General features: G+C 41.2%; 14 protein-coding genes, 1 long non-coding RNA gene and 1 pseudogene across 16 annotated transcripts; 7 read left to right on the forward strand and 9 right to left on the reverse strand.

Moving 5' to 3' along the window:
• Positions 1–15,618: 15,618 nt before the first annotated feature.
• Positions 15,619–16,110, forward strand: LOC105916184 (histone H2A-like). The gene has a single exon (XM_012850549.3). It carries the CDS (start codon positions 15,640–15,642, stop codon positions 16,024–16,026), a length of 387 nt encoding a protein of 128 aa, XP_012706003.1. The 5' UTR covers positions 15,619–15,639; the 3' UTR covers positions 16,027–16,110.
• Positions 16,111–20,077: 3,967 nt separating this feature from the next.
• Positions 20,078–25,751, forward strand: LOC118566588. The gene is made up of 4 exons (XR_004933123.1): positions 20,078–20,519; positions 22,165–22,236; positions 22,463–22,546; positions 25,391–25,751. It is a non-coding gene; the product is annotated as an uncharacterized LOC118566588 (long non-coding RNA).
• Positions 25,752–29,459: 3,708 nt separating this feature from the next.
• LOC118566585 (histone H1-like) lies at positions 29,460–30,173 on the forward strand. The gene has a single exon (XM_036149047.1). The coding sequence runs from the start codon at positions 29,488–29,490 to the stop codon at positions 30,085–30,087; it is 600 nt and encodes a 199-aa protein (XP_036004940.1). The 5' UTR covers positions 29,460–29,487; the 3' UTR covers positions 30,088–30,173.
• Positions 30,174–31,028: 855 nt separating this feature from the next.
• On the forward strand, positions 31,029–31,501 carry LOC105916187 (histone H3). Its single transcript, XM_012850552.3, has one exon. The coding sequence runs from the start codon at positions 31,075–31,077 to the stop codon at positions 31,483–31,485; it is 411 nt and encodes a 136-aa protein (XP_012706006.2). The 5' UTR covers positions 31,029–31,074; the 3' UTR covers positions 31,486–31,501.
• Positions 31,502–48,885: 17,384 nt separating this feature from the next.
• Positions 48,886–49,496, reverse strand: LOC118566580 (histone H2B 1/2-like). The gene has a single exon (XM_036149042.1). It carries the CDS (start codon positions 49,401–49,403, stop codon positions 49,029–49,031), a length of 375 nt encoding a protein of 124 aa, XP_036004935.1. The 5' UTR covers positions 49,404–49,496; the 3' UTR covers positions 48,886–49,028.
• Positions 49,497–51,048: 1,552 nt separating this feature from the next.
• Positions 51,049–51,569, reverse strand: LOC118566587 (annotated as a pseudogene).
• Positions 51,570–53,583: 2,014 nt separating this feature from the next.
• LOC118566576 (histone H2A-like) lies at positions 53,584–54,145 on the reverse strand. The gene has a single exon (XM_036149038.1). The coding sequence runs from the start codon at positions 54,033–54,035 to the stop codon at positions 53,649–53,651; it is 387 nt and encodes a 128-aa protein (XP_036004931.1). The 5' UTR covers positions 54,036–54,145; the 3' UTR covers positions 53,584–53,648.
• A 1,449-nt stretch (positions 54,146–55,594) lies between these two features.
• LOC118566573 (histone H3) lies at positions 55,595–56,216 on the reverse strand. Its single transcript, XM_036149034.1, has one exon. It carries the CDS (start codon positions 56,056–56,058, stop codon positions 55,648–55,650), a length of 411 nt encoding a protein of 136 aa, XP_036004927.1. The 5' UTR covers positions 56,059–56,216; the 3' UTR covers positions 55,595–55,647.
• A 4,159-nt stretch (positions 56,217–60,375) lies between these two features.
• LOC105916198 (histone H1) lies at positions 60,376–61,268 on the reverse strand. Its single transcript, XM_036149049.1, has one exon. It carries the CDS (start codon positions 61,238–61,240, stop codon positions 60,641–60,643), a length of 600 nt encoding a protein of 199 aa, XP_036004942.1. The 5' UTR covers positions 61,241–61,268; the 3' UTR covers positions 60,376–60,640.
• LOC118556188 (histone H1-like) lies at positions 60,376–81,655 on the reverse strand. The gene is made up of 2 exons (XM_036149050.1): positions 80,954–81,655; positions 60,376–60,574 (listed from the first exon to the last, which is right to left on the reverse strand). The coding sequence occupies exon 1, from the start codon at positions 81,617–81,619 to the stop codon at positions 81,023–81,025; it is 597 nt and encodes a 198-aa protein (XP_036004943.1). The 5' UTR covers positions 81,620–81,655; the 3' UTR covers positions 60,376–60,574; positions 80,954–81,022.
• LOC118566579 (histone H2B 1/2) lies at positions 76,640–77,062 on the reverse strand. Its single transcript, XM_036149041.1, has one exon. The coding sequence runs from the start codon at positions 77,047–77,049 to the stop codon at positions 76,675–76,677; it is 375 nt and encodes a 124-aa protein (XP_036004934.1). The 5' UTR covers positions 77,050–77,062; the 3' UTR covers positions 76,640–76,674.
• A 3,211-nt stretch (positions 81,656–84,866) lies between the features above and the next one.
• Positions 84,867–93,450, forward strand: dennd6b (DENN/MADD domain containing 6B). 2 transcript variants are annotated; one of them, XM_036149025.1, is made up of 20 exons: positions 84,867–85,109; positions 85,404–85,442; positions 85,539–85,581; positions 87,548–87,651; positions 87,736–87,816; positions 87,904–88,009; positions 88,092–88,171; positions 88,278–88,340; positions 88,416–88,471; positions 88,560–88,682; positions 88,780–88,875; positions 90,476–90,570; positions 90,708–90,773; positions 90,851–90,915; positions 91,006–91,095; positions 91,169–91,222; positions 91,306–91,415; positions 92,625–92,727; positions 92,805–92,879; positions 92,978–93,450. In XM_036149025.1, exons 1-20 carry the CDS (start codon positions 84,969–84,971, stop codon positions 93,101–93,103), a joined length of 1,716 nt encoding a protein of 571 aa, XP_036004918.1. In that variant the 5' UTR covers positions 84,867–84,968; the 3' UTR covers positions 93,104–93,450. The 2 variants fall into 2 exon arrangements, with proteins under 2 accessions (XP_036004918.1, XP_012706022.2); XM_012850568.3 differs by having other exon boundaries at positions 84,872–85,109; positions 92,981–93,450.
• A 2,187-nt stretch (positions 93,451–95,637) lies between these two features.
• Positions 95,638–101,038, reverse strand: gcc1 (GRIP and coiled-coil domain containing 1). Its single transcript, XM_012850563.3, has 4 exons — positions 100,826–101,038; positions 98,918–99,373; positions 98,199–98,837; positions 95,638–97,084 (listed from the first exon to the last, which is right to left on the reverse strand). The coding sequence occupies exons 2-4, from the start codon at positions 99,284–99,286 to the stop codon at positions 95,804–95,806; spliced, it is 2,289 nt and encodes a 762-aa protein (XP_012706017.2). The 5' UTR covers positions 99,287–99,373; positions 100,826–101,038; the 3' UTR covers positions 95,638–95,803.
• Positions 101,039–101,317: 279 nt separating this feature from the next.
• Positions 101,318–107,716, forward strand: LOC105916194 (ADP-ribosylation factor 4). Its single transcript, XM_012850565.3, has 6 exons — positions 101,318–101,558; positions 103,987–104,067; positions 105,185–105,294; positions 105,651–105,722; positions 105,822–105,947; positions 107,186–107,716. The coding sequence occupies exons 1-6, from the start codon at positions 101,492–101,494 to the stop codon at positions 107,270–107,272; spliced, it is 543 nt and encodes a 180-aa protein (XP_012706019.1). The 5' UTR covers positions 101,318–101,491; the 3' UTR covers positions 107,273–107,716.
• Positions 107,717–109,203: 1,487 nt separating this feature from the next.
• On the reverse strand, positions 109,204–112,314 carry lamtor4 (late endosomal/lysosomal adaptor, MAPK and MTOR activator 4). The gene is made up of 4 exons (XM_012850567.3): positions 112,190–112,314; positions 112,027–112,110; positions 109,503–109,620; positions 109,204–109,408 (listed from the first exon to the last, which is right to left on the reverse strand). Exons 1-4 carry the CDS (start codon positions 112,190–112,192, stop codon positions 109,311–109,313), a joined length of 303 nt encoding a protein of 100 aa, XP_012706021.1. The 5' UTR covers positions 112,193–112,314; the 3' UTR covers positions 109,204–109,310.
• Positions 112,315–112,333: 19 nt separating this feature from the next.
• Positions 112,334–114,439, forward strand: atp6v1f (ATPase H+ transporting V1 subunit F). The gene is made up of 2 exons (XM_012850566.3): positions 112,334–112,521; positions 113,977–114,439. Exons 1-2 carry the CDS (start codon positions 112,364–112,366, stop codon positions 114,176–114,178), a joined length of 360 nt encoding a protein of 119 aa, XP_012706020.2. The 5' UTR covers positions 112,334–112,363; the 3' UTR covers positions 114,179–114,439.
• The last annotated feature ends 10,829 nt before the right edge of the window (positions 114,440–125,268 follow it).

Genomic DNA, 125,268 nt, shown 5'->3' on the forward strand with positions numbered 1-125,268 from the left:
AATACATTTTTAAGTAACTAGAGCTCTGCTTTCGGAAAAGTACTGTATCAGAACGGAAGTGAAAAAATGTGCATCGGTGCATCTCAGATATTATTAAAAGCTGCCCTCAACTTCTTGAAGTTATGAATGAAGTCCGGTGGAGGAAAACTTCCAATTTCTTAATCGGACGGACGAGAATGATCCAGAGGAGGATGATGAGCTAAGGGAACAGTTCTTGTTACTTTTTACTTTGCAGAATGTTTATGGGGTGCTTTGCTAAGTAATTGTGGACAAAAGGCAAATGAAGATGTTTGCTGCCTTTAAACACTGACCCCTAAAAATGTCCCGTCATGGTCTGTGTCTTTTGTTCCCTGTTGTGCTCCTGTTTTATTTCCTGTTTGTCCAGACCGGACAATCAGCTCCCGTTTTTTCTTCAGCGACACAGGAGCACTGATTGAAATCAAGATGTCCAGCGGCAGCAGCATTCGTCTGAGCCCGTCCTGCCAGAAGGGCTACATCCTGGGCTTTGACCTCCATGCTGTCTGCGAGCAAACCCCGCCACGATCGGACGATCTGGCAGGACGGTTCGGCTCACGTCCGCCGCCCGGACCCGATCTGGCCTCAGTATCCTGCTGTCACGGCATATCTGTCAGGTTCAGCTGCTGAGCCCGCCAAGCTAAAGGCGCCGGTGGCGACTTACGCGCCTTTAACACGGGTGGAAGGATTCACCGAACGGTGCTTCCCTCATGTTTCTCCTCTGGAGGCCAGCCTCGCCTCCGTGTTTGGGGCAAAGACCAACAGCCTCGCTGGACAGCGACCTGTTCCCCCGCTAAGCACGACCAGCTGACCGGTCCCACCAGTGTGCCTCCCAGCTGGCTGCGGCCACTAATAACATCGCTCTCCTGGCCTTCAATTTGTCGAAGACGGCAGAAGAGCTGGATCTGCCGGACGAGGCAAAGAACCAGCTCTGCAGCTCCGCTGACCCGGTCCTCAACCTCTGCGCGGCTTCAGCTGTCTGCTCTGCACGCATCTCTGCCTGGCAGACGATGATTCAGAGGAACATCTGGCTGCACCAGTTCTCCTCCATTCCAGAGGATCTAAAAAAGGAGATGCTGGGGAGCCCCATCAGCCAGGATGCCCTGTTCGGGCCTCACTTTAAGTCGCCGCTGGAGAAGCTCCAGAAAACCGGCGAAGAGTCGGACCTGGTGCGACCTCGCTCCTCTGATGGCTGGCGGGATCGCCATAACCAGCGACAGGAGTCCTGGCGCTCCACGGCTCCTGGACTCTCCCGCTCCGCTCCTTCATCAGCCTCCTCCTTCTCCTCCCGGCACCAGCAGCCCTTCCCAGCGCGGCAGCCTGCGGCCCAGAGAGGCCGTCACCAGCCGAGAGGACAGAGGAGACAGCCCAAGAAATGACTTTATGGGGGGAATGTGTGTGATTTTTAATCTGTTAATCCCCACCCCGGTCTGCATAAATAACGGTCAGACCGGACAATCGGTTCCCAAACAGCTTTTTTCCTTCAGCCATTTAGGAACCAGAGCTTAAAGGGCTACGCCTATATTCATAAAACCTGAGGTTACAGATTTATATCCAGCAATTGTTAAGCGTTTGTTTATCACAGTCGTTTTTATAAAGAATGTTGTTACATCAATATTGTTATATTTAATGTGCTCTGTCTTTTAATCACAAAGTATGAATACTAATCTGTTTCATCATTGCCGTCATGAACATAATGTATCTCTTAGAAAAAAAAATATGTTTATTTCAGATAATGTATTTTAAGTGGTTTGGTTCACATTTTGAAATTTATGTAAAATTATCGTGTTTTATTTCTTTTCAAATTATTTGTTCAAAGTTATCGCAAGATTTTCATATGAGAGAAGGAGCAGAAGTCTGGAAAAGAGCTACAAGTAGCAGTCTCGTGTTTCCTGTAGCTGTCAAGGTATTTGTAGTTATGTTTGTAATATTTTGTAAATTTATTGGTTATGGTGTTTTAATTACTTAATATTTTAATTTGAGTGGACAACGAAGAATTAATCCGTTAAAGACCTCCGAAGTGGCAGGTGGTCATGAGGTAACTTTTGTTAACGTATGCGTCACCTGACTGTCTGTAAATGTATCTATTTCTAAAGCTTTGTCTTTATTTCTGTAGTTTTCACTGCGTTTATTAAAGAGCCCGTTTGAAGGAAGCCGTGCCAGTGTTGTCACTTTAGAGTTACAGACATGTGTGGATCTACCAGGGTGGCGCTGCCACCCCAAATGAAAACCTTGCCACCACAGCTGGCAGCTCTGAATTCAAGCTACAGTTAACGGCATACCGCACGTTCTAAGTGTGAACCTCTTTTGTCCCACAACATTGAACGCAGCACGGAGTAATCCAGCACCGGCTCAAGGCAGGAAGGGAAAGGAGAGTCGGTGTTGTATCGCAGCGCATGCCCTGCTGAGATGTGCGTTCCCTGCAGCCGGAGCGCACAATAACTGCATATCGATTAAGAAAACAGATTAAAATGTGCCACACATACTTTTACTGATATTCAGGCGCTTTCCACAGAGAACAGGTGGAAGGAAGTGATACAAACTAGGCTGAAGTTAGCATGAAAACCTGGATTCTGACTCAGAATGAGCCGATAAATTACAACTGATCGTTTATTCATCCAACAAGACGGAGGTGGAGGTTTACGCTAACAAACATCACCAGGGTCATCAAGACAAACTGAGGCAGACAGACTTTCCCCAGAGCTACAGTTAGACGTAAAACCCTCTGACAGATTCTGGCTGGACTTGAATCATGATGTAAAAAAAAAAATAAAGAAGTTATTCCCAAAGTAGCTAAATACATTAAAATGTCTTCTAGATTATCATTGCTTCTCATTGCTGTAGCAGGTCCAATTCTACATATTGACAAAAAGTGTTGCACAATAAATCAGGAAAATATAACATATATAACCCTCTTCTCTACCACATTATCTGTTCTGATAATAAACAAAAAACTCTGGGTTGTTTAAAGATGTATTATTAAAAATAAAGGAAGACAATTCTTCCCAAATGTAGCATTAGTTAAATGTTGATTTTTTCTGAATAATATATGTAGATATTAATATTAAAAAGGACCATTATGAACAGAGTGGGTCAAACTGAATTAGTTTTATTATTTAAAAACTGAACCACGCCTGAAGGTAAGAAAAGGACACTTCAGCTTTCTATACCTAAACAGGCTGTATCAGATCCATGGATTTATTGAGGCTCTCCTTCATTTTACACTGAAAGCTTTTGAGTTCTCTCTCTGAAGTGTCCATCCATTTACGTTTCAGTTATAACGATGTATTTTTTAAATTGTTTACCATTTCCGGCTGAGCCATGCAGCGCCCCAAAAGCCACAGCTCAGAGTCCTTCTACCTCATGCGATGCCGGTAATAAACCCAGAAAGCACCACTGATTAAAAAGGTTGGAGTCACACAGCAGTGCACTGATTACAATAATTAAAAATAAAGAAATTGCTGATACCAGCATCTCTGTTTTTGATCAAAGGAAGCCGACAATGGGAGCCAAACCACATCATAAGAAGAAGAAAGGAGAGAAGAAAATAGCACAACTACCAACAAAGTTGTGGTGGAGCAGTGACTGCTGCTGTGGTGGAGAACTCTGTGTGTATTGAGAGGAAGGACAGCGACGTAAACGGCGGATGAACATCTTGTTGTGAACCTTATCATCACACTTAGTTATTGAAAGCCAATAACGTGGACGCTAAGCGGTCCTCAAACAGTTTCTAAACGATAATGCAATGAATGAAAAGCTAGCTCTGCCATTATGTTTGCCTCTTAGCACGGCTGTTCCCACCACTGGTGATTCGCTCAGTTTGTTCACACAAATGATTTGTTCATTTGAACTAAACACTCATGAATTACAACTCCACACAACACTGTCATTTTAACATTTCCTTAAGGTTTTAGTTTTTACCTCCACTTCCTATGTTGCAGTCAAATAATTCTGGTTTCTGGATGAATTTCAGAGCCACTACTAAACCCTCTACCATCAACAGAGTGAGACAACTTTTCTTCTTCTCTTGCTTTCTTTCTTAAAAGGCCACAGTTTCTATCATCCCTGGCTTCTTTTTGCAAGTCTTTTGGCAAGAAAGGAACAATTATTTCTAGATTGTCCTTAACCTCCTGGAAACTAACCTCAGAAGGACGTCAAGAGGCCTTATCCTGGAAACTTTTCCCAACCCAATGTACGACATCAACAGCATCAGGAAGCTTCTCCTCTGGTGTCACCTCCTGGTAAACAATGATGATCTCGGCGCAGACATCCTCCTCCTTGAAGTCAGCAGAACCATGGCAGATACGGCACTGCTCAGTAGTTTCTAGGCAAAGGTCTCCTGCAGCCTGTTGAGAAGCCGTGTAGCAAAGTCTGTAAACATCAATTAGGAAACAAACTATAATATCATCCAGTCTGAAATCCTATATTCTCTATAAGTTGTTTCATCTTTTGTCGGATTACGAGGTTTGGTTGTGAGCTTAAAAAGCTGCAAAAATTTACGTTTGCTAAAAAGACGAACAAGACCGAGTTTCAGGATCCGTACAAGGTATTTTGTTAGAATTGTTTTGTAATACTCCGGCAAATTTGTTATGTACTGTGCTCTAATTATCTGAAGACGACGGGAGCAGTTAAAGTGGAGAAGGAAGGGAAATCAGATCAAGCAACTATAGAAAACTAAAGTCCAGTTAGAAGACAATCAGCAAAGAAAACTAAGATGCCAAGTTATCTTAAGGACTTTAAGGTGAACTATACTAATATTCATTTTGTTTGGTGTTTGCTGTTTAAAGAAAAAAGGAAGAATGTTACAATGTTGTTTGTTTTTACTGATAACTATTTATGGTGGAGGATGTAGTAATGTGTGTTTGGGTTATGTAGCTGTTGAGTCATGTCAGATTATGTCAGATTAGAAAATGAGAATATTGATAAATGATAAGTGAAAACTTATTTCCATGAGGGATGGGAAGAGGAATTTATTTTCACCGTGGTGAAAGACAAGTCTGTTTGAATGCATTGCCACCAAACGCTTGCGCTGTTTAAAAGAGGAAATCTATAACGGCACCACAACACCAACCACGTCAAATTCAAAGACAGTTTCCCCGCCAAGAGCGCAATCCGCACTAGGAAAGTTTCTGAGCTGAAAGCGAGTTTGAAGACCCAGCAGTCGGTTTTCACAAAACCTGCTGCTCGACATAAGGCTGCGACTGAAACTTCGTTCAGTATTAGTCACCTTTAGGCTAAACACAAGAAGCCCTTTACAGATGCCGATTTATTCAAGGAGGCAATGACCATCACTGCAGATACGGTTTTCAACAGCTTCAACAACAAAGACGACATCAAAACTGCGCTCTGCAATATCCAGCTTGGCCCCAACACTGTGGCGAGGGCTTAGGAAATGTCGGGGGACGTGGATTGACAAGTGCTAACAGATTTGTCACACTGAATATTTTTCACTCCAGTTTGATGAATCCCTGGATATAATGGACACCGCTCAGCTTGTTGTATTTGTCAGGATGGCGTTACCAGACTCTACAATGAAAGAATCTCCTCACTCTTTTGCATTTAAAAGGAGAGAACAAGAGGTGAGGATATTTACAATGCATTTAAAAAAATATATATATCTGTGATAATGACATCCCGATTCATAAACTGGTGGCAATTACCACTGACGGAGCTCCAGCGATGCGCGGCGTGCGCTCTGGATTTATTGCGTTGTGCCGTAATGACAGCGATAAACACAACTTTATTACCACTGTGTGATTCACCAGCAGGCCTTGGCGGGGAACGTTGTGAACTTTAATTATGTTATGACTCTGGTGGTCAGACTGATCAACTCAATTAGAGCAAAACCGCTTCAGTACAGGAGCCGCCTTAGTGACAAACGCCTCACAGAGTGTCTCTCACTAGCTGTCAGTAGCTATGAGTCAAACCACAAGGCACTCACAGATAGGGCTGTGAATAAAAATCGATACAAAGATTAACATTGATGTTTTTACAAATTATTTAATATTGATATACCTCCTAACCCCCAGGGGGCGTTATTACAGCACACCATTACTGTTCACAGCGAGGAAGTGCAAGTGAGACGAATTTGCGGAATGTCTGACAGGATTTTAGAAGCACCTTCGTCCCTAAAATCAGACATCTAGGCACATTTTTGGTTTCTGTGATAAGTTAAATGCATCGAACCAAATGCACTTTATTTTCCTGTTAATATATCAGTGTTCAACAAAACCAGCCAACTATCATATTTCTGTTCAATTCATTGATTGAATGGCTGAGCAGTAATTTAAAAGTAATAAATATCGTTGAGTAACATGCCAGTTTTGACGTGATGTTAATGAGAAAAGCAATGATACATAAGATGGTAAATAACTACACTGAGCTTATTTACACTGACTGGTTATTTTGTTAAACACAATCACAGTTCTATTTTAATACATTTTATTTCTAAAATGCCGATGCTAAATAGACCATGCCTTTATTTTTTTGTGTTTGACATAAAGCTGTACCTATAGTTGCATTGAGATTTGTGATAACATTAGAGTTCTATTTGGTAAAATGTTGATTTTAATGAAGCTTCACGAGATAAGCATAACACTTGATATGACATTGCTTTACTTTTGTGCTGAGATTAATTGAAGTTGATGTGAAGCTATGGCCAGTTTGATATGCTACTTACAATGTTTTCCTTGTTGCATTAATTTGAACCGTTGGACCAAAACATTTTATGTAATTCAAAAACAATTGATTTATAAGTTCATTCATGAATAAAAGGATTCAAGTTTGAAGTAGAATCTGGGCTATTTTTCTTGCAACGCCTCTACAAGTAGATCCTCCCACCAAAGTGGAGGTCAGGGATCTTGGGCTTAAAAAGGTTGGAGACCACTGACCTAGATGGAGGTTATGTGTATGAAAAAGAGCAGAGAACCGACTGCAGAACGTTATGTATAACAGATGGCGGTGGTATGGGGTCTGAAGGGGCTGTACTGTCAGGGCGGTTGGAATGGGGATTGGGTGGCGTCAATGTGTGGACTGAAGGAGAAGGTTTGGGGCTGGCACTGAGCACGGCATGTGGCGTGGCGGCAGCGGGGGACTCTGTATCTAATATCTTGCAGATGACATCATTCAGCATCAGCAGTGTGCTCAAACCTTCATCCTCGCTTCCCAGAAGGTCTTCAGACTGCATGTAGGCGATGACGTAGTCCAGGCATCCTTCCTCATCAGCTGGACTAAGTTGGTCGATTTCGTTGCCAGATACGAGGTCCCTCGCAACCTCGTAGAGGTGGGCACTTGATAGTCGAAACAAGTTCTTCTTGACGTTCCACACCACCTCTTTCCGTTGCTGGGACATGGTGTGTGGTTCTGATGATGAGTCGATGTCTCGTTGGGGGTAACTACTGGTGTGACGAACCAGCAGTGTTGATCCTTGGTGACTGATGTGCTGTGCCTCTCCACTTCAGCTGTGCAGCTCCCTGGCGAGATCTTTTGTCTTATCTCTGCTCCTGGACACCCACTGGCTGGTTGCTGGCCTGTCACGACTGGTCACCGTGGTCTCGTGGTTCTGGTATCACTGGATCAGCATTCCAACCGGAAGGCGGCGCTGATCCCAGACGAGCCCCCACAATTTGTAACGGGTCCCAAGCTGGGCCGGGTACCACGTCACAATATTAAAAAAAGATGAGCGTTCAGTGTCTCGCTGGCTTTGGGCTCTGAAAAACAGAGTGAATGATCACAGGATCAAGAACACCGAACCTTTCTCTTTCGTTCCCAAAACTCCTCTCATTTATTCACAATTATATAACAAAACAATCAATCAAACAACCAATAAAATATTCCCAAAATCTGCAATAGTGTCTCTTTCAGTGTCCTCTTCCAGGTACAACGTGCATACGAACCTGTATACAGTTCTTATTCCCTTTTTTTCCAGGTAGCGTATGTTTCAGGTAAGTAGGTGAGTGTGTGTCACTGTCAGGTAAGTATGATATGTGTGAATGTAGGTGAATGTGCAGTGTCCAGTGTCCATTAAACAGGTGAGTATGTAATGTTGTTGTTTGTTCTGTTCCCATAGAACACAGACATACAGTATAACCATAAAGCTATTGTTATATTCAACATAACCATATAACTGTCAAAATACATTAGTTCCTCTCACACTCAGTATCACGCTTCGACTTCAATAAACACCTAAACCCATCATCATTTCACATTGAAATATATCCACGGGCACTCTCTGTATAGGTACTAGTCCCATATAGCTGCCATTAATTAGTACAAATAATACTGTTAGCCAGTGCAGTTTTTATAGTGCTGCTAATCACAACTATAGTGCAATATGAATTCACTTTCATTTTCTTTAGCTTAAAGCTGCTCAGAATACTCTATATGTCTTTTCAAAACGTATTGACATCATTGCAAATGGGGAATAAAAATGGAAAATAACAAATATGTTCAAACCATTCCAACAACAATAAGTGTACCAAAGGCTCACTTATCTTCATAAACCATATAGTGTACAGTAAACCCTTAAACACAAATATTTGGAAATGTAAAGAGAAGAAATATTAAAGTATTATAATAAATGTAAAGATAACAAAACCCTTCACCTAATAAAATACAGTTGTCAAGTAATCAGGTAACCAACAGTAGTAATATCGTAGATGAATATAAACAACCATCTCTCTGTGTTTAGTACATGCGGTGGACGGCGCCATCTTCAGTGTCACAAAGCCGCCCGTTGCCATGGCAATAACAGCAGCACAACCCGCGAAAATCGCGGACTTTTTATAGTGTCTAAAACTCGATCTAAAGCACTCAAAAATGTCATAAACGGTCTCCCAGTAACTTCACATAAACTATTGAATCTTAAGGGATAAGTTGAGGTTGTTTTCACGTTGTACTAACCTGAAAAACAGAGTGAATGATCACAGGATCAAGAACACCGAACCTTTCTCTTTCGTTCCCAAAACTCCTCTGAGGGGAGGGAGCACCTGGAAACACGGACTATGACAGAAAGATTCCGTTTCTCATCCTAGCGATCTACAGCGGATTTCTACTGATATTATTTGGCTGAATAACCATTACAGTACATTAAAATACTTTTAACTTGCATTTTCATTTTCAATTAAAATAAAAACTATTTCACTCTTTGTGAGGGTCTCACATACACAGTGGAAGCTGTTTGACTATGAAAATAAACCATTTCTTGTGATTTACTAAGGCCCAAAAACAGCAGCAGAGCGACAGTGTTCGTGGCAGCAGCACAAAGGGAGCTCAGCCCTGCTGTACTTTAGGTAAATTCAATCAGAGCTGCAATAATTATATAAAAATGAATAAAACATTTTCACCATCTGCAATATTATTAAAACGGAATCTGCAAGCATGTGCTATATACTAATGTTAAGCAAAACATTCTTTCCTTAAAACCATTTATATACCTTTTTCTCCTTTTTGACTGGTGTGAACCTTTATGTTACCGGCTTCGCCTCGGCTCTGCGTTGTGTTCCTCTTTTTGATGAAGGACAGACGATGGCCAGCTGGACAGGCTGGGTTTAATTTCCTGCATAATATAAAGAATATACTATCAGTCAATGCAGCTCACTGGTTCCCACAATCACAGCCTATAGCCAGAAATAGATTTAAAAATAATCCCGGACCCGTGAGAAAAGCCCTTCATGTTTCTGCTGAGATGTAAACCACAAACACCTGGAAACAGCTTTCCAACACTGATCACCGAGAACTTTATGTAAAATAAACCCAGAACAAGGCGCTAAGCTACTGGTATTTCCACCCATTGGTCAGTCCTCTCTCGCTTTTTATATAAATATTCATATTCAGTAATCTACAATGTATCACAGTAGCACCAACACGTGGCTCCGTGCTAGCTTACCATGCTACTTTAAACATGCAACTCACCGGAGATTCAGTAACTGAGGCTTTCAGCGTCAAGAAGCTGTTTCTCCAATCTTGGCAACGTAGAACATGGAATATTTAAAAATTTAAAACAGAAAAAAATGTCACAGAAGCGCTCAGCAAGCAGCTAACACATTTTCATTTCAACGGAGAAAATCTCCATCTCTGTTTATTTGTTCTAATTACGGTGGTGTGGAGGGAAAGTCAGTTACTTACTGTCATCTAGTGGCCATACTTGGAACTGGCAAAATTCGCAACTTAAAGTGATTTGGATCAGAATAGTAGGGAAATCCAGCCATGTGACTTCTGAAATGATAACCATGCTTCCTTATGAAGTAAAGTTCTTGTTTTAATAAAAAAATTAATTACCTTTCTTGGTTCAGCTGTGTGCTGAAACATCATGAGCTGCAAGACATCATGCACTTCATCCACTTTTACATAATAATCAAATGTAAATTTCTGTTTTGTGTCCTCTATTACAATAATTCTTATTAATTCACAAACTACAGTTAGGATACATGTTTTTTTTAATTTAGAAAACATACTTGACTGGTAACAGGACCATTTCAGTACCACGCTTATTTGGACAAATCCTGTCCGAATGTGTTTCTCATTTGTAGAAGTATTTAAAAATAATTAGTAGGAAAATATTTCTCTCACTTTTTTGCATATTTGTATATAAAATTACTTTACTGAAAGCATCGAATTCAATTACCTCATTTGTGTTAACAAATGTTGTGATTAAAGCTGATTCAGAATCTGATATTGATAGAATATTTACATGAAACCTATTTTGAATAAAAACTGCAACTCCTCTTCCTCTTTTTGAACAATTGATCCTTAAGACATTGTAGCCTCTAAATGGAGTGCTTTTATGTCAGTGATGGAGTTGGTAAGCCATGTTTTAAATAACACCATGTTGTTGTCAGACTTGAACTAAACCCCCTCCTTCATCGTTCCCTATTTTGGGTTAAAGCTCAAACTAGGGTTCTAAAGACATCTGAACCTAACGAGGGATTATTTCTTCTTTTTTTTCTTGTTTAATGTCACAATGTAATTTTGGACCATTTACATATTTTATGGATAAGAAATAATTGAAAAAGTAATACCCCAGATTGTTAGTGGATTGTTGTTGTTAAATTATTAGTTGTCAAAGCAGGTATTCATAGTTTCAGTTGGTATGAAACATAGACATTTTGAAATATGTGATTATCCAATTTTAAAAAGTAAAATAACAGGTGTGTTGGCATATTAAAAATTACTTTAGTGCACAACTTCAGGGGAACATATGATGGTTTTAATGTCTTCCTTTTCATGTAAAATACTTCAGTAGACCCTGAAAATGTGACATTATTTCACAAAGCATTATGGGTAGTCGTGGCAGGTGGGCTATTGTAAGATCTAGTCTCTCACGAGTCGCATCAGGTATATTTGCTTGAAAGTAGGTTGACTTAAAAAGGCCTGAAAGTTGTAGTAATCAACTGTCAGTTGTGGAAATTAGTTGACTTTATTCCAGTTTCCAGCTTGGAATTAGAAGAGTTTAAATCATATTTCTGATATTACATGGAGGTGAGAGATGGCATGGTAGCAGCGATTAGGTAAAAACATTTTTTATAACACACACACACACACACACACACACACACACCCAAACTAGTGTGTTCATGGTGTGTTCCAAGCATTTCTACAAAGGTATGTTTTCATTAACCATTCTCAATGTGTCAAAAAGTTTCCTCTCTAAGCAAACCCAGCAGATTGCATTGAATCTTTGACAAGCAGCATTCACTCCTCCTGAAAGAGTGTAGATTCACATCGGACAGTCGTCTGCATTGTTGATGGCTTTGCAGCAATCCCTCATACCCAACAGGCACAAAATGATGGTGTAACAGCTAAACAGAAAAAAAACACTATAAATTTAACAGTTGAAATAACAAAAAAGAATGGAGAACAGTAGGACAACTCAGCAGAGTGAGAAAAACAGATACTGATGTCCTCCTGCAGCCTAATTCTATAGCTGTTAAAAATATTGCTGGACAAATATCCCAAAAAGCAAAAAAACAACCCCAAAAAAGGGGCGAACGAAGAGCTCTGGCGGACATCCCGGAGGCAGACCTTGACGTAGCAGTCTCTGGAGGCCTTCCTAGGTGTAGCTCGGGCTCAGATGGGTGACTCAGATGACCCTCTAGGCGGAGCAGGACCCTTGGAGGGCATTGATGACTCAGATGAGCACCCCTGAAGAACACCCTGTAACGGGCCTGAAGCTTGGCGTCCGACAGAACGCCAATCACCGGGTGATTGGTGTCTCGACGAGGCCCTGGAAGCTGAGGTTGTTGGGTGAGCTCTCTGCTAACCTCAACGACAGCTGGCAGGCCAGTCTGAGTGTCCTTGTTGACCATCTCAGGAACAGAGCCAGAGGTGTCCAGCATACCCACAGAAAAAGGAATAGAAGCATTCGTCGGACCCTCAGAAACAGGAACAGTACTAAAGGCGTTCATCCTGATGAGGACTGGACCAGAGGCATTCTCATTGACATGGACTGGTTCTACTGATCTCTGGTGGTAGACTACAGAACAGCAGGATATGCTGGATGATGGTAGAGAGTCATTAATGCAGTTCTATAATCCTCCTCCAGCTTCTTTAATCCTTCCTCTAATACAGGAGAATAGTGATAAACCAAGGCCTCTCTAAGCCTCTCGATTATAGGTGCAAAAGATCTACATCTCTCCTCCACTTCCTCATAAGTGATGTCAGAGGAATCGATGAAAGGAGTGCTGAATGGTTCTCCGGTGACAGACAAAGGAGCGGACCCAATAGGAACTGATGGCGAGGAGGAAGTTGCACCTGGAGAAGTTGAGGCCTTTTTCGGATGTCGTCTTTTCCGGCTTGGGGAGTCAGAACACCGAGACGACATCACTGCAGCCTGGGCTGGCTTTGTAGAGGACTCAGTGACCGATTGACCATGGGAAGATAGGACACAGGACTGGCGGGTGGACGTTGGCGCTTACGACGACGCTGAGTTGACGAGTGGTTATGGGGGAACGAGATCATTTGTACTCGTGGCAACTCCTACTGTTGTGGGGGAGATGAATGCTGGAAAAGGTCAGGACAAAGATCTTGTATCAGCTCAGCATCAACCTCCTTGAAGATCTCCAATGAGGAATCAAAGCAGCTGTGCAGAGTACAAGTGTCCCTCATGTTGGCAATTCCTGAACGTAAACTCTGTGACAGCCAGGTGTTGAACATGTGTGTGTGATGTTTAAAAGCTGAACACTTGTCTCACTGCGTGCTCAGATTGGCTCCTGTGTGCTCAAGTCAAAGGCACAATCTTTACGCCATACTCACCTATAAAGTTCTGACATGAGGCTGGACGTAAAGCATTTTGCAAAGGCACATCCACAGCCCTTTCTGCCAGAGTCCCTGTGGGTTCCCCCAAGAAAATCTCCAAGGAGGGTAACGGCAGCAGGGGCTCTAACCAGCGGGAAGCTGTCTGTGACAAAATGCCTCTTCGGTGCAGTGGCAGCGCCAAGGGGCGCTATAACTCCCTCTGGAAAAGTTATAGTACCCCTATAGCGCCCCCAATAAAATATCCATCCATCCATTTTCTAACACGTTTATCCCTTGTGGGGTCGGGAGGGGTGCTGATGCCTATCTCCAGCTGTCAATGGGTGAGAGGCGGGGTACACCCTGGACAGGTCACCGGCCTATCGCAGCCAAGAAAATATTAGATTATTATTTTCTTTATCATCTAAGTTAATATTGTTTAACATGTGATTGTTGTGATAAAAAGCATGCCCAATTTTAATATACAATTAACTATTATATTTTGGTTTTAAAAAAAATATCGGGCAACAGGAATTTAATTCTGCATGTACTGATTAGATAAATTCTAATCAAAAGAAACCCTTGTTTTAGCACACAACGCTTGCTGTACATTTAATGACTTTAGGTGTTTTGGATGAGAGAATAAAAGTAGATGGAAATGATCACGGTCATAATGGTGTCCTAGTTCCAAAAGGACTCAAGGGGAACCGGACTGGATGATAAAAGCTGCTCTGAACAAAAAAAAAAAAAAAAAACAGAGGTTGGACTCTGCAAGCTAACATCAGTGCATCTAGCAGGGATCCTGATGCTGTTGATTAGATGCAGAAAGAGAAGTCAACAGTAACGTGGGATAAGATGAACAGAGGCCAGACTGGTGGTTAAAGGATCAGGATGTTGCAGATGAAAGGGCTGGAAGCACCGAACCAATAGAGCAAAGATGAACCCAAGACCTGCTGGAGAGTTTTTTTTAAAGTGAGCTGATATCTTAATTCTAAAGTAGGCTATCACAATTATTTTTAAATGAAGACTGCTATTTTCTAAATGGATGCTGTTGTGGAAGCAACAGTGGCTCTTCACAACTTCTAGAGGGGGAACTACACAGGAGAAAGTCCCATCCCACCTGAAGAACATGACAGCCCTGCACTGCAATGGGAGAGCAGGCGCCAACAACACCACCCAAGAGGCCGTAGCTGTACGGGAGGCCTTCAACAGCTACCTCAACTCCTCCATTAGTGCCCTGGCAATACAATACTGGCCCACCTGCCATCTCCACAACCTTCTACTACTCTTCCTCATCACCATAAAACAAAGGCTCTTTTAAGAGCCACTCATTTACTCTTTGAAGGGGTGATTTCTATAAATTTTCCATCATTCTTTTTCTGCTGTCACATACCTGCCCAATTCAATTGTGATTCCATCTATAAGATGTGTACTATAGAAAATAACCTTAAATAGTAAAAGATGTGATAAGTATGTTTCTGACTTCAGACATTTACAGACATTGCACTGTGGCTGAATTTTTGTTTTCCATTTATGTCACCTATTATAGCCATTAATTTACTTCATCCAAGTACCAATTAAAGAATAATGTTAAGAACTAATCCTTAGCATATACCCTACATTCCCAATCATAATAAAAGGTTTATTTTCCATGTCTTGGAAAATAAAATTCAAAAATGTAAAATAAGATGAGAAGATGAAGGACAGACACGAGGGTGAAGAAGATTGCTGGAGAAATGCTTGGAAACTGCATTCAAACCTGGATCTGCCAACAGAAAACAATGAAAATTTGAAAGTGAATAGAAACAATCTTTATTGGCCCACAGTGAGGAAATCTGTCTCAGAAGCAGTAACTTGAAATGCAAAAATATAGGTCCGCACAAAAGGTAAAAAGTATGAACCAAAAGAATAAGACATAAAATTGTAATATAAGAAAAATAAATACTGCCCAGTTGTTTGTTAAAAAAAGCAAAAACAAATAATAAAAGAATGACCAGAACCAGCAGACATGTAAACACTAATTATGTTTGCTGGAAGAAGTGTTGGGTTTAAAGTCTAACAGCTGCTGGGAGGAAAATAACAGAATTCATAAAAAGATAAAATTTTATATAATTATTTTATTATTCTAACTATAAAGACATGTTACATAGAAATAACTTCCTGAATGTCTAATGCCCTTTAAATTATTGCATATTGTCATTTTATTTTGAAGATCCCATCCTCTAGTGAACGGAAATGATTACGCCAGTAAGAAAACTTGATTACACTATTCTGATTGGACGATGTTCCGTCTGCTGAATTTGGACCAATCAGTGAACAGATGATCGCTATAAATGTCTGTATCCAACGAGATGCCGACATTCTTCTCTCAGAAAGAATTACCAAGTAGTAAACATGTCTGGACGCGGAAAGACCGGAGGCAAGGCTAGAGCCAAGGCCAAGACTCGCTCTTCCAGAGCAGGTCTGCAGTTCCCCGTGGGCCGTGTCCACAGGCTGCTGAGGAAAGGCAACTACGCTGAACGCGTGGGTGCCGGAGCCCCAGTGTACCTGGCCGCCGTGCTGGAGTACCTGACGGCTGAGATCCTGGAGCTGGCTGGCAACGCTGCCCGCGACAACAAGAAGACCAGGATCATCCCCCGTCACCTGCAGCTGGCTGTGCGCAACGACGAGGAGCTCAACAAGCTGCTCGGAGGAGTCACCATCGCTCAGGGAGGCGTTCTGCCCAACATCCAGGCTGTGCTGCTACCCAAGAAGACCGAGAAGCCCGCCAAGGCCAAGTAAACCTGCCTGGAAACCACAAACCCAACGGCTCTTTTAAGAGCCACCCACATCTGTCTAAAGAGCATTTTCCCATTACATGAATAAGTTTAGTTTTATTTAAGTTATCAGTAAGATTAATTGCTGAGTAAAGATTACTACCATAATTATGATTTAGGAGTACAGGGCACTTCCCCTTTCAGCTATTGATTGCCAATTTGCTTTGCAATATTCAGAAAAAGGGATCTTAGAAGCATCTTTAACCAGTAGCTAAAACAATACGACCACCATTCACACCAAATGCTGTTGAACTAAAATTACATGGTTGGATTATACTGTCAAGAAATGCAAAAAAAAAAAAAAGATGATGTATGAAGGTCACCCAAAAGCAAAAGAAATGTCAATTGCTTATCAAGCAAACTTATTTATAACTTGTTTCTCAGCTTCTGTCACAGCACTAGACCTGTGGTCTGTAACACGACTAACAAATCAAATATTAAAGGACCTACAGCAGATTACATGTGCAAAGGGAACATATTTGGCTAAAGTCATATTTTTAAAATTCCTGTTTATCTTTTGGTTCCTGAACTTCTATAAACACAAAAGACACAATCGTGCCGACCGTTTTTATCTGAGACATTGTTATTCCTACACTTTCTTCCAATTTGGTTTGTGGTGAAGAATCACGTATTTTATTTTAAAATATTGTTCAATAAGCGGAAGTGTGTTGGACTCGTGGTTGGAAACTAGATGCGGAAGTCAAAAGTTATGGGGTTCCATTTGTGCCAGAAATATGTTTATGCGTCTTCTGACGTGTTCATGTGTCCATGTATGTGTCTATGTAAGGTGTATATGTATCCTGCTTATGTAATGGAAGCTGCATAAATTATGTTTATGCGTCTTCTGACGTGTTCATGTGTCCATGTATGTGTCTATGTAAGGTGTATATGTATTGTGTTTATGTAATGGAAGCTGCATAAATTATGTTTATGCGTCTTCTGACGTGTTCATGTGTCCATGTATGTGTCTATGTAAGGTGTGTATGTATTGTGTTTATGTAATGGAAGCTGCTTATGTCGTGTCTATGTGCTGTGAGCATATGTATTGTGTCTACATGAGGGATCAAGTGCATGGCATTTCTTCACTTTATGTTGTTTGACCTTGTTGTTGAACCTTTAATCACGTGATCTCGGTTTGCTGTCGTTTTCCCGTCATCTCCCTGTGCTGTTATACCTGTCGTCTCCTCTGCTGTTTTTACCTGTCGTCTCCTCTGCTGTTGCAACCTGTCGTCTTCACTGCTGTTACAACCTGTCGTTACAACCTGTCCTCCCCGTTATCGGGCCGTGTTGTCACCTGACGTCGTCATGCACTGCTTTTACACTGTTGGGTGGGTTCCTGCTGCCGTTTGCCTGTGCGGTTACCTTTATTTTATTCCTCTTTATTTTTAATCTTTAATGTCACAACAGTAATAACTCCCTGATTGTTCCCAATAAGCTCCGGCAAACACCTTGGTTCTTCACTTACTGATCGGTGCGGTCACGATAAACCTACGTACACACCACTTCCGGTTCAATTGAAATTTCAAAATAAGAGTCTTTGACACAAACGCCTCCTTTTGCTTCAAAGTTGAGCTTCAGTGCTATTAAAATGAGCGCAACCAAATTTGTAATTTCTAAATTTCTCATCTTTTCATATTTACAATTCAAACCTGTGATGATGCTTAAATATACAGTGGACAGAAAATATCATTATAAGAAATATTGTCCCTCTGGGTGAAAAAATTCTCTGGATTTTAACCCACCCCCTTTAAAGGGAGCAGTAGGTTGCACATGTATCCACTTAGGCAAGGCAAGGCAAATTTATTTATATAGCACAATTCAGTACAAAGACAATGCAAAGTGCTTTACATGATTAAAATATAGCAAAATAAAAGCAAGTAGGAATAAAATGTAAATAGAAAATAAAATAAAAGCAAGTAGGGATGTAGAAACAAAGAAGAATATTAAAAACAGTAGAACAGTTTAATAGAACAGCCAAAGGCAATTTTAAACAAATGTGTTTTTAATCTTGATTTAAAAGAACTCAGGCTTTCAGCACTTTTACAGTTTTCTGAAAGTTTGTTCCAGATAAGTAGAGCCGTCCGTCCGTCCGTCTTCTTCCGCTTATCCGGGGTCGGGTCGCGGGGGCAGCAGCTTCAGTAGGGAGGCCCAGACGTCCCTCTCCCCAGCCACTTGGGCCAGCTCCTCAGGAGGAACCCCAAGGCGCTCCCAGGCCAGCCGGGAGACATAGTCCCTCCAGCGTGTCCTGGGTCTTCCCCTGGGCCTCCTCCCGGTGGGACGTGCCCGGAACACCTCACCAGGGAGGCGTCCAGGAGGCATCCTGACCAGATGCCCGAGCCACCTCAACTGGCTCCTCTCGACGTGGAGGAGCAGCGGCTCTACTCTGAGTCCTCCCCGGATGACTGAGCTCCTCACCCTATCTCTAAGGGAGAGTCCAGACACACTACGGAGAAAACTCATTTCAGCCGCTTGTATCCGGGATCTCGTTCTTTCGGTCACGACCCAAAGCTCGTGACCATAGATGAGGGTAGGAACGTAGATCGACCGGTAAATCGAGAGCTTCGCCTTTTGGCTCAGCTCTCTCTTCACCACAACGGATCAGTACAGCACCCGCTTCACAGCAGACGCTGCACCAATCCGCCTGTCGATCTCCCGCTCCATCCTCCCCTCATTCGTGAACAAGACCCCAAGATACCCCAAGATAAGTAGAGCATAGGAACTAAATGCTGCTTCTCCGTGTTTAGTTCTGGTTCTAGGTATGCTGAGTAGGCTGGAGCCAGAAGACCTGAGTGGTCTGGAGGGTTGATACACTGATAACAAGTCTGTAATGTATTTAGGTGCTAAGCCATTCAGGGATTTATAGACTAACAGAAGGATTTTGAAGTCTATTCTCTGAGATACAGGGAGCCAGTGGAAGGACTTTAGAACTGGGGTTATGTGCTTTACTTTCTTAGTCTTAGTGAGGACACGGGCAGCAGCATTCTGGATCAGCTGCAGCTGTCTGATCCACTTTTTAGGCAAACCTGGGAAAACACCGTTGCAGTAATCAATTCTACTAAACATAAACTCATGAATTAGTTTTTCCAGATCCTTCTGAGACATTAGTCCTTTAATCCTGGAAATGTTCCTCAGGTGATAGAAAGCCAACCTTGCAATTGTCTTTAGGTGGGGCACTTAGAGGGCACGAAGAGAGATATAAAACCAGCAACCCACTGGTTACAGGATGAAGTCCAACCTCTTGAGGCACTGATGCTCCCAAACCATGCTTTAATGTATTTAATTTTAAATTGTATATATTTTATCGCCCAACCCTGGGTCTTTATGCATGGAGTTTGCATGTTCTCCCAGTGCATGCGTGGGTTCTCTCCGGGTACTCCGACTTCCTCCCACAGTCCAAAAAACATGACTGTTAGGTTAATTGGTCTCTCTAAATTGTTCTGTGAGTGTGTGCATGAATGGTTGTTTGTCCTGTTTGTCTCTGTGTTGCCCTACGACAGACTGGCGACCTGTCCAGGGTGTACCCCGCCACTCGTCCAGTGAACACTGGAGATAGGCATCAGCAACCCCCACGACCCCATGAGAGATTAAGCGGGTCAGAAAATGGATAGATGGATGAATATTTTATCGCTGAAAAAAAAATAGAGAGTTTGAACAACCCATGCTTAGACTCCACCATACTTAGTAAAACGCTACCCTTACTTTCAGGAAGAAAACACAACCTAAAGAAACCTCCAGTATTTCCAATAAATACATTCAGAAAACTCCTACATAACAGCTTATTATATGATAAACCCATAGAAGAGGTAATAGGTGAGTAGCTCTGCAGGAAATGAGCACCACAGAAACAAGTTTTATTTAAAAGATTAAATACAATCACATCTGACATTGGCTCGAGGTATTTGTTGAGATCTGTGTTTGCTATAAATGTAGTTGTTTTTGGAATGAACTTGCGCGTCCTAATTCACACTAATTTCCGGTTGGTGGCGGTAATGTACTAAGCTGTTCATTTGCAACCGCCATGAAAACATCAAGACAACGAAGAAGAGGACCCATAACATATTTTAGAATTATTTAGAATGTAATAAATATACTCAAGAAAGAGAGATGTTGTGTAGAGAATTAGGCAGGAATAAAAATAAATTAGAAACAAGGGAATTGTTTGAGAGGTCATCTGGGGATGTAGCTTTTGGGAGTATTTTTAGTTTTCTAAGAAGAACGGGTGTTTAGAGAGAATCTAATAGATTGTCTGATCCATACTCCATTCTGGAAGGTGGCGGTAATGCACCTATAAGTTGTTTGCCAACCGCCATTAAAAAAAGAGAAGAAGAAGAAGAAGAAGAAGAAGAAGACCCACACAACGGCACATGGTGGTGAAAAAGCCGTGCTCGCTATTCCGAGGAGACCAGCTGTTCAACAGACTTCATCTTCGCAGCAGAGGAAGGTCAGACCAAAAGTTGGGTATGAAAAACACGAATAACTTTCTAGACAATTATTTTATTTGATGATTAAAGGTGATGTAAATATTTGTTTTAATTCACGTCGTATAAAAAAGCCGAATTACCAGTTAGCTTAGGCAGTTACAAAAAACAAGGATACATAAATGTATTTAAAAAGTTGTGGCTAAAATTATAACTTTTTTATTTTATTCGTTTTTTTTTTTTGCTTACTGAAAGCACGATAGGAGTATGGTTTGCAGTAGTATGGCGTTGTACAGACATGTTTTTGAAGGGTGTTGCTAACTGGCTAGAGCAGGATGTATCGGGTGGCATATTAAGACTTGTGCTGCTTTTCCGGGCTTAGTCACTATTTGTAAAATTCAATGGCATAGCACAATCTTTATCGGCTTCGAGGTACTGTGGCTGGAGTGGTTGTCTTATCAATTTCTCACATGCCAATCACTGCGACACGCTCGCGCTCTCTACCTGATATTATGTACCATCGGCTTCTTTGCGCATGCGCAAACAGAATAACTTCCAGGTCGCCGTTGAATGTGCTTTATTAGTTTGAAAAGGACCAGAAAGTATTCCCATCATTTCCTACAGAATTCTATTGTCCCCAGAGAGCTCACAGTCTGCGCACAGCACGCCCAATTATGTGGGAGCTGTAACTTTGTGTTTTGTGTTTGTTTGTGTGTGTGTGTGTTTTTTTTTTTTTTTTTTTTTTTTTTTTTTTTTTTTTCAGTAGAGCACACAGAGAACCGACTTCTGCGCTGAGACCTCAGCAGGGCAAAAACAAAACAAAGCGCCAATCTCCACCTAGTGGTCGGAGGCATTGACGCACTATACTTGACTGGAGCCTTCACACTCCAGCCCGGGGGGTGAATTTTTAATGTCATAATTTTAACATTACACTAGGTTAGTGTTCACATTTATTTTCATTTTGGTTTAGTAAAGTATTATTGAATTAAACAGAAATAGCAGCTGTAGATATTCTCAGGTGTCTATATTTTCAACCCTGGATCTGTTTGGGTTTTCTGCTCCACAGCATGTTTGTGAAAACAAATGTCTCAACATTCAGGGAGAGGCTTTGGTCCTTAAGGCCGCCATTAACTCCTTTTACTTTATCAATTTGCAGTTAATTGTTAATACAATGATACTAGTATCAATATAATGCATAACTACACAGTCATCAAATTCAGTTAACAGCTAAAAAAATGTTTTTAATACCAGAGATTTAATTTGAGATCAAATTGAAAATAATCTATTCTAAATCCTGAGAATTGGAATCAAATTTATTCTTGAAATTTGAATCAACCTTCCCTACTGACTTCCAAAGAGCCCATAATGTTTTGGATAGATCTCAATCAGGCTTGCACATCTTTCATAAAGCAGGCCTGCTTCATGATCGTCATGATATCAACACCATGCTTTGGTTAAGCAGTAAACAACTTATAACTCATTCAGAAGTGTTTATGAATTAAGAGTGGGCAAGAAAAACTGTTTCTTGCCAAATAGTGAACCTAATTAGTTCAACTATGTAATCATTCCAGAATTGCTTATATTAAACATTTCAGACTAAGATACTGCCTTGTAAGTAAAACCAGTCAGTTTTGTCTATTTTTAAGTCATGCTAAATCTTATTTGTGTGCAACTTTCTCTGCCAGGGAGTAACAAGAGGAGGGTGGAAACCCAGATGATGATGATCTTCTGGAATGACTGGCTGATGGAGGCGGATGGTATGTCATAACTACTGTATGAAAGACTTAAAGGAGCTTTAAGTAACTTAATGGTTAAAACCCAAACAACACATACACTATGCCTTTCACGGAGACTAGCCATTAACTCAACAGTTGATTGGTGCTGTAAAACTGCACTGAATTTTTACTTCCACAATACAGGTATAAGATGTTTTATTCTGTTCTAAATCTGGTCTGCTTCTTTTGCTGGTTTCCATGTTTGCAGGCTGCTGCTCTTTCGCCAAGATAAAATACCAAATGCTGCGCACTATTTTGGGAATTCTCAAATGATTGGCTCAGGAACCAGGAAGTAAGTACAAGCTACAGTCTGAACCAAAGTAGTTCTGGATCGTACCTCAAGGTTTGAAAAGAGAAAAAATTTACAAAGACATTGATGGAGAGGACCTATCATTTATAGGGAATGTTACTTCCATCCCGGATGACAAATGAGAATGATTTATTTATTTAACTGTAAATGTCTTACTAATAGTTATATACGTTGCGTTTTGCATTACAGTGTATCTCCCTTGAAAAAGAAGGCGATTATTCACAGGAAGCTGGCTCCCTGGTTTAATTTAGACCTGCGTTCTTTTTGGGGAAAAAATGTTAGGAAATTGAAGAGAAAATGGAGCTCTACACACCATGAGGAATCCTACCTGATCTAGAAAAACAGTCTACTGTTGTATAAACAGACCCTTCACTGAGTTAGAGCAGCATATTTTTAATCATTAATTGAGGGGATTAAAAAATAATCCTAGATTTGTCTTCATTAAAGTTGCCAAATTTACGGAGTCATAGCTCTGTCAATCCATCCATTCCCTTAGCTCTTAGCAGTAATCACTTTATGGGATTTGTAGTGGCTAAATGTCCTTGCTTAAAATGTTGACCATTTCTTTCTTTTGGTGAATGCAAATAACCACTCAGTCAGACGGAATGAACGAGTCTACGCGTGTTAAAGTTTGAACGACGGTAGAAAACAGTGTGTTCGCCCCGTCTTTATTTTCAGTAAGCCAAACACACATCAGTTTTTTTTTTTTTTTTTTTATTCCAGAGACGCGCGAGCTTCGCAACGTCATCACTCAGCGTCAGTTCCTATCGGCTATCTATTCAAGATAATTTTAATCATTAAACTTAATGCATATTAAACTAAAGGGAAATTATAAACATAATAAATCAGTAATAGTTATAATGCAATTCTAAATATTCTATGATATGTAAATACTAAACATATCCAAAATAATAACTAAATATGAGCGTAAATTACTGAGAAGAAAAATGGCACCAACAGGATTCTTCATTAATAAAATTGATTCCATTAAAAATAAAATAATTGGCATCCTCCCAAACATGATCACCTCGACCTCAGTAAGTGAGGCAGCGTTTGAGGAATCTTTAGAACCTGCGTGGTGTTTGAACTGTTTAGAATTTTAGCTTCATCTAAACCTACCTGTACAGTGCAGACCAAAAGTTTGGACACACCTTCTCATTCAAAGAGTTGTCTTTATTTTCATGACTATGGAAATTGAAGATTCACATTAAAGGCATCAAAACTACGAATTAACACATGTAGAAATATATACTTAACAAAAAAGTGTGAAACAGAAAATATGCTTTTTATTTTTATCTTATTCAGTAAGAAGATTTGTTCAGGCCATATTATTATGAAGTTTAGTTTACTTTGAAAGGTTTATCTCAGATAACTCAATCCAGCTATACTAATCATAAACAGGTGTGTTCGAAGAACCCAATTAGCTGGATCATGATTAGCCGGATGAAATCATCTTGGATGTGTCATTTGATCTCGGATGTTTTAAGCAACGTACGAAGAACGGACCCCTGGTCTCTAATCTAAGCTGCTGTTAACCTGCGATTTCTGAGGCTGGTGACTCGGATGAACTTATCCTCCACAGCAGAGGTGACTCTTGGTCTTCCTTTCCTGGGGCGCTCCTCATGTGAGCCAGTTTCTTTGTAGCGCTTGATGGTTTTTGGAACTGCATTTGGGGACACTTTCAAAGTTTTCCCAATTTTTCAGACTGACTGACCTTCATTTCTTAAAGTAATGATGGCCACTCGTTTTTCTTTACTTAGCTGCTTTTTTCTTGCCATAATACAAATTCTAACAGTCTATTCAGTAGGACTATCAGCTGTGTGTCCACCTGACTTCTGCACAACACAACTGATGGTCCCAACCCCATTTATAAGGCAAGAAATCCCACTTTTTTAAACCTGACAGGGGACACCTGTGAAGTGAAGACCATTTCAGGTGACTACCTCTTGAAGCTCATCAAGAGAATGCCAAGAGTGTGCGAAGCAGTAATCAAAGCAAAAGGGTGGTAACTTTAAGAACCTAGAATATAAGACATATTTCAGTTGTTTCACACTTTAAGTATATAATTCCACATGTGTTAATTCATAGTTTTGATGCCTTCAGTGTGAATCTACAATTTTCATAGTCATGAAAATAAAGAAAACTCTTTGAATGAGAAGGTGGGTCCAAACTTTTGGTCTGTACTGTATGTTAGACCCAATCCCAACCAAATTATTTAAGGAGGTATTCCCTTTGATCAGTGGCCCTATTTTGGACATGATTAATCTATCCTTGGTGAATGGATATGTACCACAGGCTTTTAAAATAGCTGTTATTGATCACAATATTCTCCTACAAAGACTTGAACATACTGTAGGGATTAAGGGGAAAGCATTTGGCTGGTTTAAATCCTATCTGTCGGACAGATTCCAGTTTGTTCATGTTAATAATAAATCTTCAAACTCTAGGGTCACTTGAGGGTTACCACAGGGACAGAAGTTGTAATTTTTGGACCAGAGTCCACAAAAAAATAAACTTCTTAATTAATCACTCAATCGGGATGGCATAAACTTGGCCTCTGGTTGTAAAGTAAAAGAATTGGTGTTGTTTTCGACCAAGACATGTCATTTAAATCCCATATTAAACAGATTTCCAGAGTTTGCTTTTTTCACCTCAGGAATATCGCCAAAATTAGAAACATTCTGTCCAGGAGTGATGCTGAAAAACTAGTCCATGCATTTGTTACTTCAAGGCTGGACTATTGTAATTCTTTACTATCAGGAAGTCCACAAAATGCAGTAATTTTACAACTTTTATGTGCAGTTTTCTCTCAAATGTCTTCCACAGGGAACACGGCCGGTGAGACTGGGACAAATTTGAATTTCTTGCATGGACAACATCCCACTGCTTGGCTTTTCTACCTCTCCGATGATTTAATTCTTGCATAGCGAGGACGCGTGATCCTGCGGCTGCCTGTTCACCCTACATACAACCTCTTTGTCGGATACATGGGAGTGTGGCATCTTGCAGTCCCCTATATTTGGTTTAATCTGAGTATATAGCTATTGACAAGTTGAGCAGTAAAAGTTAGGATTTATACAGTTTTGGTGTTTTTCTTACCAGATGCTGTATCATCATTCCTGTGTTCATATCACTTTGAAATGTTTTGTTGGTCAATTTCAAAGTAAACAAACCATTGCAAACTTTTGAAAATTGTCTTAATTTTTTTATATATATATGAATGTGAAACATTTTTACAAAGTATGATGAGTTATTGGTATGGATTGTTGAAAATTCCTTTTTAAATGCAAAACTCTTGAGTTCTAAAATGAAATACAAGACGCATGGTGGTGCTCATTTTAATAGCTTTGAAACTCAACTTTGCAGCTAAAGGAGGCGTTGGTGTCAAGACTCTTATTTTGAAATCTCAGTTGAACCGGAAGTAGCGTGTACGTAGTTTTATCATGACCGCATTGATCAGTAAGTGACGAACCAAGGTGGTTGTCGGAGCTTATTGGGAACAATGAGGGAGTTATTACTGTTGTGACATTAAAGATTTAAAAAGTAAATGTGAATAAAATAAAGGTAACCGCACAGGCTGACGGCAGCAGGAACCCACCCAACAGTGTAAAAGCAGTGCATGACGACATCAGGTGACAACACGGCCCGATAACGGGGAGGACAGGCAGCAACGACAGGTATAACAGCACAGGGAGATGACGGTGAAGACGACAGAGGAGACGACAGGTTGTAACAGCAGAGGGAGATGACGGTGAAGACGACAGAGGAGACGACAGGTAGAAACGACAGGTTGTAACAGCAGAGGGAGGTGACGGTGAAGATGACAGATTGTAATGACAGGTATAACAGCAGAGGAAACTACAGCAAACCGAGATCACGTGATTACAGGTTCAACAACGAGCTCAAACAACATAAAGTGAAGAAGAAAGGCCATGCACTTGATCCCTCATGTAGACACAATACATAAGCTCACAGCATATGGACACGACATATGCAGCTTCCATTACATAAGCACGATACATATACACCTTACATAGACACATACATGAACACGTCAGAAGACGCATAAACATAATTTATGCAGCTTCCATTACATAAGCACGATACAGATACACCTTACATAGACACATACATGTACACATGAACACGTCAGAAGACGCATAAACATAATTTTGGCACTAATGGAACCCCATAAATGTCAAAGTATATTCTGTTCATTGGGTAAACTTGGAGATTGTGATGTTTGTTTTCAAGTCCACTGACTTACAGGTTTTTAATGACAGCCTTTAGTTTGAATAAGTGAATGTTATGTTTTTTTTTTTTTTTTTTTTGCCAAAACACATTTAAGGGCCACACAAATTCAATTTATGACACGGTTTCTATTAATCCACCGCCACCTTTGGAAGCGATTGTCCCAGTGTTGTAATTGGTTCTATTTAGCAGAAACGCCTTTTCATTTTGAAGTTAAAGTTGCATGAAATGCTAATAAACCATCCAAACTGATTTTTCATTTTTGTCTTGAAGAATGCTCATTGTGACATGAAAGAACTAAGAATATTCGTTACTGTGCGAAACATGCAAAAACTATAGCCTTTTTCAGATTACCATTTCCCCAGTTATCTTCAAGAGTAAGATCAGTGAAGTGCATCATCACGCAAACTGTCCACTTCTTGGTGCTACACACTTTCAGGTTGCTCCTCAGTTTGATGAAGAACCGATCACGTGACATTGCATCACTGATGGCAGGAATTCGCTAAGCATTTGATCACAACATCGTTGTTTGAGGATAATTCACACAAGACATCAAAATCGATGTGCAAAAATGTGGCTAAGACTAGATATCTCTCAATATTTCTCTTAATGAGGTCTACCAGTGCATTGCGTTTTTGCAGCCAGCAAGTAGTTACATCAGCACCAAGTCTATGCTTGCGTTACGTACTCAGGCAAATCAGGTGGAGAATATTCATCTTCAGAATCATCCAATGGGTGTTCCAAATGAGGTCCATATGTGTAATAAGTCCACAAATGGATAATTCTATTGTATTGCCAAAAAAAAAAAAAAAAAAAAAAAATCAACCCTAAGTTCAGATAAAAATCTGTATCAAAGTTAGGTGGCAAATGTAGCTTGCAGTTAATTATTTGGTTGAAAAATGTACCACTAACCAGAACTATTTACACATGTGAATCATTCCAAATATTTCCAGATTCATCAAATCAAAATATGTGGCTAAATACAACTTACAATAACAAATTCATACTTATAGATTATGGTATGCAGTTGGACAAACCTGGGAATATTTAGAATAATTTACAACGAAATATAGCCCTAATATCCTCAAATGTGTACTTAATCTTTACCGATGTTGAGCTTTGCTTCAGTTGTGAAAAAATGTCAAATTTGCATGCCTTATGAAGCTAAAGATGTAATTGTGTACAGGAACACTGGTTTCAAGCATGAAATATAGTTTGGATTTTTACCTTGACCATTTTTCTTAGAGTTGTTATAGAAGCCTTTTACTGGGATCTCCACCATGTTGCGTTCATTCAAATAAGTGTAATATTGTCATCTTACTATTAGAGAATGCTGCTAGTGTCTACTAATGAGGCCTGTGGGTTAAAGTTGAAATAAAATAAAGTAAAAGGGGTGGACCGGCAAAAATGCAATGGCCGCGTATGAGGACGCAGGGTCTCAGATTCATGAGGCTGAAAACACTGACTGCTCATTGTTTCATAGGAAAGAGCAAGTTAAACATTTCTAAAACTAAAGAAGATTGTTCACATCTTGGCCAGATGTTAGTTTCATATCTTATACAGAAGAAGCCTGATTTTTAACAATATTCAGATGATCCTGGGAGGCTGTCAGTTACAAGCCATTTCAACCAGATAAACAACACATATGATAAATTGCATTGTAGTATACTGCAGTGGTTTAAAATCTCTGTTTATGAAAACTGATCTATTTAGAGTGCATTTTTTTTTCCAAAAAAGCAAATATTGGAACTAATAGATTGACTTCACATCAGATAGACCTACTATTAAATAGGCGCAGAAGCGGTAAAACAGTAAAATTCAATTTGACAATTTAATATTATCAAAATGTAACCTCAAAACGCAACAAACTGAAAAAATGAATTATCCCTAGGAGTTATCAATAACGACCAATAAGTGTTCAATCATGAGAGTCGACTAATAAAGAACCTATGCTGAAATGTCCAAGAGCTTTGCTGAAACAAAGGAAACAGATGGAAGTTGCAACAAATAAATTCGGATTTTCTGTTCAGAAAAATCAAATACTGCTTTAGCCAAATGCTTTATCAGAAAGTGATTACTTAGTACTGATATGCCACCAGTTTTAAACAAAAAATGATGGTAACAATCAATGTGATGTCGCACATCCATCTGAGAAACGATCTCTTAACGGCTTAGTTTACGTGTGTTTACTTGCGGCGAAAAACGCCCCCGTAACTATTCAACAAATCTTACAATCGAAACATTTTTCACTTTCTTCCATTCATATATGCTTCTGCTAACAGCAGCATATAGAATATACTATATGCAAAAAGATTTTAGATGTTTTCGCGGACAAAATGTAGAGAAAACTTGCCCCCAGCAGCAGCAAATCATCCACTATCTACGAGCTTTGACGGCTCCAGAAACAAAAAGGAAAAATCATGGGAAACAAATGTGACCTCGTTGTGAAGAGAGAACACTTTTCTTTCCGTTACAGTAACATTTCTGATAAAACTATTACATCTGAGGAAGATTTAAAGCCTTAAAGGCGGCGAAGAAAACACAGATGCGGACAGATTTGTGGCGGCAGCAGAGCGGCGGGCTGAGTTGTTTCTTCACGGTTCTCATGTGTGTTATAAGTCCCGCCTCCTGCTCTGAGCCGCAGACGTTCAGAGGAACATTAAGAGAGAAACATGGCAGAAGTAGCTCCAGCAGCGGCACCGGCGAAAGCCCCGGCCAAAGCCCCGAAGAAGAAGGCAGCCTCCAAGGCCAAGAAGGATGGACCCAGCCTCTCCAAGCTGATCGTGGCCGCCGTGGCCGAGTCCAAGGAGCGCAAGGGCATGTCTCTGGCGGCGCTGAAGAAGGTGCTGGCCGGCAAAGGCGTGGATGTGACCAAGGCCAACAAGCGCATCAACACGGCCGTCACCAAGCTGGCGACGGCAGGAACCCTGAGCCAGACCAAAGGCACCGGGGCGTCGGGCTCCTTCAAGCTGGCAAAGGACACCAAAGCGGCTAAACCAGCCAAGAAGGTGGTGAAGAAGAAGGCTCCCGCTAAGGCCAAGAAGCCCGCCGCCGCTGCCAAGAAGGCCAGCACCCCCAAGAAGGCTGCGGCTAAGAAAACAGCCGCCAAGAAGACCCCTAAGAAGGCTCCTGCCAAGAAATCCCCCAAGAAGGTGGTGAAGAAGAGCCCTAAGAAGGCCGCTGCCGCCAAGAAGCCAAAGGCTGCTGCTAAGAAGCCTGCAGCCAAGAAGCCTGCAGCAAAGAAGCCCGCAGCTAAGAAGGCCAAGAAGTAAAGCTGCTGCAAGACCAGCACTCAGTGCACCAAAGGCTCTTTTCAGAGCCACCACTTCTACAATTAAGACATGATTCCTCATCATTTCACCACATATATTTGAGATGATTTAAATACACTGCACAATCCAGCTCCATTTGGTTCAACATATCGCTTTCAAAGTATTATTGTCATTAAACTAACAATTCAATAATATATAGGAATAGGATTACATTTCATGATATTGTACAGCTGTACAAAACACATTAAGACATGCTTCCTTGTTTCTGTGTATAGAGGTTATTATTATTATTACATGCTGCTACTCCACATATCAAAGTTATAGAGAGGTTTTATTTATTTATTTGTGATTTATTCCAGAGGGACTCACAGATGTAAATATTGACAATAATATGAACAATTATGGTGATTCATGACTGATCCTATACTGACCCCACATGAAAAAGAATGAAAGCTTTGGTAATTATTTTTTTTGCCGTTTATTTATTTTGTAGCTTTTAACAGGGACCTAAAGATGTAAACCACTATAAATAATTTAGTAAACATATCAATTTATATCTATACGTTGATTTAAACTAAACCAAGGCAAGTTTATAAAGAACTTTTCAGTAACAAGACGATTCAAAGTGCTGAACCAGACGTTGCTCCTTTCAACACAAGGAACAAAAGTGAATGAACTACATGTTTAGAATACAAATAGTTATGAGCAGTAACTGACATAATTTTACTAATGACTACATTTAAATTAAATCTTTCTGAAGTTTAGTAAGGATCACTTGAAATTAATTTTTGCTTATTTTTCATTAACTCGCACTTTATTTTGAAGATTCAAATCCAACCAATAGCTGAGTGACAATGGTTTCACCGCGTGTTGAATCTGAGCCAATCAGAAACGATCCCGCCCCTGCCAGTCTCTTTATAAAGCCGCTGTTCGCTATAGAGTCTCAAGTCTTCAGTTAGAAAACGTGAAGAAAGCTCCTGAGCTACAATGGCCAGAACCAAGCAGACCGCTCGTAAATCCACCGGAGGAAAGGCTCCCAGGAAGCAGCTGGCTACCAAGGCTGCCCGTAAGAGCGCCCCGGCCACCGGCGGAGTGAAGAAGCCTCACCGCTACAGGCCCGGTACGGTTGCTCTGAGAGAGATCCGCCGCTACCAGAAGTCTACGGAGCTGCTGATCCGCAAGCTGCCCTTCCAGCGTCTGGTGAGGGAGATCGCTCAGGACTTCAAGACGGACCTGCGCTTCCAGAGCTCTGCCGTGATGGCTCTGCAGGAGGCCAGCGAGGCCTACCTGGTGGGTCTGTTCGAGGACACCAACCTGTGCGCCATCCACGCCAAGAGGGTGACCATCATGCCCAAGGACATCCAGCTGGCCCGCCGCATCCGCGGAGAGAGGGCTTAGACTGACCCCAGTACAAAACACCCCAACGGCTCTTTTAAGAGCCACACACATTCCTCTAAGAGCACATTATTCCTTTTGTTTATATGATATAGGTTGACAATGTATGTAAAAATAGCGACGTGGGGTGGCACTATAAGCTTCAGGATAATGAGGGTTTTAAAGAAAAGTCGCTATTAATTTCCAGAGCGAAGAGATTCACCGGGTTGCTCAACCAATATTTTTTTTCTGACACTAGGGGGCGAAATAGGCCAATGGACGCTAACTTGGTGCAGTTTTATCAAAGTCATTATCAACTGACAACACATACTTATCCTTGTAGGACTCTAACATTTAAAATGAGGCTCTTGGGTCTTCCCTACAAAGTTTTAGGACAAATAACATCTGATTTCATACAAAGCATTCAAGGTTTTGAGTAAAGTCAGGATTGGCACAAATTCACTTTGTTTAATACAGTCAATATCCTTGCTCAGACTGCTGCCTCTGTGACCCAACTCCAGAAAAAGAGGAAGAAAATGAATGACTGCAATACTGTTGACAAAATGAAGTTTACAGAGGGGGAAAAGGATAATATTGTGTCATGGTGATAGTATTGTCAGTATTATGAAATGTTATAAATTAAGATAAAAGAGATGGAGATTCTGCTTTAAAGTAGATGATAAATCACCACAATATCATCCCTCCAAATTAAGTATTCTGAAAAGATGGTGCTATTTGTCCCTCTGTATTTCACTTTGTTAGGGAATCGCCTGCTCAACTCCAACCTTTAGACACAGAAAGACAACTCGACGTCAGGCGCGTTTATCACATTCAAATGTTTTGGTAATGCAACTCATTTACGGCATGTACACACAAGCAGTTAGGTGATATTTGTCAGCAAAGCCTTTAACTAGATTGAGGACTACTTAAACATCACTGCTGGTACAGGAGGTGTATGAGCTGCCCCCCTCAATAATAAGACGGTTGCATTACAACAGAAGTAATTCATAAAAAGGGTTAAATCTAGTAGTAGGCCGCAATAATGACAAATATTTTCCATCCACAAAATGTTTTAATTGGAACATTGTGAGCAAATATCTGTAAAAAATAAAACCATATAAAGTGGTTCTTGCAGTCAGAAAGAGAGTGACCTGCTTCGCTGTAAGAAGCAGCAAAACGTCTATCAACCCAGTCCAGTCGCTAATTCACTGTGATGATTAGAACCTGAGCAGATGAGTCTTCATAAACAAATTTTGAAGTAAAAAAAAATGGATATAGTTTCAAAAATAAATAACTGAAATTCCAATATTAGGCTCATAAAAAAAAGTTATGACAAATGTGGGAATGTCTGCCTTGCCAACTGCAAGGCCTCCAAACAGATGTCCATTCCAAAACAGTCCCTGTCCCTCAGAGGGTAATTTCTTTCCTCAAGGAACATGGAAACCTGTCTTCTGATATTTTCTGGTGTGTCTGTGTCCAACGTAGTTGGTCCTTCCCAGTCAACTCCATAACGTTCTTCATCAATCTACAAAACACAACAGCAGTAAAAAAAAATAATAAGACGATAGTGGAAACATTTACTTATTATGGTATGATTAAGAATCCAAACCTGCTCGCATGAAGGGTCATGTATGGAGGTGTTTTCCAGTAACTGACTCCTAATCCACAATTGGTGAGGTGGTCTGCCTTGCTCTGTGGATAGTGAATGTCTGTCCCATGCCAAAGAAAACAGTTCTAAATGCCGGTTTAGTCTGGGCAGCATTACAAAATGAATACAGGCCAAATCCAGTTCACTATCAGGATTCAAAGCTGCAGTGTCAGCCAGACACTCAAGTGCATAACGGTCAGTGTTGGGTAAGTTACTTTAACTTGTAACTGTAATCCGTTACAGTTACAAGTTACTTTGTTTAAAATGTAATTGTAGTGTAACTTTTTTGATTACTTTTAAAAAGTAATGTAACTAATTACTTTTGATTACTTTTTGATTACTTTAAGGTTTTAATGAGTACTGACCCATGTTCAAAAATGAATATACGAACAAACTTAAATACACTAGGTGAGTTGTTTAGAATACAAGAAAATGTAAGTTTGTTGTGACAGTTACTTATAAATCTAATGGAGAAGGCATCCGTTTAATGAAAAAGTTTCATGTGTGTGTGACGATTTTTAAGTTTAAAACAAGGAGGATGGATTTTTTGGCAACTCCTTGACAAAAATTGCATCCCCTGCTATATCAGAGGAATTGTCACTTCTATGACTATTACTGTATATCCATCAGTAGTTAAAGGACAAGAGTCAGCAAATGCAAATTCTGCCCTGTAAAACAATGACAGCACAATTGTTGCTGTATGATCTGAAGCCCCATTTGGAGCTTTTAAACAGGCTTTGAAAAACTTTGATAATTTGCTGCTGTAATATTATAGATTTTTTAGAATAAAAAGCTAGCAGATGTGCAAATTCAAAAATAACAGAACTACAATTATAGAGCATTCAGTATTGTAAGAAAGCCCACACTGTTTGTGGATAAATACATTATTGTATGAGTTAAGTTCTGTTCCGTTTTGTGCCTTTTACGTTGTAAAAATGAAATGTCCCATGCTCCTGAATGCACCATAGCTTTCCGACGCTCAAGAACGCAACACTGAACGCTGAGCTGTGTAGATGCGCGTTTGATTTTCCGCTTAAGAAAATCAAAATATTTTCTGAAGTTTTGCAGTTTCACAACACACGTCGGCTCTCAATGTTTATTGTTGTGTGTGAATAACAAGAGACTGCATGATTGCAAAGCGCCTTGTTGCATCTTTCTCTTCCTTAAAATGAAGCCAAACTTTGGATTGCTTTTCCCGATGGGGCGCCTTTTTTTTCTTTTCTAGTCTTACGCCTGGTCACGTCGTACTTGCTTGAATGGCCGTGTGCGTAACTTGCGTAAAAAAACAGGCTGGAATCGAAAAGAGAATCGTTAAGCTAGCTGCCAAACAGTGCCATGGAATTGGAAAACACGGAACTGGTTCTGAACAGGAACCGGTTTTCGATTCCCATCCCTACTCAATATGCTTCGTCTATCGGTGAGTTGCACTTACCTCTAAATGTTTCCTCAGGTTTGACATAGATTGCTTCCAAGTGGACAAGTTCTTGATAGCCGGCAAACACTTCTTGCACTGCACGGTTAAATTTGAGCCATTTTCACAAATGTAAATGAAATGCTCGTTAAATTTCCATTGCTTGTGCTTGAAGGCTGTCATTTTTGATGCGCTGCTTGAGCTGAAATAAAACCGTGAAACGTCCGCTCGCTTGCTGTTCTTTCAGAAGGCTCCACCAGCACAGGATGGATCATCAGAGTGATAGAGACAAGGAGCCAGGGCATGAAGCAATAAAAATATTACATATTTCGCAAAGGTTTTTCTTTATATTTTTAAAAAAATTTAACTAAATTTGTAATTCTTAATATTTTCTGAAGTAACTGTAGCTGAATTACATATTTTCTCATTGTAACTAACAAATTACAGTTACTCTTTTTTGTAATTAAATTACGTAACGTCGTTACATGTAATCCGTTACTCCCCAACACCGATAACGGTAGTTCACGGTGACAACACACCAAACATCTCTCCACAGCCTTTCAATTCTTTGGTTATGGACACTGCGTCCCCGTTATAAAACTTCTATGGAAGTAAATCTGTGTCGCTGGGATCTGAATTAAAAATACCACTGAAATTTAAATGTATGTTTGTACTTACTCTTTCAGTGTTAAAATATATTCACAAAACATTTTTAACCTAAAAAAAATTTTAGGTTAAAATTTTCTCTAAGCTAAAAATTCAATTTAGTATTTCAAAGTGATTACATTTTCAATACTTATTTAAATTTTTCAGTGTTAAAAAATTCAACCTTTCAAAATTCTTACTCAATATCTTCAGCCTCCTGAGATTCAACTTGCTCCATTTCACTGTCTTAAATTCAGCGTAAAAAGGGGAGAGTTACCTTAGGTCACAGACATTAGCAATGGATTGTGGTGTCCAACACCCAGCCAATCCCGTTACGTTTTCTTAGTCACGTGACGTGGTGCCCGGACTGAAGGAAAACCAGCATCTTGGAAGTGGTCATGTAAGATAACGCTAACTGAACGGTGAGTTTATTGCTTTAATTTTTCTGTAGTATTGCTTTTCTTTGTGCATGAAATTCTATACATAGGGTGTGTCCCAATTCAAGGGGTCCAGCCCAAGAAGGATTCGACCCAGGTGGACCGCGTCCTTCGCATACCGCAAAAACCACGGAGGCTGGCTGTGAATTGGAACCAGTGTTGCCTACTCCTCAGTAAGGAAAGTAGCTATTGGCTCTGCTAAAAGTCACCAGAAGTCGCTAAATAACGTCATCACCTAATTTGCATAATCTGCCACATGACGTGATGTGCATGTTATAGGGCTTGGGCGTCATGACGTATTACTTTCCATGGCCGCCATATTGAATGCCTCCGCCGCCGCTACTCAGACTACTGCCTATGACTAACGCGTACTGTACTCCCTCTCTCAGCCGTGTTTTAATTTGATTAATTTCACCTTAACTTGATTTCAACCATGGTAAACCGTTGCTGTATTGTGGGCTGTAACAGCGCAACACATGATCGCCATGGGAAAAACATAGAAAATGGGTTAACTTTCCACCGCTTTCCTGCCTGGAGGCGCAACCACGGACGAGTGTCAGAGATAACCATGGGCGTAGGTTTGTATAGGGACCATAGGGACATGTCCCTACCAATAATTCGATGTGAATAACATGTTTATAATTTACAATACAATCGTTGTTACAGCAGTCGCTTATTTTCCTCTCGCAGCTCCGCTGCTTGGCGGCGGGCCGGCGGCTGCTGCTGCAGCTCCGTCTGCCAGCCTGCGTGTCCAGTCGGTTTTCCTGTCGCTTTAACTTAGCAGGGCACGTAACTGTGCTGTGTGCTGTTTAACTCCACTCTCATTGGTTGTTTTGCCTTAAGTCCCGCCTTCTCTCTCCCTGGTTGGCTGTTTTCTAGTGCGTGCATGTGCGTGCATGCTTGCAGCGCGAAATATAAATTTAATTCACACTAGAATACTGCAGTTACTACAACGAATATTAGACTACGAAACTAGTCCCAATAAAAAAAAAAAATATATTATCCACGCTATAACAGGCGATAGAAGAAGCAGGAGAGAGTAGTTTTCATTTGTGGAACTTAAGAAATGTATGTAACCAACGTTAACATCTTAAAATAATATTTAATTCTGAAGTATAATACTTTTTATCAACAAAAAACTTTTTTTATTTTATAAAACTAAATATTCTGTGTCAGGCAGGAGTTCTGAAGAGTGCTGGAAAAATCGACAAGCAAAGAATGTAAGCTTTCAAAAAATCTCTTTAAGGCGGTTCAGATATAAATAGCAAGTGTTATTCGTTTTATAGAGTATAACAATACGAGATGGTGCCTAAACATTGCTATTTTTTGTTTAGAAAGCATAATTAGGGTTCCACATAATAATAGTGCTATTTAATTGACTATTTCTACTTTTGGAAATAGGATAAAGTACAAACAGAGGAACACATTGGTTTGATTTTACATAGATTTCCACACAGTCCATAAGTAAATTAGTACAAACATTAGTGTCTGGTAAAAATGCTTGAATCTGGCTGTTTATTTTGAATATTATTACATTACAGATAAGATAGTGTTATATTTTCTTTTAATAATTGTTAAAAGCGATTTTATATTGTGTCCCGGTAAAAGAGACATAAGGAGCTATTTTAACACTCAGACAGTAAGTATCATAGGATGATATAAAATTTCAGATCCTTTTCGGGATTTTAAAATTTTTTCTATCTATTCTTTCTCAACTCTACTTCTACATCTCTTCGTTCAACAACGTTATGTCAGATGTATTTTAACGTTGCGTTGCCATCAACATGGCCGCCACGTCCCACAATGCAACGCAGATCCCAAGCCCTATTTGTGCTGTGGGAGAAATTACGTTGTTAGAGAAAGACAAAAAGTGCGTAAAAACACTCAGGATATATAGAGCTACTTTTTTTTTCTGTCCATTAATGTTTGTTTATTATTTATTTATTTGTTTTAATTAATATGTATTTTATCACTATACTAACCCTCCTCCTTTACCCAGGCTTGGGACCGGCAAAGTGAAACATAGAGAGACACAATGGCGGAGATACAAATTTTTTTTTTTTTACTTTTTTTTTTATAAAACTTTTTGTTTTTTGCTCTTGTGGGCCACTAAGGAGCCTACAAATCATGGTAAAACATGAACATTTTGAACCATAACATTAACATTATCAATCTAAATGGAACAAAAAAAAGACAACAAAGAATCAATGGCAATGTGAGCAAATAATGGTACTTTTTTTTTTAAACTAATAAGACTTCCCTCCACACACAGGCAGTACTTGCCAACTCACAGAAAGAGTGGGTCATCGTCATGTTGGTCAAGGCTCTCTATGGCAAGTTCAGCAACTGAGGGAGCTGACTTAAATGAGTAAGCAGCTGATATGCCAAAAAGCTGCAAAACATGATCAGGCAGCTGGTGCTCGTAACAAGCCTCACCAGACAGCTTCAGTCCATATCGGATGTATAGGATGGAGTTAAGTGTCTGCAAAGACATCCGATTTTTAAGTTTGCTTTTTACCACTCTGATTTGGCTGAATACTCTCTCAACATCAGCATTTGAGTGTGGCAAGGGCAATGCAGACACAGCAGCCATGGCAAGTTCTTTAAACGGGTTCATACCAGTTGCATCCCTGAACTTCCAGACCTCACTCCAGAATCCCAGTGTGTTTTTTGTCTTGTTCCATTTACTAAGATGGATGACACGCCATTGCTGGACAATCTTGTCGATGTCTATAGAGGAGTAGTCAAGGAGCTTGGTTACTTTTTCTATTTCTCCAGGGCTCTTATTGTGGTTTTTCGAAAAAGAGTCGCTGGAGGGTTCTGAAAAGTTGCTAAATATAGCGACAAAGTCGCTGAGTTGGCAACACTGATTGGAACCTTCTAGCCTTTGCCATATATATATATATATATGCGTGTGTGTGTGTGTGTATTTATTGCCGCACAGGAATGAGGCATCTTTTCTGATTCCACGTTCACATAACAGAAACTTTTTCTCTGCCCACATACAATATGGACGGTGGACGTTGACGTGCGGAGACCACCCTGCGCCGTATGACCGCGTCTACGTATATGATGTCTATGGTGGTCACAGAGAGACACACAGAGAGACACAGAGACACAAACAGAGACAGAGAGAGGAGACAGAGAGAGAGACACAGAGAGCTGAGACAGAGAGAGAGTACGAGAGAGACAGAGAGAGAGACACAGAGAGAGAGACAGAGAGAGAGAGACAGAGAGAGAGACACAGAGAGACAGCAGGAGAGAGATACACAGAGAGACAGAGAGAGAGAGAGACAGAGAGAGAGACAGAAGAGAGAACAGAGCGAGAGACAGAGAGAGACAGAGAAGAGAGACAGAGGAGAGGAGACAGAGAGAGAGACAGAGAGAGACACAGAGAGAGAGACACAGAGAGAGCGACGAGAGAGAGACACAGAGAGAGACAATCAGAGACGAGAGACAGAGAGAGAGACAGAGAGAGAGACACAGAGAGAGAGACAGAGAGAGAGACAGAGAGAGAAAGAGGAGAGGACAGAGAGAGAGATGAGAAGAGAGAGAGACTGAGAGAAGACAGAGAGAGAGAGACAGAGGAGAGAAGAGACAGAGGAGAGGAGACAGGAGAGAGAAGACAGAGAGAGAGACACACAAGAAGAGACAGGCAGAGAGAGAGACAAACAGAGAGAGAGACAGAGAGAGAGAGAGAGAGGAGAGGAGACAGAGAGAGAGAGGACAGGAGAGAAGAGACATGAGAGAGAGAGAGACAGAGAGAGGAGAGAGACAGACAGAGAGAGAGAGAGAACAGACAGAGAGAGAGAGAGACGAGAGAGAGACAGAGAGAGAGACAAGAGAGATAGACAGAGAGAGAGAGACAGACAGAGAGAGACAGAGAGAGAAAGAGAGAGAGACAGAGAGGAGACAGAACAGAGACATGAGTAGAGAGAGAGAGAGAGAGACAAGAGAGAGACAGAGAGAGAGAGACAGAAGAGACCGAGACAGAGAGAGAGACAGAGAGAGAGACAGAGAGAGAGACAGAGAGAGAACAGAGAGAGAGACAGAGAGAGAGAGACAGAGAGAGAGAGACAGAGAGAGAGACAGAGAGAGACAGATGAGAGAACATAGAGAGAGACAGAGAGAGAACAGATAGAGAGACCAGAGAGAGAGACAGATAGGAGAGAGAGAAGGAGAGAGACAGAGAGAGCGAACAGAGAGAGAGACAGATAGAGAGAGAGAGATACAGAGAGAGAGACGAGAGAGGAGAGAGATAGAGGACAGGAGAGAGAGAGAGAGAGAGACAGAGAAGAGAGAGAGAGAGATAGAGAGAGTAGGGAGAGAGAGAGGGAGAAGATGAGGGAGAGCGAGGGAGAGAGAGAGCTAGAGTCGAGAGAGGGAGAGAGAGAGAGAGAGAGAGACCGAGAGAGAGGACAGAGAGAGAGAGAGAGAGAGAGAAGAGAGAGATGACAGAGAGAGAGAAGAGAGAGACAGCAGAGAGAGAGAGAGAGAGAAGAGAGAGAGACAGGAGAGGAGAGAGAGGACAGAGAGAGAGAGAGAGAGAGAGACAGAGATAGAGACAGAGAGAGAAGGAGAGTAGGGAGAATATGCATGTTACAGTAGACAGGCACTGATTGAGTATAGTATAATAAATATATAAATATATATATATATATATATATATATATATATATATATATATATATAAGTGCACCCTCCTACCTGGAGTGTGTAGCCTGCTACTGTAATAACAAAGTTTTGACTGCCCTGATATATTATAAAGGATCTTACTGAGGTCGGTTTTGAAATTATCTTGTGAAAAACCTGAAGCCATTAAAAACGACTGAAACAATGCCCCGAAATGAACCACCTCCTTGCGCACACCCGACCAGCCTATCTCTCTTCCTTTGTCACGTGAACTCGCGCGGTCGCCTGCATCTTCTATGGAGAAGATGAGGAGCAGCTTAAGACAGAACTAAAGGTCTTCCACTCCAGCTTTTACTTCAAAGAACCTACAAGAAATATGTTCAATACTGAGGGAAAACAATGACCAGCTAATCTTTCCTGCCTTTGTCAAAATGATCCAAATATATGCAACATTACCAATGACCACAGCTTCAGTTGAAAGATCATTTTCCAAGCTGAAAATCATCAAAACTAAACTAAGAAGCCTGTGTGGAGAAGAAAGGCTCTCTGACCTTCTTCTGCTTGCCATTGAAAAAGACATTGAGGTAAACCACAGCGAGGTCATCAACATCTTTAAAGACATGGCACCAAGGAGGATGCTGCTTTAAAGTAGTACGCTTTAGTCTGTTCTGTTGGTGGTGTGACTTTTTTCCATTGAAAACTCACATTTAGTGAATGTTACAAATAAAAGTCAAATTTCATTCAACATGCGTGTGTATTTTATTATTGTTTTTTTTGATAATTAAGTGTTCCACGTGCGGTAAAAAGTGCCCTCCCCCCCTCCTGAGCACCTGCCCCCCAAAATGTCTGTGCACGCCACTGGCTTTGGGTATCAGTTTCTCTGCTTTTTAATAGTAATTTAATTTACATTCTTTTTAGTTTGGGGTACCAAATGTTCGTTGCTTAGCAACACTATAAAAAACCTTGTTTGGGTTTGTCAATTGATTAAAAAGCTTACTGTTTTTGAAAATTATTAGATATTAGAATGTAAGTATAGTGGGTCTAGAATTAATGTTTTACTAAAACAGACACCCCCATTTTTGAAAAGATTATTTTATGATGATTAGAACAACTTTCTAACATTAACTGACACATGTCGATGACCACCTAGTCAGTAAAGGGCGTTACTGTGAGTGAATGAACAAACGAGGAAACTTCTGTAGTCCCTGCCCGCGCATGCGCAATCAATAATAAACCGCTGCCAGCAGAGCCAGGCACAACGTATTAACGTGTCCGTTCCTCATTATTCACAGATCCACAGCGCATCCTGCCTGTGTATCGCTTGTGCCGGCCCAGATTTCCCCTAGGTCTGAGGCCGGTAACATAACCACATTCTGTAATTCTTCTTAGATTAAATATCTTACTGTAATTTTACACAATTTTAATCAATAATGACCATTCCATTTCAGAATTAGCAGCAGATGGTCATATCCCCAGACTACCTTTACAGTCTTCTAGAACTCCATCTCCCTGTCACATGCATAGCCAAACCTTTAGGCATTTCCAGACGGACTGTATATCGACGGATGGCTCAGTCAGGTCTTTCGGTGAGGGCATTATACACCACCATGTCGGATGATGAGTTAGACCAGTGTGTGAGTGACATTAAATCCAGGCAACTTCACCCTGGATACCGAATGGTGAAGGCTATTCTGCAAACCAGGGGACTGAGAGCTCAGAAAATTGTACATTTATTTTAGGACTTTGAATTTATCATAACAGAATCAGAAAAAGTTGTTAGTATTTTTCATGATTTATTTTCAAACTCATGTACACAACAAAATGTTGCATCAATAAACTACTTCAACTGGATGTTTCAAACTGCCTGAGTATGAATCTATAAAATCAGTACAACTGGTAAAACATTACTGATTCATAGAGACATGCAATATCTCATCTGAACATTGTTGTTACATGTTTTGTGTTAATGATTTCCACATCTAATATGTATAGAATTTGTTATCTGAGAAAATTAGAAGATTGAATTATTGTTTCTAAATGTTCACAACATAACGGCTTCATTAAAACAATGCCGCTTCACATAAATGGAAAACTCTGAAAAAGCATAAATGCAGGTCATGTTTCCAAAGGCATGTTGAATAATCACAGCAGACCAAAGCCAGTTTGGCAAGAGCAAATACTGGCTAAAATGCCGTCATTGCTATGGACAAACTCCACAGGCTAAAATATCGTCATTGCTATGGACAAACTCCACAGACAGACGTGCTGCTAAATTCTCCCATCCAGAATTTCATGAGACCTTTCAGTTCAGGTGGTGTGGCTTTGAAAGGAAACAAAATAAAACAGCACAATCTAATTTATCCATAAACCAGAACATATAGATAAATTAGTATGTTAAACAGTTTTCCATTTTCTTAAAATGCACATGTAAAGCTGTGGATACAGCTACACAGACAGTAGACACAGGAACATGCAAACTTCACTGTTTGATTTACTCTGGAGCTAAGATTAAATCTCAACTGTGACGTACCACCGCTGAGTAGTAAGAAACAATTATTCCTGTAGCGGTGCTTTCTAGCAAAGTAATTTGGGGAAAAAAAAAACAAAAAAAAAAAACACTGACGTTGAGCGGAGCAGAGTGACCCACAGACCTCCGAGGGAAACCTGCTGTTCACTTCTCTCGGCCTAGTGGTGTGTGAACTACCGCTCGTTCTGATGCCGTTTTTTGTTTTAATTCGGCAAAACGTTCATTTGCTTTGGGTTTGTCTGACTGACTTGTGTTGCTTTTTTAACTCAATACTTGCTGGGAAAAAAATTGTAAATCTATTTATTCCCAAGGACAATATCAACATCCATACCATGATGGCTGATGTTATGGACAAACCGCATAACCGTAAGCAGAAGAATCAGTTATCAGCTATTATATAGGTCACTAAATATGTTCAGTCTGTGTAAAGTAATAGATAATTGACATTTATATTTTAAACAGGGACAACAGAAGAAACACAGGCCCTCATAAACTGGTGTATTGCCAATGAGGGCATATTCACCGGCAAGAGGAACTCCTCTAAAACTGGATGGGAGTGAGTAGTTTTGATTTATGTCTGCCTAAATGTCCATCTTTAGCTCTTGTGACGCTAAACCTGTTTTTAATTTAAACTAGTGATTTCATGAGAGCCTCTGGCCTGGAGGTCACAGCAAAGCAGGCCAAGAAGAAGTGGCACAATTTAGTGCAGAAATATAAGGTAAAATAACAAAACTCCCTGCATAATATTAGCTCACATTATGTATTATTCCCACCACATTTCTGGTATTACCACAGAAAACAGTGTGGAAGGATATTGTGCTCATTAACTAAAATTCTGAGCTGTATGGAAACGAAATTTTGTTCTGTATGCACTCTGTGCATACAAAATGAAAATAAAGAAAGTCTAAGTCTAAAATGATAAACCATTTTTCAGGAGCTATGAGACCCACCTACTGGGCAAGGGGTTGAGGTTGGTGGTTTGACTGCTGCCACCTGGCCGTGGTATGAGCTGCTTGATGCTGCACTCCAGGGGCAGCATAATATCAGTCCTCCTCTGGTTGTAGCCAGCAGCTCGTCTGCCACAGACGGTGTGGTGGTCACGACCTCAGCCTCTACCCCTTCCCCAACAGCAGACAGGACAGGGAGGCAGGCCAGGAAGAGAGGCAGTGAGGTCCTGCTTGACTTTTTAAAGGAGCAGGCTGAGAAGGATGAGGAGAGGGAGAGGGCAGCCTTGGCTAGGGAGGAAGCCAGAGAGATGGAGGCTACTGAAATGGCCAACAAACATTTGGCACTTCTTGAAAAAAAATTGTCAAAAAGTTATAAATAAAATCTAGAAATGTTTTTCCTATTTTACTGAGTATCTTTTTCTCTCTATTCTTTGTGTCCTCACTCAAAAGAAAACAATAGTAACAGTATCTAACCCCCCCCCCCCCCCCAAAAAAAAAAACATTTTATCCAAGTGATTTAACTTTGTTAATTTGTAAAATATGTTCAACTTTGATTCTGTTCCTGTTACTAACATATTGTTTTTAAAAAGAAAGAAATAACTTCTATTAACATGTACAAATAGAGAATGCCTCCAAAACACACAATTAAGTAGTTGGAACTGAAATGAATGTAATTATTATTTTACATATTTTGACAGGTAGTGGGGGAAAACAATGAAATGAAGCAGGAAGTGAACACGACTACATCTGTTAGGTCAGATGTAGTCGTGTTCACTTAAAAATTCAGGCAGCTCTGCTGGACAAGAAAGCTGGGCTGCCAGTCTGGCTCGGAGGCAGCTTCCAGACATCTCCCCGTCTTCAGCCGCTGGATGACCATCCTCCTCTGGGTCAACCTCCTCCTCCACGTCAACCTGGTCACCTGCCTCGAGACAAATGTTGTGCAGGGTGCAGCAAGCGGCGATGACTTTGGGGGCAAACGTCGGGCGGACCTCCAGCGCCTTAAAGAAGATCGAGCGCCACCGTATCTTCAGACACGCTCAACGATGTTTCTTGCCATGGCGTGGTGTCTGTTGTAGCGAGCTTCTACTTGGCCTGTACCAAATATAAAATTAACTTTTAATTTAGGTAATATGCTAATATGTCTCAATGTTCTATCCAATTAGTATAATCTTTGTATCAATTATGTGTCATTGTTGGCTCTATTTATGAACAAGAAGGTAAGAGATCTTACTGGCAACTGGCTGGCAATAGGGTGTCAGGAGGGTGATCGGGTACCGGAGGCTATGGGTACCCGTCATCGCAGAGTAGAAAAAAAGCCCTCAGGTGGGTATAAGGCATTTTTGTACAATGGCGAGCGTCGCAGTAGTAGTGCGTCATGGACAGAGCCGACATTGCCAATGTAAATGTCCAAAAACCTTCCACGTGCGTCACACACACCCTGCAGAATGATTGAGGGGAAGAGTTTTCTGTTCATATAACATCTCTTTTGTGGCTCTGCAGGTGGAACAATTCGGACATGACACCCATCGATGGCACAAACTGCTGCCCTGAAGGCCTCGTTCCCGGCAAGGCGGGCAAAACCAGCCCCCACTCCCTCCAAATATTGTGGTTTTGGCAGGAAAATCATTTTTGCAATGATGCCCATCAGGGAGTTGACAACTCTGTGCACCACCCGGCACACAGTGGACAGGGGCATCCCAAAGATGTCAGCTGTTGCCCTGTAGGACACACCACAGGCCAGCCAGTAGAGAGTCTCCAGCACCTCCATCTCCTGTGGCCATCCATGGGCCTTCTGGATGGGCAGCATCTGAAGGAGGAGGACGATGGTGGCCCTTCTTAGCCTGAAGGCTGGTCTCAGTTCTCCTTCTGGAGGATTGGTACCAAGGTGTTTATCCTCACATATTTTGTTGCTTTTTCTTCCTGTAAATAAAAAATGCCAAATGTTACCAAATTTGTTTTTTTTTTTTTTTTTTTTTTTTTTTTTTTTTTAGTTCTCACCTTTTCACACCATAAAACTATACCTGCTTAACATGCAGATTAATATAGTTCTCAAGAAATAAAAAGTAAAATGTACAGTGCTGTAAAACTAGTCATATATAGTAAATGTAACAACTGGCTTCCCTTCTCTGGTATTTTTAACATTTCACTTAAAGAATGAGCTGAACTTACTGCACATAATTTAAAGATTAATCACTGTAAAGGTGGGCAGACATAGAAATGACTCGTCCTTTCTAAATATTCAATGCTGTAATGGTCAATAGGTGCAAATGAAATGGCTTAACACTACTGACATACTGTTACTAATGTTAAAATTGGGTTTTTCTTCATAGAAAAATAGTCACAATTACAACCTGATCACATGTTTAATACCATCCTCAATTTTTTTTTGTAAAGATAAAAGTAGAAAACAGGCTGTCAATCTTAAAATGCTTACCAGTTGGAACAGGTGGGCGAGCAAAGCCTGCCTTCTGATCCTCCTCTGCTGCATCAATCTCCTCCTGGTTCGTATTTGCCTCCTCAACTGCGCCGCCCGCTGTGCAGTCTGCTGGTAAAGGTGACTAACAGCAATAGAGCGCCTATTGCTCATTTTGTTTCCACAAAGGAATGATTTCTTTGCAAGTCTTAATCGACGCTCCAACTACGAGCAGTACAACTCCCAACAAAGAAATTCCCGCGACTGCTGCTTTTATACCCACAGTTCTGTTAAAAAAAAAAAAAAGATTTTAGGCTTTTTAAAAATTAGAAATGTTTTTAAAAAAAAAAATCAATAAGATTTATTGTGGTGTAGTGTATAAATAGTTTTGAATGTTAATGAAATGCTAAAGAATTGCGCGTCTCATGACGTCACGAGTACGCTTCTGTTCCAATCACTGAGCTATATAATACACCACAATTCACGCGTTCTCGTGAATTGAGAAACAGCCATCGTTTCCTAAATGCAGTCATAGACATAATATAAGATTATGTATAGATTTTAGGCATTTTTTTAATACAAAATTGTAATTTCTTCTTGTGCATAATGACTATTAATTGTCTATTCTTCTTTCAAAGAAACTTCGTCCTATAGATTATCCCTTTCTTTTGTTGGTGTACCTGGCTGTGGAAGACGGTGGTCCTGGCCGTGAATTCCTGCAACTCCTAGTTGCAGCACTAAGAGATAGCTGCTACTTTGAGGGGCCAGAGGGCAGCAAAAATCTGTCACTGGTACCCCGGGGTACGTAGCAATTAATAACTGAAGATTAAGTTTTTATGCTGTAGGAGCCATTAGGCGCTTCACCTGTTCTGGGAGCATTACTTCTATAATAAACTTATCATAGCACACACAAAAATTGTGCAACCCACTTTATCAAGGTGCTGGCGTAGTTCTTAATCGCCAACCTGGCCTGTTTGTTGCCGACACAACAGGGTATACAGCCTTTCAGATAAAAAGAGGGACGTACTCCTCCTTGGAGACAGGTCGAACTGAAATACAACATAAACTTATAGTAACAGTAAGACAGTAAACAAAGAAAGTTATATTAACATACCTCGCTGGCTGACCCAGGCATAAAAGTAGAAATGAAGAACAAACAAACATCTTCAGCTTCCTTCCTTGCTGCTGCTCCACAGCTTCTCTGCTAATAACCGGCTTGCTCACATAATTAGCACGTCAATCAAAGGTGTGCACTTATCACAGGTGCGCAGGTAGAGCTAATTAGTCTCGGCAAACTCTCTTTTTAAGTTTTCAAAATAAGGGTCTGTCTTGGTGACAAATCTACATAATGCAAATAAAATACACAAACTGCCGTTCTGGCAGTAAAAATGACTTTCATAAAACTGCACCAAGTTAGCGTCCATTGACCTATTACGCCCCCTAGTGTCGGAAAAATGTTTAACAACCCGGTGAGCCAGACACTAGATAGTATGTAAAGCACTTTGAATCCTGCCAGTGCCAGCACACATTTATTCACAGGACATAGGCAGAGCCCATTGGTGTTATTTTAAAGTTTTAAAGGTATACTATGCAACCGGGGTTGATTTTCCAGCGAGGCTCCCCCCAGAGGGCGAAAGTAAAAGTGCACTGTGGTAAAGATGCTCAGCTGTTCTGGTTTCTCCGACAAGCCAGGCGCTGTTGTTTTGAGCTTAGCAGACAGGCAAACAACGAAAAGTGGAAAAAACGGCAGTACTAACAATGACTAACACAGTGAAGGTATGAACATCAAGCTTCCCGCAGCGCTATCTTGGCGAGGCGGCGGCCGCTGCCGCCGCCGCCGCCGCCGCCGCCTCGCCAAGCCGCGGCCCCTGCCGCAGCCGCCTCGTCTGTTTTATTATTATTATTATTATTATTATTTTTTTTTTTTTTTTTTTTTATGTTGGCGAGACGCTACCGCCACCGCCTCGCCAAGCCGCGGCCGCCGCCGCCGCCTCGCCGCGGCTGCCGCGGTAGCGTTTCGCCAACATAAAAAAAATAAAAAAAAAATAATAATAATAATAATAAAAATAAAACTCGATATGCTTGCATGTTTATGTTGTTGCTTTCACGCGTGCATATAGTGAATGGCAGGGCAAAAACACATGGAGTTCTCCCCGTAAAGCAAGACTTCTGTGGGTGCGGGCCGTGAGCTCTTGCTCTTGCAAGTGCGGTATTTCCCCCACAGACCCCCAGGGCGGCCGAGAAAACCTTTGTTCGACCTGAAATGACTCATTTAATCATCCAAAATGGTATGGAACACATTAATTAACTGAAAAATGTTGCATAGTATGCCTTTAAGCCTATAAATTTAGGCTCCCCCTCCCCGTTCATAAAAAAAAGAAATTAAACTTTCAATTCAAACTAAAGGCTGTCATTAAAACCCTGGAAGTCAGTGGACCTGAAAAACAGGTCCCGAAATTTAGCTGATTAAAATATACCTTGTAAAAGGGACATTGGAGAAGAGAAAAAAAAAAAAAAAAAAAAAAAAAAAAAACTTAAGAAAGTCACTTTCACACAAACCGATGCAGATATTGCATTACTTATTGGTAATGACATTTATGCAGCCTTTGATGGAGTGTAAACAGAAGTAGTACAGATAAAGGCTGTACGCTATTAATTCAATTTTATTTAGACAGTAATCATTCATCTCAAGGTAACATAAGTGGTTCTTTCAGAAGGCAACTGGTCAGAATTGCCTCAGAATGACAACTAGTTTGTAGAGAAGGCAACATTTTAAACTTTAAAAGTCAATGATCAGCAGCAAAATTGTAAGCAATGTTTCAATTAAACAAAATAGGAGTCCAGCTCAAAGTTGCATTTGTGTGGCCCTTAAAAGGGCCTTTGTTGTGTTGACGGTAAACAGGTTGTTTACCTGGAGCTGGTGTACTTGGTGACGGCCTTGGTGCCCTCAGACACGGCGTGCTTGGCCAGCTCACCGGGCAGCAGGAGGCGCACGGCGGTCTGGATCTCCCTGGAGGTGATGGTGGAGCGCTTGTTGTAGTGAGCCAGGCGGGAAGCCTCGGACGCGATGCGCTCGAAGATGTCGTTGACGAACGAGTTCATGATGCTCATGGCCTTGGACGAGATGCCCGTGTCGGGGTGCACCTGCTTCAGCACCTTGTACACGTAGATGGCGTAGCTCTCCTTCCTGGTTTTTCTCTTCTTCTTGCCTCCTTTGCCGGCCGTCTTGGTCACGGCTTTCTTCGAGCCCTTCTTGGGCGCAGACTTGGCGGGTTCAGGCATCCTGATCACTTGTTCCTGCAAACAGCGACGAATGATCCAGCAGGGGGAGGGAGTCTGATCTTATAGAGGCTGCATGCAAATCACACTGCGCTGTCCCCGACCTCTGATTGGCTCAGCTCATGAGACGGTTAAAAAGTTTTTGCTGTGTGCGTGAGAAGTTTTTAGATTAATTTTGTCATGTATGTGCAGCCTTAAGAAAGGAAAGCAATGCAACATTTCATCCAAAATTATACTTTTTGCTACTTTGAAATGCTGCTGTACTATCACGCATGTTGCATAGTAGCTCGTTCTGCAAATAGGCTGGAGTTTTACGACAGTTTAACATTTTATCTTTTTTAAACCCGAGTATGCATTATTATTAACTGTGCAATATTTACTCTGGTAATTTAATTTTTACTTTTCTCACTGTTCACATCTTACGTTTATGTTTCTGATTAAGCCCGTCCGCTGTTGCTTTAGAACTAACATTAAATTAGCTTTGTTTTCTGTATTAATTGAAACTGTCTTTGCCACTGAATTTCCCCATGGTGCAACAATAAAGGAATTCCTTATTTGTAAAGGTATGTCAGATTAATTTTTATTTTTATTTACTCAGACAAATTTCTAGAATCCTCCTCCTCATTTAAAATTTCCTAATATAGGTGTATCAGTGAGACCAAAATGTCATAATATCACAACTCAATTTTATGGAGGAAAGGATCCAATAACAGGAAGTTTGGATGAAAGTTTTATTGAATCGGCTGATATTTATGAGCCCTCAACTAATGTTGATGATGGAGTTGAAGATCCAGATTATGAACCAACCTCTGATGACAATTACGAGGACCAAAATCTGTAGGTATTCATAATATAATTGGATTACCTGTATTTTAAAACTTGCTCAAACAACAATTTCTAACAGAATCCTTTTTTTAACAGAGTTGAAAAGCAATAGTCGCCTGGAGAAAGATTCTTCCTTGTGTCAGAGCTAAATCTTTTGTCACTGTTCACACAGTGTCCTCTTTGTCAAACAGAAACTGAGCCAAAAAATAATTAAGTAAGTGGCACATCCAGTTCAACAAGAGTGTCAGGCAGGGTTTGGTCAATACAAAAGGGTTTGGCAAAGTCAACCAGACGGAAACACTAAAGCCGGCAACATCTCCCTTAGTGCTGCAATTCTTTTGCTGGCTTATCACCTGCCAAGGCATTAAGGATGCTTAACCACATGAATGTGCAGAATATCAGTTATGCTACTTATATGAACCATCGAACTAAATACCTTGTCCATTCTGTCAATGATGTTTACAAAATTGAACATGAAAACGTAATCAAAAGTATTTTAGAGAAGCAGGATGAAAAGACCATGGATCCAAACATAAAGATGAAAAGCCTGGATGATGAGTTAAGCTCTATTGTGTGTATATATTATATATATATATATATATTTTTTTTTTTCGAACTACGTCGTACCACGTGACCCAAATTGTGGCTTTTCAGTCTAGCGGTCACCGAGAGACAATTTTTAGTCACGATCTTACTGCCAAATTTTTTGAAAATATGATCACTAATGCATATATTTCAGAGTTGGTCGATCTAAAAAACAAAAAAAAAAAAAAAAAAAAAACCAAGAAGTACTTTAACTGTCCGGGTTGAAATCAAGCCTGTACTTTTATAGCAAGCTTCAATATTGTTAAACAATTTCTGCTGAAATTAGGTGGTTTTAGCGTTGAAACAAATATACATTATGAAGATGTACTATAACCAGCACTGGGGATGATAATTTAAAAAGGAATGGTCTTAAAGAAATGTGGGTGGCTCTTAAAAGAGCCGTTGGGTTGCTGGTTGAGCTTCTGCTGCTGCTTTAGCCTCCGAAGCCGTAGAGAGTGCGGCCCTGCCTCTTGAGAGCGTACACCACATCCATGGCGGTGACCGTCTTCCTCTTGGCGTGCTCGGTGTAGGTGACGGCGTCACGGATTACGTTCTCCAGGAAGACCTTCAGCACACCGCGGGTCTCCTCGTAGATGAGACCCGAGATACGCTTGACTCCACCGCGGCGAGCCAAGCGGCGGATAGCGGGCTTGGTGATTCCCTGGATGTTATCACGGAGGACTTTACGGTGCCGCTTGGCGCCTCCTTTCCCGAGTCCTTTGCATTGCCTCCTTTGCCGCGTCCACTCATTGTTCTCTGATTGATTCAGTAACACTGATGGAGGACGGCTGTGGACATCAGGCTTTGAACACGGGCTGCGGACGTAAAGGAAGACAGGTCTCCCGCCAACTTTTGACTTCCGCATCTAGTTCCTATCCACGAGTCCAACAAACTTCCGCTTATTGAACAATATTTTAAAATAAAATACATGAATCACAGTGTAGGAATAACAACGTCTCAGATAAAAACGGTCGGCACGATTGTGTCTTTTGGTTCAGGAACCAAAAAATAAACAGGAAATTTTAAAAAGATGACTTTATTTAGCCAAATATGTTCCCTTCATCACTTGAGGTTTTTCAGGTCAAATCAATGTACATGAAAATTTGCACATGCAATCTGCTGTAGGTCATCTTTTGCAAATCATGTTTGATTTGTTAGTCGTGTCAGACCACAGGTCTAGTGCCGTGACAGAAGCTGAGAACCAAGTTATAAATAAGTTTGCTTGATAAGCAATTGGTCACATTTATTTTGCTTTTGGGTGACCTTCATACATCATATTTTTTCATTTGACATTTCATGTAATAGACCCCTTGCATCTGACGTCACGGTCACGTGATCGGGGGTGCGCGCCTCCATCTTGGTGGGCAGGCTAGCCTGACAGCCCGTCTACTACATGACAAAACGGGTGATTTAGAGCGTACTTTTAGTTAGTTTATTTTTGGAATCTAAGCAATGCCTACGACTTGTTGCGCTCCCGGTTGCACAGAGAGGCATTCCAAATCGTTGGATGTACGTTTCTGTCGTTTACCGACGGATGAGGAAAGAAGAAAGAATTGGATAATTTCAATGAAAAGAGCGCAGGCAGACCCTCCCAATGGACTGGGGGAGCCAACATACTACGAGAGAATTTGCAGTCTACACTTCATCTCCGGTAAATTACAACTTAATTCGGCTCTAGTCATTGTTCTACTTAAATAGCGGCGGAGGGGAGGTAGCTATCGCTACACAGGCCGGAGAAGCGGCCCGTGTAGCGATCGCTACCTCCCCTCCGCCGCTGTCTGAAGCAGCAACAGCGGCTTCTCCGGCCCGTGTAGGGATCGTTACACGGGCCGGAGAGCCGCCGCTGTCTGGAGCAGCACCCGCTTCCCGCTGCTCCAGACAGCGGCGGCTCTCCGGTCAGTGTAACGATCGCCACCTCCCCTCCGCCCGTTCACAGGCGCTAGTACTTCTGTGTTTACGCTGCAATGTCGCCGACACCCCCACCCATTTTAACAAGACAAAAACACCTAAATAATCCGTAGTGAGTGATTTTTTTTTTTTAACCTACCGGGCGGGTCTTCCTCTCTGCTTTGTGCTGTTGCACAAACATGTCTGAACATCCATCCATCCATTTTCTGACCCGCTTAATCCCTCATGGCGTCGCGGGCGTTGCTGGAGCCTTTTTCCTGATATAAAATAATTGCAGCCGTCCAGTGGTTTCATGGCTTTCGTGCTCTCTTGTCCGTACTGGCCTGCGTGTTTATAAAGCAGCTGTGTCGCGGTATGAAACCCTTGGCCAGCATTTCACAGACTCGCTCCGTCCCTTCAGGCTTTTGCTGTGTGGGTCTGGTAATCTGATACCATCAACTTACGCTTAAAACGATCTTGTGATACGTTATCTAAAGAAGAAAAATACCTGGAGAACTCGTCATTTCGTCAAATGGCGTGCCAACCAATATGGCCGCCACGCAAGGGGTTCTGGGTAACGGAGTCACGTGGTTGCAAGGGGTCTATTGTATTTCAACAGCATTTGGTGTGAATGGTGGTCGTATTGTTTTAGCTACTGGTTAAATCTGTATGAAAAATAGCCCATCAAGTATTGAGTTGCATCCCATAAAATTCTAAATTCTCTAAAATCCCTTTTTCTGAATATTGCAAAGCAAGTTGGTAATCAACAGCTCACGTTTATAGTTAGTCCTGTAAATCTGATTATGGCAGCAACCTTTACTTAGTCGCGCTTCTGTTAATTTTACTGATAAACCTATAACTAAACTTATTTATGTAATTGGGAAAATGCTCTTCAGACAGATGTGGGTGGCTCTTAAAAGAGCCGTTGGGTTTAATGATTTCCAAGCAGGTTTACTTGGCCTTGGCGGGCTTCTCGGTCTTCTTGGGCAGCAGCACAGCCTGGATGTTGGGCAGAACGCCTCCCTGAGCGATGGTGACTCCTCCGAGCAGCTTGTTGAGCTCCTCGTCGTTGCGCACAGCCAGCTGCAGGTGACGGGGGATGATCCTGGTCTTCTTGTTGTCGCGGGCAGCGTTGCCAGCCAGCTCCAGGATCTCAGCCGTCAGGTACTCCAGCACGGCGGCCAGGTACACCGGGGCTCCGGCACCCACGCGTTCAGCGTAGTTGCCTTTCCTCAGCAGCCTGTGGACACGGCCCACGGGGAACTGCAGACCTGCTCTAGATGAGCGAGTCTTGGCCTTGGCTCTAGCCTTGCCTCCGGTCTTTCCGCGTCCAGACATGATTACTACTTGGTTATTCTTTGCGAGAGAAGAATGCCGGCTTCTCGATGGATACAGACATTTATAGCGATCATCTGTTCACTGATTGGTCCAAATTCAGCAGACGGAACATCGTCCAATCAGAACAGTCTTAATCAAGTTTCCTCACTTCGGCAATCACTTCCGTTCATCAGAAGATGGGTTCTACAAAATAAAATACCAAAGTGCAACAAGTTCAACAACTTAAGACTAAATATTTTTTACTTCCATGTGGGATCCTTATGGTAACAAGAATAAATACATGACAGCACAACATAATCTATTGATATTTGTTCATTGAATATATTTTAGAAACAAAGGTTAGCTTCACAATTGCAGACCACAGATGCTAGTTTATTTTGTGACATTTTGTCAAATCTAGTTGACAATTACTGTTATACTTAATAGATTAAGGTAATTTTAGGGGGGGGGGGATTTCATCATCACTGTTAATCAGTTTGACTGAGCAGGCAAAAAATGTATTCCCAGATTGTGGATTTTATGAAAGAGAGGCTTATTAGATATATGGAGGATAATTATCCCCAGCACTACAAACTACACATGCCCATATCTAAACATCCGTCCCTCTAAACAATTGTTTTACAAATAGAATACCATCAGCCACCCAGTTCTTAATGCTTTACGTTATTCCAAAGACAGTTGTGGGGGGGAAAGTTGTTTATAAACCAATGGCCAGCATGAAAGTAGTTGTTTATGTAAGTTTGTCAATGTTGTAGTTGCATCTTAACAAAAAGCAAGAGGAAATGCAGCACTAATCAAATGTATAACAGGAATTATGTACAATAGTTTTTTTTAACCTTTTTTAAATTTGTCCTGTAGAACCTGCAGCTGGGAACTTACTGTAGGGAACACCATTGTCTGCCACATTTTTTTGGTTGGTAAAGAAAATATTGTATTGCACCAATGCTAAAGTAGCTCAGATACGCTGGTAAGATATTAATGCAAACAAGTGTTACAAGATAGAAACCCAGACTACTTAACACTCATGATCGTCTCTACATATAAAATGTAGTTGAGATAAACAGCAGAATCTGATGAGCTCTGTAGGTGTGTGTATGGCTTACACCTCTCCTTAGTGGTAATACCCAATTTATAATGTATCTGATATTTTACACAAATGTTTCAGAGAAACAAAAGGAATAATGTGCTCTTTAGAGGAATGTGTGTGGTTCTTAAAAGAGCCGTTGGGGTGTTTAAATCTCTTCGCTCTGGAAATTAATAGTGTCTTTCCTTTAAAACCCTCATTATCCTGAAGCCTATAGTGCCACCCCACGCCGCTATTTTACACAAATTGTCAACCTATATCATATAAACAAGAGGAATAATGTGCTCTTTAGAGGAATGTGTGTGGTTCTTAAAAGAGCCGTTGGGGTGTTTAAATCTCTTCGCTCTGGAAATTAATAGTGTCTTTCCTTTAAAACCCTCATTATCCTGAAGCCTATAGTGCCACCCCACGCCGCTATTTTACACAAATTGTCAACCTATATCATATAAACAAGAGGAATAATGTGCTCTTAGAGGAATGTGTGTGGCTCTTAAAAGAGCCGTTGGGGTGTTTTGTACTGGGGTCAATCTAAGCCCTCTCTCCGCGGATGCGGCGGGCCAGCTGGATGTCCTTGGGCATGATGGTCACCCTCTTGGCGTGGATGGCGCACAGGTTGGTGTCCTCGAACAGACCCACCAGGTAGGCCTCGCTGGCCTCCTGCAGAGCCATCACGGCAGAGCTCTGGAAGCGCAGGTCCGTCTTGAAGTCCTGAGCGATCTCCCTCACCAGACGCTGGAAGGGCAGCTTGCGGATCAGCAGCTCCGTAGACTTCTGGTAGCGGCGGATCTCTCTCAGAGCAACCGTACCGGGCCTGTAGCGGTGAGGCTTCTTCACTCCGCCGGTAGCCGGGGCGCTCTTACGGGCAGCCTTGGTAGCCAGCTGCTTCCTGGGAGCCTTTCCTCCGGTGGATTTACGAGCGGTCTGCTTGGTTCTGGCCATTGCAGCTCACGAGCTTTCTTCACGTTTCTAACTGAAGACATGAGTCTCGATAGCGGACAGCGGCTTTATAAAGAGACTGGCAGGGGCGGGATCGTTTCTGATTGGCTCAGATTCAACACGCGGTGAAACCATTCTCACTCAGCTATTGGTTGGATTTAAATTTTAAAAATAAAGCGCGATAGAAATCTAACGAACATAGAAGAGGGGGTTGACTGGTTTAATGATACTAAGGCGGGTATTGTAATTATTATTATTAATGTCAATGCAATATGTTTGAACAGTTAGAATAAAATATATTAGTAATTTTCATAACTAAATCAATTTCTGTATATGGTAAGATCTTTTGCTTCTTGCTATTTTTAGGATTAGTTTAAATTATTAGAAATAAAAAAATGTACGATGAATTAACTCTCTTTTTATTCCCCATGTTAAAAATGACAGGCAAACAAGGCAAGTTAAAAGCAATAACTACACAAATCCTGATCCAAAGACTTGATTTAATGCACCTTTTATATGGGTTTAAACAGCAAATCAAGTTTTTTTTTTTTTTTCCTACAGCGTCTAGTCTGGCAATGTGGCAATAAGAATTGTTGTCTTAATGCCAAACAGAGCCCAAGACCTGCTGTGCTCGTTACCACAAGAAGTGCTACTCAAAATACACGGACAGAGCCAAAACAAACGGTTCTCAGGGCAGTCCAATTTCCACTCATCTGTAACAGACATTACAGATGAAGAAATAGGGAAAGTGTTACAAGAGGTATGATGGTCATTACAGTAAGGTTGTGTGCTATAAATGGAGTCATTTGTATTTCTTTGGAAATGTTCAATGGATTATTCAGATATTTCTATATAATGACTTTCTTTTATCTGAAATTAGTAAAGTTCATCTCCTATTTTTTTTAGATCCAGAATGCTTCCCCATTGCAGACCCTCAGAGACTTAATGGTACAGCACAGTACCATGTTGCAGATTGCAGGGTGCTTAAAGCATCCCTATTCATTGGAGGAAAAGCACTCCATTATGAATGAGTACCTCAGGTGGTACATAATAGAAAGGAATCACAGCGCAATCGAAAGGTAGTTGTTTTTTGTTATTGTCGTTTTTGCTAAAAAGTAAATGCAATAACTGAGTGGTATAAAACATATATTTCATTTCAATGCTTAGTAGCTTATACAAATTGTACATGTAATTTCCTAAGCAACCTGTTATTGCTTTTCAGATTCAAGAATGGACTTGCTACTTTGCAGTTTTTAACAGCCCTGCAGCAATATCCTAATATTCTGACTCCTGTCTTGTGCCATGCTGAGAAAAAGTTGTCTGCTGTGGACATCGAAAATCTCTTCCGACCAGAGCTTAGTCCAGATGGCAACAACCAGAGGTCCCAGGAGAACAAGACAACAAGTTTCTGGGCCGACTACCTTCTTGACTGTGAAGTTTGGTTTATTGGTTCCACATCACACTTATTACACTGAAAATGAACTACTTATAATGTCTCAGTGTTGGTATTTTTTTTCTACTTTCAGAAGATAACAGTGAGGTGATACTGGAGGATGTCCTTATGTTTGCAACAGGTGTGCCACGCATTCTGCCTGCTGGTATGGACCCTCGGCCATGCCTTGAATATCTTTACACCTCAAAATTTCCTATGGCAAATACATGTGCAGTTCTTCAAAGCACATTTCCAGTTCATCATCATCACTTTGAGTTCCTGTCGCAGACATGAGAGTGTTTAACTGGCTCAGGGCTTGTGCAGATACAGGGAATCCACAGTTTCTGCCGTTGAATCTGAGGAAGTACGAAAAAAGTCCACATTTACAGACAGTTGCAAAAATTAAGCTTACTTTTCTTAGAGGCATATTAATGCCATTCCATTTATCTCCATTGTTAGTCACAGGAAAAGGATGCAGAGACCCAAAATTAATTCATATTAAAATTATCTAAAGTAACAGGAAAAATGCTACAAATTGTATTTTTTGTCTGCAAGAAAGAAATGTTTATTCTTGTATTGACATTATTTTAGTTTTTTTATTTTGTCTAATGGCATGGGGAAAAGGACTGGTTGTGGGAAGAATTTTAAATAATTATACACTATGTAATGTGATGTGTACCGGTACTATGTCCAATACGCAGTAGAAGCAATAGTAGAGTCACTAGAAGCAACACGAATTATGACTGTAGAAATCCGTTTTGTTGGACAACCTTGGAACAGACAGCCTTCTCTGTTAAGAGTTGTGAGATTTGGAACTCACTACCATCTTATTTTAAGACCATGCTGCTGCCATTGAAGAGGTGCCTTTCCCTAAAGTCACTGAACAGATCCATACAAAACTGACTCCTAGTTAAAGTACATGCATCTTATTAAGATGGATTTTGGCCCTGAGAAAACACTAAAAATTATGTAAGTTGCTTTTAGAGATGTACAGTTATATGAAAGTGATTTTTAAAATGAACACAAATAGTCTGAAGCCGACACTAGTGTATATGATAAAGCCAGAAGTAAAGTGTGTATGTAGATCAGAATTGTCACATGCAACAGATTCAGAAATGTCAAGTAAATGCACTATTATTTTCATAGAGACTTCAACAAATTGAATTATGTGCCAAAAACCTTTGTTTCCAAAAGTAGGACCACCAGCTTTCAATATGTTGGTTGGATGTTGAAGTCCCATACATGTGGCTTTTGGCTCCTGCAAATTCATCTGTGTGCAATGATCTCAAAGAACTATGAAGTTCTTTGAGATCCATCAATCCATTTTCTGTTTCCGCAGTCAGTACGGAGGCGCATTGGGAAGACTCCAAACTCAGAAATGCACTGCATATAATTTTGAGCAATAATCCTAGGATCACTGTTGGACTTTCCACATTTGAGCCACATGATTTTTCTGGAGAATCCATCAGTGCAGCCACTTATTGCAATTCCATAGGGTTTTAATTTGTCATACCCATCAACATGCCAAATTTCATTGGGTCCCACTGAATGATATGCTCTGCGGACAAATCTTCGCCTAGACATGTTTTCTACTGCAGATGGATCCGATTCTCCCATTAGTTGCATCACATCCCTTCTTCTAACGATAAGAGAATACTTCTGTTTAAGGGTCTGCCACATTGCTCTGTAACCTAGCATTTGGCCTGATCCCTTAAGTTCATCAGAAATAACTGCACGCACAGTAGCAATTGGTGTGTAATTTGTCCTCCTGTTCAGGCCTGCACTTTGTAATCTTCTTTTTAAAGTGCTAAGACTCATAGAAATATTATGTTTGGCTGCAAGGAAGTCTCTTATTACTTCATAACTGGCCCTCGGTGAAATGCTTCACGATAAGATCATCCTCAGTTGTGGTTTCAGGATCTGAGGGGAAGTAATGAGGCACTAGATCTAAGAATACAAAATGTGCCATATTCATACACTTTGTTTCATCTATATTTACTGAATGATCAATAAACAGTACAAAATCAGGAATTAATGACATCACCAACTTTCAGAGTAAAACATACCGTCATCTTGATGAGTCTTTAAAAACTGAATATTTCTGCCACAATAGGAGAAAACGACATGAAGGTTCCCACCACAAAATGGACAAACCATAACCTGGTAAGAGGCAAGAAGAATCAGTGAGTCTTTATACCCATACAGAATATTTGCACCCTCATTACACAATAGGTAAAAAATTGTTCCATACATGGCAGTTGTTGATTTATAATGTGCTGAACGCACAAATGGAAAACAAAATAGTCGCTTACTGTAAGGAACAACTCAACGACTCTATGGAAACAATTTAACCAAAGAATACAATACAGTTGGAGTTATAACTTTCAATTAGGGAGTTTCTGAGAGATAAATTCTCCGTTTTATGCAAGTTATCCCAAATTGCCTGACTCGTTTCCATGGTGACCACTGACTCGTAAACCTAAAATGCAATGTTTCTCTCTTCAGAAGGTTAAACGGTTGTCAGAAAACCCACTTTCTGGAATAGCGGTACACCTGTACCATATATAACTAAAGAAAAACGTTTTACTTACTCATCAAACGGGCAATGTTCGCTTGTGAGTCTGCAAGCAAAGCTCCTTCTTCAGATTTTTTTTTTTTTTTGTGGGTCAGCTTCTTCTTGTCATGTATATCGACAGACTGTTACGTGACTTCCGTTGTGGTTTTATATTTTTCGTTGCGGCTTTTGTTTTTGTGTTGACACCTCTGGGCCACCATACAGAGGAGATGGAGATAGTCCATTGAGTTTTATACAGCAGTATTTCATGAAATGAAACATTTCATTTCAAGTAAACATATTTTTAAAAAGAATGTGACAATGAAGGTAGGTGTTTTTTTTTCTGAGTTTGCTCCTATTAGGCAACTGATGTGTAGATTCAGTCATAAAGTCTTGTAATTATTTATATTATTGCATTGTCAGTTTAATGACAATACTTAATACTTTGAAAGGGGTTATATGTTGAACCAATTGGCACTGTATTGTGCAGCAAATGTTTTTCTAATATATGTGGTGAAATGATAAGGAATCATGTCTTAATAGTAGAAGTGGTGGCTCTGAAAAGAGCCTTTGGTGCACTAAGTGCTGGTCTTGCAGCTTTACTTCTTGGCCTTCTTAGCTGCGGGCTTCTTTGCTGCAGGTTTCTTGGCTGCAGGCTTCTTCGCAGCAGCCTTTGGCTTCTTGGCGGCAGCGGCCTTCTTAGGGCTCTTCTTCACCACCTTCTTGGGGGATTTCTTGGCCGGAGCCTTCTTGGGGGTCTTCTTGGCGGCTGTTTTCTTAGCGGCAGCCTTCTTGGGGGTGCTGGCCTTCTTGGCGGCGGCAGCGGGCTTCTTGGCCTTAGCGGGAGCCTTCTTCTTCACCACCTTCTTGGCTGGTTTGGCCGCTTTGGTGTCCTTTGCTAGCTTGAAGGAGCCCGACGCCCCGGTGCCTTTGGTCTGGCTCAGGGTTCCTGCCGTCGCCAGCTTGGTGACGGCCGTGTTGATGCGCTTGTTGGCCTTGGTCACATCCACGCCTTTGCCGGCCAGCACCTTCTTCAGCGCCGCCAGAGACATGCCCTTGCGCTCCTTGGACTCGGCCACGGCGGCCACGATCAGCTTGGAGAGGCTGGGTCCATCCTTCTTGGCCTTGGACGCCGCCTTCTTCTTCGGGGCTTTGGCCGGGGCTTTCGCCGGTGCCGCTGCTGGAGCTACTTCTGCCATGTTTCTCTCTTAATGTTCTTCTGAACGTGTGCGGCTCAGAGCAGGAGGCGGGACTTATAACACACATGAGAACCGTGAAGAAACAACTCAGCCCGCCGCTCTGCTGCCGCCTCAAATCTGTCCGCATCTGTGTTTTCTTCGCCGCCTTTAAGGCTTTAAATCTTCCTCAGATGTAATATTTTTATTATACATTTTACTTTAACTGAAAGAAATGTGTTCTCTCTCCACAACGAGGTCACATTTGGTTTCCAGCACTTTCCCTTTTAGTTCCAAGAGCGCTCAAAGGTGTCAGAAACTCTCTGATTCTGTCCACCGACTGCCGAGTTTTCCCCACATTTTGACCATTAAAACCTCTAAAACCAATGTGCAAAGTATATAACCACCATCCTGTCGTTAAAAAACAAGATTGCGGATATAACACAAATAAAATGTTTGTGTTTGTGTGACAATTTTAATTGTAAATGGGGAAAATGTTCACGGGAGTAAACACACGGAAGCTGTCCATGATTCCGCCTGTCGGGACTTTTCTCTCGCAAGAATCCGATGGAAAGGAAAAATATTTTCACATCAAATATTTGATTAAAATAATAGGACAATTTTAACACTTTCCAGTTTTGTAGTGTAGTTATGCACCGTGTGTTTTTTGTTGTTTTTAATATCAATCTAGTTTCTTCTTGATCTCGTTGAATACTATTTTCATGAAATCAAAAATGGCCTAAACATGTTTCACCATTTGATTTAAATGTTTTTTTTTATTTCAGTTGTATCAGAATTCGGGTACATTTGCATTTTATTAGTTTGTCTGACCCTAACCCTTTCAATAGAAATTAAACATAAACTGTTTCAGGAATCAACAGATATGGATTGGGACAAAAAAAATATTTAAGGAAAAATTGAAAGTATGTTATTTAGATGATCTGTTCTTTTAAATGGTTATGCAGGTTCATTAAAATCATCTCGGCAACCATTTGCACTAAAGATTATTGTGATTTTTGACACTTCCTTTAAATTTGAAGAACAGATCAGAGAATGAACAGGTCAGCGACACTAACATATATGAGAAGTTAGCAGAGAAGATGTTCAAAGTGGCAATAGAGTGCAAAATCTCTACCTCAACAAAAACAAACAATGCTGTTGCTGCAGAAAAAGCAAGTTAGTTGCAGAGAATTGCCTAAAAGTCAATGCATGAGTGATGAGTGTTATCTGATGGATAATTAAACTAACTTCACACTTCACTCATTCAATGGCCAGGAAAAATCTTTTCACATCAAATATTTGATTAAAATAAAGACAATTTTAACACATTCTGATTTTGTAATGTACTAAAGCAAACGTGCATTTCTCTTCTGTAACCAGAATGCATCGCTGTAACCACATTGTTTTTCAGTAAACAAGTTAAATGTAATGATCGTTGTACTTTGTGATAGAAGCCCTGCAGTGGCTAGTCCCTTTGTTGCGACTCCGAAAGATGGCGACAAAGTATTAGACACAGATTGTGGACTTTATGAATTAGAGAGGCTTAATAGATATATGGAGGGTAAATAACCCTAATGCTACAAACTACACATGGAAAAACAAATCCAGTTTCCAACACTCAAGAATTAACTTTTGCTAATATCTGATTCCTTACAGCATTCGACTTGCAAAGCTGAGGTTGTTCAAGTTCCCCTTACAGATGATAAAGCCATTTGTTTATGTGTTCAAATATCCTCTGATAAAATTAATAAAAGGAATCCTGCTTACTGAATAACAATAATAAACATTTCAGAATACCTAAAACTGGCACAATTTGAAAATAATTACGGACGTTACTGGGAGCTTTTAAAATTTGAACTGAGAAAGATCTTAAAGGAAGGCCGAGGCAAATATGATTAAAAATAAAAAGGAGGAAAATAGTTTGATGTCTGAATTAATGTCTTTATCCTCTATTCTACAAAAAAATATATCTGAAGGACAGAGAGCAAAGTTCCAAACAGTTCTACTTAAGGTTGATCAAATATATATCAAAAAAGCTAGAGGAGCCTTATTTGCTCACGGACCAAATGGCTAGAAAAGGGGGAGCAAATTCAAGTTACTTCTTTAAATTGGAAAAATGAAGAAAAGTATAAAATGGGATCACAAAACTTAACTCACATGGCTCTATTGTTTGCGATCCTAAAACAATTACAAATATATGTGAAAACTTTTACAGTTCATTATATAAATCCAGGCTTTCTCTTGAGAACCTTGAATACTTTACATCATTAATGGGAACAGAAATAATTGAAAATAACAAAAAATGTTGTGACCCTCCAATGATGTCCAATGAAATTAAGGAAGCCATTAAGTCTTAAATTAAATAAATCCCCAGGCTCAGATGGTCCAACATTAGAATTTTATTACATGTTCATAGAACTGTTTGAGTTTCAGCAATAAAAAACTTCCTCCATCACCATCTCAGTTTGATTACTTTAATCCCAAAACCGCAGTAAAATGCTCTAATTTTAGATAGTTGGCGGTCCACCTCTTTGCTTAACAATGATTATAAAATTATAGCTTTATGTCTGACGAAAATACTTAAAAAAAGTTCTGAATTGTATTATAGAGGAATCTCAGAATGGTTTCTTGACTGGAAGATATATTATTAATATAAGGTTGATATTTTAGACTATGCCAAATTAGTATTAGATAACAGTTTTATTCTCTTCTTAGATTTTCAAAAAGCAGTTGACTCAATTGAACATGAATTCATTTTCAAAGCCCTTAAGTTGTTTAAATTTGGAGAACAGCTTAAAAAAAATTGATCCGCACTCTTGATGCCCATGAGAAAAAACACCAAAAGATTTCAAATTGAACAGGGAATTCATCGGGGATGCCCTGTATCACCTTTTTTTATTTCTTCTTCCTGTGCACATTTTAGCTACCATCATTAAGAATAGTGATGTCAAGGGCCTTTCAGTTAGAGGGAAAACCATTTTATAGAGTCAGCTAGCTGATGATACATCTTTGTTTTTACAAGACCAGTCTCAAATTGACATTGCACTTAAACTTACAAATGCTTTCTCAGTAGCCTCTGGTCTAACACTGAACTTATCTAAGTGCAATCTTCTTCCAGTAAAACTAATTAATGAACACCCTTTGTCAGGAATTCCTGTGAAGTCTGTAGTGAAGTACATTGGGATTACAACAATTAAAGCTAAAACTGCAAGAATAAACAAAAAATGTTAACCTATTACGAATATTTTTTTAACAGATTTGATTTATGGTTGCAAAGAGATCTGACTATAACTGGTCGAGTTCTGCTGGTCAAAACTGAAGGTCTTTGCCCTCTTGTCTATGGACGTTCTGCGCTCGATGTCCCCAACACACTCTGCAAAAAGGTTGATCATTTGATTTTATTTGGGGGGAAAAAAAGTAATCTTATTTAACTACTTGCAAGGCCATGAATTTTTGTTAAGATGCAACAACAAAATTGAAAAACTTCCTATAAACTTATCGAACATCCATAACTACTTTTATGCTGGACATCGGTTTATAAACATAACTTTTCCCCCACAATTTTCTTATTCGGAATAACCAGGATATCTGTTACAAACATAAAGCATTATTTATTAAGAACTGGGTGGCTCATAGTATTCTACTTGAAAAACAATTTAATAAGGAGGAACAAATGTTTAGATATGGGGAAATCCTTTTTGAATATAACCAGGTCGCGAAGTGTCTTCCACTCCTCTGCGGTATTCTGGAGCTTCTCCAGCGGCGACTTAAAGTAAGGCCCGAACAGGGCATCTGGATTGATGGGGCTTCCCAGCATCTCCTTTTTCAGATCCTCTGGGATGGAGGAGAAAAGGTGCTGTCAGATGTTCCTCTGGATCATGTCTACCAGGCAGAAATGCGGGCAGACCTGGCTCTTCACCTCGGTCGGCAGATCCAGGGATGTTATTGGTGGCCGCAGCAAGTTGGACGGCACACTGGTGGGACCGATCAGAAAACCCCACAGTCAGCTGATCATGTTTCTTGGGGGGGGAACAGGCCGCTGTCCACCGAGGCTGTTGGTCTTTGTCCCAAACACAGAGGATGGACAGGTGGAAAGCCCCGTTCGGTGAATCCCTCCACCCGCGTTAAAGGTGGAGACCGGCCAGACCTTTACGGTCCGTGGCCTTCTGGATGATCTCCGGCAGCTCTAGGGGCGCTCCAACAGCCGGGAGCGGGGTCGTTGTTGACAGCGGGAGACCAGGAGCTGCTCCTCCTCTACGTCCATGCTCTCCAGCTGGAGAGCAGAAGCTGGGCTGCTGCCACAGGAAAAAAAAATCTCCTCAGGGGCCACCTTGAAGCTTGCTACCCTCTGTTGCTTGTCCTCGAGCGAGAGGAGCTTGCAGAAAAAGCATGACGACTGGGGCGTGAGGGCGAGTCGTCATGCGGTCTGCAGCATGCCTCGGTCTGCATGCCGCAGACCTGAGGCAACGCTCGCAGACGGCGTGCAGGTCAAACCCCAGGATGTAGCCCTTCTGGCAGGACGGGCACAAACGAATGCTGCTGCCGCTGGACATTCTTCTGATCTTGATCAGTGCTCTTCTGTTGCTGAAGAAAAAAATGGGAGCCGATTTTCCAGTTTCGTTATTTATACTGACTAAATGCAATTTTTTGCACATTTCCAGATTGTCTTTCTCAACCTCCTGGAAACTAACCTCAGAAGGATGTCAAGAAACCTCATCATGTTTCCCTATCCAATGTACGACATCAACAGCATCAGGAAGCTTGTCCTCCTCCTCTGGTGTCACCTCCTGGCAAACACTGATGACCTCGGCGCAGACATCCTCCCCCTTGAAGTCAGCAGATCCATGGCAGATACGGCACTGCTCAGTAGTTGAGGGTTCTAGGTCTCTTGCAGCCTGCTGAGTAGCCGTGTAGCAGAGTCTACAATCATCAATTAGCAAACAGACATAAACTATAATATCATCCAGTCTGAAATCCTTTCCCTGTAAGTTGGTTCATCTGTTGCTGGATGGACAGACCATCCACCTTTCTTAAAGCGCAGCTTAGTGCAATGCATACCTATGCACACGCTCCTTGGTTCTGGTCATGTCTCGGTTGCCATTGCTGTTGTAATGAAGAACAGCAATCTGAATGAATAAAAATAATTGGTGAGAGACACTGTTAAATATAATTGGCCCAGAATAACTGATTTACTTGAGTAACCAAGTGTTGTTATATTAGCATTTGTCCATGACAACGGCAGCACTACTTCTTCTCTTTCATTGTATGGACTATCAAGTGATATGGACTAAACAACAACGCAGAAGCTGATTGGTTGGCTGAGTTTTTTTAGTTGTGTGAAGAGAGGTGTGGAGCCGCATTTGACTGGTTTTCCAAACACGGTTGTAGCCAATCAGAGTGAAGTCAACTCGGTAGAGCCACATATCATTACTACAACACTTTAACTGAGGAGGGACATTTGGCCTGACAAAACAACAAGTTGACGTTATTTTTGTTATTAAATTCTTTGGAGAATTTACATATGTAGCAATATCAACTACAATGAATAGTTTATACAGTGATGTCATCGCACCTTTAATAAAGCATAATTCTGTCTTGGGAGCAATTCATTGTGAGGTAGCATTACGCAGGCGTAAGAAAATTAAGTCCCATTTAAAAAAAAAAATAAGACTTCAATGATAACTCAGTGAATTTAAGACTTTTTAAAGGCCTTGAATTTTCAAATCTAAGACTTTAAGACCCCACAGACACCCTGGAATATGTCTGATGTTGTGGTGACAGTTGTCAAACGCTGCCTGACTAACTACACCAGTTGATCCTGTAACCCAAAGCTACACCAAAATAAACTACACACATTATTTCCCTAAGGAAAAATCTGACAGGCCTTCAAGCTTGCACTAAGCACTGCTAGGAACCTCAGAGCTCTAAAACTAGACTAAAAATCAAATACATCAACACATGTAACCAAAGAAATTAACTCTAAAATACTCTGTAACCACTACTATATATGTATGAATGGAATACATAATAGTGAGCATACCTGTAGAAGCTGTACATCGGAAACCTTGTTTATTCTGTCTTCTGAGGGAGTATGAACCATACTCTGCTAAATGAGGGCCATCAGATCTGCAGTCACCAGACAACAGGATACCTTCTGAAAAAAAGAAAAGACTTTAGATCAGAAATCCCCAAGAATATACTTAATTGTTTCTATTAATAGTAAGAAATAAGCAAAGTCTTTCTATGTTTGTTAATGTATGAAAGAAGTCTAGTCAAGGATTTACTTAGCCTGTAACGTTTTTTATGTTCAGGTACACAACTTTGAATCGTGTTGTTACTGAACAGAGCAATATAAATTAAGTTGCCTTGCCTTCCCATTCCTTCAGCTGTTGTATGAGAGCTGACTGCTGTTCCTGCCAAGCCAAAAATTATGCAGGGAAGTGTGGTCCAGCCTTTGATGCTTGCAAGTTGAAATAGTCTGTACACTTGGCATCTGTAAAGTCTGGGATACTATACACCCTGGGAAGTACACAGCCCTAGGTGGCAGGTGGGCATGTTTTTGTGGAGCATGGGGCTGATTTTGCCAGGATGTTTATGACCACAAACATCTCATCTCTGAAAGAAAACAAACAACAAGGATTTCTCATGTAAATGTAAAAGTCTAATGAGTATACAGATATATACAGTGATATAAACAGTATATACTGTTGAACAAACAAATTACAAAAACTGACTTTGTGAATTTCTATGAAGGTTCTCCACAGCTGCAGGTCCAGAACAGCCCAGTCAGCTGTTTGAGGCAAACAATGTATTTTTTATACACCTTCTACAGATGCATCATCTGAAAATGCATCGTTGATGGACATGAGGTCCAACTCCTCAAAAGGACTGACGCTCACCTCCTTGGTCCTCTTGTGGCTCAGGTGTTGATACTGGTGCTGACTTTCATACAGCATTCCCATGTCTCTGGTGTTAGTCTGACCTGGGTTCCTGTGAACAGAAAACGTGATTTTTAAAAGCATATGCCATGTTTTTTAGACCTTTAAGGCACACCCGATTATAAGGTGTACCACAAATTTATGTGTCCATGGGTGTCTTTGTCCACATGTAAGACACACCAGATTATAAGGCGTATCACCAATTGTCAGGTTCAAACACCTAAAACATTCATTAACAACACAAGGAAGAGAGACAAGATCACAAAGATCTACAGCAATGGCAGTCATTTAATTGATAGAGGAAGTTACCAGCGCCTTAGATAATAAGAAATCTGCAGTTGGTATATTTATTGACTTCAAAAAAGCTTTTGACACAGTAAATCATGAAATACTAATTAAGAAATTGGAGCGCGATGGCACCCGGGGAGTAGTCCTGCACTGGATCAAAAGTTATCTATTACATATTTAAGCGCACTATGGTTTGGATTTACCCAAGGATTCTACAAGTCTTGTCAACTCCCAAAACCTTTGAAGTGAAAGAAATGGGACACGGTATTTACTATCATTTTGGACTGGCTAAGGCACTAACTTCACAGCTGGTAAATGACTCTTATCTTTCAGTTGATACGTTGACTCTCCGGGTGAATACTGATGGCTTACCACCCTTCAAAAGTTCCAAAATGGAGTTGTGGCCTATTTTGGCCATGATTAAGGGATTTCCAAAGTCTGATGTGTTTATCATTGGCTTGTATGCAGGTGTGGCCAAGCTTGACTCTGTCACAACATACTTAAAAGAGTTTATTGAAGACATGAAGTCAGTAACTCGAGACGGTTTGAATTACAGAGGGAAACATTTTAATGTTGCACTGCCAGATGCCTTTATCTGTGATGCACCTGCTCGTGCATTTTTTAAATGTATCAAAGGTCATTCTGGCTACAGCTCCTGTGAACGCTGTGCAGAGCATGGATTTACATGGATAAGACGGTTGCGTTTCCTGAGTGTAAAGCACCACTACGAACAGATGAAACTTTTGAACTTTTGACAGATGAAGACCACCATCATGGAGTTTCACCCTTGCAGCAGCTCGGTGTAGGAATGGTGTCAAGCTTTGTGCTTGACTATATGCATCTAGTTTGTTTAGGACATGTTCAAAAAGTTATAAGTTTGTGGATCAAAGGACCTTTTAAGGTGTCGTCTGTCTGCAGTTACCATTTCTATTATTTCTAATCACTTGTAATCAGTCAGAGATCACCTTCCAAGAAATTTTTCTAGAAAACTACGTTCACTGATGGAATACAGTCAATGGAAGGCAACAGAATTCAGACAATTTCTGTCACTGTCTCATACATTTAGCTGATGATGCCAGAAAATATGGTGCGTTGGAAAATATGTTATGTTTTCCCTTTGAAAATGATCTTGGGACATTGAAGCGACTTGTGCAAAGACCCAAAACCCTCTCCAACAAATCATCCGGCATTAGCTGAAAAGCTATTATCCCATCATGTTGGTTCACAGATGAAAACAAGGTCCAGTGCTTCTGGCCAGCAGGCCTTGGTATAAATGTCACAAATGCAGTAAAGCAACAACTACAGCCAGATGCTTCATGGAAGATATGCTATGTGCGTGTCCTTGGAAATGCAGGTGACATTTACTTGTATGAACATTTTGACAACGTGACCTATAGATTTACAAATGTGTTAATACTTTTTTTTTTTTAAATGTCTTTTCTAAAGACTACTATAGAGAAGCACGACGGAAGCTTGCAAGGGCAGAAGCAACATCGGATCTTCAAACAGATAATGATATCCCAGAAAAGCGCCGTAGAAGGTAGTGTGGAACAGAGACCTATGTAATATACAACTCTAAATCTTCTGTCTTCCTAGTTGTCATTTGAGCTGCTCTGAATTCCTTTACCCATTTGGTTCTCCTTGCTTTACTTTTTCCTCCTTATCCTTCAGGGCTTAAAGGAACAACATATGTGTAAGAATGGAAAACTACTCAGGAAGAAATGCTAATACTTGTGAGCTTTACTGTAGACTTTGCCACATTCCTACTTTAAATTAATTAAAAATTATTACTGTTTTCTTAACTTTCTTAACTTAATTGGTCTTCATAAGGCTCAGCTGTAACTTTTTCTTATCCTTTGCATCTTGTTTAGATCTTGTTTCTGTATCTCTCTCACAATGAACTTGAAATAAAATCCTAAATTAGTTAAATTGCTCACTAGACCTAAGCCTTTTTTACCAACTTTTACCACTTGTTCAATTCTGCTTTATCATTTAAGATCCTCCAAAAAATGGGGCACATTTTCATCAAGTGAAGACAGTGTGGACTGCTCGTAGAATGAGCGTCAACCTGGGATTGAAGAAAAACAAATAAAAAGTTTAATATTTTAGCTTACAATATTTAGGCTAAAATATTTAGACTAAAATATTAGAGTTACTAAGTGAGGTGTAAAAAATGTTTTGGTCTCTTTTCTTTCCAGCTTCTGGGAGGTGATGCAAAAGTTTATTCTGATCATAATCATCATCATTATTTAAAGAGCACTTCAACACAAGGTAAAACAAAGTGCCAAACATCAGAAATTCATCATATAAGTGATAAGATCTAATAAAATGCTTGGTTGTTAAAATAGCAATAGGTTTAAATTGTGTATAATTAGCCTAAAAAAGTAAATTGGAATATGGAACGTGAGTTCAGTTTGACATTGGCGTCTGTTTAGTTCAGTTTGTCTGCTGTTGAAAACAATTGTCTTCAATTTTGCTCTAATGACAGCTCAATTTTAAAACTAAGCCCTCTGTCCGTGATGTTTCAGTAAAAGTAGCCTGCAAAATGGAAATATTTGGATGGATATTTTATGAATGTACTTTGTTAAAAGAAATACAATAAAAAAAACAAGTGTTGGGCTATCGGTTATTTTTGAAACACAGCATTCCAGGAACACAAAAGAAAGATGCGTTAGGTTTGTGTCGTTATGTTTACCTATTTTAAGGGGAGGCTCACATTCAATGAATTTGAAAACCCCTGGTGTAGGTTAATACTAGTCATTGCATCCTCCCAACCAATCACAAACCCAGGAAAGCTCCATCAACCTTACGACAGTTCAGAGAGCACTTTTTCTTTCTTAACACTTACAGTTTTTGTAAAAAGTTGGTTGAATAAAGGATTGTGTTTGAAGCCATTTATTTGAATATAACTTAGGTCGTTAAGCAACAGCATAAAATGGCCAGGGCTGCACTTAAAATGTATATTTTGAAATGTTTTTTGATCATTATCAATATCGATCAATATGATTTCTATTTTATCAATAGGCTGTTTTTCTATATTGTCCAGCCCTAAAACAATAAGTCTATTAATAAAAACAAAATGTGTCCTGTATCATGATTTTCAAATGTCTTGTAATTGTCATACTTAAGGTTGCCATGGTTGCAGAAATAGGGCCCGGGATCCGCGTTGCATTGTGGGACGTGGCGGCCATATTGACAGCAACGCAACGTTAAAATACCTCTGACATAACGTTGTTGAACGAAGAGACGTAGAAGTAGAGTTGAGAAAGAATAGATCTAAAAAATATGTTAAAATCCCGAAAAGGATCTGAAATTTACCGGGACACATTAAATAGAGAAATCAGGGACCGGTATGTTGACAAAATCAGCATTATTATGGAGCGCCGACGACCACTTGTTGCCACTGTTTTGCATATCAGTCGTCTTCGGCTACCTTGTTTGCGATGTGAGCGCCTAGACTTCAGAACAGTTACAAAGCTACAAATCCTTGGAGTCTCATGTGCAGTTTATGAATGGATGGGTTCAGGAGCTGCAGATCATAAAGCCAGCAAACAGTGGGAACACAGTAATTCACACAAAGGTAAGCTGCGCTCAGACGGGCTCTGGCACCTGCTAACCGTTAGTGCTAACAACCACTCACGCATGTAATGTACTTTTAACTAGCTGCTATGTGTTTCAAAGGTTTAGTTAGTAACGTTAACTGCCAAACCCTCCCTAAACCCTCCGGGTTTCTCACGTATTTGAGCCTTTTCCCGCTGCCGTTTTAGTATTTATGTGCATGTATGTGGTGTCGCGGCTGAAGGAAAGAAACTGTAGGCTATTAAATAAAACTGTGCATCTTTAACTTACCAGAATGAAAATGCAGGGAACACACTCTCATTGACATCGGGATACTGTGGAAAGTTATGATCGGTAGTCTTAAAGCCGCGATCCAAGCGAGCCGACAACTCCGTTGCGCTTGCTGTCTCTCCCGTGGTTGCGCCTCCAGGCAGGAAAGCGGTGGAAAGTTAACCCATTTTCTATGTTTTTCCCATGGCGATCATGTGTTGCGCTGTTACAGCCCACAACACAGCAACGGTTTACCATGGTTGAAATGAAGTTACGGTAAAATTAATCAAATTAAAACACGGGTGAGAGAGGGAGTACAGTATGCGGTAGTCATAGGCAGTAGTCTGAGTAGCGGGGGCGGAGCCGCGGAGGCTTTCAATATGGCGGCCACACAAAGTAATACGTCATGACGACCAAGCCCTATTGGAGGAGTGTCCTTAGATGATGCAAAAACCCTAAACCTTACACATTTTACAGATTTCTGAGTGCATTACCACATGAAATCTTTAACTGAGCAAAGAAGGTGCAACGACTATAAGGCGCATAATCAATCTTTAAAAAAAATTTAAGGATTTTAAGTACGCCATGTAGTCAGAAAAATACAGTACCTTCTCCTTTTCAACTAGTGTGAACCTTTAGGTAACCCGGCTTCGCCTCGGCTCTGCGTTGTTTTCCTCTTTTGGATGAAGGACAGAGGACGGCCAGCTGGACAGGCTGGGTTAAATTCCCTGCATAAACAATATAAAATCATCAGTCAGTACAGCTTGCTGGTTCCCACAATCACAGCATGATACAAAACCCTGGAGCAGAGAGAAAAGCCCTTCGTGTTTCTGCTGAGATGCAAACTACAAACACCTGAAAGGTGCTTCACATGCCTGACCACCTGTATTAAGCAGAATGTCATTTGTTTATTTTCTATATTTACGATTGAAAGATTCAGAAGATAAATAGCAGAGATAGTGCAAAAAATATTTACACCCTAACGTCAATGCTCTCTTGTTTGCTTTAATAAATATTCACATTCAGTAATCGACTACATATCACAGTAGCACCAACACGTGGCTCCGTGCTAGCTTACCATGCTACTTTAAACATGCAACTCACCGGAGATTCACTAAATGAGTCTTTCAGCGTCAAGAAGCTGTTTCTCCAATCTTGGAAATGTAGAAAACGAAAAATAACAATGAATAAATAAATAAAATAAGGATTCACAGATAAACCCCACCGAAGCATCCACACAAACAGCTAAAACCTTTTAGTTGAAATGGAGAAAATGTTCCTCTCCGCCTTCATTGGCTCTACAAACAAAACTATGGTGGTGCGGGGAGAAAGTGCAATTACTTACTGCCCTCTAGTGTCCATAAAATGGAATTGGCACAAATTCAAGACTCAATCGTAAGGAAATCCAGTCATGTGACTTCTGAAATGAAGAGAAAACGCTTCTTTAAAACTTCTTGTTAAAATAAAGAAGATTCAATTCCTGGTGTGCTGAAACATCATTAGCTGCAAGTTCTCAAAATACATTATCATCATCTTCTTCATAATATTCATCTGTAGATTTCAGTTTTGTGTACTACTAGAAGAAAATTTCTCTTAATTTTCAAATTACAGTTACTTTTGTTGTATTCATAGAAAACAAATACTTTCCTGACTGATGCCAGATTGATGCTTATTTGGACCAATCCAACCATGTAGAAACACGTATATAAGAAAACTAGCAGAAAAATGTTTCACCTTCCATTTTTTTGTATATTTGTACTTAAAATGCCTTTACTGAGACAAATGAAATTATATAATACAGTCGAGGAAGCATTTTGTTTTTACCTTCAGCATGGAAAGAAGCAATTCTAGTTTCAATCCTAAAACCAGGTAAAGAGCGTTTACCAGCAAGTTCTAGACCTATAGCTTTAATTTCACATGTATGTAAAATAACGGAAAGAATGATAAATTAACGATTGACTTATTTTGTAGAGATGGTTAGGAAAGATATAAATACTATGGCTACTATTTTATGTTTTGAACATAAAAAGGAGAGTCTGGAGGCTGTTCTTATATAAAGAAAGCCTATGACAGGATGTGGAAGGAAGTTTTTTTGATAAAGTAAGAAAAAAGATGGGAATTAGTGGTTCAATGTTTTGGTGTATAAAAGATTTTTTACATGACCAATCAATACAAGTAAGCATAGGACATAATTTATCAGAGAATGTTTTGTTTGAAAATGGTGCCCCTCAACAAAGTACAGTGAGTCCAATGTTTTTTTTTTTCTATTATGATTAATATGTTTGAAAATTTGGAGGCAAACAGTTCCTTGGATGGCTGAACGAACGTCTGCCAGACCGTTGTTTCCACCCCACCCCTGGGTGGAGTTTTCCCTCTGTGTACAGAGAATTCCCTCTGGAGAGAAGGTCTGCTCCACAGTTCAGCACTTACAGGACACAAGTGGCCCTCAGAGACTGAAAATGTCTGATGTTCCAAATGATTAGTTTGTGAGCCAACATGTGGACCCTCGGTGATCTCAGGCCCCCCTGCCTGTTGATATAAGCCACAACTGCTGTGCTGTCTGTTCTGATCAGCACATGCACTGCAAAAACGGATCTAAAAACAAGTAAAATGTTCTTAAAGTTAGTCTATTTGTCCTTGATTTGAGCCAGTAAATAAGATTATCTGCCAATGGAATGAGTATTTTTGCCCCTAAAATAAGATAATTAGACATCCTGCACTTGAAATAAGACGATGGAGATGAATGGTTCCTATTTTAAGTGCAAAAATCTTATTCTATTGGCAAATCATCTTATTTACCTGCTCAAATCAAGGACAAATACACTCATTTAAAGAAAATTTTACTTATTTTTAGTTCTGTTTTTGCAGTGTGGTGAAATCTCAGGATGGGGAGAAAATGTTTTAACATTAGGTAAACAGCCATGAGCTCCAAGTAATGTATGTGCTCTGACCGCATATGACCCCAGGTCCCATTTATCTATACCTCCCCAGCCTGACAGGGAGGCATCTGTTGTGACAACCTTTCCGCTCTCCATTACTCCCATCGGAACATCCTGCATCAGTGCATCGGTGTTTCGCCATGGACCGCAGTGACCTCAACTACTGAGAGGCCACCCATCGTTGGATTCATTATGTGTGGATATGTCCCGGCAGGATTACTACTAATGCTGAGGCCATCATTCCCAACGGCCTTCTGCAGAGTTTGAAAGATACCAGATTTCTTCTGTGAAACGTGGACAAGCAGTCAAGCATTGATTTCCTCCATTAGGCTCACTCTGGCCTGAATTGAGTCCGGAGAGAGGACTATGAAGGATATCCTCTGAGAAGGAAGCAACACTTTCTTTTCCAGATTTATTTTGAAGCCCAGATCCATCATGTGCATGTGTGGTCTGAGGCTTCCTGATCGCAGGACGAGGCAACCTGCCAGTCGTCTTTACATGTAGCCAATCGGAGAGGAGAGCCATAACACCGCCTGTCCAACCGTGTGTCCGCTGCGCACAACCACTTTGTGGCTGAATGTGGTGCACTGATAAAATGAGCTTTAAATGTAGTTTTTTCACCATATGCTATACACTGTAAAACATTTAAAAAGTGGTCTATTTGTGCACATCCTTTTGCCAGCATTTGCCTCCGTGACACCCATCCATCTAGAAAAGTGGTTGACATTGGTTTTCTTTTAAGTGTCAACCTTCCTTTAATACTAATTAGATATTTTAAGTTAAGGTGAATGTAAAATTTTTCAAGAAATTTGATATGGTCCAAACAGTGATGGGGGGAACCCCTCAAAAAGGTGTGCATATATAGGCCACTTGGCTTCCACATTACTGATTATTTAGGCTGCATCTCAAATGATCTTAATTGTACAGAACTATAATTAGCTGCTCTCAACTACATCCGTGTTGAAGGGGTAGATATAGGACTACGCTAAAAGCTAACCCATACAAAACTAAAAAACTTCCTATAAACTTATCCAACTCCTTAAATCTCAATAAACTTAGTTCTTTTGTCTTAAAAATGAAACATTAACCAACCTTTTCTAGTTACACAACACATGTAAAAGTTTTTGGTGTGACCGTGATATTTTCACTAACAGTGAGCCAGAAACACCTTTCACCGCTTGTCCACCTTTCCTTTGCCGTCTTCTGAGAAAAATGTTAGCATAATGGTAAGTAATTAACTCAAACTGCTTTTCCTGAAAGATCTAGTGCTTAATAAAACCAGTTTGACCTTATGGTTGATATTTAACTCTACATGCTCGATATTTTATGTGGCTGGTATAATTTAAAAACTTTAAAGGATTACATAAATTTGAATATATGGATAGACAAGAAAGGAGTCAAGCTCAAAGTTACATGTGGGTGGCCCTTAAAAGGGCCTTTGTTGTGTTGACGGTAAACTGGTTGTTTACTTGGAGCTGGTGTACTTGGTGACGGCCTTGGTGCCCTCAGACACGGCGTGCTTGGCCAGCTCACCGGGCAGCAGGAGGCGCACGGCGGTCTGGATCTCCCTGGAGGTGATGGTGGAGCGCTTGTTGTAGTGAGCCAGGCGGGAAGCCTCGGACGCGATGCGCTCGAAGATGTCGTTGACGAACGAGTTCATGATGCTCATGGCCTTGGACGAGATGCCCGTGTCGGGGTGCACCTGCTTCAGCACCTTGTACACGTAGATGGCGTAGCTCTCCTTCCTGGTCTTTCTCTTCTTCTTGCCTCCTTTGCCGGCCGTCTTGGTCACGGCTTTCTTCGAGCCCTTCTTGGGCGCAGACTTAGCGGGTTCAGGCATCCTGATCACTTGTTCCTGCAAACAGCGACGAATGATCCAGCAGGGGGAGGGAGACTGAGCTTATAGAGGCTGCATGGAAATCACACTGCGCTGTCCCCCACCTCTGATTGGCTCAGCTCGCGCGCACTCTCTCTCTCTCTCTCGCTCTCTCTCTCTCTCTTTCTCTCTCTTCCTGTGTGTGTGTGTGTGTGTGTGTGTGTGTGTGTGTGTGTGTGTGTGTGTGTGTGTGTGTGTGTGTGTGTGTGTGTGTGTGTGTGTGTGTGTGTGTGTGAGAGAGAGAGAGAGAGAGAGAGAGAGAGAGAGAGAGAGAGAGAGAGATTAAAAGGTTTAGGCCATAAACCCACTGGCCAGAGCCTATACGAAATAGAAGGTTTATAAGTAATAGTAATAGTAATATCATCTTTATTGTCATTGAAACATACATTACAACGAAATTTGTTCTCTGCTTTTAACCCATCCATGTGCGGAGCCCGGGGAGCAATTTGATTTGTTTCATTTGTACTATGTGCGCCCTGCCTTGGGGTTAAGGAAACACCGGTAAAATATGTGTAAATCAGAGTCCACTCCCTCCATTTTGGTGTCCTAGGCAGAATTGTGATGTAGTATTGTTCTAAAGCACATGTGGGGGAAACATAGCTCCATGTTAAATGCAACATAATCCCCCCAAATTCAGAGCGGACAGGACTAGTTGTTGCTGGAGTCTGAGGTAAAGGTGTCTGCATCTGGCTCGGATAAAGGACACCTCAGCTTTCTAGACACAAACTGGTGCACTGTACATAATTCATATCCATGGATTTAGCAAAGCTTTCTCTCATCTCACACACAGGGTTTTCGCCAGCGCATTTCAGTGTTATGGACCGTTACGCTAAAAGTTGTAGAAGCTGAAATTAGAACATTACGCTACTTTTTTAAATGAGCATAATGGTCAGTACGACATGGATTTCTGAGAGCAACATAAAAAAGTCAGTAAAGCTCTTGAACGCCAAATAATAATTGAAAACATAAGCCTGTAATAATATATATTTTCGTCGTATTAGCTGTAATTCTATGCAAATTCAGCTAAGTTTTTTTCCTTGCGTTTGATCCCTTATTAAATGGTAAAGGGCTTGTACTTGACAACTCTTTATCAAGTGCAACAACCCCAAAGCGCTTTACACTAAAGTCAGCCATTCACACCGTGATGGAGGTGAGCTATGTTTGTAGCCACAGCTGCCCTGGGGCAGATTAACAGACTGACATGCATTGGCGCCACTGGACCCTCTGACCACCGCCAGAAGGCCATGCAGGTGAAATGTCTTGGACACAACGACTGAGATGGAGAATTGAACCAGCAACCTACCAGTTACAGGCCTGTTGCTTTCTTTCCACACATTCCGAGGCCTCTACATTTCAACCAACGTTTCAGCTGTTCTATGCTGGATTTCTCGAGTGAAGCATGTAGAAATGAAGCTCCCGGACGGTCATCATCTTCCAAAATGACTGGCATTGCGGTTGTTCCGGTCATAATTTGTACTCTGCTTGTCCAAAAATCCAGGAAACTCAAGCTGTCTCTGGGCAAATGTGACGTCAATGGTGTACCGCGCACGTGACGTCACCGTCTCAAGAGCAACGCCCCTTTTGCCGCTTTGGTAGGGCATACAGGTAGAGAACGCCCGTAGCAACCAGCAGAAACAGCGATATGACCGACTTTACAGCCGTTAAACTTTCCCAAGACGATGTTCCAGGCGCACGGTTTACTGGTCGCACTGTCGAAGAACACACCAACGTTCAGCTCAAACGATGGCTTGAGTGGCGAGGGCTTAAAAAGACCGGAAAACGGGCCGAGTTGATCGAACGGTAAGCTTTGGGTTTTTTTCCTGCGCGGCGGTCATGGCGTCGTCGGACGTTTTTTTTCTGTTTGTAATCACCGTCCATGGATCGGTATATGTTTAATGTTTGTCTTATTTGAAATGTTTTTGAGTAAGCTATCCTGGTAGCAGGGTATCATGTTAGCGCCTGCTACCATGATAGCCTATATGCTATCATGGTAGCAGGCGCTTCATTATTAACATGTCGGCCACCAAAATACTCTTACATGTTCACTACTTGATGTCGCTGGAATAGCGTACCGCGCACGTGACGTCACCGTCTCAAGAGCAACGCCCCTTTTGCCGCTTAGGTAGGGCATACAGGTAGAGAACGCCCGTAGCAACCAGCTATAACACACGCAACAGAAACAGCGATATGACCGACTTTGCAGCCGTTAAACTTTCCCAAGACGTTGTCCCAGGCGCACGGATTACTGGTCGAACTGTCGAAGAACACACCAACGTTCAGCTCAAACGATGGCTTGAGTGTCGAGGGCTTAAAAAGACCGGAAAATGGGCCGAGTTGATCGAACGGTAAGCTTTGTTGTTTTTTTTCCTGCGCGGCGGTCATGGCGTCGTCGGCCGTTTTTTTTTGTTTGTAATCACTGTCCAGGGATCGGTATATGTTTAATGTTTGTCTTATTTGAAATGTTTTTGAGTAGGCTATCCTGGTAGCAGGGTATCATGTTAGCGCCTGCTACCATGATAGCCTATATGCTATCATGGTAGCAGGCGCTACTTTATTAACATGTCGGCCACCAAAATACTCTTACCTGTTCACTACTTGATGTCGCTGGAATTGGGTCAGGATGTTCTTCGGTTGGGCCCTTTCCTCCGACAAAATGCTTGCTACATATGTAGGTGAATTTGGTAACTTTTTCCGCGTTGAACTGTTGTGTAGGCTGACCGCACAGGTGTACCCAGCGCACACATTTCTCCTTGGCAGTCTTGAAGAAAACATCCTTCATATGCGGCCGATCAGCGTACCTCGAGTCGCTGTTGCACGTTCCGTAGCAACAATGTTTAAAAACCATGGTTTTAGATTTGGAAAAAGCAGTCGTTTACCGAGTAAAACCAAGGGTAACGCACGTCTCTTTTACAGCGAAACAGCGGCGGACTATGCAAGTTTGCCCTACTGCGTACCACGTGATGTGACGTCATCGTGACGTTACGTTTCTAAAAATAGCTCGCTCGCGGTACCCCATTGAGAAAAGCCCTATTTCTTTGCTTGAAACAAGAATTATTTGTATAATAAAAAATACATGTAGAGGTTTATACACCTGTTTCCTCTGTTTCATTTGTGTTGTAAAGGTTCAGTTATCTAGCTTACAGTTTTAATTAATACATTTAAATGATGTTTACTGAAATTATTTCGGTGGTTTACATCCATGTTATTTCCCCTTTGTTAAAAGCTATAAAATAAAATGAGGTTTAAAACAATTGAATATATTTTTTTTTGTAAAAAAAAAAATCTATGTAATCTTGATATGTGGAGTGTAATTGCAGACAGTGTCTGTTTACATTGGAGTTGCAGTTAATGGTGAATCGGATTTTAATTTTGCATGTTATTTTGTCAGTTTGTTGAAAGCCACTGAATCCTGAAACAGGTAATATTTTGAGTTGTCCAATATCCATATTGTCTAACAATTTGTTGAATTTAGCTGCATTATAAAGCATAACATAACGCTGTGTTTTAGTTTAAATCAGTGTATAAACATGATATAAATGGCATGCTCACTAAATTATTTCAGTGGTTTACATCTGTAAATCCCTCTGTAATAACCCACAAATAAAGAAATTAACATCATCTCTGAGCGTAAAACATAACTCTATAACTTTGATGTGGAGTTAGTTGTAAAGTCTTGTAATTCTACGTGTCATTGAACTGTCAGCTTATTGCTTACAGCTGAATACTTTGAATCAGGCATATAATCAAGATTCAATTAGCCTAAAATTTGCAGTTATACCTAGACTGTTTCAATGGTTTTTAAGAGAAATGTATCAGATTGTGGTAATCTATATAATAATCTGTATATATTGAAATGATGAGGAATCATGTCTTAATTGTAGAAGTGGTGGCTCTGAAAAGAGCCTTTGGTGCACTGAGTGCTGGTCTTGCAGCAGCTTTACTTCTTGGCCTTCTTAGCTGCGGGCTTCTTTGCTGCAGGTTTCTTGGCTGCAGGCTTCTTAGCAGCAGCCTTTGGCTTCTTGGCGGCAGCAGCCTTCTTAGGGCTCTTCTTCACCACCTTCTTGGGGGACTTCTTGGCCGCAGCCTTCTTGGGGGTCTTCTTGGCGGCTGTTTTCTTAGCGGCAGCCTTCTTGGGGGTGCTGGCCTTCTTGGCAGCGGCGGGCTTCTTGGCCTTAGCGGGAGCCTTCTTCTTCACCACCTTCTTGGCTGGTTTAGCCGCTTTGGTGTCCTTCGCCAGCTTGAAGGAGCCCGACGCCCCGGTGCCTTTGGTCTGGCTCAGGGTTCCTGCCGTCGCCAGCTTGGTGACGGCGGTGTTGATGCGCTTGTTGGCCTTGGTCACATCCACGCCTTTGCCGGCCAGCACCTTCTTCAGCGCCGCCAGAGACATGCCCTTGCGCTCCTTGGACTCGGCCACGGCGGCTACGATCAGCTTGGAGAGGCTGGGTCCATCCTTCTTGGCCTTGGAGGCCGCCTTCTTCTTCGGGGCTTTGGCCGGGGCTTTCGCCGGTGCCGCTGCTGGAGCTACTTCTGCCATGTTTCTCTCTAAATGTTCCTGTGAACGTGTGCGGCTCAGAGCAGGAGGCGGGACTTATAACACACATGAGAACCGTGAAGAAACAACTCAGCCCGCTGCTCTGCTGCCGCCACAAATCTGTCCGCATCTGTGTTTTCTTCGCCGCCTTTAAGGCTTTAAATCTTCCTCAGATGTAATATTTTTATTATACATTTTACTTTAACTGAAAGAAATGTGTTCTCTCTCCACAACGAGGTCACATTTGGTTTCCAGCACTTTCCCTTTTAGTTCCAAGAGCGCTCAAAGGTGTCAGAAACTCTCTGATTCTGTCCATCGACTGCCGAGTTTTCCCCACATTTTGACCATTAAAACCTCTAAAACCAATGTGCAAAGTATATAACCTCCATCCTGTCGTTATAAAACAAGATTGCGGATATAATGCATATAAAATGGTTGTGTTGGTGTGATGATCTTAATGGTAAATGGAGAATATTTCCACGGGAGTAAACACACGGAAGCTGTCCATGATTCAGCCTGTCAGGACTTTTCTCTCGCATGAATCCGATGGAAAGGACCTCTGCTAACATGAGTCTTCGATTAAAAAAGTGGGACAATTTTAACATATTCTGGTTTTGTAGTGTACTTAAGCAGTATATGTTAGCTATTTGGTTTTCTAAATATAAATCAGATGTATTATCTAATTACTTCCTTCTTGATCTCATTATTATTAAAAAAAAAAATCAAAACAGGGCCACAAATACTTTGCCATTTGATTTAAATGTAATTTATTTCAGTTGTAGGAAGTGGGACATGATTTGCATTTCGTTTCTCTGACTTTAACCCAAGTTGGTACGCATTATGTGCATGAAAAGCAGATTAGAAGACATATTTTTTTTCTTTTTTAAAAAACCTTTAATTTAACCTTTATTTTTACAGGTTATCTGATTGAGACCCAAGATCTCATTAAAAAGTGAGACCTGTTTTGGTAAAACAAAAATGACAAAAAAAAGTTACAAACACAGTAGCAATACAAATGATGAAAATATTTGATTCAGAATAATAAGCTATTTACAAGAAACAGAGCTGCCCTTCAGATAATACTTTCAGCTGCATCCACAATATGTATCCAGCAGGTTCTTCAGCATATTTTTATTCAAGCAAAAAGTTGTCAGCCAAGAAATTACTCAAGTAAGAGTAAAAAGGTAATCAGTAATAAAGTTACTCAAGTAGGCCTACTGAGTAACTCATTATAACAACTGATGATTTAATATTTCAGACAAAAGTATAAGGTTATGTGTAAATTCTGGTATTTTAAAGACAAAATATATACTAAAGACACTAAAGACAAAAGAAACATTTTTCTAAATAATTTATTTTCAACATTAAACTTGAAGCAGGTAATATATATAGTATGTTAGAACAGTGCAAAGTACTTCCAATTACAATATCTACTGTTTACTGTACATTCATTTGACCTCCAAATGGCTCAACAAGATCAGCAGATCCAAAATAGCATTAAAATAGCAAAGCTTGTGTAAAAATAAGAAGTCTCACTTTAACATAAACTATAGGTTTTTGTCTCTCTGGTGCATTTTTGGTTAAAACGAGTATGTTCTTTATTCATGGGGTTACAGCAGGTAGAGTAGCCAGAAATTTTACTCAAGTAACAGTAAAATTTCATTTTGCTCAAAAAGTTACTGAAGTAAATGTAACTGAGTTAAAGTGACTAGTAACTACCCAACTATGCTCATTTCATGTTTGGTCAGTGGTTCCTGTTTACTAACGCTGGTTATCCATGTCGTTTGTGTTCTTGGCTGTAACTTCTTGCTGCAAGTTTTACTTAATATAAATATATATTTTTTTATTATTCGCTTGGTCTGCATTAGTGTCCTTACTCCACAAACCATGTCAAATATAATTTATAAATATGTGTTAACCTTGAAAATAAAATGTGTGTGTTTATGTTGTACAGATCGTAGATTTTGCATATTCATTTGTCTTACTTGCATTTTTTGTACTTCTTTTTTGAAAGGCGTTTTGAGCCAAAAGGTGAAAATATTTTATCTAAAAAGACTTAGAGTCATACTGCCACCTTAAATAAATGACTACACACTAATTTTCATTTCTTAAAACAACTATGAAAGTTATTTTTACTTACAAAACTGAAATTTCCTTAAACAGTAACAACTGGTTTAATTTTACTCAATCTGCTTTGTTGAATTTGTTGTAGTTGCAATCTAAAATGTTTGAAAACGCCAAGTAATGTTTTGCATGTCTATTTAATGACTTTGTTTTATATGAAAGTGTGTACATACTGTACAGGCTCCTGACAAAATGTGCAATCAGGCAATCAAATAAAACACAAGATCACGTTAACAATCATGTTATAGCAACCGGAAAAAAGTTAATCAATAGCCTCTCAACATGAGTTGTAAATCTAACTTAATATAAAATTCCTTGCTGTTACGGAATACAGATCAATCTCACATTTCTCTTTCACATACAGCCATTTAACATTTTGTAAGTTAATCAGTAGAATTCAATCCCACTTGAGGTGTTTACAACACTGACATATTCAGCTTCAGGGTGACACTTGATTAACCATAATTCATTGATGATGTCAGATTAGACAGATTCTACACATTCAGAAACAAATTAATTAGTAAAATAAGTTCAAGGAAATTACATTTTATTAAAATGTGGAAGCTTTTAGTTTTGTGCCACACAATGACAACTATTTTGATATATTTTGTTATTTATTCTTTCTAAAAGCCCACTAAATGCTATGAATAGCTTCCCAAATTTTAACAACCCACCCATAAGCTATTTTTTGTGGTCAAAAGAAATTAAATGAAAAAATTAAATGCCCTTTGTTTTGATTAGAATGTAAATCATTCATTGGAAACTGATGTGCTGGACTAGGGACAGATCTAAAACAGACAGAATGCTGGTCCCCAAGGACTGGAGTTGGACATGCCTGATTTAGGGGCTCAGGAAAACCTTTTGCAGGTGTTTTTTTTTTTTTCTTTTGTTAATTAGCTGATTCGGGTGTGACACCATGAATTTCAAATGTTTAACGCTTTAACAGTGATATTTTTGAGAGTATGTATTTATTATCTGGAACAATCTAAATTTCGAGAAATAAATGCTTGGAAATTTTTGCTCCACCTGTATGCAATCATTTAAACCCATAGCCCAAATAAGTTTCACTATCTCAAATGTGTGACAAAAACAAATCATATTCCAAGTTTTTGACATGTGCTGCTTGCCCAGAACCGATGCGCAGTCATTTGGATCCGCCCATCCAGCTGTTGTGTGCTCCCCGGCCGGTTATTTCAGGGGAGCCGGATTTCCCACAACACCTGCCGCGATGGACCCACTGGACGGGTTCGGTTCTCCTCTGCGGATGGAGGCTGCGGCAGACAGCCGGTCCGCTTGGGCCCGCTTCTCCTCCTGGCTGGAGTGCGTGTGTGTGGTTACCTTCGACCTGGAGCTCGGGCAAGCCATTGAGGTGCGTTAGCTTAGCATCGCTAGCACCAATCTAGGTTTGAATTATCTGCGATTTTACATTTAGGCGACTTTGTAAAATAACCCGATTTTGTTAGATAAAAATAATCTATACTGTTAAAAAGTGTAACAACGATTCTTCAGTTCGGCGTCGTTAGTAGGTTAAAAATGAACTCCCTTTTAAATTATTTTGTCACATCTGTTCTTGTAAATAAGGTTTTTGATACGCAGAGTCGTTAAATGTGCGGGGTTTATGAAAGGAGCCCAGTGTTTATTCATTCTCTCTGTGCCTTTTTAGCTAGTTTATCCTCAGGACGTGAAACTCACAGAGAAAGAGGTGACTATTTTTCATACTCTTACCAGAATAAACCAGATGTCCCGTTAATTAATTATTCCATCACTGATTGACCGCGCTGTTTCTGTTCGTTGTCAGAAATCCAGCATCTGTTACCTGTCCTTCCCCGATTCCTACTCAGGTAAGTTCAGGTAAAGATGTCTGCAGTACTGATGAGTACGGACTAAAAGACAGAGATGCACTATATTGCCTAAAGTATTCGCTCCCATGCCTTGACCCACATATGAATTGAAGTGACATCCCACTAATCCATAGGTTGGTGGTCCACCCTTTGCAGCTACAACAACTTCAGCCTTTCTGGGAAGAGTTTCTGGAGCATGATTATGGGATTTATTATTATTATTTACGTTTTTTCCAGAAGTGCATTTGTGAGGTCATACACTGATGTTGGACGAGAAGGGCCGGCTCCCAGGCCCTGTCCCAACGGAAACGAAATTAGATGTATCCGCAAAGATCTTTAGGCTACGTTCACACTGCAGGCCAAATTTATTCATATATATATATATATATATATATATATATATATATATATATATATATATATATATATATATATATATATATATATATATATATATATATATCTATATATATATATATATATATATATATATTTGTTTTTCTGTGTCCGTTTACATTTTCAATTATATGCAACTTGTATGTGATCTCTTGTGTGAACTGCATTCATGCAACATGTCCCGCATGTGCAGTAGAGGACGCGATGACATCATACGTAGCAAGCGTGTTCAGTGTTTGCTGACGTAAACATGGGCTGTAATGCTGCAGCGTATCTTGCGTTCTTTAAGTTCTTCTCCAACCGGAGCCAATATATTACCAACCCAATCCTTTTAAGAAGGTCGAAAAGAAAGAGCCAGATTTTTGGCAATGACGTTTTTGTGGGGCAGCAACAGCAATGTCCGTACAGAGAAACGTGTGGGTGTGGAGTCGAAGCCAGGAATGGTGGAATAGTGATGTGAGTGGCTTTACTGATACGGACTTCATTCATAATTTTCGAATGACAAAGGCAATCGTTATGTGCATCTGTGACGTAAAAATATATATGATAAGTGTCAATGACGTGTAAGTCGGATGAATGCGACCTGGCCGTACAGACACAGGTCTCATTTGAAAAGATCAGACGTGTATCGGATTCAGGACCACGTATCCAAGCGGCCCGGGTCGTGTTCGAAAAAATCCAGTTGTGTTGTTCAGACTGTCGTAAAAATATCAGATCCAGGTCTCATATGGGCAAAAAAATCATAATCGGGTCACTTCAGGCTGCAGTGTGAACGTAGCCTTAGGCTGGCCACATGGATGCTGCATCTTGGGAGACCGTAAACAATAATTTTTGAAACTGGGTCCCAGAATGGTTGTATTTAATTTTTCTGTGTGTATACGCGCAAGCCGCGTCGTTTCTTAAACGATGCCGTCGTAGTGTCACCTCTCTCTATAGCTACATGGTCTGTACTCTCTCAAATAAGATGGCGCCGTCCGGTGTTGCAGCTTTGTCATGGCTGTTAGAGCGGGCTGGTTAGTAGCATTCCTGGACTCTTCCTTTCTGTCTGATTCCCTGCCATGGTGCTGTGTTTACCTCACAATGAGTTGTCTGCATAGGCCCAGCGTTTGTTTTTTTCAAATGTTTCTTTGGCTGTGTCACAGCGCCATCAATGGGCCTGGCATACATACTACAGCCTTTTTCAGTTGTGCTGCATCCTCTCACTTTTCCTTTATACGTTTATGATTAATCCCCAAGGTGTTCTACATAGAGTCAAACACGGTAAATTTTCAGAGTGGATACTATCAGGTGCTGTTGCTTCTGCTTTGTTATACCTCTGACTGGGGAGTATTTAGACGGGAGGAAATTTCACGACCAGTTGCACAGGTCGTCTTTAGAGTTCATTCCTGAGAGCGACCAATTCTTTCACAAACAGTCTGCATGCCTAGATGCTTTACTTTTTTTATACACCTGTGGCCATGAAAGTGACTGGATCACCTCATTTCGTTTATGTGGATGGGCGAGCGACTACTTTAAGCAATACACTGTGTGTTTGTGCCACAGAGGTCACAGGGAGTTTTCCTCTTCCCAGGGTGCCTTGGGGACACTCAATTCACTTTCAGATTACGCCAATCAGTCGGACGTCAGTGTTTCAGAGACGACGTGTACAATAGAGACGCCCCCGTCACGCTGCAGGTGAGTTAACCTGAGACCAGACGCACCTGCAGTCAAGTATGTTCTGTAAACGGTCTGTAAAAACCAGCTGTGACGTCTCCTCAGAGGGAAACGGCACATTTCTTTGGCTATGTGTACTTCCGTCAGGTCAAGGATGTCTCCATGAAGAGGGGCTACTTCCAGAAGGTAATCACACTGTTCTCCTCTATTATGCCTGACCCTTGTTTTGATGTGGTCACCCGACGATGTCTGTAATGTGACTTTGCCTTCCAGTCCCTGGTGTTGGTGTCCAGGTTGCCGTACACACACCTGTTCCACTCGTTGCTGCAGACCATAGCGCCAGAGTTCTTTGAGAAGCTAGAACCGTTTCTGGAAGCAGGTGATGATGCTTGCATCATTTAAAACTATCCAGTCAGGTTTTCGGGGGTCACACCTGACGTTTAACTCTATTTCATCTTCAGTGTGCAATGAGATCGACCAGTGGCCTCCTCCCACACCTGGACAGACGCTCAACCTGCCAGTCGTGGGTTCTGTCTTACAGGTAAGTGCAGCGGAGACGTGGCTCACTGGTCAGTGGACCAAAAAACTGTGCTAGGGGGAAATTAAAAGGATCTAAGATCTTTTTTTGTTGTTGTTTTTTGTTTCAGATTAGAATCCCTTCAAAAACAGACAAACCGGGAGGAAGTCCAGTCAGGCAGATAACTAAAGAGGTCAGACATCAGTTCTCTCACCTTGTTCCTCTGTCTCCCAGCTTCTGATAGTAATACAGAGCTTGTCCTTTTTAGAACCTCCTGCCAGCTCCAACGCTGCTGCCGACCATCCATGAACTGGACCTCTTTAAGTTAGTGCTGCTCCCTGTGGATGTTGTTGTGAATTTTGCTAAAAAAATTGCTCTCAGTCTCTCCATTTTTCTCCTGTATCCTTCTCAGGTGTTTCCAGTCTGTTCTGATTCACCTGCAGATGTTGTGGGAGCTCACGCTGCTGGGGGAGCCGCTGGTCATCATGGCGCCGTCTCCAACAGGCTGCTCAGAGACCGTTCTGGCTCTGGTCAGGTAGTTCATGCAGCTCCTGGCGGCTAATCGGTGAGCCTGCTTTACGTTCTCATGGTAACTGCGACTGTGTGTCTTTTTTTTTTTTTTATAACTTCAGCTCCATAAGCCCTCTGAAGTTCTGCTGCGACTTTCGACCCTATTTTACCATCCATGACTGTGAGTTCAGGGAGTACACCACCAGGACACAGGCTCCGTAAGTCATCTGAACATCTGGATCTCATCTGTACGGATCATTTTTACACTCGTGTAACGGCACTCCTACAGCACACACTTTCGACAGGATCTGTTTCAACCTCCTGTAGTTAGACACCTGGAACCACTGAGCTATATTATACACGGCAGTGCTAATCGCCCGCTGTTAGAGTCGCTTTGAAGCCACCAGCCGCCATATTGGTACTCCCTATTTCCCCCCAGTAACTAGGGAATATGTGCGCTACAGCATCGAATAACGAGGATTTTCTCATGTTCAGGGGGGGCTTAAGACTTTTAAAATGTCAAATGCCAAACTATCAAGTACTGAGAAAGTCAGGTGCTGAAATATTTAGCATTTTTTATATATATCAGCACCTAATTTCCTAGTAGTTGATAGTGTTAGTACATCCACTGACTGTAGAATTACCTGTGAAACGTTTTCACACAGCCAGAAAACTGCTTGTTGTTGCAACCAAATCCTATGGGATTCTGTGAGAGTAGGGAGTAGCAAGATGGCGGCCAGTGACCTCAGTTTTTTGGCAAAATCAGCACTCCAGTGTATTATATAGCTCAGTGCCTGGAACACACAAATGAACTCCTCACCTGGAGCAAAGAGAGAAACAAAACATCTGGACCAATATATGTAACAGCCCCACATTTCACGCGTCTGTAACACCCCTGTAGTAAATTTCTAAAAGCCCACATCCGGATGCCATTTCCCCCAGCACACTCTAACAACATAATCCAGAAAACCACCTGGATCATGCCACTAAAGCAAACAGCTGAACAACACGGCTAGATCACACCTGCACCACTCATCCCTTTTTAACCTACCAGTGTAACACACCTGATGTCTGTGAAACGCACATCTGCTGGTGAATAACACAGCTGGATCCAATCTGAACCAGCCATCCGCGTCACACTCCTGTACCACACTGCTCGATCGCGCATGAAATTAACAGCTTAACATCATATCTGCAACAGATTCCTGAAGCAAGTAACGAGAAGGAAGACATTCCTAAAAAAATAAAAATAAAAACACTCTCACACACTCCTAAAACATACCTTGAACACACAGCTAAACCACACACCTGTATCTCATCTTTGGCCCTCTTATCGCATCCATAGAGCACAAATCTGAAACGCACCTGAACCAATCACCAAATATTACATTGATGTTATACACAGTCCTGGGGTTACACATCTGGATGACATCTACACTAGTCCCCACCCTCTTGTGCTAATGTAACATTGCCTAAGCATGTCCTGGTAAAAGTTTTTGCAACTGTATCAGACTTTTTTTTTTTTTTTTTTTTTTTTTTTTTTTGTTGTTGAAAAATTCACTTGGACCCAAACCACACATGGCACCATCCCCCATTTTTTCATCCTTCTGTAACACCCTCTCAAACCAACTCATAAACACCCCTGTAACACACACCTGGAGCCCACAGCTGAACCACACATCTGGATCTCGTCTGTCACCATCAGCCGTACCGTACTCTGCTTAAGCACAACTAGAAGACGGCTTTTGGATCTCCTTTGTATCTGGTGCAATTGCTCCACACAGCTGTATCTCTCATTTCTCACTCTTCCTCCTTCAGTCCAAATGTGGTTCTGGGGGTCACCAACCCGTTCTTCATCAAGACGTTTCAGAACTGGCCTCACATCGTTAGACTGGGAGAGATCAAGATGGCAGGTAGACCATCGCTCTCTGTGGCAGCGTGATGCAGATCAGACCTTATGTTGAACCTGTCAGGTTCTCGTAGCGCTAATTAGCCCTGGATGTTGACCGTAGTTTCATGGGATTAAATGTGCATTTCTGCTCGTGTCCAGGTGATCTTCCCAAGCAGGTGAAGGTTAAGAAGCTGTCCAAACTCAAAACTCTAGACACCAAACCAGGTAAGGTGAGTTGGCTTGTCTTTCTGCTGTAGCTGGTCATGCCTGCAGCTTTCCGTTGTCTGCTTGTTTGTGTGCAGGGATCTACACGGCCTACAAAACGTTTCTACACAAAGACAAAATTCTTATCAAGAGACTGCTGAAGGTGAGCAAATGTCCATGTTTGGTCTGTCTGAGGAGGGATTAAAGACCAGCGGCTCAGTGTTTCGTTTTTTTTCTCGCCGTTGACTTGCAGGGAATCCAGAGGAAGAGGCCGTCAGAGGCTCAGAGCGCCATCCTGAGGAGACACCTGCTGGAGCTCACACAGAGCTTCATCATTCCCCTGGTGAGGAGATCGCAGACGCAGATCATTCCTGCAGGTGAAGCTTTGTCAGTAAACCCTGTGTTTTGTCTGACAGGAGCGGTACATGGCGAGCCTGATGCCTCTGCAGAGATCTGTCACGCCCTGGAAGGTCGGTTCGTCATAGCTGCTGATCTCAGTCATCAGCTGGCGACTTGATGCCTCTTTGTTTTTTTTTTTGTTTTTTTTGTACAGACTCCTCCGCAGGTTCGTCCCTTCAGTCAGGAAGAGTTCATTTCCACTCTGGATCACACTGGCCCTCAGCTCACCTCCATGCTCCGAGGTGATTGGATGGGTCTGTACAGGTGAGCCACGCAGGCGGCAGGTTGTTGGTGGGTGTGTTGTACGGCAGGTGGCGTCTACACACCCATCCATGGAGTGTTGCCATTTCTGGACCTGTTGTACAGCTGTATTGGGTATTTTAGAAATGATGCGGTCAATAGCTTCTTATTTTAAGACATTATTTACAAAGTGGACCAAAGACATGGGAAAGAGTCTGGTTTAGTCTTCTTCCAGGTATGGAAAAGTATTGTAATACCGGTCAATGTTTTTATTTTAACTCTCTTCCTAATTACTTTTTGAAACCTAAAAATCTTAACCTGGATATATGAATCAGAGTCTGGGTTAGATGCCAAAGCATTGAAAGTGATTTTTATGCTTTGGTTTCACTATTTGAATGCAGAAATAAGACTAAATAAGATACTAATCTATGCTTTTAGAATACATTATCCTGCAAGAAATACAAATTCTTCAGAGAAAACGATGGGCAATCTTGCAAATGCTGGAAAACAGCCAGTCCAAGTTGGGTCAAGAGAAGACGGTAAATGTCCACAATCTTCCTAGAACTGATTCAAAACATATGAAAACGTAACTCTAGAACAACGTTGGATTTAGAAACGAGAAGCTGTGCAGTGACTGGTTTTCAGATTAATTAGGAAGTGGAGGCCGTTTTTGTTTTTTTGTTGGTGTTGAATCATGAACTTAATTGATGTGATGGAGGCCAGCAGAGCCTTAGATGATGTTCTGGGTACCTCCAGGAAGTCCTGGATAAGTTGTCTATGCACACATGGAGTCATTTAAATAATGGCTCTTGTGGTTCTCTGGAGTCCCAGATCCTTAGAAAAGGCTGTAAACCCCTTTCCTCACTGATTGGTGCCAATGACTTTTTCTAATCTCTTCCTGAATATCTTTAGATCTGAGCATGAACTAAATAAAGAGTGGCTCACTTCATGCTCTCAGATTTTAATTAAATGAATGTAATTTAGGCTAATGTAAATTAAGGACCTAAAAAAATCTACATATTAATTTTTTCTGATGAGAAAATTACTGAAACCTTTACGCCTAAACTCTGTAAAAGCTTCCGGTAAAGGAGCGGTGAGGAAAAGTGAAGGCATGGCAGGTTGTGAGGAGATCGGCTTTCCCTCTTTAAAGGTACATAAACTGACTCAATCTTGTGAAATGTTCATTTTTTTTCTTATTAATTTTTTTTTCTTTTCTTTTCTTTTCTTGCTCAGGAAATTTTTCAGGTCCCCCAACTTTGACGGCTGGTACCGTCAGCGCCACAGAGAGATGACGCAGAAGCTGGAGAGCCTCCATCTAGAGTCGATCTGTGACGCAGTGAGTGTCTCTCCTCACCTTCAGTATCTGAACCTGAAACGTTTCCAACCCCTAACCGTGACGACACGTCTATGCAGGACCTGCTGGGCTGGACCAAAGACAAGTCGGAGGTGGAGATCGTGGACCTGATCCTGAAGCTCAGAGAAAAACTGGTGAGGGGATCAGAATGGGGTTCTGCGTGATGATTTGGACGTGTTCATGCTGTATTCGCCCATAAATGTCTTCTTCCTTTTATTTTATTTTTTTGTGCCAGATCAAAGCTCGCCGGCAGCATCTGCAGGTTAAAGATGGAGTTTTGGACAAACTGGAGGCTTTCATAAACTCCATGGTCGGCTCACTTCCTGAAGACCTCCAGCCGGTTCTGAACACACGCTGAGGCCATCAAACACAACCGTCTGCTGAACATTTCTCCTGAAGACGTCCCGACGCCACAAAGAAGCCCGAACAAGGCAGAAGTCTGAAGAGTTGAGTTTTCATGGCTTTTTTTTTTTTTTTTTTTTTTTTTTTTTTTTTGTTCACTACTCAGATCATCTTGGTTTATTTATCTAAAAAGGAAAGTCCAACAAACCATGAGGCCGACCCAGACCCAGAACAGAGCCGTTATTTTTATAGGCTGACAGAGAACTCACCACACTGACGTGCTGCTCTTTATCCTAATGTAAAATAAAACTTGAATCTTGTTACCTCTTTTTGTTTTGAAGTGAATTAAAACACTAAAACTGCCCTTTTGGTCCAGATCTGCTTTTTATAAAATTCAATTTCTCTTGGTGCTTTGATGACATTTTTCTTTTTCACTTACTATCGAGTAATAGAAGTCCTCGTTTACTTTTGTGAAAGTTTTATTAATCTAGATTCAGTTGTTTTGTCAAGATCATTTGTTGAATCATTTCTCCTTATCTGGGTCCAGTTCTGGATTAAACCTTTATTTAGGATTCAGGTCAAGGCCCTGGATTAAACCCAAGTCATTTCCTTTAGGTAAAGTTCTGGATTAAATGTCAGTCTAGATGCATCTGTGGATTAAATCCTGTTAAACTATGAAGCTCCTTTACTTAAGGTACTTAAAACTATTTCTGTTCGTATGGATTCTATTAGTCTGTGTCTAGTTCTGGATTTATTCTGGATCCAGTTCTAAATTCAACTCCATAAAATCTGGACTCTGATCTGTTGGTCTAGAAATTGTTCTAGATTAAATTATAGCCATGTTTTAAACTTAGTCTGCGTCATGTTCTTGATTAAACTTTGGTAGTCTAGCTATAGTTATGTTCACATAAATACAAATATTAGTCTAGATCAGGGGCCCGTTCTTCGTACGTTGCTTAAAACATCTGAGATCAAATGAGACATCCAAGATAATATCATCCGGCTAATCATGATCCGGCTAATTGGGTTCTTCCAACACACCTGTTGTTTATGATTAGTATGGCTGGATTGAGTTATCTGATATAACTGCGCGTTCATGCGTTTGTTTAAAAGGGGAAATGTATCGATAGTAGAAACATTGATCAGCAGCGCCGCTATTGGCTGTTCAGCATGAACAAAGAACGCCCACAGTTTTTCTCCCAAGCAGAACACGAGCTTTTAATGGAAGGTTATGCCGAATTTGAGTCATTAATTAAAACGACAGGTAACACCTCAAAGTCTGCTAAAGCCAGGAGAGGGCTGGTAAAAAGTAGCAGACAAATTGATGCATAAATGCTGTCCATGGTAGATGTTTCTATCACTTTCTACAATATGTATTTTTGTATTTTAATAATTTCATATTTACTTTGTTTAAATCAGAGCTTCCCCGGGATGATCAGTAAAAGTGAAATAAAAGAATATTCTACAAAATAGAAGCCTTTAATTATTCTGTATTTTATAAAGCAACTTCTTCCCCTTTTTTTTTTTTTTTTTTTTTTTTTTAAAAGCCACTGTTAAATTATGTGTTTGTTTATAACAGCCACCAAGAAAAAGGCTGGAAAAAAAACAGGTTCTTTTTACTTTTGTTGCATGAGGCATGTTTCAACCTTTTCCTTTCACAAAATGACACAGGGTGCCATCCGTTCCCTATATAAACAGCATCTTCAACAAAAAAAATTGTGTTTTGACCTGAATAAAACACAAATTAAGAGGAGAAATTGAAGTCCACAACTTTAAAAAGAGAAAAATTGCACTAGGGATCGAGTTGATTCAAAAGGATGTTCAGAGTAAATTCTAAAACACCATTTGACGGCAGTATTGCTGACTTTACATAACTATCGCATATTGCAGGCAAAAGATGACTTGCTGGCTTTTCTTTAAAAAGAATTGTTTAAATAAAATGACAGGAACTAAGCATTATTTGTTTTGTCTTTTATTAAACATTAAAAAAATGGTGTTCCACAATTCTGTCCCTTCCTGTGCCACTAAGTGGTCCAAATGCACTGGCTGGACAGACTTCCCCATCTCCTCCACTTATAAAGCTGCGATCTAATCCTGTTTACATGAAATAAACCTGCTCACGAGCAGGTTTAAATTTGTGCACATGTTGCTATGACAACAAGTGCAGGATGACTTTCGAAGAACCAAACGATCCAAGATCATGCCAAATCATCAACAATCAAATCCAGCTGAGTTAGCGACGTACGAAGAGCGGACCCCAAGTTATGTATAAGGCTCTGTTAGTCTGGATTAAGATGTGGATTATGCAGCTCTAATCTAGATCCAGTTTTGGATAGTTTTTTTTTCTGCCAAGGTATTATTCTGGGTTAAATTCTGTTTGTGTGGATCTAGTTCTGCATTGTGATCCATTACTTTTGGTACTTTACACAAATCTGGTGACCTTTTTATTTTCTGGAAAATAAAATTTAACCGAAATGAAATGCTTGTACTCAGACAAGGTTTTTAGGTTTTATGGTCATCAAATTTGGTTCAGAAAGCATAAAGACTCAATCTGACACACAAAAAATAGTTTATTTCTCAAAGAGAAGCCAAAATATTTAGATTCGCTGGATTAGATCTTTAACTCTTGTCACAGTGATTCAGTCACGGTCGCAGGTATGGAATCATTCAGTGAAACCCGGTCCGTTTGTCTCCATCCTGTCCCTCCTTGGGGTCTTCACCTCCGTGCGGGGGCCCACCAGGCGGGGCCCTGCAGCCTCGTGACGTCGTGTTTCTCCTGTGGGCTGAAATGCAGGATGGTCAGGATGGCGTTGAGTGTCTGCAGCCGCCCGCTGGCGTCCTGCAGCGTCAGGAACTTGTAGATGACGTTCTTCAGGTACTCCAGGTTGGCCCCCTCTCGGCTCTGGTCCCGGACGAGCTTGTCGAGCTGCCCCCGCAGCTCCGCCGTCTCCTCCTCGTGCCGCTCGGCGTTGGCGATGAGCCTGGCCTGCAGCTGGTGCAGGTCCTCCTCCAGTCGGTTTTTCTGCCGCCGGAGGCCGCCCACCTCCACCTCTTTGCGTGCCAGCTGCTCGGCGTACAGCAGCAGCGTGGACTCGGTGGGCGCGGCCTGCCGCAGGGCCTGGCTGACCGCGTCGCCTTCGCAGTCGGGGCCGACCTCCTGCAGGCCGTCGGCCATCGCCGCCTCGCTGGTGTCGCGGCTGCAGCTGAGCACGGCGCTTCGCAGCCTCTCCAGCTCCTGGTCCTTCTCGTCCAGCAGCGCCATTGTCCTCTCCCGGTGCTTGTGGAGCTCCGCCTCCAGCCGCTGCAGCTCGTCGCGGTGCTGCGCCTCCGTTCGCTCCAGCTCCTGTCTGTGAGAGTGCTGCAACGCCGCCGCCTGCTGCTGCCGCTCCTCCAGCTGCTGGCAGTGCCGCGCCTCTGCCTCGTCACCCTGGATGCGCAGCGTGATGTACTTCTCCCGGAGCTCCGACAGTTGGTCCCGGACCTCCTCCAGCTCCTTGGCCTGGCAGCCGTCTTTGGCGTTCTTGTTCTTCAGCACCACCTGGGCACGCAGCTTGTAGCGCTCAAACTCGTCCCTCAGCTGCTGCAGCTCCTGCTGGTAAACCTGCGCTGCGGTTCTGTCCGACCCCGGCTCCTCCACGTCCTCCTGCGTGTTGGCCAGATCCTGGATGTTCTGATCTGGGTTCCTCTGAGCCGCCAGCACCAGCAGCTTCTTCACCGTCTGCAGTTTATCCTTCAGAACAGCCACGTCCAGCTGCGACTCGTCCAGACTGAGGTCTGTGCTCGACCTGCTGGAGGCGGCGATGGCCAGCGTCTTGTTCTCCGTGTCCAGCTGCAGGATCCGGTCTCTCAGCCTCTGAGCCGCCTGCTGGTCCCGCTGCTTCGCCTTCTCGCAGGATCCCAGCAGCTCCGACAGCTCCGAGACGTGCTGCTCCAAACCCGCCACCCGAAGCTCTGCAGACTGCGCGCGCTCACGTGCACGCTCCTCTGCCTCGCAAACCTGCAAAAATAAACACAAGCATGAGACTCACGTGCAGCGCTGCCAACGGCTTTCCTCTCTGGGAGGAAGATTCAAAGCTGATGGGGTGAAATTTTGTAAGATCCCAGAGGGGGCTGCTCAGGGTGGACGTCATACACCATCCTATTGGTTGGACTGGGAACCCAGCTGGAAACTGTCCGGTCTCCGTTTCTGTTCACCTTAAATGCGACTCGGTGACGCTCGGACCATTCTGCAGTGGTCTGGTGTGTTAAGGAGGAAAAAGGAGTCTGGCAGGAATCGTCTACTCCACAATCTTACAAAGACCAAGGCTGTGGTGGTGGACTTCAGGAGGAAAGATTAGGGTTTAAGGCCATCAACATTTTGGGTAAAAGTAGAGGTGATTAGGTTTGCACATTAACAGCAGATTAAGACCAGAGCAACAACACGGGCACTTTTTCCTGAGGGTTCTTAATAGAGCAGAAACCAAGCGATGATGTCCCTGCAGACATCTAAGACGTGACTCTAGGGAAGGATGCAAAAACAGGCCTGCATACACGGCAGCACTCTTAGTCAGAAATGCATCTTAGAGGTTTTCTGATACAATGAAAATCTAATCTTTAACATCAGAGTTCCTGTTCTTTCTCCTGTTCTTTCCCCCCCACAAAGGTGACGATTCATCTTCCTACAACACAACAGCGACCCAATCACACAGCCAAGACAAGAAAGAAGTGGCTTCAGGAGCAATCTGTGAATGTCGTTGATTGACCCAGCCTGATCCTGGACTTTAATCAAATCAAAAGACCTAAAAATATCTGACAACCCTGATGAGTTTATGAAGGATCTGTAGAGATGAGTATAAGTGCCCCAAACAGGTAAAGGTGCTTCCACAAAGTACTGCGTGAAGGCGGTTAAAATCCATGTATTATCTATGATATTTGTTTGTTTAATCTTAATAAATCTGCTAAAAGTTCAAACCCTTTTTCTCTTCGTTGTTATTGTATTAAAAAGAGAATTTTGACAGAAAAAAAAAAATCATGTAACATCAAAATGTGGAACAAGTGATGTTTTCCAGATGCAGAGGATTTAAATAAACTCCCTCGTCAGCACGCTTTCTGTAAACTAGCCCTGACCTCACCTTCTTGGTCTCGTTGTGGATCTGCTGCTGGAACGAGTTCTTCAGCTCTTGGAGTTCCCGCTGCAGCTCCTCCACTCTGGGATCTGGTTTCTTCTGCTCCTCCTCGGCAGCCTGCAGCCTCCTCCGCAGCTCGTCTCTCTCCTCCCTCACCTGGTTAAGGTGTGCCTCCGACTCCACCCCCCGGTCCACAGCCTGCGAGGAGGCCAGGAGGGCGGTGCTGGCGTCGTGCAGACGCAGCTCGGCGTCCTGCCGCAGGTCTCGCTCCTGCTGCAGGAGTCTCTGCAGCTCCCTCAGCTGCTGGGCGTGGTCTCCCTGCTCCTGCTCCCTTTCGTGCTGCTGCGTGATGATGCGCGCGCGGCCCTCTGCGACCTGCTGCTGCAGAGCGTGCAGCTCCGCCTCCTGCTCCGACGTCACGGCGGCCAGACGCTCCTGCAGCTCCTGCACTTCCTGCTTCAGCTGACGCTTGTCGGCCTGGAAGCTCGCCTCCATCCGAGACTTCTCCTGCGTCACGGTGGTCAGGGACGCAGTGAGCGTGCCCAGTTGGCTCTTCAGCTGGGCGATGCGGCGGTCCGCCTCCACGCCGGAGGGGGTTGATGTTTGCTGTTGCTCCGCCTCCATGCCGCTGCTGTCAGCGTCAAGCTGTAGAGACAATCATCATGTCAGAGAGGCGAGGCAGCGACTCAGACAAAGTGTAACAGTTAATTATGTCGTTGACGTACCGTAGACCTCTGACCCGGGTCTCCCTGCTCCTCCTCGCTTTGCTCCCCCCTCGTGGTCTCGCTGGCTGCATCCACAGACGCTGCTGTGTCCACGCTGTCCTCGCTGTGCAGAGAGCAACCGTCATCCAGCAGGTCCAAGCGCCTGGCAGTAGGCGGCTCCTGCTGCTTAAGGTCCAGATCCTGAGTCACGGTCAGGACCTTCAGACTGGCTTCCAGGGCCTCCTTCTCCTTCAGAAGACTCTTGTAGGCCCGGACTACATCCTTAAAGCGGGTCTGGTACTGGACCAGCTGCTTTTTCTGAGACTCGACGGTGTCCAGCAGCTCCTTCCTGCTGGGACCGCCGCCAAAGCTCATCCCGAACTTCTCCATGTCCAACTCAGTCCAGGTCAGACCGCTTCCATCGTCACACAGAACTCATCCAAGTCTCAAGCGGACACGGCTGCCCTCGTATGGAAGCTAAAAGGGAGACATGTTTCATCAACTATCTGGATAGGTCCTTTTTTTTTTTTTTTTTTTTTTAATTGAATTTTCTTATAATGGTACATAACATGACCATTTATACATTTTCTTTTCCCATTCTTTCCCCCTTTCCCCTCCCTTCTCTAAAGTATCATCCTGTCTCTTCGACTTTCCCTCCCTTCAACCCTTCACTTATTTATGAGGATAGACATATATGTGTCTCTATGTCTCTATACATATACTAATGTACTTCTATCCTTATGCCTTTAACACAATATACATACATACAAACACAAAAAAAATAGAATAAAATAAAAAAGAAATAAGTAGAATGTATACATTCGTACGCACACACCTGTACATACACACATATCTACCTACACATATATACCTACATGAACCATGAACCCATATACTCCTCTATATATGCATACGTGCATATACACATACATATATATTTACACATACGCACATACATACTTAAAAGAAAAAAAAATTATTTAATACTACTTAAATACCATTAATTCTTAGTACTAGAAGTACCCAAAATAATAACCTGAGTGGTATATTGCTTGCAATTTATCCATCAGCAGTTGTGACTTATTTTGATTAAATCATTGGATAGGTCCTTCTAATAATCTAATAATCCATAGTGCTGCATACAGGTCTGTAAACCTGGGTACTTTTTATAAATCAAGTTCTGCTTGTATAAATTCAGTTCCAAAATAGGTTCTATTAGTCTAGGCAGTTTGTCTGAATTTAACACTACTAGTCTAGCTCCAGTAGTCAGGATCCAGCTTTAAATGACATTCTTTTAGTCTTAATCTAGGATTACGTTTTGTAGGCTGCAAATAGTTTTAATGTCAAATTGAGTTCTTCTAATCCGGTTGTGGTTCTGGATTATTTATGGTTAGTTTGGACCTAGTTTTATTATTTTATTATTTGGACCTAGTTATTCTGGATCCAGTTTTGCGTAAAGTTCTGTTGCTTTGGGTAATTTTCTGAAATCTTGTTTTGTTCGTCTGAATTTTGTGTGGCTAGCCTGGATCCAATCCTGGATCTAGATCCGGATTAATTCTGTTAGCGTGGATCCTTAAAGGGTCACTTCCTGGTCCAACAATTCAGACTGTAATCTAATCTAGTTTAAATCCTGGTTAGACTAAGTGAGGCAGAAAATTTAGAACTTTAACATCAACAGGATTCCACATTCAGGCACATTATCGTTGCAGAAAAGGAAGAAGACGGGGGAAAAAAAACAGGAAGCAAAAAAGCTCTCTTTTATTTCCGTTGATTGGTTGTGACTGTTTTATTTACGATAAGCCGTGCTTGTCTTATTATTTGTTTAGATATTATGCAATTTTCAAAATATCATTTGCAGAAATGATGACGTTTGACTTTAACGTTAAAACTTTACCGTCCACCAGCCTGCCTGCTGGATCCGGTTCTTACCTGATAATCCAGCTCTCCGACACAAAGAGTGGCTTTTAATGCGTCGGAATCTCAGACTAACTAAACGTAATATAATTATCTGTCAACACCCAATCCGAACACAATAAACCATTCAGTAAAAATCCTATAATCTTGTTCCTAACTCGAAGCTCCGGCTGTCAATAGCCGCCATGTTCTGCCACCGCGGAACTGACCGGGCAGAGAGAGGCGGGGAGTTAGTGATGCGTTCATGGAAACCACGGAAATTGTAAATACAGTTTTAGATTGCTAATTTCTGTCTTTACAAATCCATTTATGTTTACGTCCGCAGAAGACAAATTTACTCGGATATTTTTTAACGAGGTGGCGCAAATTGCAGCTAATAAAATCGAACGTACAAGCATTAGATTTAGGCGGTTTAACTTTCTTCCCGTGGACCCAAATCCGTCTCCCGTCGTGTAGCTGTCAATAAAGTTATTTCAAAGTGATGACGTCATTTATTCCGCGTTGGCCTGGACGTGGCACCAAGGAGGAGCAGCGCCCACAGTTCTCTCTGATCCGGTTCTCCTGCCCCTGTTATTCGGTTCTGACAGCAGCCTCAGAAGGCTAAGCGCCTAGCAGCTCCCACCCTCGGCTTGTCGTCTACCCAGGCTGCCTCTCTGGAACACCGCGCTTGTTAAAAAAAAAATGGGTCTGACCATCTCGTCTCTGTTCTCCAAGCTGTTCGGAAAGAAGCAGATGAGGATATTGATGGGTGAGCGCTGCGGCTAGGCTAACTAGCTAGCTCCGAGCTGACCGGGCCGGTGGCTGGCTGAAAGCGTACTCTATAGCCGGACTGTTGCTATTAACGAGGCCCGCTTTACGCTGTCCACTGGCTTACGGTCCGGCTGGTTACGGTTTTACTCCCATTAAAACAGAAAACCGATAAAATGTAAGCTAACGGGTTAGCATATGCTAACGACCAGAGGTAAACGGAAGGACCGGTAGATCTGTTTAAACTGTCCGATTGTCGTTTTCCGTTAACCTTCTGAACCTGTCAGAATTTATAAAAATCAAGATGACGTCAGAGGTAGTGTGTGTGGTTTTATTTTAAGTTTCCGTGCGGTTTTCTCTTTGTAGATCTAGTCGTAGATCTCGTTATCTACATATGACTCCATCCTTGAGTGTGTATCAGTTCTGGATCCACCTTTTGTTGCGTGGGTCCAGTTTTGTGGTGTTGGTTGAAATCCACGTCTGTGTTCTGGATTTGTTTTTGGTGCTCTGGGCATTTAGAGGTTTTATTCAGGTCGAAATAAGTAAGTTATCTCCGTCTAGATTCACTTATCTTAGTTTGTTGATCCGGTTGTGTTGCTCTGGATTTACTTCTAGTACTTTGTGTCCATTTTTATCAGTCTTGTTGATCCATTTTTTGTTTGTTTTAAGTTTAGAGAAAATTCTTTAGTCTCAATAATTTTATTTCATCCACTTCTCTAACCGCTACTTTTTTATTATCTAGTTGTGAGAGTCTAGGTCATTTTCTGATGGACTGTCTCTAGTTGATGTTTCTAGATATTCTTATTTAAGCCAGAATCCGGTTTCTGTGGTGTCCATTGTTTTGGTGTCCAGTTGTGTTAATTTGGACTTTCAGGATCAGTTTTGGGTTTTCCGTTTACTTGAATCCACAGCTGGGCCAAGTTGAACGAGTCAGACTCCATCTCAGGTAACCTAGGCGTGGTTTTGTTGTCTGGACCCAGTTCTGTTTATTTTCTGGATGTTTTGAATGCCCTTCTAGATCTGTTGTGTTCTGTCTCGACCCAGCTTCTTCCATCTGGATCCAGTTTCTCGCTCTATCAGCGAATCTTTTCTGTTCCTCTGGAGTCAAATTAGTCCAGTTCTTCTAATCTGGATTCAAACTTCGCCGTTGATCGTTTTGGAGTTTTAATCAGCACGATATCTCAGTTTCAAAGGAGTGCTTGAAAGCATTATTTGGAACGATAAAAATATTTATATTGCTTTCCATTTAAACTCTCCTAGCCAATGTTATATTGGGGCGGTAGGATAGACGTTCAGTCTTTAATGCCCACACTGACATTGGTCACTGTGGAGATAGAAAAGGAGCCTTAATCTATATAGATGTTTTTTTTTTTGGTATCTGGCTCCACTTTGGGACCCAGTTGCATGAGTTTAGGTATTTTTCAATTCTCCTCATGTTGGTCAGAATCCCTTCCTGATCTGGTTATTTTCTATGCTGTGTAGATCTAGTTTTTGTGAAACTGAGTAAAGTTTTTAGCCTAGACCTGCACAGTGGAGAAAGGAGAAAGTGGGTGGCACTTATGCTTTCATCCCTTTTTCATCTCTTTTTTTCAAGATTACATGTGCTCTCCACCCTGCAAGGATAAGTGGGAATGCATGATGGATGGATTAAGGTCTCCGTCAGGTTGTTGTCATCTAGATCTACTTCTGGATGATTTGTTGTGGTTATAGTAGTCTGAATCTAGTTATGTTCTTCTGGATTCACTTTTGATTTAACCTAGAATTAAATCCAGCCTAATAGAAAAGGATTCAGTTTTGTTGTCTGGATCCGGTTCTGCTAATATGAATCTATTTCTGGATCTTTTTGTTGTTGTTAAAATCACAACTGCATTTTTTTTCTTTTAAAGGAGTGAAATAACTTTCTATTTAACCTAAAGACTTTCCCTGACCTCAGTTCATCAACGTTTTCTCACATCACAACCAGACCTCAGTGTGGCTGGCTGCGGTGGATTCATCTGAGCAAATAAAAATAAAAAAAACAACTTATTCTTTATTTCTCTATTACATCTATCATGTTTTTGGTCCAACAAACTGTTTTAAAAATGTGGAGCTTTTCAGGATCCTGAGTGAAATGTTGCACAAGTTGCAATAGAGCTGATTAAAAAGAAAATGCTTATGCATTACTTGTAGCGTCCCACAGGGGTCAGTATTTGGTCCAAGATATTGTTGCATAAAGTCGGCTAAAATAGTGAAATTAAAACAAATTTTATCTAATTTTAGTTTTTTTTTTTTTTTTTGTTCGAGGGGAGTGTAACTGACTTGCCCTGTATGATTACTGTGGAAATGTGTTATTGTGTATTGGATTGTGCAATAATTTAGGTAATTCAGTATTTTAAAAAGGGTTGATTTTCATCATTAATCAGACATTTTCTACATCTTCTTTGTTCCAGTGGGTCTGGATGCAGCTGGAAAAACAACAATCCTGTACAAACTGAAGCTCGGAGAGATCGTCACCACCATCCCAACTATAGGTAAGTAAACAATCATATGGAGGAGCTGTGTTTCCTGTTAGGAACCACGTCCAAGCAGTAAAAACCATCACACGTGCACAGGCCGTCATCCAGGCAGCTGATGGATCAAAGGTCAAATGTTGGTTATTGAAAGGCTCTTTCAGTCTGTTACTGCATTGTAGCTTTTTATAAACTACAGGTTTATCTTTTCTCCCTCAGAGCAGAATCGGATTAGGATTCTTGCCGTCCATTAGAACTACAACTTTTTGCCATCTCTTTAAGGGACTTTAAAGCATAGGATGAAAAATATTTAGCGTTTTGGAGCTTTGTATACCTTGACACCGGTAACCAGCTGATGCCTGCCTCCATTGTAAGCTGATATGGGAAAACACAGGCACATCAGCACCTGTAAAGGAAAACAAAGTCTTAAGGGAACACATGGTCAATAAGTCAGGTGCTTCTTGGAGCTTCACATTGGCCCTCAGAGTCCGGAGAACGACACATAAACCAAGCTCCCTGACTGTGACAATGATTTCTAAATCATCCACCCATTTTTCTGCCACACAGTTTCCTTTCACTAAACTTTCCATTGATATGCGTGGATACAGAACTCTATTTCCAGACAGATTCAGCATCAGAACTAAGAAAAAAAGGCCAAGTCTGTCTCAGAATGAGCTCTATGGACACAAACTAATTTAAGATGTAATTCACTTGTTATAATGCCAACCTAACAACAGACCTTAGGAGACTGGGATTCTTCTGCACGCTCAGTTTTATTTAAGAGCATGAATAAAAAGAAAGCCCAGGACCAGAGTGCTGATATCTGAGCTAAGGGCAATGAAGGAGTTTTTGGGAATAAGCAAAATCTTCCAAACTTCCGGTTGTAAAATATGAGGAAAATTTGGGTCATTTCAGGATTAAAAATCTAGATGGCGAGCTGAGATGGCTGCAGAGCTGCTGGTTTCATCTGAGGGTATAAAAATAAGTGTCATCTGCGTTAATGTAAACGCTGGTTCTGGACAAGTGGGTTAGAAATGTTTCTATTGTAAAGTACAGAAGGCCGCTTTACTGCACATGCTCAGTGAGACGTTTACCTGGCGTGGCTCTAACTAACACCTGCTGTGTCGGCGTGTCTCAGGTTTCAACGTGGAGACGGTGGAGTACAAGAACATCTGCTTCACGGTGTGGGACGTCGGTGGTCAGGACAAGATCCGACCTCTGTGGAGACACTACTTCCAGAACACGCAGGTATGTCAGCAGGCCCTGCAGACTCCACAGGCTGATACGGCTCATCGATTCAGTCTGAAGCTCGTCATTGATCATTTCTTACAACAACAATAAAATCACTAGTAGGGTCTCGGGGAGTTTTTGTGACATAACAAGACAATTTACTGATGATAATACTTTACTGTACTGTCATAGTAAGACGATCAGCCTCTTTGTTAGTGGATGATATGTTTTTTTTTTGTTGCTGTCACAGTTTGTTCTTAAACCCAAAACATGACTGATGTTTCTGACATCGATGATGTGGATCGGCAATCCAGACAGCTGCTATTGATGTTGAACACGTCTGGTATTGATCGGTGACAGTTTTTCTCCTGCAGGGTCTGATCTTCGTGGTGGACAGCAACGACAGAGAGAGAGTGGCAGAGTCAGCCGAGGAGCTCTCCAAGATGGTGAGTGATCAATCAGTCTAAACACCCCGATCAGCCTCGTCAAGGTTTCCAAGCGTTTTTGGTGACCTCACACGTCACATGACTCGGTCTCCCCCTCAGATCCAGGAAGACGAGCTGAAGGACGCCGTCCTTCTGGTGTTTGCAAACAAACAGGATCTTCCCAACGCCATGGGTGTCAGCGAACTCACCGACAAACTGGGCCTGCACAGCCTGCGCAGCAGAACCGTAAGGATCGATTTATGCATAGCGCCTCTCTGACAGGAACCAGGGGAGGTTTGAACATCTAAGCTGTGGGGTGTTTATCACAGGATAGTATTTAGCCCACACGAGCAGCTTAGACAGTTATGCAGTGAGACCAGAACCCACAGCACTTGCATCACACAGACATGAACATTTCAAATATATTATTTGACAACTGTATGCAAATGAATTTGCTCTGGAAACAGTTTCCATCTCAATACCAACACCAGTAAAGCTCTTCATTTTAGCTGAGGCTTCATTTCTCACTCATTCTGCGCTTTGCAGAAATAATTCTGCCGTCTTAAATGTCAAATTTCTTTGACATCAATGGACTTTAATTACATTTTTGGAGATTTAATACGATAGAACAACGCAAAGTTGTCAACATTTGTGAAGTGGAAATAATGCTATCAGTCATCACTTAATTTTGCTCCAACTATCTTCCCATCAGCTCTGACTAGCTTCCCTGTCTCTGCTGGTGAAAGGAAGCCCTGCAGCATGATGCTGCCACCATCATGTTTCGCTGTGAGAATGCTGTGTTCAAGGGGAATATGCATTATCGGCTTTCTATAACACGCAGCATATTACATGAAGGCAAAAATGTTCAATTTTGGTCTCACCCGACCAGAAGGGATGAGAATTAAATATACATGTCCAGCAGATTGTCCTGTCAGGACAGCCTCCTTCAGCTGCAGCTGGGGCAGTGCTGCCTCCTTGTGGTGGCAAAGTGCATTACAGACTTGGGAGAGTCTGAAAAGGGCATAAAGATTAAATAAATAATTAAATAAGTTAAGTTCATAGGTATTAGAGTCTATTTAAAGCATCGGTGGTATTGACTACTTTGGTTGTGCAATAAAAAAAAATCAGGCAAATGCAACTATTTCCCCCTCCTTTAGTAGCACTGGTGCAACAAACATTTCATACTTGTTCCTTCCTCTTGCATCGGGACCCTTCAAAGGAAGTGTTAAAATGCTGTAAACATTTAACTTTGTCAGATACTAAAACCAAGACTTTTGAAAGTCTAAGAATAGTCTCTATTTATATATACTGTCACTGTCGTGGAAATGTAGCTGTGAAAACTTTAGGTGCACGACTGTTATCAAATCCTAAAAAGTTACACAACCCGGTTAAACCAGAACACAAAGTTATTCTGAGGTTGTGGAAAAAAAAAATCAGATTTTGGCTCCGTTTGGTCTGACTTGCTTGTTTGGTTTTTGTTTCAGTGGCACGTCCAGGCCACCTGTGCCACTCAGGGGACCGGTCTCTACGAGGGTCTGGACTGGCTGTCCAATGAGCTGTCAAAACGTTAGACCACCTGACAGGAAGCAGCAGGCGGATGTCACCGACTGACGCCACCGTGTACAAACCGAGGAGGAAGACAAGGAGCATTTCACAAGACTGTTTCTGTTTTTTTTGTTTTTTTTTTTTAAATTATAAATGTATCTGTAGGAGGAAGTGATGTCATGGACTCTGGGGTCACCTGATTTCCCATCATCCTCTTCTTCCTCTTCTTCTTCTTTTTGATCTGTATGTTTTCTTTTAATCTGTTCGTTTTAACTCCAGATCATGCGATGGGGATGTTGTAGGGAGAGGAGACGGGGGGGAGGGGCAGGGCTTACCACAGGTGACAGTTACCTGGTCACGTGATGACTCATTCCACAGAGCCGGACCCGACGGCCTCGTCATTCCTTATCAATGTGAAGAAGAAGAAATGCAGACGCAACAATGATGCAATAAAGGTTTTTTTTTTTCTTCTCAAGTCTGTTTCCCGTCTTTCCAGGTCGTTCCTAAGCACATATTCCTACTAGAGAAGCGCTGATCAGGCTTTTCTTGGCCCACGCTGACTTCTAGTAATTTCTGTGCACTCTGATCTGCTGTTCTGAAGGTTTTGGTTTTATTATTTATTTTTTTTGGAAGATTGTAACATAAATTTTAAGTTGCTGCAGGTTCCTTGATAGAGGTGGAGCTGAATCCAGCAAATATAAGGGTTTAAAGTAAACATTCCTAACCTTCATCTATGGACTGTAATGTGGGAGTTCCTCTTAGACAACTTTGTCATTTTGTATGTACAGAGTGCATACAGAACGAAATTTAGTTGCATACAGCATACGACAGTGTAAGGGATTGCAGGTGGAATAGGCAGCATTACAATATAAAGTGCATCAGTGATCAGAATGTAACACTACAGGAGAATAAAAAAATCAGTATAAAGAAGAATGTTCAGCCATTGTTTATGTGCAAAATAGCAAATGGATAATGAGAGTTCAGCAATATTTGTAGTGCAAAATAATGATGCAAATGTGATGCAGAGTCCAGTTCAGAGTTCAATAGTCTGGATTTTCTGACTGTGGTTCTGCTTCGTTAGCCTGATGGCATGGTTCAGGTTGGCTCTCGCTGTCCTCAGTGCCTCCTTGTCACCAGACTTGAAGGCTGAGTTCTGTGCTTTTAGCGCTTGGCGAACCTCCTCAGTCATCCTGGGTCGTTGGTTGGCTCGGGTAATGATGTTCTTTGTGGTGCTGACGTCCTCAATGCATTTGTTGCATCTATTTGGATCCTTTAATGAATTGGAGGGGAATCATTTTTTGTTTTTGAATCCCCCCTAATCAGAGCTGACTACATAATGAATCTCTACTTTTGAGTTACAAATGATCCCATATAATTAGTTCTTGACTAAAATAAAGAGACGTGAGTTTTGATTGCGGTGTAGTATAAAAACTCTTTTCAGAATCAACAAACCAAAGTGGAGAGTCTGTTCAGAATCAGACACTTTCAACATAAGAAATTATTTGATCAAGAATCCGGACTAGCGCGTTAATCTACTATTCAGCACACTGAATCAGTTCAGGATGAATTTATTCAAAAGCTGGAATCAGTTCAGACATAGGAAGGTGTTCAGAACTGATTATCTGCTGTGGGTTGAGTAAGTAAGTGGTAAGAACTTTATGAAAATGAGTATTAAAAAGTAATCAAAGTGAGAAAAAAAACAGAACTATTAACGCCTTTTCAAATTATGAAAACTCTGGATCAGGAGCAGCTTAGAAATAAATGAGTTGTATGGAGTTTTTTTCCCCTTCAATCATTATGCTCCCTAAGTCCAGTCCTCCATTCTTCAACTTTTCGATGCAGTCATACAACACCGCAGAGGCTTGGTAAAGAGACATTTATCTGATTCAGATGAGATGCTTCTAAGTCCTGCAGGTTAATAGCTCCTGAGAACTAAAGGAATGCAGCAGCTGAAACGTTGCGGTTTCAAAAACTTTATTTTACAGTCAACTTAAACATAGAAAATAATCAAAAAGAAAAAAAAAGACGCCATCTTCTCCGTCCCGTCTGCCCCTCCCGACGTCCTCACACATTGACGGGCTCGTGCGGGGTGTTCTGACGTTTGACCACAAACACTTTCTGACCTGAAATTGTCACCACGTAAACAAAGTCCTCCAGAATCACTACAGAGAGACACAAACACAGGTGGACGGTCAGCCAGGCGGCCTGGAGTCTGATCAGAGGAAGGCTCTCTGGCGAAATGTCTGCTTTCGTTACCTGACATGCGTTTGAACGGTGCTTCTGTAGACCCAGATAACCTGAAGCGGCAGGCCGTGCGAACCATCTGCATTATCACGCCTGCAGTCTGCTCGTCGTTCTCCAGCTCTCCTGCAGACTGGACAGGGGAGGGCTTCTGTTAGAAACCTGCTATGCTTCACATTACGCTCACAAACAGGGTGGGATTTCATGTGCTACATCAACACAGATGGTTTTCTAAAGGCTGCACACATAAAAATCTGAAAAGTATCAATTAGGAGCCTTCTGGATTGATTTATGTCAAGTCAAAGAGTCCACTTTTGTGTGGTATAATATAGTATAAATCCAGCTGTTACTCTGAAGGCCTTAGACATTCCTTAGAAAACATGAGAGAACAACCAGCATTATGAGAACAGCAAGGAACCCAGCAGACGGGTCAGGGGAGAAAGTTCTGGTTCAGTTTAAAGCAGCCAAGAGTTTCACACGTTTCAAAATACAATGTAGTTTGAAGGTAATATTTACAGGAAATGTGAGTCTAAAAAGTCTTAAGAGCCATAATGTTGCAAGGTACTAAACAGATTCAGCTCCAAAAAAGTTTAATATTGTGAGAAAGTTCTATATTTTCTGTCCCTCATTTCTGAAAGTGAAACTTGTTTATTATGTAGATTTATTACACACAGAGTGAAACATCTCAAACCTGTAATTTTGATGATTCTGAATTGCAGATAATTAAAACCCAAACTTTAATGTCTTGTAATTTTAGAATATAACAGCAGCAGATGAAATGTTGTGCAGACTTATATTTCAGATTTTAGACGTCTTACAGGCATTCTTTTATGTATTTGAAGGTTGCTTATGTATAGTTATATGTCACCAGTGATTGAAGTCTGATATGGACTGAAAATGAATGTCTGAGAAGAACCATCAAGCAGTCTGGCTGCAGTTCACACTGCACCATCTGCGTCGCCAATTTCCCCGACTCCAAAATGAGTCAGAGTTACCGTGAGGACCGCACATTACCCCTCGAGTTTTATTTTTTTTTAAATTCCTATAAATCCCAACTTTTGTGTGGAAATATGACATAAGCATGTTTCAGGCACCATTTTGTGCGTACCCAAGCTTTATAAATGAGACCCCAGTTATCTTGTCCTTAGCTCAGGTAAGACGCTTGTAGCCCATGTGTAGAATCTGCCTGTGTGCAGCGGCTCTTGATGCTCTGACTCCAGCCTCAGTCCCCAAATTCTTGAATGGATTTTGCTTTGAAATTCTCTCCAGGCTGCAGTTATGCCAGTTGCTGGTGCAACTCTTCCTTCCACTCATTTTTCAACATATTTAATGCTTTCATTATCTTTAAGCAATTAGCACCAAAATTACAAGAAATAAAATCTTGTGCTTTTGTGCTGTAGTGACGTGACTCCACCCCCATCCAGTCTGAAACAAGGAGCGAAGGAGACGGGGAGGTTGAGAAAATGGAGGAAATTTCAAATGTTTTAGCAGCGGCGGTAGAGCAGCTGTTAAACACGTTGCAGCCACATCTGATCTCTGGTGCCCGATGGACCCCTACTTTAGTCTGAATGTACATTAAATCAGTGACGAATGGACCTGCACACCAGAGAGCTGGAGACGGCATATTTTGCAGCCGATACCAAGGAGATGGCCGGACCAGGTTTAGGCGTGATGCCGTCTGCATGGGACATTAAGGAAGAAGCCTTTGTCGTTATTACTACTGAGACCAGCGCAACCATAGTTAAAGCTGCCAAGCTCAATAGATGGATGCGAATGCAGTGTTTCGGGGGCAGGCTGCACCTGGCAATCAATGAGTGCCAGGGGTTACATATGTATAAAGGTGCAGCTGCTCCATAGGGTAATTATTATCACTTAATCTTTAACCTATATGTGGGAAATATGTGTAGTTGGGTGACACTTTTATTAAGATAAGAACATCTTAATAGATGCACATCTATAATATTGGGTGGGTCCATTTATCGTTATCAAGGTAAACTGCTCAATATATCACGATATTGATTTTAGGCCATATTACCCAGCCCTAGTTTATATCTGTTCTGCCCTGGGAACGTCCCTGCTGGACCTCCTCAGCACACCAGTAAGTTTACAGATTAAAGTACGTCATTTAACCTTTGCACTCACTGACTTTTCTGAGCTGATGTTATAGGAAAGTATACCACATAAGAAAAAGTTGCAGACGTTTAGCCACGAAAACCCCTAAAATCCCGAAGCACTTTAATGCCGTTGAATCCAAACAGTATTCTGAAGAGGGTTAAAAGCAGAGTTTGGAGTATCTTTTAAAATCAGTATAATTCATCCAACGAAGACAACTTTGATTTAAGAATTATTTTCGCTACAAAAGATTTATGGTTCGCCATAAAGTTGTTTGATTTTTAACCATTTTGATCAGTTTGCTGCAGGAAATAGTAAAATGTGGCACGTTTGGCTTTCCATACCCTATAGGCCCCCCGGTCTTATATGTTGTCTTTACGGGCTATGCGTGGAGAAAGTCGTGTTTTTTCCCCACCACCCCACTTACAGCCAGGACCCCGTCCTCACTGATGACCAGGTAACCGAGCTGATCCGGAATCCGCTCCAGACCCGCAGTCAGAGCCGCCGTCGTCTGAGGAAGACACAAGAATACGAGTTCCGTGAACGCCTCGTCTGCTTTCAGAGAAAAACGGCGAAGTTTAAACACTCACCATCCTGTATGTTTCAGCTGCTGTTTGTTGTCTCCACTGCGCGCAGCTTCGCTTCCGCCTTCTGCCTCTGCGTGACCCTCACGTGACCACTGACGCAGCTGGTCACATGATCAAGGCTGCCCGAGCCGAAGCGTTCCTCACCGAACTAGCAAAACTGATCCGAAGCAGCTGGCTATGGCGGGCCGAGGCAAACTGATCGCTGTGATCGGCGACGAGGACACGGTGACGGGCTTCCTGCTCGGTGGGATCGGGGAGCTGAACAAGAACCGAAAGCCCAACTTCCTGGTGGTGGAGAAGGACACCAGCATCACGGAGATCGAGGAGACGTTCAAGTGAGGCCCGATACACGTTTAGACACAGTAAACACTATTATCTGTTTTTTATTTCTACTACTTCAGATTAGACCTCAGGTGAAACAGCGATAATCAGACGGAAGTACGGACCAGGACGCTAATTTAGTAAAAACCTGAATGGAGTCTGGTGCGGCTTGTTGTTCGGGCCCTCCAGCTCCTTCCACCTCCCACACTTAAACGTTTATTAATGTTACTACATTTTAAAATAATCTGTTTATATGTGTAAATAGGCTGAGAATGTAAATATATTAATCACTACGCATTACCTAACACTGTGACATTTGCAGAAATTTTAACTCAATTGCCATATGTACCAGACTCCGTTGAAAATCAAACAATTTTTAAGGTTAAATGATTTTTTTTAATCGTTTGAACCTTTACATTTAATCAGAACGTCATCAGTAGATGTGCTGATGTCATATGATAGTAAACATTACACTGGTATTTTGTTTTTCATATTGCTTTTTATGTGGTTGTCAAAATCATCTAAGATTTGGGGCATTATTTGTAAGGAATACTTACAGAGGCACACAAAAAAAAGATAATATAAAGGGAATTAGATTATTATTATTTTTATTATATCTTTACAGGTCTGGTATTTAAAAATTATAATGTATACATTTTATCAAAGACAATGTTGCAAAAGTAGCCATTCTGAGCAGATTCTTAAAGCTGAGCAGGTTTATGATTTTGAACACATTCTTTACTCTGAACAGATGATTCAGCTGGTTTCTAACCATAAACAAATTCATAAATAAATTCCTGACTTTGAACTGATTCCCAATTGTTAACACAATCTTGAAGCTCGAGTCTCCACTTTAAACAAATTCTCCTTTCTGAACAGGTTCCTAACTCTGAACAAGTCCTTGCACCCATTCCTGACTTTAAATTGATTGTTGATTCTGAACAGGCCTCTAAAGTTGAACAGATTCTTCACCCTGGACAGATTTTAAACTCTGAAACCACTCTTGAAACGGCTCATTGGTTCTTTTTAACTCCTTGGTTCACATAAAGTCATATGAACTAGGGCTGGATGATATATACTAAATATATAAAATAGAAATCATATTGATAATTATCCTGGCCATGTTATGCTTTTTTTTTTCTTTTTCTTTTTTTTTTTTTTTTTAGAACGTTCTCTCTGAACTCTTTGAAGGGGGCGGAGCTTGGCAACAGGAGTTCTTGGGTCAGCGTTTGTGATTGGTTGGGAGGATGCAATGAATGTACATGATAGGCTAGATTGCAAAAGGAAGGAAAACCGTTCTCCTATTTCATTTTTTCCTAACCCTTTTTTCCCTTTTGAATGACACGTCCCTCGATCGATATTTATATTGTTATTGAATTATCGTCCGGCCCTAATATCAACACAAGTAAACCGATAAAAAAATAAATCATTCTTTATCATAGCTGAGCTGAACTCCTTCCTCCCTGCAGGAGCTTCCTGGCGCGGAACGACATCGCCATCATCCTGATCAACCAGTTTATCGCCGAGATGATCCGGCATGCCATCGACGCCCACATGCAGTCGATCCCGGCGGTGCTGGAGATCCCGTCCAAAGAGCATCCGTACGATGCGTCCAAGGACTCCATCTTGCGCCGGGCCAAGGGCATGTTCTGCGCCGAGGACTTCCGATAAACGGCTGAATAATGAGTTCATCAGTGAGTGTGTTGGTCTGCTGTCCGCTGGTTGTTTACACTGTGTGTCCTCTGAGATGAGCAGCCGGTTTCCAGGAAGTGGATGCCCACTTTTTCATGTGACACGAGTGTCGTCTTGTTGTTTTTGGTTTGCTCTCAGATTGAAGTAGCTGTTCTCCTCTCATCGGTGTTTGTGCAGACGTGTAACTTATAAAACTGTAACAGATGTTGGAATGAATAAATATATTTGTGATTAGTGAAATTGGGTTGTCATTGTTTTCTCTTTGAAATGCAACATGTCATACACAGGCACATTAATTTCGATCAAGGCCTAAAACATCTATACATGATCTGTTTGACCATAAATAACCAAGTTATAAAGGCTCTCTTTCATGCAGAAGTGAATCAACTTCAGCAGCAGTAGCTCTGATGTGTTCTCTCTCTCTCTCGCATCTCTGAAGTAATTATTCAATTAAATTGTATTTATATAGCGCCGATTCACGATGCATGTCATCTCAAGGCACTTTACAAAGTCAATTATTTGCCCCTCCTCCTTCCAATGTTGCTTCAGTACATTAAAGTTTGCAGATGCTTGTTTCTGCACAGAAACTATTATTTATTATCTATTATTATTATCAATTATTATTATTATTAATATTATTATTTATTATTCTGCACAGCTCTCTGAAGGTCCCACTGCAGGATTCTCACCAGACTGAGGGCTAGACTTTGACTGGGCCATTGCAACAACTTGATTCTCTTATTTTGTCGGTCTCTCTTATGTAAATCGCCTCCTGTTTGAAATAATTGTCTGAGCATCTTCCCCTCCTGGAGGATTGCCTGCTGCCTAAATACCCGCCTTGGAATCAAGCTTTCTCTCTTTAGAAAGATTGACTTCAAATAGTTTGAAAGTAGATCCTCTTTAATCTCAAATTTTCAAACACTGACGGTAATCACATTTTTATTTTATGCTTCAGTTAACCTTTGCCTTTCTGTGTTATGAAGCTTGATGGGTTTTTATTTCTCCCCTTTTTGCTCTTTTGCTGAGTAATGAATGAAGCAGGATCAGTTCCAGACGAGACTGAAACCTGAAAACGCAAACACGGAGAAGCTTCATTGAGCTGCTGTCCTTCAGCTGACGTTCAGCCAAACATGAGCTGACCCTCAGTGGAGGACAGTAAACACAGAGGCTGAGATATGAACAGGATGAAACTGACCTCAGATCAGATGTAGGAACTATAAAACCCTTCAGTCGGTCTGAGCTGGATCAGAAGAGTGCCACTCAGCTACCCACCACGATGATGCTGCTGATGATGATGATGATGATGGCTACTTTCATCTCTGCGGGTCCTCTGCCTACTCCACCTCAACAGTCCAGGTGAGATTTGACCACAGGTAGCTTTGCTTCTCATGTGAAGATTGGCGGCTCTGAGCGAAGACTCCTTTCTTTCCTGTCTGCAGACCTGATGAACTGTTCTCAAAGGACGACAGCAACTCCACAAACAATTACCACATTTCTCAAAGTGATGAAACAAACTTCACCAGGTGAGTGTGGAGGCTGATGTTTTTATTTATTCTGTTTTTTTGTTTTTTTTATGGAGGACGGACTCTGTCATAATCCAAAATAAATATACAAATAAATACATGCTCAGTAAATATATAGGCATAAAAGAAATAAACAAAAATGCAGCTGATAAATAAATGTAAGCAGTGATTAAATTATACAATGAGACATAAATGTAAATATTTTTTAATTATTTATTTATTCCTCTTTTTGATAGTCACCTAATTTATTTTTCATTATAATTGTCAACTTTATTAATTACTTAGTTTTTAAATGTATTTATTTCTGTCAATGTTTTAATATTTTTGTTTGTTTTATTCCTTTCTATATTTTTATCCCATTTATCTCTTCAACCGTGTTTATTTATGCCTGCCCCTTTTCCATTTCTGTACGCATTTCTGCCTCATTATGTAAATGAGGAGGGCGGGTCTTAAGGGGACAACTGCTCCCTATTGGTTGGTTAGCATCAGCCTTCCATAGCTACACTCTTCATGCTGCTGCTACTGGCCGAAGCCATGTTGGGTCAGTGAGTGGAGGCATTTAGCAACTTAATTTCTTTATTTCTCTTATTTCGAGTCTCAAAACTTTTGCTAAGTTTAATGTTTTCTATAATTTTAGCTGCAGCCTGCAGTTACCTATGGATCATTTTGTCCTCTACATTTAGTTTGCATGAACTGACTGTTGACTTTACAACACCTAACAGAGTTTATACGGATCTGATGGGATGCAGAGTGATAAAAGTTCAGGTGTCGCCCCCTTATTCAGTTCCACTTGTCTTTTTGTACAAACCCGCTGTGGTTCTGCTTTCGTCTCTCAGCTCTGACTCTTATAGGACATTAATGAGACTAGGGAAGCTGGGTAAATTCCTCATGCTTTACCCATCTATCCCGAGCCTGATCCACAAAGATATCAATGTCAGATTTTCGAGATGGGCTCTTTTTGAGTATCAGGAGGAAATAATGTCCTTTTAAAGAACAAATTAAATTTACCAAACAAGCGTTGTTCTTCTCAGGCACGCTGATATGAACAGGACAGGCTTCATGTGAGTAAACCCTCCTGTAACTCCTGAACTCAAGCTCCACGTTCATCCACGTTTAAACTGATCTGTGTTTGTCTTCCAGGTTGGTTCTTCCTCAGAGCGACCTGTAAGAACCATTCCTCACTCAGTTTACCTGCTCAGTACTCACCTGTATTCCTCTAAAACAGACACTGGTGTAATACCAGGCCTTTCTTTCTGTGTGTTTCAGGGAATCTTCTGAGAAGTACGCAGGACTTTATGTTGTGAGCTCTGTCTGATAATGTGATTGGCTGGAACAGCTTTTATGTTGCTGAAACTCTCAAAACACCATGAAAATGCTTCAGAAAGCCAATAACAATAACCAGAATTATATAATTTGAAAATTATTAACTAAATTACTGGCAGAATGAAGCAAAGAAGGTAAGATGAGACCCACAGGTAATAATCAGATTTCACTCTACAATCCCTTAAACCATGTACGGAAAGTCAGAGATGCCAAAATAATGCCAGTTTACAGGTTTCTTCTGCTCTTGTTTTTTTAATCAAATGTTGATTATAAGACAAATAATATGTTGAGTAAATACAAAATGCAATTTTCAACTGCTGATTGTATTTATTGGGGGAAAAGAAATAGGTTACCGGTAGTTTGCAACCACTTCCATCGAGGATGTGCATTCAGCCCTTTACTTCACTTTGAAACAATTTTGGTCCAACCAACCACCCTTTTTGATGGTTGGTATGATGTTTTTTTTTTCTCTTAAATACTGTCTAACTTGTACACCAGATGTGGCAGGACCTACACCAAAATGTTCCACTTTTGTCAAGTCTGGGAGTTTATTCTTTTATTTATTGTTAATTGTGAGACGATATCTTGTATCCTTTGGGTCAGAAGTTGTACAAGCTAAAGTTAGCACTACAGCACAGCTGGTTACAACATGAAGTTAGAAAGAGCAACAGCTTGAAAGTCCTGATGGCTTCAAAAATAAGATTTCTTCCCCGTTTTGTTTGGCGTTTAATGTTTGATCCAAAGACATTACACATTACTTTATTACACAAACTCGAGGTACACAACAAAGGAGGCTAATTTGGAAATTATCACATTAAGGTTGCTTATTTTGGAAAGCATAGAGAAGTGCTGGTTCATTGATTTGAAGTGTGGTGAGATAATACCACAGTTTTAGTTTTGAACCTAAACGAAAACACCAAAGTAAAAAAGCAGACTTTTCCAATGAGTGTTTGAACCTTTACTTCGAGACTCATGGCATCCAGCTACTCATCGGTGCATTATTAGAAATTTATTTACAGAGTTTCCGACGCTCGTGATCTCATCGTTAGCCCAACCAGCTTCCTCTTCTCTGCTTTTTCAACTCCGGGTCATTTCCTGCAGGAAGGGCTGTACTCAGGCCACGTGTCAGTTGACAAACCTCCCCTCCATTTAGCAGGGCAGAGATGAAAAGGCTGCCAACGCTGCCTTTGATCAATTTGGAAAGCCAGCTGTGTGTCCCTATCTGGGCTGGTCAAATCCAAACTCATAAAACTAAGGGTTCAGGTGGGGAGCTGAGATAACGGCCACCAGATTAAGATAACATTGCATGAAGAGGATCTACATCTTTGAAAAAACTTCAACTCTGCAGCCATCACCACACAACCTCAATCTAAATTAAAAACACAATTTACCTACCACAAAATCCAGCAGACTTGCAAAACATTTAAAAGTACATATTTTGCTCTAAGAATGTATTTCAGCATCAGGCTCACCATCTATTATTGCTTCCTAGAGGCCTTTCTTTGAAAGAACGCCACCTTCCATGTGTCTAGACCAATACCAGTGATTTTGGGTTCTGATAGAACAGCCTTTCAGTTCCGGACCCAATGGAAGTCCCTGAAATCAGTGGTTCAACTGGTGAAAATGGACCAACGAAGCCTTTTATCCAATGGGGAAAGCTGTAATTTGAATCATAAGTAAGGTATCTAAATAGGTTCAAAAAGAAAGCTACTAGTCTGATTGTAAAATGATTTGTCCAGCTGATAAATCTGATACAGATGAGAAGTCTTTGGGCCCAACAGGAAGGCGTTAAGTGAAGGTGAAGAACCCCAAGAGAATGTTGTTGGTGGTCAGGAGAAGGCAGCTCTCCAAATGAGAAACAGGAAGTCATAGATCCAAATGTGAAGTTTTTAATCTAAATAGGAAGTCAATGATCCAAACTCTAATTTAATGATCCAGCGGAGACCTTATTGATCCAAATGGAAAGTCGTGTCTAAAATGGTAAAGGGAATTATCTAACTTAAGGAAGCTCCTTTGGTGTCGCCTCTGAAGAGTTTGGAACTATCAAATGGAAAGCTGAATTGAACCTCTTATCAACAATTCCAATTTGAACACAGCTTTGGAAAGTTGACTGATGTTTTTAGACTATTGACACTTGTTCTTTTGTCTTATTCTTTGTTGCTTCTTTGTTGATTGTTTGTACCTCACAGTACAAACAATCTTAAAATGAGAACAAATATTGTTACACCAATGCAAAGGTGTCTCTTCCTGACCAATCAGTTCTCCTAGAAAATGAGTGAATCAAACAAAAATGTTCATGACATTATGAGTATTGCTAGTTTTTGTCCAGATCCGCGATTGTGATTCATTTTCTGAAACAATTTTCACCATTCTTATAGAAATTTGTACAGATTCATTGATCTGATTAGCAGATTAATTAGGATTAGTTCAAATCCCATACCACAAAGACAAGCTAATATGTAGAAGCTGCTTCTTATTCCAATCTCCTAAATTCGCTCATTATATTTTCTCATTGTATTTTAGATTTATGTCTTAAATCTTCATTGTAATTAATAGTACAGAGCAACATATTAATTATTGATGTGTCGCCCTGTCAGATGGATTCCTTTGAGATTTGGATGCCGACTCAGCCTTTGCTCTACGATGAACCTCGGCAACAATCTTCAGTCCGGAGGAGATGAAGAAGCTGGAAGGGCTTCCACCGATCCTTTTGGACCTGGGAAGTGACATCAAAGACCCGCCCCACTTCTGCCTGCCTCCTCACAGACAGCTCCCTTTTTTTTTTCTTTTTTTTTTGCTCCAATAATATATTTCTTCTAGAAATTTCATAGTCAATACAGTTTGTTTTTATTTACTTACTTTTTTGTGCCATTTTGTTCTGAAACATCTGTTGCATCTGGCAAGTATAGTTCCAGAAAAAGGTTTCTTTCCAATCATCTTGGGCAGGAGTGCCACATTAAATTTTAGTCCTAAAAGATTTAATTGAAATGTTATTTGCTCACGGTGGAGGGATTACAGAAGCTACAACCATGATGAACAAGCATGGGATGGACCTGGCTGTTAAGTATTAGGTGGACATTTGGCCAAACTTGGTGGTGGAACTGGTACTTTTAATTTATATTGGCTGATTTGTTTGCACACTCTTACTCATGTTTTATGCACAGTTCACAGATTTTCAGAAGGGTTGAGGTTGTAACTTTGTGTCTGGGATCATTGTTCAGTGGGAACAAGCAGTTGTGTCAAAGTGTCAGCGATCTAACCCAAACTGTCCCTCTGAGGAAAAAACAAAGCCATGGAGTAGAAGGAAGTCAACGGAAGAAGAAGCTCCTGCTCCAAACAACACTTTCAAGCTTCAGGTGAAACTCACAGCTGCCCACATGGGGGGAAAAAGCCTTGGAGAGAATTTTCTTGTGCTCAGATGAGACAAAGTTTGAGCTATTTGGCCACAATGACAGGCTGCATGTTTAGAGAATTCAAGGTGAAGCTTTCAGACCTAAAGAAAACACGGCAGCTGTCAAGCATGGTGGTGGCAGCATCATGATGTGGGCTGTTTTGTCACCAGTGACACTTGTGTATTGCACAAGGGTAATGAGAAAGGAGGAGGACAACCTCAAAATTCCTCAACTTCACCTCAAATTCTGGTTGCAAAAATCTGGACATTGTTTGGTGTATCAACAGAAAAACAATCCCAAAGGATAAAGAAAACTAATATCGAGCTTCGGCAATGACCTTCATAAAGCATCAACCTTTCTGAACGCTTGTGGACCATAGTAGACCAGAATTATGCCAGAAACAGGTTCAATTTGGGGATCTGTCACCAAATACCAGTGGGAAATTATGGTGTGTGTATGTGTTTGAGTCAATATGTGTAAATTAGGGAAAATACACAGTAGATTCAAGCTGCATGTTATATGATTACTCCATCCTTGAAATAGAACTGCTAAAATAAATCATTACAAGTCCCTTTCTTTACTTTCCATCTAATTTCTTCTGTGGATTGTGTCAGGTTTGGAGTTCCTCGTCAACCACTAGATATGATTATTTAATCTACATTTGAATTATTTACCTGCTACATGCATACTATTTAAACAAATGTGTCTTAGTTGATGAGACATAGATATATAAGAAAGGGATTTTGATGAGACTCCTTTCCATTTACCAATCAACAAACCTCTTAAAGGAAAACAAACATATGTGTCATTTGGGTTTATCAGTTAATCAGGCTAGAAGCTTGCTTTAAAGTCCAAAAGGTCAGTGGGGCTTTATTATTTCCCACTGAGACCGGAATAATTGTGTTTGGAGCTAAACGCCCTAGAAAGGATGTAAACTTTGACCTCTATTGATAACGGAAGCAATTTTGGAGCAATTCCCTTCTCACATAAAACAAGATTTAAAGACCAACTTCTTTTATTTACTGAATAACACCAACATCATAAATATCTGGTTCAAGAGCAAGACAAGGAAACTACATGCATTTGTAACTTCTAAGATGGAATATTTGTATTCTTTCTGCCAACTTAAATCCTCAAACCCCACTTATCAAAGATGGTGGAAGACGGTGGCCTAATTCTCATCAAGCTGCGGGGGGTTTCTCCATGTTAAAAGGGAGTTGTTCCTCTCTACTGTCACCCCATGCTTTGCAAAGAAGAGGAATTTCAAAGAGGAGGGAAAAAATGTGAAAATATCTTTTGCTTTTGGTTTGTTGTCATATTAAATAGTTTTTTCGGTCATTGAATAAATATCAAAGATAACATGGGTAGATAAAAGAAGCAGTTATATAAAGATACTTTTAATCATTTTCAATACTACAGTGGAAGTATGAGTAAACACAATTGCTCCCCTAGAAAAAACACATATTTTGGAAAGCTAAGTTTTACTCAACAAGCCTAGGACACCTTTAGCAAATCTGGAGAAAACATATTAAGCTTTCCATTTACCAACAAGGTTCCAACCGTCCCCAATTGTCACGAAAATATGGATCCTGACCAAAAAACAAAAAAAACAAAAACAAGATTCTAGACACAAGCAGCCAAAATGATCTTCCGCTGTAGGGTGGCTGGGCTCAACCTTTGAGTCAGGAGCTTGATGTAGAGCCGCTGCTTCTCCGCAGCGAGAGTTAAGGTGGTTCGGGTCTGTTATCACGAGGCCTCCTGGGCCAAAGAAGGCCCAGGAGGCCTCGTACTTGGAGGAGACCCCTGGGAAGTCCCAGTATTTCCTAAAGATACTTTATATCCCTTCTGGGCCAGGGAGTTAGGCAACTATGGATCTCCAGAAGGAACTAGAGAGCTTTGCCAGAGAAAGGGATGTTTGTGTTTCCCTCCTGCACCTGTTATCCCCTTGAACCAATATCTGATAAGCAGAAGACAATTAATAGACGGATGGATAATCAACCAGAATCAATCAAAATTTTAATAGTTGAATAATACTAACTGACACTGCAGGAGAACAGGATTGTTCCTGAATGCTGATTTAATCAGCTTTTTCCAGTCTGTTTTCAGACAAGGGTCGTGTTTGGCGCCATCTGGTGGCAGAAAAAAGCAGTTCACGCTTTCTCGGTTTATTTCAGTTTATTTGATAACTCTTCTGCATATATGACCAACAACGTAACAAACAGGATTGTTGTAGTTAAAAACACGATGAAACATTAACAGGATGATGTGAAACACTTAAAACCACTGATACACAGAGAGACTTTTGGCTTCTTCAGACAAGTTTGGCAGCTTTGTTTTCAGAGGGAGGTGTACCTGAAGATCTGCGGTCTGCTGGCTCCACAAGGAAGGTGAAATACGACTGAAGGCCAAACACAGCATCTTCAGCTGGACCTGAACGCTGAGGACGGAGCCACATAAATTCATGCAGAAGGAAATATACACTGAGCGGGTGAGCCTACATGGTCTCGAAAGGTATATCTTTGAAGCAGTTCCGCAGTTTGTGCCTCTGTAGGTTTGTTTTTGTATGATTGCATAAAAATGTGTGCAGTGAAGCAGACTTCTCTTACAGCTGCTGAAGGACATCACCCAAACTAAAAAAAGTATTTGCTGGAATGTTTTAATCGTGTGTCTAAATGAGATACAACACAAGACATTTACACATAAACATCAAGATTTTATCCTTAGACTCTGGATTTCATGAATCTACTCTAAATGCTGAAGAGCCTGTCAACAATGAAATAAATGCGTAGCTAACTGAGGAGTTTCCATACCTAAAGCTGATCGGATCTGATATGGTCTGGTTCTAGAGCGATTCTTTGTTGGTTCCACAGAAACCCAGCAGAGAGGCGGTTCATCAGCATGAATCACTGGATTTGTCTTATTAAGCACAGAAATAGACGTCTGCATATCAGAAGCTGGGTTTATAATTGGCTGAGCCATCTCATTAGCTCTCCGAGGCCCCAGCCCTCGTAGAACCTGGCATTTGTCCGGTTCTTTAAAGCACTTTTCTTTCACAGGGTCAGAAATCACCTTTTGCGGGGCTAGTCCTTTGAAGGACGCATCCTTTTTGAGGTTGAAGGCCCTGAATCATGGCCGAGCCCATGGTTGCTACTCATCATCAGAGCCGTCTCTGTTACCGAGAAAAACCCGGCAAGTTTCTTTCACTCGGAACCAAATTGTTTTGTTCGGGTACAGAACAGAGCTAAAGTTGCCGCAAATAGAAAGAAGTGGAGCGCTAGAATAATTGTAGCCAGTTTGGTGGATCCTCAACATGTGGTAATAGATTTTATATTTCTATGTCCACCGTTAAAACACTTTTCTTTGAGGGAACTCAGCTGAACTTTCAGAGGAATCGTATTTCAGAAAGCAGGTCTTTTGTGAGAAGAACCTGTCCTTCAGTGGACCCTGTAACTGGATGGTTTGCTGTTGGCTGGGCACACCCTTTAAAGGACTTTTAGAGGGTAAGACCTTTATAGGATCTGTCCTCTGGAGGATTAAGCCCTTGAAATGAGGTCCAGCTCACGATCTCAACATGAAAAACGTCCTGTGAGTTTTCATAGCTGACTTCCCCATTGTGTTAATGGTCTTGACATTGCTGGTATAAAATCAGTGACCCCCATAATACATAAATCGCAGCTTAATCTCAGCAGCAATATAACTTTTGTTTGCTATGTCAAGGCAGCATAGGTCAAAGGTATGCTAACATGATAATGAGCTGGTCCTTTGGAGGATCCAACCTTTATGGCGAAATCACCTTTTAAAGGTAACATCTGCTTGGTGAGCCTGAACTTTGAACAGCTGAATCTTTTGACAGGCACTTCCTCTGAAGAACCGGCGCTTTAAAGAACTAATCTTTCAGACAGCCTGTCTTTGAGAAGACCCAGCTTTCTGAATTGGATTTCAGCTAACAATGTTTTTTTTGTTTTTTTTTTTAACATCAGAGAACTCATTATTATTGAGAAATATCTCATTGTTTGCCCATCAATCTGTTTCTGACTGGCTGGGGTTCTGTTTTTGAGCAGTCTTTAGGAAACTGGTATAAAAACAATAGCAGAACCAGAGTTGGCTGCAACTTAAAAAAAAAAAAAAACCTGGTGCTAAGAAAGATCTAGAATCAGTTTGGTGGGACACTCCATACTTTACACTCTACACCAGATTTAGGTGGTGATAGATTGCATATATGCTCCATTAAAGAAACACCCAGTTCAGATATAATCACATGATGAAGGATTGGCTCTACAAAGGATGCAGACTTTAAAGGACCAGATGTTTGGAGGTGTCATATTTCAGAACGTCTATCTTCTGGAGGCCTTAGCCTTTGAAGAACCACTCTGCAACCTCTGTGCTCCATGGAGGATATCTGCTTTGTACCTGGAGGCTTTATTCTTTGCACATCAGCAGCAGTCGCAATCTGTGGCCTTCTAGCTTTACTTATATATCTGCTTATATTCCATAGCAAACAAGGTAATAAAACTCCCTCAAAGTTGCATGTTGATAAAAGTTTGTTCATAACACAGTAGTTTTTGAATATTTTATATATTGGTCTCTCTTTTCTAACTTATGCCCTGACTCACAATAATCTTACAGCGGCCCCTGAGTTCATGGATGTTCATGTTTATAATCCATGTGGTCTTTAACGTCCTAAACAGGACCTAAATGACTGTGCTTTTTAATGCCCGTGTACATTTGGTGCTAAAGGGATATCTTTGCTTGTGATTCAGAAATCCTACTCCTAAAAATAAATATGCATCTCTGAATTTGCTTCACTGGAGGCACAAACTGAACCAGAGTT

This window comes from Fundulus heteroclitus, chromosome 17, assembly GCF_011125445.2.
Source record: "Fundulus heteroclitus isolate FHET01 chromosome 17, MU-UCD_Fhet_4.1, whole genome shotgun sequence".
Classification (NCBI taxonomy): Eukaryota; Metazoa; Chordata; class Actinopteri; order Cyprinodontiformes; family Fundulidae; genus Fundulus; species Fundulus heteroclitus.

Excerpts from the sequence above, each read along its gene's own strand:
- LOC105916184 (XM_012850549.3), top strand. The coding sequence starts at position 15,640 with ATGTCTGGACGCGGAAAGACCGGAGGCAAGGCTAGAGCCAAGGCCAAG.
- LOC118566585 (XM_036149047.1), top strand. The coding sequence starts at position 29,488 with ATGGCAGAAGTAGCTCCAGCAGCGGCACCGGCGAAAGCCCCGGCCAAA.
- LOC105916187 (XM_012850552.3), top strand. The coding sequence starts at position 31,075 with ATGGCCAGAACCAAGCAGACCGCTCGTAAATCCACCGGAGGAAAGGCT.
- LOC118566580 (XM_036149042.1), bottom strand. The coding sequence starts at position 49,403 with ATGCCTGAACCCGCCAAGTCTGCGCCCAAGAAGGGCTCGAAGAAAGCC.
- LOC118566576 (XM_036149038.1), bottom strand. The coding sequence starts at position 54,035 with ATGTCTGGACGCGGAAAGACCGGAGGCAAGGCTAGAGCCAAGGCCAAG.
- LOC118566573 (XM_036149034.1), bottom strand. The coding sequence starts at position 56,058 with ATGGCCAGAACCAAGCAGACCGCTCGTAAATCCACCGGAGGAAAGGCT.
- LOC105916198 (XM_036149049.1), bottom strand. The coding sequence starts at position 61,240 with ATGGCAGAAGTAGCTCCAGCAGCGGCACCGGCGAAAGCCCCGGCCAAA.
- LOC118566579 (XM_036149041.1), bottom strand. The coding sequence starts at position 77,049 with ATGCCTGAACCCGCTAAGTCTGCGCCCAAGAAGGGCTCGAAGAAAGCC.
- LOC118556188 (XM_036149050.1), bottom strand. The coding sequence starts at position 81,619 with ATGGCAGAAGTAGCTCCAGCAGCGGCACCGGCGAAAGCCCCGGCCAAA.
- dennd6b (XM_036149025.1), top strand. The coding sequence starts at position 84,969 with ATGGACCCACTGGACGGGTTCGGTTCTCCTCTGCGGATGGAGGCTGCG. Across the intron at positions 88,876-90,475 it reads ACCACCAGGACACAGGCTCC|TCCAAATGTGGTTCTGGGGG; the intron begins GTAAGTCATCTG and ends TTCCTCCTTCAG. Across the intron at positions 90,774-90,850 it reads AACTCTAGACACCAAACCAG|GGATCTACACGGCCTACAAA; the intron begins GTAAGGTGAGTT and ends GTTTGTGTGCAG.
- gcc1 (XM_012850563.3), bottom strand. The coding sequence starts at position 99,286 with ATGGAGAAGTTCGGGATGAGCTTTGGCGGCGGTCCCAGCAGGAAGGAG. Across the intron at positions 98,838-98,917 it reads ACCCGGGTCAGAGGTCTACG|CTTGACGCTGACAGCAGCGG; the intron begins GTACGTCAACGA and ends TTGTCTCTACAG. Across the intron at positions 97,085-98,198 it reads TCCACAACGAGACCAAGAAG|GTTTGCGAGGCAGAGGAGCG; the intron begins GTGAGGTCAGGG and ends TTATTTTTGCAG.
- LOC105916194 (XM_012850565.3), top strand. The coding sequence starts at position 101,492 with ATGGGTCTGACCATCTCGTCTCTGTTCTCCAAGCTGTTCGGAAAGAAG. Across the intron at positions 101,559-103,986 it reads GCAGATGAGGATATTGATGG|TGGGTCTGGATGCAGCTGGA; the intron begins GTGAGCGCTGCG and ends TCTTTGTTCCAG. Across the intron at positions 105,723-105,821 it reads CCGAGGAGCTCTCCAAGATG|ATCCAGGAAGACGAGCTGAA; the intron begins GTGAGTGATCAA and ends TCTCCCCCTCAG.
- lamtor4 (XM_012850567.3), bottom strand. Across the intron at positions 109,621-112,026 it reads GTGAGGACGGGGTCCTGGCT|TCTGCAGGAGAGCTGGAGAA; the intron begins GTAAGTGGGGTG and ends TCCCCTGTCCAG. Across the intron at positions 109,409-109,502 it reads ACCGTTCAAACGCATGTCAG|TGATTCTGGAGGACTTTGTT; the intron begins GTAACGAAAGCA and ends GTCTCTCTGTAG.
- atp6v1f (XM_012850566.3), top strand. The coding sequence starts at position 112,364 with ATGGCGGGCCGAGGCAAACTGATCGCTGTGATCGGCGACGAGGACACG. Across the intron at positions 112,522-113,976 it reads GAGATCGAGGAGACGTTCAA|GAGCTTCCTGGCGCGGAACG; the intron begins GTGAGGCCCGAT and ends TCCTCCCTGCAG.